The sequence below is a fragment of the Martes martes genome, assembly GCF_963455335.1.
Source record: "Martes martes genome assembly, chromosome: 13".
NCBI classification, from domain to species: domain Eukaryota; kingdom Metazoa; phylum Chordata; class Mammalia; order Carnivora; family Mustelidae; genus Martes; species Martes martes.
The window spans coordinates 51,722,802-51,866,980 of NC_137901.1; the positions used below are offsets into that span (position 1 = coordinate 51,722,802).

At 36.7% G+C, this 144,179-nt stretch overlaps 2 protein-coding genes across 4 annotated transcripts; one reads left to right on the forward strand and one right to left on the reverse strand.

Annotated features, from left to right (window-relative positions):
* Window positions 1-17,934: 17,934 nt before the first annotated feature.
* On the reverse strand, window positions 17,935-59,228 carry METTL4 (methyltransferase 4, N6-adenosine; the record flags this gene model as incomplete). 2 transcript variants are annotated; one of them, XM_080821498.1, is made up of 8 exons in its annotated part: window positions 58,412-59,228; window positions 56,123-56,185; window positions 44,240-44,609; window positions 42,140-42,209; window positions 28,492-28,666; window positions 25,805-25,911; window positions 25,318-25,409; window positions 17,935-19,410 (listed from the first exon to the last, which is right to left on the reverse strand). In XM_080821498.1, exons 1-8 carry the CDS (start codon window positions 58,802-58,804, stop codon window positions 19,265-19,267), a joined length of 1,416 nt encoding a protein of 471 aa, XP_080677624.1. In that variant the 5' UTR covers window positions 58,805-59,228. The 2 variants fall into 2 exon arrangements, with proteins under 2 accessions (XP_080677624.1, XP_080677625.1); XM_080821499.1 differs by lacking the exon at window positions 25,318-25,409 and having other exon boundaries at window positions 19,332-19,410.
* Window positions 59,229-60,791: 1,563 nt separating this feature from the next.
* On the forward strand, window positions 60,792-116,363 carry NDC80 (NDC80 kinetochore complex component). 2 transcript variants are annotated; one of them, XM_080821933.1, is made up of 17 exons: window positions 60,792-60,902; window positions 62,187-62,296; window positions 63,626-63,703; window positions 66,154-66,277; window positions 66,356-66,528; window positions 67,231-67,333; window positions 80,847-80,936; window positions 83,541-83,634; window positions 84,853-84,959; window positions 85,708-85,852; window positions 89,242-89,447; window positions 94,522-94,674; window positions 97,634-97,723; window positions 108,202-108,294; window positions 109,504-109,634; window positions 111,531-111,633; window positions 115,940-116,362. In XM_080821933.1, the coding sequence occupies exons 2-17, from the start codon at window positions 62,196-62,198 to the stop codon at window positions 116,075-116,077; spliced, it is 1,929 nt and encodes a 642-aa protein (XP_080678059.1). In that variant the 5' UTR covers window positions 60,792-60,902; window positions 62,187-62,195; the 3' UTR covers window positions 116,078-116,362. The 2 variants fall into 2 exon arrangements, with proteins under 2 accessions (XP_080678059.1, XP_080678060.1); XM_080821934.1 differs by having other exon boundaries at window positions 60,804-60,839; window positions 115,940-116,363.
* Window positions 116,364-144,179: the final 27,816 nt, after the last annotated feature.

Here is a 144,179-nt window from a genome sequence, read left to right on the forward strand (position 1 = left end):
ACCCAGGTGCCCCTCTTTTTTTTCTAAGATTTGATTTATTTATGTATTTGAGAGACAGAGAGAAAGAACACATGAGCAGGGGTTGGGGAAGACAGACAAGGAGACTCCCCACTGGGCCCAGAGCCTACCAAGGGGCTGTATCCCATGATCCTGGGATCATGACCTGAGCCAAAGTCAGATGCTTAATCTACTGAGCTACTCAGGAGCCCCATAATTTTTTAAAATCTTTTATTTAAATTCAATTTAGGTAACATATACTGTATTGTTAGTTTCAGGAATAGAATTTAGTGATTCATCAGTTGCATATAACACCCAGTGCTCATTACATCAAGTGCCCTCCTTAATTCCCATCATCCAATTACCTCATCACCTCACCCATCTCCTTTCCAGCAACCTTCTATTTGTTTCCTACAATTAAGAGTCTCTTACGGATTGCCTCCCTCTCTGTTTTTGTCTTATTTTGTTTTTCCTTCCCTTCCCCTATGTTCATCTCCTCATCCCCACAGGTGGTTTTTAAACATTTCCCAGCATGCCACTAGATTGCTCCCTCTGCTGTCAATATTTATTTATTTATTTATTTATTTATTTATTTTTGCTGTCAAGATTTATTATTAAAAAATAGTATCAACAATGAAATCGAGGGTGTTTCCTGGGGTCAGATTATATTGCTGTATTTGCTACATCCACTGACAGTGAAAGAAGACAGCACACTAACACTAGAAAGGGACTCTGTCCACCCCAAGAAAGGGTTGCTGAGGAGGCTCTCAATTCTCTCCACTCCTGGCTACTAAGGTCAGTTTTCAGCAGGAAAACTGAGGGCCTCCACTCCACTTCCTTCCTGTTCATTCTCTATTTCTGACAACTCTTTATTTAGTTTATTTAGTTACCTCACTCAAAACTTAAACTATTAAATCACTTATTTAACTTTATATCTCAATTCTTTTATTTAATCTACCATGTACCTCAGTTTCAGCTTTTTATCTAATTGTACCTTTCACTCAGTTTTATTTTTACTTTTGTCCTTATTTCATTTTTTTCACTTTTTCATTATTGACATAAAACTGGCATATGATGTTGTTTTAGCTTCAGGTGTACATTGATTCAACGATTCTATACATTACTCAATGCTTACCATCATAAGTCTAGTCACTATCTGATACCATACAACATTATTACTGACTATATTCCCTAATGCTATACTTTTCATCTCTGTGACTTACTTATTTCATAAGTGGAAGTACAAACTTCAAGTCTGCCCTTACTTATTGTTAAATTGTTAATGTTACTATAAAAAATTTTTTAAAAATTGTTAATGTTACTGCTGGAATTTTAAGTTGTCTTATCCTAATTCCTCTCATATTCCTGTCCAGGATTCAGCAGATTTGGGGCTCATGACAGAAGTACAGAAGTCAGGATGCTGCATTACTTTGATATCCTACTAGATAAGGGGAAATTAAACAATGCCTCGAGTACCTTCAATTGAGGATCTCTTTTTCCACATACTGAGAAATTGAAAATAACCTTAAATCAGAATTGTAAATCATCAAAAATATGAATATTCCTTTTCTAATATCTGTTTTTCAAGGACTTCCAGGTACCTGAAATAATTCTGGGTTCTTACAATAATCAAAAAATAAGAAATAAAACTAACAAGCATGATGAAGCATTTCCCTACGAATTTCTTCCTCAGACCCCCCAATAACACTATAAAGCTGGTCTTGTCTCTAACTGAGGTATTCTTTTAGGCAGATATGAGATTTGTAGGTCAACCTCCTGACTCCAAAATCCCAGGCCACTTTCACAGTACCACATGAATGCCCACTCTCTTTGAAGAATTAAGGACTGAACTGCAGCTATTTGCCACCCAAAAGCCCATTCGTTTTAGCTTCAGGTCGAGGCTGAGTTTCCAGCAGACAGAAGATTGGATGGCTGACATCCTGATAAGGAGAGGTGTCCTCAGACATATCACAAGCCAAAAAGAAAGGGAGGGAGTTAAGACAGAGAGATTCGGACATGAGACAAAAGGATTCCTAAACAAACTGAAGCCATGGCTATAGTACCAAGCATAAATCCAGTTATAAAAAAGGATTAAGGTTCCAGTTCAAGATGGTGACAGAGGAAGGCTGAACTCACCTCCTCCATGGAATAGACCAAATTACACCTATTAATAGAACAACTTCTCCTGAAGAAGAACTAAGGGCTGCCTAAATAACTACTGAACAATCAAAGACAGAAGAGCAAGAGAGATGCAAACAGTAACAAAGGGAACCCCCATCCCCAAAGCTTCCCACAAACTGCGGTGGGGAGGGATAATGCTGACAGACTGGGAACAAATTCCTCTGTCCTTGGGCACAGGAAAAAAAACCCATGGTTTAAATGAGCAACTAGAATATAAAAGAGACAACACTAGAACTCTGCCAAGCAGCGGAGTTGCTGCAGTGAAATTCTCCAAGTCAGACTAGAGAACAACATGGATTATGTTCCCATCCCACCTTGGAAGCCCGGACTGGAGAAGAGTCCAGACACCTTGGCAGGAAGGTCCAATGGTCTTGGTTGGCTTGCAACTTCAGTGAGCCTGTGGTCCGCAGGCTCACACCAGCCCTAGATGCATTGGGACATAGAAAATCCAAGGTTTAGAGGGGCCAGGGTACTGTGGTAATCTCTGTCCCCTTCCACTTCAAGGGCCTAGACCAAAGCAGGGTCTGACCACCATAAGGGGTGGGGTTCAGACACCATAAATGGAAGATCAGATCATCACAGAGGGCTTGGGACCTCAGCAAGCACAGACTACACAGGCCCAGACCAGCCTTAACTGCACTGGGAAACAGGAAAGGAAAAAAAAAAAAAAAACATGGCTTAGAGGGGCCAAGGGCAGGAACACTTGTCTTGTTTTGTCTTTATTTTTTTCCTTTTTGGTATTATTCTTTTCTTTTTTTATTTGAGGTTTTTTTTCACTCTTTTTCTGTTTTCTTTTACTTTTTCTTTTATTATTATTTTTTATTCTCTCTGTAAAAAGCCACAGTTTAAAAGAGGAGGTAGTATATACAGCCATAGCACCAGCCACCCAGAAAAAGTAACCAAACACACACAGTCTGCATATAGGTCACCACACACAAAACCATTCCTTCAATATTAGTAATCATTTCACTAATCCATATAAACAAACACAGAAAGTCAAGCAAAATGGGGATAAACAATAATGTGCTTCAAAAGTAAAAGCAAGAAAAAAAAACCTCAGTAACAGAATTAAATGAAACAAAGATACACAACATACCTGATAGAGAATTTAAAGAAATGATTATAAAAATAATCACTGGGTTGGAGAAAAGATGGAAGAAGTCAGTGAGACCTTCAACAAAGAGAAAGAAAATTTTTTTTAAAAAATTGGAGCTGAAGAATACAATAACTAAAATAAAAAACAAACTGGAGGGACTCAACAGTAGGTGAGAGGATGCAAAAGAACATATCAGTGATCTGGAAGACAGGGTAATGGAAATCACACAAGTTGAATGTCAAAAAGAGAAAATAATTTAAAAAAATAAGGATACAGGGGTGCCTGGGTGGCTCAGCTGGTTAAACATTTGCCTTCAGCTCAGGTCATGATCCCAGAGTCCCAGGATCAAGCCATGCATCAGGCTCCCTGCTCAGCTTCTCCCTCTCCCTTTGCTCCTGCCCCTGCTCATGTTCTCACTCACTCTTTCTCAATAAATGAAATCTTTTTAGAAATAAATAAAAATAAGGATAGAATAAGAGCTCTTGAACAACATCAAGTGAACAAACATTCACACAATAGGAGTCTCAGAAGAACAGAAAGAGAAAGATGTAGAAAACTTATTTGAAGAGATAACAACTGAAAACATCCTCAACCTAAGGAGGGAAATAGACATCTAAGCCCAAGAAACAGAAAGTTCCAAACAAGATGAATCCAAAGAGGTCCACACTATGGCACATAATAATTAAAATGTCAAAGGCTATAAATAAAGAATCCTAACAGCAGCAAGAGAGAAACAAAAAGTTACCTAGAAGGGAAAACCCTATAAGATTCTCAGATGATTTCTCAGCAGAAACTTTGTAAACCAGAAGATAATGGCATGATCTGTTCAAAGTGCTGAAAGGAAAAAACCTACAATCAAGAATGGTTATCACTCAGATTTAAAGGAGATATAAACAGCCTTACAAACAAAAGATAAAGGGATTTATAACCACTAAACCAGCCTTAAAAGAAATGTTAAAGGGACTTAAGTGGGAAAAAAATGGCCATTAGATATAAAATATGAAGAAAAAGACATAAAATATGAACACTTAAATAAAATGTGAAAAGGGGAGCAAAAAGTGAAGAGAAGGGGGAGGAAAAGAAAAAAAATTGTTTTGGGGGGTATTTTTAGAATGTATTTGAACTTAACCTGACCATCAAATTAATAATGACTGCTACTTAATTAGGGTGTTATATATGAATTTCATGGTAACCACAAACCCAAAACCTATGATAGACACAAAAAAGTACAGAGAAAGCCAGACAAAACACTATACATAACTCACTGATGACAAAGAGAGCAAGAAAAGAAAAAAGGAATAAAGAACTACAAAAACAATCAGAAAACAAATTAGGGGCACCTGGGTGGCTCAGTGGGTTAAAGCCTCTGCCTTCGGCTCAGGTCATGATCCCAGGGTCGTGGGATCGAGCCCCACACTGGGCTCTCTGCTCAGCTGGGGGCCTGCTTCGCCCTCTCTCTCTGCCTGCCTCTCTGCCTACTTGTGATCTCTGTCTGTCAAATAAATAAATAAAAATCTTTAAAAAAAAAAAAAAGAAAACAAATTATAAATATGTCAATATGTACATACCTATCAATAATTATTTTAAGTGTAAATGGCCTAAATGCTTCAATCAAAAGACACAGAGTGACACATGTTATATATGAACCTTATGGTAACCACAAACCCAAACCCTATGATAGACACACAAAAAATAAAGAGAAAGTCAGATAAAACACAATAGATACTCATTGATGACAAAGAAAGAGATCAAGAAAAGAAAAAAAAGAATAAAGAAGAAATACAAAAACAACCAGAAAACAAATTATGAAAATGTCAATACATACATACCTATAAATAATTATAAATACCTATAAATGGCCTAAATGCTTCAATCAAGAGACACAGAGTGACAGAATGGATTAAAAAACAAGACCTATCTATATGCTGCCTACAAGAGATTCACCTGGGATCTAAAGACACATACAATCTGAAAGTGAAATTCAGGATGGTAAAACATTTGCAACGCAAATAGAAGTGAAAAAAAAAAAAAGCTGGGGTAGCAATTATTAATCATACATAACTAACTTTAAAACAAAGACAAGAGACAAAGAAAGGCATTACATAATGATAAAGGGATCAATCCAACAAAAGGTTATAATATCCAACACTGGAGCACCTAAACACGGAAAGGAAAAATTAAAGGACATAAAGAGAGAAACTGATGGTAATACAATAATAGTAGGTGACTTTAGGGACGCCTGGGTGGCTCAGTTGGTTAAGCGGCTGCCTTCGGCTCAGGTCATGATTCCAGCGTCCTGGGATCGAGTCCCACATCCGGCTCCCTGCTTGGTGGGGAGCCTGCTTCTCCCTCTGTTTCTGCCTGCCACTCTGTCTGCCTGGGTGTGCTCGCTCTCTCTCTCTCTAACCAATAAATAAATAAAATCTTTAAAAAAAAAAAAAAAAAAAAAAAAAAAAAAAAAATAGTAGGTGACTTTAGCACTCTAAGTACATCAATGGATAGATAAGCCAGACAGGAAATCAATAAGAAAATAATGTCTTTGAACAACACACTGGACTAGATGAATATAACAGCTATATACAGAACATTCCACCCAAAAACAACAGAATAAACATTCTTTTCAAGTGCACATGGAACATTCTCCAGAACAGACCACGAGTTAGGACATAAAACAAGCCTCAATAAACTTAAGCAGACTGAAATCATACCATGCATCCTTTCTGACCACAACAATATGAAATGAGAAATAAATCACAACAAAAACAACAACAACTGGAAAAAGCACAAACACGCAGAGACTAAACAACACAACATTAAACATAAACATAATATTAAACATAAACATAATATTAAGCAACCAAAAAAAGAAAAAAGAGAGACTAATAAAAATGAAAATTCAACAATCCAAAATCTCTAGGACACAGCAAAAGCAGTTCTAAGAGAGCAGTATATAGCAATACAGAACTACCTCAGAAGAAAGAAAAAACTCAAATAATCTAACCTTACCCCAAAAGGAATGAGAAAAAGAAGAACAAACAAAATTCAAAGTGAGGAGAAGAAAGAAAGAAAGTAATAAAGATCAGAGTGGAAATAAATGATGTAGAGACTAAAAGGACATTAGAAAAAAAAAAATCAATGAAACCAAGAGCTGTTTCTTTGAAAAGATAAACAAAATTGACACACTCTTAGACTCACCAAGAAAAAAAGAGAAAGGATCCAAGTAAGTAAAATTAGAACTGAAAGAGAAGCAATAACTGACACCACAGAAATACAAAAGGTTGTAGGAGAATACTATGAAGGATAATATGCCAACAAACTGGACAACCTAGAAGAAATGAATAAATTCCTAGAAACATACAACCCTCCAGAACTGAACTATAGAAAATCTCAATGGACTGATTACAAGTAACAGAACTGAAATACTAATAAAAAAAAAAACTAACAAAAAATAAAAGTCCAGGACCAAACAGATTCACAAGTGAAACCTACCAGACACTTAAAGAGTTAATACCTATTCTCTTCAAACTATTCAAAAAAATAGAAGAGAAAGGAAAGCTTCCAAAATACAGTCTACAAAGTCAGCATTAGCCTAATACCAAGACCAGACAAAGACACCACAAAAAAAAATCTACAGGCCAAAACACCTGATAAACATAGATGAAAAAATCCTACACAAAGTATTAGCAAACTGTATACAGCAATACATTAAAAAGATCATTCACCACAATTGGGTAGGATTTATTCCTAGGATGCAAGAATGGTTAAATGTTCACAAATTGACATTATACACCACATGAACAAAACAAGGGATGAATGGATAAAGAAGATGTGGTATGCATATACACACACATACATACACACAACAGAATATTACTCAGTCATCAAAAAGAATGAAATCTTGCTATTTGCAATGACATGGATGGAACTAGAGGGTATTATGCTATGTGAAATAAGTCAGTCAGAGAAATACAAATATGATTTCACTCATGTAGAATTTAACAAACAAAACAGATGAACATAGGGGAAAGGAAGGAAAAATAAAATAAGAAAAAAAAAGAAAGGGAGGCAAACCATAAGAGATGCCGAACTACAGGGAGCTGAGAGTTGCTGAAAGGGAGGTGGGTAGGGAGATGGGGTAACTGGATGATGGGCATTAAGGAGGGCACTTGAAGTAATGAGCACTGTGTGTTGTATGCAACTGATGAATCACTGAATTCTCCCTCTGAAACTAATAATACAGCATATCTTAATTAAGCTGTATTTAAATTTTAAAATGTTTAAAAAAGAATTCCTAGCCACAGCAATCAGACAAGAAAAATAAGAGGCAAAAAATAAAAAATTTAAATTTAAAATTTAAAAATTTAAAAATTAAGAAGAGTAAGAGGCATCCATATTGATAAAGAAGAAGTTAAGCTGTCACTATGCACAGATAACATGATACTATACATAGAAAATCCTCAAGATTCCACCAAAAAAAGTGGTAGAAGTAATAAACAAATTCAGTAAACTGCCAGAATACAAAATTAATACCCTGAAACCAGAAGTGTTTCTATATACTAACAACAAAGTTGCAGGAAGAGAAATTAAAAAACAACATAATTTATAATTGCACCAAAAAGAATAAAATACCTAAAAATAAACTAACCCTAAAAATAAACAGATAACCTAATAAATAAATTAACAACCTAAAAATAAATAAAATGCCTAAAAATAAAAATGAGGTGAAAGACCCACTCTGAAAACTATAAACATTGATGAAAGAAATTGAAGACTACACAAATGGGAAAATAGTCCATGCTCTTGGATTGAAAGAATTAATATTGTCAAAATATCAATATTACCCAAAGCAATCTACAGATTCAATACAATCCCTATCAAAATACCAACAGCATTTTTCACAAAACTAGAACAAATAATTTGTATGGAACCACAGAACAATCAAAGCAATCCTGAGAAAGAAGAACAGAGTTGGAGGTATCACAATTTCAGATTTCAAGATATACTACAAAGCTGTAGTAAACAAAACAGAATGGTACAGGAGCACGCGCGCGCGCACACACACACACACACACACATCAACAGAACAGAACAGGATAGTGATCCCAGAAATAAGCCCACATATTTGATCAATTAACCTACGACAAAGCAGGTAAGAATATACAATGGGAAAGACTACCTTTTCAATAAATGGAGCTGGGAAAACTGGACAGCTAAATGTAAAAGAATGAAAATGGACCACTTTATTACACCATACACAAAAATAAGCTCAAAATGGACTAAAGGCTTAAATATGAGGCATGAAATCATTAAAATCTTAGAAGAGAACATAGGCCATAACTTCTCTGACATCAACCATTTTTCTAGATATATCTCTTAGGGCAGGAGAAACAAAACCAAAAATAAACTATTGGTACTACACCAAAATAAAAAGCTTTTGCACAGCAGAGGAAACCATCAACCAAACAGAAAGACAACCTACTCAATGGGAGAAGATATTTGCAAATGATACATCTAATAAGGGTTAGGTATCCACAACAGTTAAAGAACACAAACAATGCAACACCAAAAAAATTAACAACTGATTAAAAAATGTTAAGAAGATCTGAATAGGTATTTTTCGAAAGAAGAAATACAGATGGCCAACAGACACATGAAAAGATGCTCCACATCACTCGGCATCACGGAAATGTAAATCAAAACCACAATGAGATACCACCTCATACCAGTCAGAATAGCTAAAATCAAGAAGATAAGAAACAAGTGTTGCAAGGATGTGGGGAAAAGGAACCCTCATGCACTGTTGGTAGGAATGTAAATTGGCACAGCCACTTCGGAAAACAGTATGGACATTCCTCAAACAATTAAAAACAGAACTACCATATGACCCCTAATTCTACTATTGGGTATTTATCTAGGGAAAATGAAAACATCATAAGAAAAGATATATGTATCCCAGGTGTTTATTGCAGCAATTTTTTTTTTGCAATAAAGAAGACATGGAAGCAACCTAAGTGTCCATCAATAAAAGAATGGATAAAGAAAATGTTATGTATATACAGAATATTTCACAACCAAAAAAGGATGAAATCATGCCAGTTGAGACAACATGGATAGACCTAGAGGTTATTATGCTAAGTAAAAAAAAGTCAGACTGAGAAAGAAAAATTGTATATGATTCTACTCATAAATAGAATCTAAGAAAAAACAATGAATAAACAAACAAAAAGAATCATAATTATAAATACAGAGAACAGATTGATGGTTGCCAGAGGGGTTGCCACCCGGCAAAACAGGTGAAGGGGAGAGGGAGGAGTATGTTCTAACACATACATACAAAGACACATACACAATACTACTACTAATAATAGTAATAATAGTAATAATAATAATAATAATAATAAAAAGGTAGGAGGAAACTTTGAGAAGTGATGGATATGTTTATGGCCTTGATAATGGTGATGGTTTCACAGGTATATACTTATTCCCATACTCATTAAGTTGTATACATTAAATATGTACAGCTTTTTCATGTCAATCGCATCTCAGTAAAGTAGTTTAAAAATGAAGAAAGAAACAAGTAAATCATAGTGTAGGATTTGGAGTAAAACAGACTGGGGTTCAGGTCCCACTTTTGCTATTTCTTAGCTGTATGACCTTGACCAACTCATTTAAACTCTCTGAATCTCGCTTTGCTCATCTACAGAATGAATGAAGTCACCACAGGTGGAATAATATGATGTCTGGGATTGTCTTTTTAACAATCCAGGTGGGAGGAGTAGGCAGGGGTATAAAGTAATAACTGGTCATAGGTTGATAATTGTTGAAACTGAATGATGGGTATATAGAGGCTCATTATATCATTGTCTCTTATTTTGTGTATTTTTTTTTAAGATTTTTTTTAATTTATTTATTTGACAGACAGCGATCACAAGTAGGCAGAGAGACAGGCAGAGAGAGGAGGAAGCAGGCTCCCCGCTGAGCAGAGAGCCCGATGCAGGGCTCGATCCCAGGACCCTGGGATCACGACCCAAGCCGAGGGCAGAGGCTTTAACCCACTGAGACACCCAGGCGCCCCTCTTATATTGTGTATGTTTTAAATATCCATATTATAAAGATTAATTATTTATTTATTTGACAGAGAGATAGAGATCACAAGTAGTCAGAGAGACAGGCAGAGAGAGAAGGGGAAGCAGGTTCCCCACTGAGCAGACAGCCTGATGCGGGGCTCAATCCCAGGACCCTGAGATCATGACCTGAGCCGAAGTCAGAGGCTTAACCCACTGAGCCACCCAGGCGCCCAGAATTTCCATATTATAAAGTTTGGAAAAATTCATTTAAAATATGAATGCCTCATGAGGAAAAGGGATAATCAGAACTGTTGATAATTCATGAAAAAAATATGACTGGCCTAGTATTTTTTCTTAAAGACTTTATTTATTTATTTGACAGAGATCACAAGTAGGCAGAGAGGCAGGCGGGGGGGAGCGGGGGTGGGGGGAAGCAGATTCCCGGCTGGGCAGAGAGCCCGATGTAGGGCTCGATCCCAGAACCCTGAGATCATGACCTTAGCCGAAGGCAGAGGCTTAACCCACTGAGCCACCCACATGCCCCTGGCCTAGTATTTTCAAATGCTTGGTATTACTAATTGGTATCTCTTAAGTGATAACCATATGTGCAATTTAAGCAAGAAAACAGATGAACATGGGGGAAGGGTAAAAAAGAGAGAGAGAGAGAAGGAGGCAAACCGTAAAAGACTTTTTTAACTATAGAGAATAAACTGAGGGTTGCTGAAGGGGAGGTATGTGGGGGGTGGGCTAAATGACTGATGGGTATTAAGGAGGGCACTCATCACTCACGATGATGAGTACTGGGTGTTATATATAAGTGATGAATCACTAAATTTTTCTCCCGAAACCCGTATTACACTGTATGTTAACTAAATAAAAAAGTTTTTTTAAAGTGATGATCAAAATCATTAAAATAACAACAAAGTTTGTGGCTGATCCTATCTGATTTTAAGACTTCTTAATATAAACTACAGTAATCAAGACAGTGTGGAACTGGCATAAAGACATAGTTCAGTGGAACAAAACTAAGAATCTGGAAATAGATCCACATATCTCTGTCAATTGTTTTCAACCAAGATGCCAATGCAATTCAGCAGCAGAAAAGAAATATTATAACCATTAATGCTATATTAATTGGCTATACATTTGGAAAAAAATAAACATTGACCTTTATCTCACACTACCCATAAAAAAACCATAAATAGATCATAAACCAAATTGTATAAAACTTCTAGAAGAGAAAAATACCAGGAAATGCAAATAATCTTGGGTTAAGTAAACATTTTTTTAAATATTAGCAAACCAAAAACAGCACTGTAGGGAAAAATATTACAGACCTCATCCTAGAGGGATTTATTCAATTTGAAAGGCTACCTCATAATTTGAAAGCCAATAAATGCAATATGTCATATTAACAAACTAAAGAAAAATCATATGATCTTATCAATTGACACAGAAAAGACATCTAATGACATACAGCATCTAGTCATGATAAAAACTCTCAAAACAATAGGAACAGAACTTCCCCAAGTTAATAAAAAGCATCTTAAAAAAAAAAGTTCCAAACAAGATCCACAAGGTTCTTGAGAATTTATGCCAGCAGAAATGATACCAGCTTGGACTCAAAGGGAGAGTGTATAAAATGAAAAGAAGGCTATCATATCTCCCAAATTATACTGACAGGAAGCAAGCTGTTAAAAGAAGTCAGCTGTAAACACATGCTACCTTTCACAGAAAAGGGAGGATAACTCAAAGGATGAAAACAAAAGTCAAGAGAATTAGACCAGAGCTCAGAGGGTGCAGCCAACAGCTGGGAGCCAAGGTGACTGCCAACATTTACTGAACTTACACTGAAGTCTAATCAAGGAAGTCTGCCTGAAGTTCACTTGGCTAGATTGTGTAGGGATAAAATGTACAGGGGTACTTACAGAAGATGGATATACAGGACTTTGACAAAATCTTGGGAGATTATGTTTATTATCTTATTTGTGATGGTAGCTTCATGGGTATACACTTAAGTCAAAGTTCATTAAACTTTACATTGTTAAGTATGTGCAATTTATTTACACCAATTATACCTCAGTACAGCTGTAAAATAATAAAAATAATCCTGTAAGACAACTCTAGAAAAAAATGCCCAAATAACATTTTCATTCAAAAGGTGGAAAATACAGAGAAGTAGAAACTCCTGTTCTAACAAACTGATAAAATAAATTGCATGTACTATTATCCTCTACATTTCTAGAGAAATATAAAATATTTTAATTTTTGACAATCTACAAAGAACAAAATGCTTTCTTTGTAATTCTTCTGAACTCATACATTTCAGCTGCCTACTGTCTAGTAACATCATTATGGCTAGAAAATAAACCAAAATTTAATCAGGACTTGGTTTGCTCGCTGTTTCTCACACTGCTTAGTGATCTCTATGATCTGCTTCTCTAAACTTCTGCATCACTTTCTGTCTATTCCACCACTTAATTTTTGTACACTGTGGTTTGTTATGCTGTAATGGTTTTTTACACAAGTCTTCGCTACTCAACAGAATTCAAAGATACTTGAAAGCCAAGGGTTCATTCATTCATTCATTCATTAATATGGGCAGTTCAGGTATGCTGATAGGAGAAACATAAATAAAAGGTTGTCCTCCTCTCATAAGGTGTTCCAGAGGATAAAAAGTCCATTTTTTTTTTCAGTGAGCCACTTAAAGAATTAACCACTTTTCTCTTTCCATGATAAATGTGAGGGAAAACCTATCTGGATAATCCACACATGTGAAAAGCAGCTCTAAGAGCAAGAATAAAAGCCTTCTTTTAGGGGGAGGAAAAAGTGGATCATGACGTTAAGACATGTTGTCAGGAAGACTGTAAATAAAGAGAAATAAGCATATATATTGAATAACTTCTAAGTACCAGGTCCTATGCTAGGCAACTTCATATACATTATTTCACTTCATCTTCTTAATAATCTTACAAAGCCCAAAGATTAGCCTACTTATTCCTCAGAAAACAGGAAGGCATAGTTTAAATAATTATTCAGTCACTCAGAAGATGAATATCAAGACTCAAAATATAGATCCAGCTGATCCCACACCCTAGTTTTTTCCCAACTGAGGAAGAGTCATAAGCAACAGCACAGAGTCCTAAAGTCAAATAAAAACGAACAGTCTAGTTTGACTAATAATCAGGATCTGTGTGGGCAATTTGGGGAGAAGCAGCTAAAAATCAGCTGGGTGCCTTGTGCTTTTCCTTAAAGTTACTGACCAAAAATGATTTAACACTGTTGAGTTTAAGTGACCATTCATTTGCCCTAGTTGTCATCCAAAGTTATCCCATTGTTGTGTCGCAGTTATCTAGTAATCAGGCCAGAGCCCAATCAGAGAAAGTAAATGAAAAAATAGTTTCCTCATGTTCTCCATCCCTAGAGATCAATTTGTTTTTATATGGTCCCAAGGTCTTGGGACTGCTACTGAAAAAGACCAAGAAGTTCCCCTCAAGTTCACAGAAGTCCCAGAAGATTTAGGTTAACTCTCAGGAATATTTAAGGGAAAAGGCTGATTGTGGAGTTATCATGGTAATCTGACTTGCTTTCAAGCTGGACTAGTCAATAGAACCATGAATTAAGACCATCTGCGTAGTTCTGGACTGGTCCATATATCCAAACACTGCTAACAGACCACCATGGTACATAAAATAATTTGCACCTGCATTACCTTATTTAATCTCTCCTTTCTCACTACTTGAATAGCCATCTTCAAATCCAAATCTTTATTTTTGCGTAAGTTTCCTTAAAAATGTGAACTGAAAATGGCTATCTAATTGAGGAACACAGAACTGCATGGTAAATATGCTAATAACTTATGTCAAAGGGTTTTACAGCCCAACTGATTCTAAGTGGTTCTGAATGGCATTGTGGCTATCAGTTCAATCAACGTCACTAAAATCTTTAATGAAAACTATTGTGTTAATAACTTATCATATATTGACATCCTATATATACAAATATATATATATATAGAGAGAGAGAGAGATACATCATATGTGATATCATATATTGAGAAAGGTATGTTTGATACTTGACTCTCTCTGCTTGACTTATTTCACTCAGCATAATCTCTTCCAGTCCTGTCCATGTTGCTACAAAAGTTGGGTAGTCGTCCTCTCTGATGGAGGCATAATACTCCATAGTGTATATGGACCACATCTTCCTTATCCATTCATCCGTTGAAGGGCATCTTGGTTCTTTCCACAGTTTGGCGACTATGGCCATTGCTGCTATAAACATTGGGGTACAGATGGCCCTTCTTTTCACTACATCTGTATCTTTGGGGCAAATATCCAGTAGTGCAATTGCAGGGTCATAGGGAAGCTCTATTTTTAACTTCTTGAGGAATCTCCACACTGCTCTCCAAAGTGGCTGCACCAGTTTGCATTCCCACCAACAGTGTAAGAGGGTTCCCCTTTCTCCACATCCTCTCCAACACACGTTGTTTCCTGTCTTGCTAATTTTAGAAAGGTATGTTTGGATGATTATATACGAACCATTCTAAATTTGCTTCAGGCTACCCAATGGATCCTCTCATTAACAGCTAATGAGCCTATTAGTAAGATCTCAAGTTTATTAACAAACATTATACAACATAAAGTGCCTTAATTTAGGAATCAGAACTCAAGTCCTGGTTATCACTTATTACCTATGTCAGCTAGCCTCTATGAACTTGTTCTCTCATTATAACTACAACTTCATAAAACTGCTTTGAGGGCAAAGTGACATAATTGAAGTAAAAGCACTCTGATAACCAGAGAACTATGCCAACGGTGCTTTCCAGGGTGTGGTAGGCCAGTGGTGATCAGAGTCAAATGAGGTGAACTGATGAGCATCTTCAGGGAAGGGAGGGCCCTTTAATGTGATTATAATCTTCCTCTGAATCACTATCAGTGGAAAACACAAAGTCTCACTGAAGCTGAAATATAAAAATTCACTAAAGATACGTCTCTAAGGTACCAAACCTGAAAAGGTGAATTTGGTGTTCTAATAAGAAAGAGTTTGAGTCATAGAACTTGGAGGACTAGAATAGGACAAGGTAAATACAGCCTACAGAAAGGAGAGAGCAAGGTAGCAACTGAGGCAAGGCCCAGACCTGAGTCATGGACTAATCTCTCTGTCCTCCTTCAAGAAGACAACCAGCCCACAGTGACACTGGCTTTTTTGAGGGAGCTCAAATGTTGACATCCAAGAAGAAAACCTATTCTCACTTTCAGACTATCCAAAGAAAAAGGCCTTATTTACTTGGTAGGTATCTTATCAACAAGAAAATCCCTTTGATGGCTGTCTCAGTCACTCCCAGGCTACTATAAAAATTACCAACAACATTTATTCTTTGGGGTTCAGGAGGTTCAAAGTTCAAGATCAGGTGTTAGCATGGTCAGGTTCCCTGTAAGTCATCTTCCTGGTTATGTCCTCACCTGACCTTTTGTTGGTGCTTGCATACAGAGACTGAGATCCCATGTTTCTTTTTATAAGGCTAATTAATCCTATTATGAGGGCCCCACGCTGACAACCTAAGCTGACCCTAACTGCCTCCCAAAGGCCCCACCCCTAAATATTATCACATTGAGGGTTAGAGTTTCAGCATGTGAATTTTGGGAGGGTACAAATGTTCAGTCCACAGTTGGTAGACATAAAAATCAAGGTCCTGCAAGTGTAACAGATCTATTTGAACCAAAATTAAAGTCTCGAATACAGAAGAAATATGAGAAAGGCCACCAATTAACCACCTATGGAAGTTATCAAAGAACAATGTACAGTAACTACGAAGTTCAGAGACACGAGCTGAAGCCCAAAAGCTACATGGGGCCTTTGTTTTAATTTTCAATTACTTGTTACTAGGCAAGACCACAATGGAAATGATGGATTTCAAAGCTTCCTAATGTATGAAACCAGGTGCAAGCTAAGATATCTGATCTCAAGAAAAAGATCAAGAAAATATGATGTTTAGACAGAAAAACTCCATGGGCAGTATTCAGGTGAATGCCCTGAATTGGAATACAGATTGTGAAAGAAAAGCTTTTTGACCTGAAACTAAAAAATATGTGAAGAGTTCATACACAGATTGCTTAAAATATTCCAAATACAGTTCTAAGTGCCTTACATGTGTTAACTCATTTAATCCTCAAAAAAACTAAGGAAATAAGTATTATTATTTCCCATTTCTGAGAAAGGAAGACAAAAAGAACCAAGTTAAAGAGGATCTGCTCCCAAAAGAGTAGTTACATGCTCTGTGATTTTACTCTAAAGGACCCTGAACAGGAAGGTGAAAGAATGTCAAAAGAAAGGCCATGAATTCTAAGGATACAATCTTCTGAGTCAAGATTCCCCAAAGTTTCTTGAATGTGGTGTCCACTGTTAACTATGTGTGGGTGAAATGGCTTTTTGTGTGGTTGCTCAGGATGCCAACTGTGATTGCATGGCCCCCAGGTAAGTCCAAATCAAACAAAACTCTAGGGCTCAGAAGTCAGGGAGCTATGCATTCTAATCCTAGTTCTAATAGTTACTAAGGTTTTAGGACAAAATAGTCTCCTTGGCCTCAGTTTTCTTGACTATTAAACGGAAATAATATCTCTCAGGACCGTACATGGATTAAATGCAATAAAATGTAAAAAGCACAGCAAAGAGTAACACACACTATTGAACAAACATTAGCTCTATCCCTTTGGCTAAGCATTTCTAAAAGTCCTAAAAGACTTTGCGTCTGTAAAAAGAATATGACAGAAAATAAAATCCTTACAGGTTTTAAAAGCAATATAAAAATCTCTGAATGAGGGGCACCTGGACGGCTCAGTCATTTAAGCCTCTGCCTTCTGCTCAGGTCATGATCCCAGGGTCCTGGGATCCAGCCCTGCATCGGGCTCCCTGCTCAGCGGAAAACCTGCTTCTCCCTCTCCCACTCCTCCTGCTTATGTTCCCTCTCTCTCTCGCTCTCTCTCTCTCTGTCAAATAAATAAAATCTTTTTAAAAAAATCTCTGAATGAAGATATCTTAAAACATTAAGCAAATAATAAAGTTCATTAGGTCAGCTGGCTACAACTCTGGTAATGAAGTCAAACAAAGTTCAATGCTTTTACTCTGGCCTTTCTGTTCTCACAAGGTATGTGATTGTTCCATTTTCCAGAACCATCCTTTGTTCAAAAAAGAGCCGAATAATTAAGCAGTCATTACAAACAAGGTCCACAGGTTGTATAATTTAGGAACAGAGCTAAGATTACAACTTAAACTAAAAAAAAAAAAAAAACCCTCTGTGTCTTGAATACCACATTCAGTGAATAAAAATCCTCTCTCTTTTTCCCTCAAGTATCAGTATTTGTGGTGCAAAAATAAAAATCCAAAACCTTGGTGAGGATAAAATGTTTCCATAAATTATATAAAATCTATAAATACTACAAGAGGCTGGAAAGAGTTTCAAATGAGGTTGTGAGATGTTTGCTTCATGTTTAATACCTTTTTTTCATTTCAGTAACAAGTTAGAATATACCTATAAATATAAAGTTAAGCCTATAATACAATATTCACACACTCAAAGAATGAACAAACTTGAAAAATAACATCTTTCATTGGCAAAATCAGTAAACATATTGGCAACCCTGTCAGATAACCATTTCAATCTAACATTTTATTTAGCAGATAACTATTTGTAGAAAAGCTGTAAATTATATAAATACTTTTGTCAAAATGCTAAGTGAAAAAAGCCAGATACAATAAGTTACATATTCTATGATTGTTTATATAAAATTCTAAAAAAGCAAAACTAATGACAGAAAACAAATCATTCTTCACCAAAGGCCAGGGGTGGAAGGAAGAGACTGACTATAATTGGACACATGAGTTTTGGAGGTGAAGAAAATGTTCTATATCATGAATATGGTGGTAGACAGACAACCATACATATGTTTTCTAAACTCACTGAACCCTATAGTAAAAATTGGAGAAGTTTATGTGAAATTGTATCTCAATATTAAAAAAGCTTATACACAATAAGTCAGCATGCTTTTCAAATAATTTCAGTAAAAAATATTTTATGTAGTAAAAAAATATTTATGGAAAATCTGTAAATAATATAAATATCTTTTAAATGATAAGCAGTGTTATCTTCTGACATTATTATAAGAAATACTTTTTAAATCTTCTAAAAAAAAAAAACAAGCAAAACTAAGAAGTACCTGAAGAGTGATCTTGAATGCAATTTAAAACCCTCCAAAAAGGTTTCATAAGCTCAGGACAATGATGAGGTAGGTACTTGGCAGGTCTTTCAATATTTTTCCAGAATGTAACAGTATACCAGAAGTCAGAAATTTGGGTTGCACAGAGGCCAAGTAGACAACACAAGCAAGTGGCATGGAGCAAGTGTTACTGTGGTAAACTGCAGAGCCCATGTCCCTTCCCAAGTGAGCTGCTACCACTGGGTCCTACTGACTGAACACAGACTGCAGTGGAGCCAGAGCTTCTGATGTTTAAAGTAAAGCAAAAATCTACCCTTTATGTGAAATTCCCCGATTTTTTGGAATGATAGTTCAAATTTCTTTTACAACATCATATGAGCCAAATAAAACACATCTATAGGCAGAATTATGACCTCTGGTCCACAGTGCATGCTTTCCGAACTTTTTCTATAACAAAGTCTTGTCATTTTTCTAACTGCTTACCTCTTTATTTGCAGTGAACCTGGAATAATGGGGAATACTGGTGCGACTGAAGTAAATTCATCTCAAAATTACATAAAGACTAGTCACTTCTGGTCTTCTGCACAGAAACCAAGTCCTATTTACATTTCTAAGCATACTGGTTGGTAAGAAAACGAAATATCCATTAGAATGAGGGAAAGAGGGGTAAGGAAAAACTGAAGAAAATCACAACTTTAAGATCATAGTCAGCTTCTAGACTGCAGAGCAACGAAATAATCCATGTGTTGAAATTTGAGAACTTCATTGCCCCAACTAGTCCAACCTGGCTGTAAATTTCGAGCAAACAATTCCAAACATTCCCCATCTGGCTTGACATAGTCTTTTAGAACCTCTGTCCAAAAAAGAGAAAAAACACAAAAATTATTATTAAGAAAGGAATCAATTTCCTTTTAGCATCTTAAAGCAGAAAAGCAAGAAGGTTTCCTTAAAGAAAGGTGGGGGAACAGCTAATTAATTTCAAGGATTTCTTCATAAGCTTTACTATTTATAGTTAGAAATCATTTGAAATAAGTACTCCTGAGATTGGAAACACAGTATCAGAAATTTCAGGAGTCCTGATTTATCAGATTTCACTTGTGGATGAGAAATAAGAAATTCAACACCCTCACAGGTGACTTTTCAGTTTTCCAATACTGCTGACACATCTGCTGAATACTAACTTTATTTTTTAATAAATGTAATCTGTGTGTAAAAAAGGAGTATTAGGAACAACACAAAAATAACCCATTTCAAAAAACTGAGATAAAATATAATGCTATGCTAGCAATATATTAGTGAAAGAGCAGTAAATGAAGAACTGGATACCAAATAAAAATATTGAACACATATAACTAACAAATAAAATACTTTAGTAGCTATAACTTGGTAGCACATTCCATCATTCCCAAATTATAGATCCTTTTTACCTAAAATTTCACCATATATTTCCACAAGTAAGTAGTCCTTATGCAATGTATTAGTAACTACTAAAAATTATATTTTATCAGGAAAAAGATACCTCAAACATATGTTGATTAAATGCTATGATACACAGTAACTGAAAGAAAATACCATAGAAGCTTTTTTTTAAAGCACATGTTCATTTGGATTGTAAATATTTAAATCAATTTAACTTTGATTGTTGCTGGTTAGCTACATTAACCATTACATGAAGTGGGCATGAAAATAACAATTTAGGGATGAAAAGTCCTAGAAGAGCATTTTTTAAATGTAGTTCTTAATTATCATACAAGATTGAGCTTGGAAGAAATTTATCTAATTCCCTTTAGGAACAGTAAGTATTCCTTAGGAGTACTTGACATAGATAAAGTTTAAAAGAAAAAGTATATAAAATTTTATGTTCATGGGGCACCTGGGTGGCTCAGTGGGTTAAAGCCTCTGCTTTCAGCTCAGGTCATGATCCCAGGGTCCTGGGATCGAGCCCCGCATCAGGCTCTCTGCTCCGCAGGGAGCCTGCTTCCTCCTCTCTCTGCCTGCCTCTCTGCCTACTTGTGATCTTTGTCTGTCGAATAAATTTAAAAAAAAAAAAATTTTATGTTCATAATGTTCTCCAATCACTCTCACAGCAAAATAACTGTTTATAAAAATATTGGTCCTGTTTACCAAAAATCAAAGAATTTAAAGCATTCATTGTCTATAATCCAACTGCAGTCAAATTTGGACTTCAATAGCCTTTAGGAGATGCTAACGTGAAAGTTCTAGTCCTTTCATAAGTGTATAATTAAAAATTATTAAACCTGAAAGAGAAAGATTTCCCCAGAGCCTTAGAGGACAATAAACTTATATCACTTTTCCATTTTTTCTCCATGAATTCAATGCCTTACCAACCTCAATTCACTTTTAATGTGGTCTAAGTTTATACTGAAGCAAGGTTTTGTTTGTTTGCCTGTTTGTTCAGTGTTTTGGTACAAAACATTAGCAACTCTATTCTGGAACCATAATCTGGAGTCTAAACAGGCAGGAGTCAGCCAGTCAAAAATGTTTACTATTCTGAACAGCCACTATAATCAGTGCTATGGAACTTAACAAAGGAAACAGATACCCATGTTTCCTAAGAGTACACAATCCAGTAGAAAAAGATGGCCAGGCACTTGCGAGTTGAAACTATAGTACATAAAACCGAAGTGCCTTCTTAGCGCAGTAGGCAGCGCGTCAGTCTCATACTACATAAAACCGAAACCCATTTACTACCTCCTACTTTCTACACGTAACTCATTTCTGCATGTTTTTTTTTCCTTTCTGTTTTAGAAAAATAGAAAGTAAAGGAGAATTATTTTTAAAATGTTAACTACACTTCAAAACAAAACAAAAGAAAAGCAAATGAATGGAAATATCTTACTCTTACTAATTTTAAATATCAGTTTAAAAGTAAACTCAAGATCTTAAAAGTTCTAATCACAAAAAAAAATTTGTAGCTATGTATGGTAATAAATGTTATCTAAACATATTGTGATTGGTGATCATTTCTCTCTATATATACCATCAAATCATTATGTTGTACACCTGAAACTAAAATAATGGTATATGCCAATTATACTTCAATTTTTAAAAAGTAAATTCAAATGTGTAAACTATGAATATGACATACACATATACTTAGATAATTATATAACATCTGACATTAGCAAAACACACTTCTAATCAAAGAGGAGGAAATAATGCACAAATAGCCATTCCCCTTTTGCTCTGGAAACAAAGGACAGGGCTAGGGGAGAAGGGGCTCAAAACAGTGCACAGAATCTCATCAAACTGTTTCACTCTTCAGATAGAAACTGTTAGTGAGTAAAGTAGTAAAAGGAGTAGAAATTCCTCTAAAGTAAAATATAAAAAAACAATTTTGATCCAAATACTTTTAAATCTTTAAACTTTATATACATTTATAATGTTAGATTACAAGGCATAGCTATTGATGGTTTATCTTTTAATCTGTAGCAGGAAACTTCAAAATTTAAAAACAGAGTAAATGCAGCAATAAATCAAAATTTTTTAAAAAATCTTGGTGCTTCTAGGAGCAAGAGAGAACATTTCATTTTGTCAATTTGCGTAAAACAGCTTAAGAACATTTACATGTAAAAGTTCTAAGCATTACATATAGAACATGTACTATCCCAAATCCTAGAGTTACAATTTCAGAGTAAAATACAATGCAGAAATTATTTTCTGATGGCTTTAATTTCTATAGCTCTATACCTAAAAATACATGTACTTGCTACACAGTAACATAAATTCAAAAATATAGGATTACAAATACTTCCTGTCTACCACCACCTAACCAAAACATAAGGATTATATGTCAAGTAATGTGGATTTCCCCCCACAAAAATCTAACTCTTTTTAAAGGGTCTCAATCCTTTAAAAAAAAAAAAAAAAAAAAAAGTGTTTGTGCTGCCGTCTACTGGGAATATGGCAGAACTGCACTTCATAGATAGGGGATGTTAAGAATAATTTTTTTAGGATTAATAAAAGACTAATTTTTACCTACTATTTTATTTTTTTAAGAACTTTAATTTTATTCTAAAATGCATTAAGAGCAATTACAGTCTTTTTTAAATTTATTTTTAGAATTCCAGTATAATTAACATACAGTGTTACATTACTTTCAAGTGTACAGTATAGTATTTTGACAATTCTACACATTATTTATGCTCGCCATGATTAACTATACTCTTTTGTTTTGTTTTGTTTTGTTTTTAATTTTACCTACTATTTTAAAACCCTGTTTCTTAGATTAATCTTTAAACATAATTTTATCCTATTTAAAAAGAATTGATAAACAATTTAACTATAATTTGAGAATGAAAGGTTGGGTCTTAGCTTTTAGATTTTTAAAAGTAAAAAAATAAGCCCTAAAACAAATACTAAATTATGCTTTGATACTCACTGAATGATAAAGAAAATTCAAATGAGAAGAATACAACTTAGATTCCCTCCATTGAATACTGTTTTGGTACACTGAATAATGTACCAAACATGATTTTTTTCTCAAAGAACAATGCAATCTCACTTCTCATTTAAGTCACTAATATTTAATGCAATGAACAGTCTATGACAGTACAAAGCTTAAATATGATTATTCACTCAGCATGCCTCTATGTCAAAGAATGGATCATCAGGTACACATCTGAATATTTCTCAAATGAAGTAACACTACAAACTCTTCCACATAAGCAATTTAAGATAACAGAAATCCTAAGCGCAATCAATAAAAATTACCTTGGGAATCTGTATTCTAGCTCATGAACTATCCCATATTCTACAAAATAAAGATAGGCTGGGGACCCTGTAGTTTTCCCAAGTGGCAGCTTAAAAGTTTTGGATTTTTAAAGCAGGAATCACCAAATCAATAAAAAAGATATTCCTCAAAAAAATTTTTGATTAGGAAACAATCACAAATTGAGTATGTCATTTACATTCCTATTTGGGGGTGGGGAGGGCACAGAGAAAGGGAGAGAGAGAATCTTAAGCAGGCTCCATGCCCAGTGAAAAGCCTGACATGGGGGCTTGATCTCATGACCCTGAGGATCATGATCTGAGCCAAAATCAAGAGTCAAACACTTAAGCCTCTGAGCCACCTAGGTGCCCCTACATTCCTATTTTTTTAAACTCTTACTTGAAAAATTTAGCATTTACAGAGCTTCCACTATATGCTATACAATTTCAAATATATTATAAACAATCTTATCTCTAACAGATTAAACAACTCTAAAAAATTAAATACCATTAGTCTCTCTTTATATGAGGACTTTGAGGTAAAAAAATGTTAGAGTAACTCATAAAGTAGCAGAGCCAGGATTCAAACTCATGTTAGTCAATCTCCAAGGCCAAAACTTTCCATTATTCCTTGCTGCTTAGTTTCACTGAATAATGAACATTATATTAAAGCACTAAGGCTAGTAAGAATTCTAGGCGGCAGCAATTACCTTTCCAATCGTTCAGAAAAGCAACACTACCTCAACGTAAAACTGTATCTCTACCAAGTATCAAGGAGATTCTAACTATCTCTCTCTGACTGCTATTCTGAGCTCCTGGTTTCAGAACAAGCAAGGGATAGAGTGAAATAAAGCCCCTAGTAGAACTACAGTCCTTAGATGCCCCATCAGTCTTCAGTCTATCAAGGACAGTGAGAGAGTAACAACCAATATAATAAGGGGAATGTTAAAAATTGGTATAAAAGGAAAAGCAAAAGTGAAATGAAACTAATCTACACAGCGCAGCTGGCAATCCCACAAACCTATCTCTTGCTTCAACAGTTCAACAATCTTGTTCAACAGTCTTTGGATGGAACAGACCCAGAGACCCCCTTCTTCCAGTCTCTGACTACTCTCCAACCACCTTCCAATCTCCTTTCCAGCAACGACTCCCAGAACCAGCCAACCTCATTTCTTGTGGTTAGCTCCTTATTGCTGACCAGTGATGAGCTCCCAGATTCCTCAGAATTATCCTCCCAAGGTGGAAGCCCCTGTTAACTATCTGGTCAACCTGCATTTGCAGACCTCCTTCACTTCTCAGGGCTTCCATTTGGACTGTGACAATGTAACTCCAGAAGGCCTAGGCACTTCTACCTCAAGTTGGCCAGGCATCTCTTGGAAGATGCAAAACCAGTGCGACAGCCACACCTTTTTTCAAAACATGAAGAAGCCCTCCCAAGATGAGTGAGGCAAAGCCATGAATGCCATGGAAGCTGCATGGCCCTGAAGAAGAGCCTGAACCAGGCCCTTCTGGATATGCACGCTCTGGGTTCTACCCACACAAATCCCCATCTGTGGGACTTCCTGGAGAGCCACTTTCAGATGGAGGCAAAACTCATCAAAAACTTGGGTGACCACCTGATTCACCTCCACAGGTTGGGTGGTGGCTGGCCCCAGGCTGGGCTGGGCCAGTCAAGTATCTCTTCAAAATGCTCACCCTCAAGCACAACTAGGAGCTTCCAGAGCCCAGCAGCCTTTGAGGGGCACCTCCACATCCCCCTGATGTCAGAGCTTCCGCCTTTGCCTCTCCCTGCAGCCACTAGGCAGCCCTTTAACCATCACAGAGCCATCTCCCAAGTCATGGACCAAATGAAAACAATAAAGCTTTTGTAACAAAAAAGTACTATTCATAAATTCTGCTATGAATTTTAGAATATTAATGAAAATAAAACATCCATTTAGTTTCCAAATCTCTACACCACTCAAATAATAAATTCAATTCTTTTTTCAATTTGCAGATGTCATAAAAATTCTATTTTATAAAAACATACCAGCAAGAGGTGGCTTATGGGAATGAAGAGTACAGGGCACACTGACAATTAACTTGTGATCTGGAATGGGAAGTACTTTTACATCTTCATTCCTAATTAAAACAAAACAACAAAATAAATTATATTTTAAGGACAATTTTTCATATATAAGCCATAGTTGCCTTGATTCTTTTTCACCTTTCAAACAGAATCTGAATTTGGAAATAAACTCAAGAATAGAAGCAATAATGGAAATCAGCAATTTAAGTACTGAGACATTACTGAAAATTTCCTTTTCTTCAATATAATGAGAGTTACACACTAGATAAAACAGAAGATAATATAAAATTTCATGTGCAATATCATTCACACTTTTCTGGTCTGAGCCATTTCCAGATTTTCAAAAATGTAAAAATTAAGGAAAGTTAATCATCTATACTGTACTATTAATATTATAAAATATATAAATGTATAAATTTATACAATTTTGAAAAATCACCTTTCCTACCTTAATGGTACAGCAGTTTTTTCTTGAACTCTCCCCAGTATAAGACCTTCATAAGGCTTTTTGTGTGGAGAATCTAATGGGAACACAAACTCTCCTGAATTGGTGATCTGATAGAAGGAGATAAAAATACAAAACAAAACAAAACCATCTGTAAATAACCAGGAAAAGGTTTGGCTTTTTTTCTATCACTATACAGTTTCTACCAAAGAAAAAGAAATTAAACCTTTAGGCTAGTGCTATCCAAAAAAATGTAATGTAAGCCACAAATGCAAGCCACATGTGTAATTTAAATTTTCTACTAATATTAAACATTTAAAAAAGTAAGAAGAATGAGGAAGAATATTAAATTTTCTACTAATATTAAACATTTAAAAAAGTAAGAAGAATGAGGAAGTAATTATAATTATATATTTAGCTTAGTCTCACATAACTAAAATACTATTTCAATATGTAATAAATTCAAAAAGTTATTGAGGTATATTACATTTTTTCTTTCATACTAAGTGTTTGAAAGCCAATGTGTATCTTACACTTAATATCAGTTCAATTTTGATAAGCCACATTTCAAGTGCTAAAGAGCCACATATGGCTAGGGAGCATCACATCACAAAGCAGCTATAAGGGACTAAATTATTTTAAATATCACTTTATCATCTTACACATAAAAATCTACTTTTCATTAAAAATGTACTCCTGAAACCATGTTATCATTAATTCATTTATTCATTCAAATGATATTTATTGATTACTGGCTATGTGACTAAGTAGATTATAATAAAGTATATCTTATTAAACTCCATAAAATATACTGTCATTAAAAACTGTCAGAGCTAGAATTAGTAATAAAAAAAAAGCTCAGGGACTGATAAGATAGACAATACTTAGTCTAAGCCCTTGGCATTATAAATCCAGAAGTTCAATTTTGTCATTTCACCCTGGAGTGATCATACTCTCAAAGACTCACTTAAAGCTAATCAAACTGAAAACATAATTGATAATAGCAATACCAATTTATTAACTAACCACTGAAATACATATTTTCACCATCAGAATATTCGTTGAAACTTTAACTCAATATCAAGATAACTAAAAAGCCAAATCAGTAAAGTCCTATTATCACCTCTAGGGCCCAGGAGAGACAGTATCTCTTCCACACAGTGCTGTATAAATATAGGCAAATTCTTTTTCTTTGGATATATTTTATATTCAATGCAAATTACCCCTTCTGTTATACCAGTACAAATAGTTACCCAACAGCATTTCATATAATATACTGTATTTTTGTTTTAAACTCTGGACTTATCATATCATCTCTTGTACTGATTAGTACTACAAATGAGTAGAATACTCTTAGATTTTATGTATTAACATTTACTGGATTTCAGAAGGTACCCTTTTCCTGACTTTGGCCCCCATCTCTGACAATAAAAGAACTGTCATAATGTACAGGGTAGAATGGAGTTTTATATTGCCATCAATGTCCTATATACCAAATCAACCAAAGCTAAGCCCAAAGTATGCTATTAAAAGCAAAGATACAACAGTTAATGTTTGTTTGCTAAGTCCATTAAAATAGGTGCAAATAAACAATGTACACACCTTTTAGAAGATATTCTGGTAGACCACAAAATATATACAAAGTACATAAAAACAGAATTCTCCTGTCTAAAATGAATATATCAGCTATATAAATACTAAACATTCAATCGATAACAAGTTGGCTTATCTTTTTAAAACGTAAGAGGGCTTTTGCAAAATTCATCAAGTAGACAATGCATTTTTTTTAAAGATTTTATTTATTTATCTGACAGAGAGAGATCACAAGTAGGCAGAGAGGCAGGCAGAGAGAAAGAGAGGGAAGCAGGCTCCCCACTGAGCAGAGAGCCTGATGCGGGACTTGATCCCAGGACCCTGAGATCATGACCTGAGCCGAAGGCAGCGGCCTAACCCACTGAGCCACCCAGGTGCCCCTAGACAATGCATTTTTAAACGGATGTCTAATGGACTCTGAACTGATGCCTTATTTTTCTATATTTTTTGGTTCTTATAGTAAACAGAGATACTAAAGATCATTCAACCAATCCAAGAGTTGAGTTACTTCTTTCAAAACTAGGCCTAGCGGCACATAAGACACTGAAGACTTAAGTTAAAATCTAAAGTACATAAGGTTCTTGGTTCTTTCCACCTCTTCTGTGCTGGGTTAGCTATTCTCCCTCCCATGCCCAGCAACATAAGAAAAAAGAAAAAGAAAAAAAAAACACACAGGAAAGAACTCAAAAAGGGTGACTTTTCAAAATTGTGGATGTGTAAAGAGCAAGAAGATGAAGGACAACACTATTTCAATGTTTACTGACAGATTCTCCAAAGTTTTTTTGTTGTTGCTTTTTAAACTATAGACATCAGAGCTTTTTAGAATGTCATCCAGTTATCGTTCCCTGAATAAAATATTTCCTAAGGCCAGCAGTTTGAGACTCTACTACAAAAAGAGAACAAAAAGTAAAGAGCCTTTGAGAATAAGAAGATATAAGTATTTAGCATCAAAAAGAAAAAACGTAGTATTGTAAAAGTTTTAAATAGGCTGTTCTGAAGGAATAGAGCAGTGACATGTTAAGTGTTAAAAATTAGATGCTACATTTATGTGACTTATATGTCACACTATATGAACAAATTCTACTTTTTCAACTTACTTTTACCCAGTGCCACTCAGCAACTATCTCAACAGACCAAGAAGGATAAAGTTCTTCCTTTACAAAACGTAGGTGCTTCTGTCTATTGGTCACCCAGGTAATAACAAGACAGTTTGGAGCCGCTAGTTTAGGAATAGGTATCTGCTTTATTTGCAGTGGTGATAAATAGCTGTACCTAAAAATAAACAGAAAGTGATATGAGCAAAATTCACTGCAAAAAGAAAAAACAAGCAGACAGAAGACCCACGTAATATTGACTCCACAAACACAAAGCCCCTATACCTAGTTATTTGTATAACTAAACATGAAGCCACAGCGACACCCAGTGGACACATTATTACACGCAAGTCAGAATTAACCATTTTTCATTTTTAATAGTATAAAATTGTCAGGCTAGCTATCTTTATCATTTCTAAATGTATTACATTTCAGTAATTTCACTAATACCCTTCTCCCCCATTCAAAATTAATCAAATATCATTATTTGGTTTCCATAATCTGTATTTGACACAGGGACCCCCATCACAGTGAGTCTTCAAACTGCTATCTCAATATTCTACTATATTTTCAACCCTCAATTTATCATCCTGCTTCTTTCTTATTCCAATCAATTCCACTGGGCTCTTTGAAATCCTCGTGCCTTCAGGGTGCCTGGGTGGCTTAGTCAGTTATGTGTCTGCCTTCTGCTCAGGTCTTGGAACTCCCTGCTCAGCGGGGAGCCTGCTTCCTCTCCCTCTGCCACTCCCCTTGCTTATGCTCTGTCCTCATTCTCTCTCTCTCTCAAATAAATAAAATCTTTTAGAAAGAAGATAGACCCTCATGCTTTCATTTAAAAAAAAATTCTATAGTCTTGCACTCCCACCCCAGTCATTAGTAGTATAAAGTTTCATTTCTCTTGCTGGGAACTACTTGCTCTATAAAATCCAATCTAATGGATTTCTCTAACACCCTACATACACAACAGAGAGAGGAGAGTCCATATCCTCCTAGCTCCTCTGTTAGCTGCTTCTAGGCTAAAACTCCTCCATGTTTGCATAAAATCCATTTCTCTTTGAGAGGTATGCTATCTGGCTGTGCTAGAATGTAATGTCCTTTATTGAACCCATTTCTTCCTCACTCTCCGTAATCAATGAAGCCTCAAGCTCTAAGATCCTTCTACCTTACCAACACACATCATGTCATTACCCTGGGCAATTTCAAGGCACAATCAATATAATGTGCATACCTCAACTATTCTTCCCCTAAACAAATACAACTGCATTCATCCCACTAATCCATTCCAGGGACCCTAACCTGGACCTCATCACCACTCACACTTATTCCAACTCTGAAACTAAACATCGATTTATCTCTGGCTATAACCTTTTAGTCCTCATCTATTCTTTGACCTTATCGAAGCAAACCATGCCCCATCCCTCTACTTTACTGAGTCAATCATTTCTTCCTGCACACATGCTCTTCTTCTCCAAAGACTACCAATCATTTCACTGCCCTCTCGTTAGCATTCTAAATTCCCATCCCCCCCTTTACCTTTCACCCCACAACTCCTTCAAACCTCTAATCTTCAGTTCAACCCCACTTCCACACAATTCAATTCAACCTCTTTATATGGGGAAAATCAGGTAGAGAAAAATGCAGAAGTGAAGAATTGGGTCAATTAAACCCATTCTCAGGCTATCAAAATGACTCATTAATTCTTTTACTTATCCCTGGTCAACTACAAACCCTCATCTCTTTTCAAATTTCTTACCTAAACTCACTCTTGGCAGATGACATTAACTCATATATCGCTAAAAATAAGGGCCACCTGACTCCTTCAAGTATCTAAGCCTCTCTCCCCTTACACACCTTCACTTATCCATTTGGATACATTTCCTCTTAAATCAAATGGTATGGCTTTGCCTATCTAAAGCTTATCCCTCCACCTGTGTTCTCTTATTCCCATCTTCCAGTATCTTACAATGCTAGTTATTCCTCTCCTTTTGTGTCTCAACCTCTCTAGCAGTTCCTCACCATCAGCCTAGGTTTTAAAGGAAGAAAGAAAAAGAAACAGGGAAGGTGGGGAGGGGAAGAAAAAAGAAAAAATAAATTCCCTCAATTCTACAACTAAGCTAAGGACTGGTATGCATTTAGTGTTACTACTTTCACTACTTTATTTTATTCCTCAACTGACTATAATGAGGTTTCTACTACTATACCTACTCTGTAAAAAGTAAATGACATCCTAATGGCCAAATGCAATAAAAACTGGAATCCAGTTCTCACACACACAGCAACTGTATGATGTGAGGAAATGATCAACAGCATTTCTTAAATAAACAAATGAGTAAAACAATTCACATCTCATGCACCCACTTCCCACCATCCAGACTGGTGCTCTTCTAGTAGACTAGCATTTCTTATAACCAAAATGATAACTTAAAAAACTAAGTTTGCCAAAATATGAAAAATGTCAGGTCAAGATTTTAAGTTTCATGTTCCCAATAATTGCAGATTCTTTGATTCCCTCGATTTTATTTAATTGGGTTGATGTGGGGTAAGGAAGGAGGAATGAAATATTCCTTTTTTTGTTCAATCTCCTAAAAATCACTGAGCAAACTATAAAATATGCATCTTTATCACCAAGATAGTATTGTTTAACCTGAATCTAATCATGAAGAAACAATCAGACAAATCCAAATGGTAGGAAATATACAAAAAAGGGACATGGGATCTTTAAAAAGAGTCAACATCCTAAAAAGTAAAAAATGGCCAAGAGACTATTCTGCATTAAAGGAAGAAAAGAAAAAGAAAGACTAAATGTAATGTGTGATCCCTGACTGGAGCCTAAATCTGAACACTGAAAAGGAAAATATAGCCATAAAAAAAACACTTTGAAAAGAGGTGAAAAAAAAAAAAAGAATATATCGTGTATATTTGATAATATTAATAATGGCGAAATTAATTTTATTAGGGTAATAATGGTATCATAGTTATGTAAAAGAATATCCTTGTTTTTAGGAGATACACATGAAATAATTTATAAGTGAAGCATGATGTCTACAATATCAAGCAGAGAGATGGAAAAGAGAAAATACACACAATTGTGGTAGAATATTAAAAACTGGTGAATCTAGAGGAAAGGTAATTTGATATTCATGTACTATTTTTTCAACTTTTTTCAAAGTTTGGAATTTTTAAACTCAAAAGTTGAAGGAAAGAAATACAGTAAATCATTACAAAAAAGATCATGAAGATACACTTACAAGCTGAAAAAAACAAAAAATTTCAAAAAAAATTTTGTAAACAAAAAATTTCAAAATGTACTATATAAAAGGATCATAAAATATTATAAAAGGAATGCATCTATTTTCCAGAGTTATAAAAGCTGCCTCCAAAGATACTGCTAATTCTGATCATTTTTTTACTTTTTTAAAACTTCTAAAGAGTATTCAAGAATAACATATAAAAAAGCTATCAATTTTCATTAAGATAAAAGGCAAATGAAACTTAAAGTTAGTATTTTTAAAAATAATTCTTAGAGAAAACTGGAACACATTACCAAAGAATATTACAAAATTTGGCTCTTTGATTCTTTTGAATTTAACACTTAACTCTAAAAATGAGAAGTAACTGGGAACAGTCTTTTCAACAAATGATGCTGGGACAACTGGCTCTCCAAATGCAAAAGGATAAAATTGTGATTCCACCTCACATACAAAATTAAACTCAAATGGATCAAAGACTTAAACATGAGAGCTGAAACTCTTAGAAAACACAGGTGTCCATCATTGTGACCCTGATTAAGGTAATGGTTTCTTAAATAAAGTACCAAATGCACAGCAACAAAAAGAAAAATAGATGAAGCTGGACTTTAACAAAGTGTAAAGCTTTGTGCTTTGAAAACATTAGAAAGAAAGTGAAAAGGCAAGAAGAGAAAATAGGAGAAAATGCTTGCCAACCATATAAGGTAAGGGCCTAATATCCAGAATACATAAAGAACTCTTAGAAATCAACAAAAAGACAAACAACTTAATTTTATTTTATTTTATTTTTTTTTTTAAGATTTTATTTATTTATTTGAGAGAGAGACAGTGAGAGAGAGAGCATGAGCAAGGAAAAGGTCAAAGAGAGAAGCAGACTCCCCGTGGAGCTGGGAGCCCAATGCGGGACTCGATCCCGGGACTCCGGGATCATGACCTGAGCCGAAGGCAGTCGTCCAACCAACTGAGCCACCCAGGCGTCCCCAAACAACTTAATTTTAGAATGTGCAAAGGATCTGAAGAGTCAATTCTCCAAATATATACAGATGGCCAATAAGAACATGAAAAGATGCTCAACATTATTAGTCATTAGAGAAATGCAAATCAAAACCACAAGATATCACTCCATACTCATCAGGATGGCTATAATCGAAAATAAACACAGAACAAAAAATAAGTGTCACTGAAATGTAGAGAAACTGGAACCTTCTTGTTTCCAGTGGGAATGTAAGATGACACAACCATCATGAAAAACAGTTCAGTAGTTCTTCAAGAGTTAAAGGTAGAGTTGCCATGTGATGCAGCAACTCTACTCCTAGGTATATACCCAAAATAAATGAAAACATGTCATCTGGAACTAGGCAACTACAAAGTCTGAAGGAACAGGCCTTAATTCAGAACAGGCCTTAATTTTGCACTTTCTCCTACAACCAACTGGAAGTTTGGGCAGTTTCCAAAACCACTCAGGTTCAATCATTTGTCAAAAAGACTCATAGAACTTTACTGAAAGCTATTAGAATCATGATTACAGCTTATAACAAGAGAGAACTTATTACAATTTATCACGTAAAGGTTATTATGGTTTAATACAGATTAAAATCAGCCAAAAGAAGAAACTCAGAGCAGAGTCTGGAGGACTTACAAACACAGAGCCTCCAAGAGTCCTCTCTCATGGAATCAGAACACATTACCTTCCTGGCATCTATGTGTGATAATACACACAGAGTACTGCTAACCAGGGAAATTCACCCCAGCTTCAGTTTCCAGAGTTTTAACTGGAGATGCATTACATAGGCAAAATAAAGTGACTAATTGCCCAGGTCGTTGAACTCAGTCTCCAGGTTAACTAATACCACTGGGACCAAAGCCTACCCTAAATGACTTGGTTGGCCTTTCTGGTGTACCAGTCCCTATCCTAAGATTATTTATATAGCCAGTCCCCCAACTACCTTCCGCTCAACCCAAGCACACTAAACAAAAATAATCCTATCAGGTATAGATTCCCTCCCAGAACCTAAGACAACAGTCAAACTTTGTTTGAGCAGGGCCAAATTCTTTAACACACATTGTTCACAGAAAAGATTTTACAGGGGCACACCTGGGTGGCAAGGTTGGTTAAGTATCCAACTCTTGGTTTCAGCTCAGGTCTGATCTCAGGGCTGTGAGATTAAGCCCATGTAAGCTCCACATTCAGCATGCAGTCTGCTTGTTATTTACTCTCCCTCTCCTGCCCCTACTGTTCATGCATGCACTCTCTCTCTCTAAAACACATAAATCTTCAAGAAAAGAAAAGAAAAAAGAGAAAAGAAAAGGAAAGGAGAGGAAAGAAAAGCTGTACACAAATGCTTATGGCAGCACTATAGCCAAAAGCTGGAAACCATGCAAACATCACCAACTGACGAATGGATAAATAAAATGTGGTATGTATGTGCATATGTATATGTGTATGTATGTATCTGTGTGCATATATATGTGTGTGTGTGTGTGTGTATACACAGATCCATCCAATGGAATATTATGCAGCCATGAAAAGGAATGAAGTACTGATATATGCTAAAACATGGATGAACTATGAAAACAAATATCAAATGAAGTAAGCCAGACACAAAGGCCACATGTTATATGATTCCATTTATACATTATGTCCCAAAAGGTAGGCTCATGGAGACAAAGAGAAGATTAATGGTTGTCAGAGTATGGGCAAAGAGGCAAACTAGGAGGAACAGGGATTCTTTTGGGGGTGATAGAAATATTCTGGAATTAGATAAGGTAGTAATTGCACAACATTGTGAATGAATTAAACCACTAAACTGTACACTTTAAAGTGGCTAACATGGTTAATTTTATCTAGTTTTCAAAAACCTCCCTGGGAAGCCTGGGTGGTACAGTCGGTTAAACACTGGACTCTTGATTTCAGCTCAAGTCATGATCTCAGGGTCATGAGATCAAGCCCTGAGTGAGGCTCCACACTCAGAGTGGAGTCTGGTTGGGATTCTCTCTCCCTCTCTCTCTGCCCCTTCCATTCATGATCTTTCTCTCTCTCTCTCTCTCTCTCAAATAAATAAATAAATCTTAAAGAAAAAAAAACCTGTATTATCACCCTTCTCTCAAAGAGCACCCAATCTAATCTTTACAAACTAATAATAAAAAAAAAAAAGAGATCACTCACCACTGTAACTAAAATACAGAACAGACTGAAAGCATTAAAATTTGCTAAGAGGGTCCAAGATGGTGACACAGGAAGACTCTGAATTCATCTCCTCCCACAAACTAAATCTATACCTACATATAGAGATATTCCTCCAGAAGAAGGAGAGAGGGCTAACTGCACAGCTTCTACACAACAAACAATAAAGGACAATAAACAATAGGGAAATGTAGAAGTGTGGACACAAAAGGAACCCCACTCTTCATTAGGTGACCTACAGTAGAGAAGGATATTGATGAGGGGCCAATGCACAGACTCATCTGCCCTCAGACATAGCAGTTTAAAGGTCAAATAGATTATAAATGAAGGAAATCCATTTACTAACACTAGAGCCTCCAACAAATAGGTACAGAACCAATGCAACTCTCACAGAGGAACCAGCAAGCACCATTTTTACGTTCTGCATCTACCTCCATAGTGTAAACAGGAGCAGAGTCCAGGTACTTTACCAACCTGGTAGGGCCACCCCACCACACTCCAGACCCCTGTCCCACTCCAGCTCCAGCCATCCCTCAAAGACAGCCCCCATGTTGTATATCCCCAGTCCCCAAATACATTAGCCCCAGCTCCAGCCATCCTGCCAAGGGCAGCACCCTCCAGGACCCAACTAGCTTATGTCCACAGCACAGCCTATCCTGGAACATATCCAGCCTATGCCCACTTCCACTCCAGCAATTCCGCAGAGGTGGCCACAGCACAACACACCCCACCAGAACCTCCAAGCCACGCCCACTCCAGCTCCAGCCAGCATGCCAAAGCCATCAGGCATACAGTCTACACAGCAGGCAGTCCAACATAAGGCCACTCCTTCAATACCATGAGAGTTACCTCTTACAGCTAATTCACAGAAACACACACAGAAAGTCAAACAAAATGAGGTGACAGAGAAATATATTCCAAACAGGACAACAAGGAAAAAAAATGAGAAAAAAAGGAAAACCTAAAGAAAAGGAGATAAGTAATTTATCTGATAAAAAGTTGAAAGTAATGATAAAAAAGATACTCATCAAACACAGGAGGTGACTGGAAGAACACAGTGACAACTTCTACACAGAGAAAGAAAACATAAAAAAGAATCAATCAGAGTTGAGGAATACAATAACTGAAACAAAAAAAAAACATTAGAAAGAACCAAAAGCAGATTATATGATAGAGAAGAATGAATCCACAATCTGGAAGAGAGAATAGTGAAAACAGTGAAAAAAGTTTTTTTAATGAGGACAGTTTTAAGGGACTTCTGGAACAACAAGCATACTAACATTCACATTTTATGGGTACCAGAAGGAAAAGAAAGAAGGAAAGGGCCAGAAAATTTGAAGAAATAAAGGCTTAAAACTTCCCTAACTTGGGAAAGGAAACACATATCAGATGCAAAAAGCATAGAGAGTCCCTAATAAAATGAAACCAAAGAAATCCACCAAGACATACTATAAATAAAATGGCAAAAGGTAATGAGAGAATGTTGAAGGCAGCAATAAAAAAAAATAGTCATAAGTGAGGAAAATCCCATAAGATGGTCAACTCATTTTTCAACAAAAACTTTGCAAGCCAGAAGGAGTGCCAGGATGTATTTAAACTGCTGAAAAGGAAAAACGTGTAACCAAAAATACTCTATTGAGCAAGGCTCTCATTTAGAATTAAAAGAGAAATAAAGGGTTTCCAGACAAGCAAAAACTAAAGGAATTCACCCTGACTAAACCAGCCTTACAAAAAATGTTAAAAGATCTTTAAGCAGAAAAGAAAATTCCATGACTGAAAAACAAGAAAATATATGAAAGAAAAAATCTCACTCATAAAAGCAAAAGTCTAGTAAAGGCAGTGCATGAACCAATGAAAAAGCTACTACGAGGTTAAAGACAAAAAAGTAAACTCAACTGTAACTACAGTAAGTAGTTAAGGGATATATAAAATAAAAAGATGTAAAATATGATGTCAAAAACAGAAAATGTTGAGAGGCAGTAAAAAAAAGTAGTGCCTTTAGAATGCATTAAAACTAAAATAACTATCAGCTTAAAATAGAGTGCTTAAAAAATATCTAGGTCAATATAAATATATACACTTTATAGGAACCACAGACAAAAAGCTACAGTAGATATACAAAAAATAAAGACAAAAGAACCCAAACATAACTCTATAGAAAACCATCAAATCACAAGGGAAGAGACCAAAGGAAAGACAAATAAGCAGAGAAATACAAAAATAATCAGAAAATAATTAAAATGTCTGTAAGTACATGCCTATCAGTAATTACTTTAAATATAAATGGACTAAAATGTTCCAATTAAAAGACATAGGGAAGCTAAAAGTCTGAAAGAAAACAAGACCTATCTATATACTGCCTGCAAGAAATTCACTTCACATTTAAAGACAAACACAGACTAAAAATAAAGGGATGGAAAAAGGTACTCTATGCAAATAAAAACAAAATGAAGGCTGGAGTACCAATACCCATATCAGACAAAATAGACTTTACAACAAAGACTGCAACAAAAGATAAAGAAAATAATTACATAATGATAAGCAAGTCAACCTGAGAAGATAATGTAACAGTTATAAATATTTATGCATCTAATATAGTAGCACCTAAATATATAAAACAAATCTTAACAGACCTAAAGGAAGAAACTGACTTTAATACAATAATGATACAGGTCTTCAATACCCCCACTTACATCAATGCATAGATCATCCAGATAGATAATTGATAAGGAAACACTGCTCTCAACACATTAGACCAGATGGACTTAATACATATACACAGCACGTTTGACCCAAAAACTGCTGAATGCACTTTTTCAATGGCACATGGAACATTCTTCAGGGCAGATCATATATTAGGCCACAAAGAAATCTCAATAAATTTAAAAAGACTTAAATCATATTGGCCATCTTTTCCAACATGTGTGAAATTAGAAATCATTTACAAGAAGAAAACTACACTTGATCTTAGCCAAAAGGCCGAGAAGCGATTACAAGAAGAAAACTAGAAAGAAAAAGAAATATTACTACACAGCAAATGGGTAAACAAAGAAATCAAAGAGATCAAATACTTTGAGACAAATGAAAATACAACTTTCTAAAACTGCAACAAAAGTAGTTCTAAGAGGGAAGTTCATAGCAATACAAACCTACCTAAAGAAACAAAAAAAAAAAACCCCAAGTAAACAATCTGACCTAAACTAGAAAAAGGACAACGAAGGCCAAAGTTAGTAGAAGGAAGGAAATAATAAAGATTAGGGTGGAAATAATTGAAATAGAAACTTAAAAAATCAATGAAACAAAAACCTGATTCTTTGAAAAGCTAAAATTGAAAAACTTGAACCAGACTCATCAAGAAAAAAAGAAAGGGCTCAAATGAAAAAAGAAAGGGTTCAAATGAATAAAAGCAAAAATGAAAGAGAAGTTACAACTAAAACCACAAAAATATATAGGAGACTACATAACACAGGAGACTACCTAGAAGAAATGGATAAATTCCTAGAAACATACAACTTTCCAAGACTGAATCACAAAGAAATAGAAAATCTGAATGTATCAATTTCAAGTAACAAAATTGAATCTGTAATTTAAAAACTCTCAGAAAACAAAAGTCCAAGACCAGACTGCTTCTTATATGAATTCTATCAAACATTTAAAGAAAAGTTAGTAACTATCCTTCTCAAATTATTCCAAAAAATTAAAAAGGAAGAAATCTTCTAAACTCATTTTACAAGACCAGCAGAATCAAAGAACCACTAAAAAAAAGGCCAATATCCCCAGTGAACACAGATGCAAAAATCGTCTTCAAAATAATAGCAAATCAAAATCAACAATACATTAATAGGCTCATACTCCATGAGCCAGCGAAATTTACTGACATAATACACCACATTAACAAGACTAAAATAAAAATATGATCATCTAAATAGATACAAAAGAGCATTTGACATATATAACATCCATTTATGATAAAAACCCTAATGGAGCAGTTACAGAAAGAACATACCAAGTATAATATAGGCCAGATATGATAAACCCTTGGCTAACATTATACTCAACAGTGAAAAGCTGTAAGCTTTTCCTCTAACATCAGAAACAAGACAAGGATATGCATTCTCACAACTTATGCAACATAGTATGGGAAATCCCAGCCACATCAATTAGGCCAAAAAAAAAAAATCAAAGGCATCTAAATTGAAAAAGGAGTAAAATTGTTACTAATTGCAGATGACATAATATCATATACAGAAAACCATAAGGCTCCACCAAAAAAAAACTGTTAGAACTAATAAAATAATTCAGTAAAGTCACAAGATACAAAATGAACATATGGAGAAATCTGTTTCACTTCTATACACTAATAACAAGCTATCAGAAAGAGAAATCAAGAAAACAATCCCATTTAAAATTGCATCAAAAAGTTATACCTAGAAAAAAAATTAACCTGTGAAAGACCTGTACTCTGAAGAGTACAAAATGAAAAATATTGAAGATAACACAAATAAATGGAAATTAATATACTGTGTTCATGGACTGGAAGAATTAATATTGTTAGAATGTCTATACTACACAAAGCAATCTATATACTTAATGCAGTCCCTATCAGGGCACCTGGATGGCTCAGTCAGTTAAGTGTCTACCTTCAGCTCAGGTCATGATCCCAGAGTCCTGGGATCAAGTCCCACATCAGGCTCCCTGACTTGCAGGGAGCCCACGTCTCCCTCTGCCTCTCCCCCCGATTTGTTCTCACAATCTCTCTCTTGCTCACTATCACTCTCTCAACCAAAGGAAATTAAAAAAAAAAAAAAAGGAATTAATGCAATCCATTTCAAAATACCAATGGCATTTTTAATAGAACTAGAACAAAGAATCCTGAAATGCGTATGGAACCACAAAAGACCCTAAATAGCCAAAGTGATCTTTAAAAAAACAAACCTAGAGGTTATCAGGCTCCCTGACTTCAAAACATGTTAAAAAGCTATACTAATAAAAACAGTATGGTACTGGTACAAAAAAAAACACATCAATGGAACTGAATAGAGAGCCCAAAAATAAAGCCACACATACCCAATCACCATTTGGCAACTGCCTTAGTAATAACTGATTTGGGCAGATTCATCAGTAGATGCAGTATTAGTTTTCTATTGCTGCTTTCGGAAATGTCAGTTTCATCAAACACCAGTAAAGACTCAGGAACTTCCAAATTAAAGGATTCTAAAGAGGGATGCCTGGATGGCAGAATGGGTTAAGCTTCTGACTCTGGGTTTCGGCTCAGGATGTAATCTCAGAATCCTGAGAACAAGCCCATATTGGGCTCTGCACTCAGCGCAGAGTCTGCTTGAGATTCTCTCTTCCTCTCCCTCTGCCCCTCCTGCTCGTTCTCTCTCTCTCTCTCTCTTTCTCTCACAAATAAATAATAAAATAATCTTTTTTTAAAAAAGTATACTAAAGAGACACGACAACTAAATATAAGTAATGATCCAGAATTTTATTTTGCTATGAAGGAGGTTTCTGGGATAACTGGTAAAACCTGAATAAAGTGTGTGGATCAGATACTAGTTTATATCAATAACAGTACTATATCAATGTTAAGTACCTATTTTGACAATTATGTTATGAGAGAATTTCTTTGTTTTCAGGAAATATAAAATCAAATATTTCAGAGCAATTTATTTTCTCCTAAATTATTTTCAAATGATTTTTAAAGAATTATGTATAGATATAAATATTTATTCACACAAACACATAGAGAACAGATACATGAATACTTTGTATGGTTCTTGCAACTTTTAAGAGAAAAAAAATCCCACTATACAGCTCATAAACAAAAAACCATTAAAAAGCTGGAGATAATTGAGGAGATAAAGAAATTCCATATGAAGTTGAAGTCAAGGTAATAGAATTGTTCAGCCTAGAAATTGAACATAAAAGGAACTGTAACTGAAGATATTCACTAGAATGGGAGAGAAAAACTTAGTTTTAAAAAGCTGTTAAAAGGAAATGTTGGGCACCTGGGTGGCTCAGTTGGTTAGGCTACTGCCTTTGGCTCAGTTCATAATCCTGGAGTCCCGGGACTGAGTCCCACATCAGGCTCCCTGTTTGGTAGGGAGTCTGCTTCTCCCTCTGACCCTCCCTCTTCTCGTGTTCTCTCTCTCATTCTCTCTCAAATAAATAAATAAAATCTTTTAAAAAAAGGAAATGTCCTCTCAGAAATTAATTGAACTGATTACTCTAAGAGGTGACATAAACAAAAAAGGTGACATAAAACAAATTTTAAATGGTTTAGACAAATTCATTCATAGCAGCTACTGAGGAAAACTATGCATGCCTCAGAGATCGGGCAGTTCAGTTCCAGACCACCACAACAAAGCTACTATCACTTTTAATAAAGTGAGTCAAATTAATGTTGGGGCTTCCCAGTGCATGTAACAGTTATGTTTACACTATACTGTAGTCAACTGAGTATGCAATAGCATTATGTCTAAGAAAACAACATACATACTTCATTGCTAAAAATTGCTAACCATCATCTGATTTTCATTGAGTCATAATCTCTGTTCACAGATCACCAAAAAAAATAGTGAAAATGTTTGAAATATTGCAAAATGTGACATAAAGTGAGCAAATGCTGTTGGAAAAATGATACCAACAGATGCGCTCAATGCAGAGTTGCCACAAACCTTCAATTATTTTTTAAAAAGGCAGTATCTGCAAAGTACAATAAAGTGATGCACAATAAAACTAGGTACGCCCATATTTTGGCACGTATTTCTAAACTTTAAAATGTGATATCAAAGGAAGCAAAAACGTTGCCCTTTGGTGTTACAGAAATATCCCTGGACTGGTTCAGTCAGTAACCTCAGTCATTAATAAATACATTACTTGTGACAGTCTTATACCTATATGTCATTCTAGTGCAAGAGAATTACCTAATTAGGGGAATGAAAAATTGAAAATATTTTAGTAGTTTCAGACAACTTACATCTCAAACTAATACTTTTAGCAATGTAACCAGAATGTAAAAAGGACAATTAGCTCTTAGAAAAGTATGGGTGCATGGGTGGCTCAGTCAGGTAAGCACCTGACTCTTGGTGTCAGCTCAGGTCTTGATCTCAGGGTCGTGAGTTCAGGCCCCACGTTGGGGTTCATGCTGGAAATTAAAAAAAAAAAAAAAAAAAAAACCCAAGGTGTATCTAATAAACAATTTATTTACACTTACCTGTTACTTCTTTTAACTGATTTGTTCTGCCATGGTGGATCTATCACAATTACATCATATGTTTTCCTACCTGAAAAGAAATACACAACTTCAGAAAATACCTACCTTCTGTAGGTGATCACTTTAAAAACTAAAGTGCATTGACTATAGACACAAATATAATGGAATGCAACAAAAGCACTTACAACATTTATTCAAATGGAATAATTTAATCTAAAAAAAATTGAGATTTCCCTTATAAATTAGTACCACTGGGATTTTAACCTAAGTTCACTTATTCCTATTTTTGCAAAGACTACCTGAAAATAACTATAGCTCACTTAGCTGGACACCAACCATTTGTAAATGTCTTTTATGTCTTGACAGCCATATTAACATGATCCTTTCAAACCTAAATGGGTTTTTTTGTTGTCATTGTGTTTTGTTTTTGTCATTTTTTTGCTTTAGTTTTTTTAAGCTTCATTTTGAAATAATTTATCTTAAAACTGATACACTGACCTTGGTAAAACTTCAGTTTACAGGTGTCTTTTTATCTGGCCCAGGATCCAAAGCAGAATCACACACTGCATCTAATTGCCATGTCTCCTCAATCTCTTCCAATCTGGGAAAGTTCCTCAGTCTTTGTCACTTATGACGTTGACACTTTGAAGGCTATTGGCCAGTTATTTTATAGAATGTCTCTTAATTTAGGTTTGGTATTTCCTCATGATTAAAGTTAGATTATTAATTTTTAGCAAGAACACTACCAAGTAATCAGGAAATACACGATGTCAAAATGTCTCATTATTGGTGATACTACCTTTAATCACTTGGTTAAAGGGTTGTCTACCAGGTTTCTCCAGTTTTCACTTTGTAATTAGTAAGTATCTTGTAAGGAGATACTTTAAGACTGTGCAAATATCCTGTGTCTCATCTTTTCATCTACTATTTTGACATCTAATTACCATGATGTTTGCCAAATAGAAACTTTCTAGTTCTATCATTCCACCCATATTAATTAACTTGAATTTTACTGTAAGGAAGAGCTGTCCCTTCTGCTTTTTATAAACATAGGTATATTTTGGTATATATACAGTTTTACAAGCAATCAAAACAGTGCAAATTAAAATAAGGAAGTAATGGTTTTTAAACTATTAAAGTGACAAAAACCAAAAAGAACAAAAAGCAACATTCAAACATAACTTTCCCATTAATTTATTACCCTGTCACTTACCCTAAAGAATTTATTATACTGTGACATGAATGACCACTCATATGTAACATGGCTTGACAGAAATTAAAAGAAGCATTTCCTTAATGAACTATGTCATTTAATAAATTTAAAAAAATTTTTATTAAATATCCAAATAACAATAAATATCATATTAAGTTAAACTTTTTCCTACTTCATCTCCTAGAATATTATGACTTATTAAATGCATATAAATCCCTGACATAAGCAATTGATGCAGATGACCTTCAGAAGTAGATTATTATCATAACCATTTTATAAACTAGGAAACTGAGGCTCAGTTTTGTAACTGAATAGCTCAAAGATTAACAGTTAAACTTTAATATATGTGCTGCCGAAGCAAGCACTAACAGTTAAACTTTAGAATCTAAATTCAAATTCAGGTATATATGAATGTGAATTTCAATCTTTAAATTTTGTTGACATTATATAGGAAAATATTTCAAGAAACTTTAGACAATAAACTGGAACACTAGCTTAAAATGTAACTTAAAAGGCTACAGTGTTAATATTTGTATCTGAAGTGTTCCTACTTCACTATAAAGAAAAGTTAAATAAAATTGTTTGGCCAAGCCCAGCTGTATCATGAAATCTTAAGTAGAGAGCAGCAACTTACATTTGCTTTCACAGGGACCAATTACTTCTTGACCTTTTGTTCATTAGTCTCATTTTTTAATTTTTTCAAATTTTTTAAATGTTTTTAAATCAAAAGACCTTTAAAATTAAATTTAAAATTAAAAATCACACAGAGAAAATTAAGCATTTATTCTATCCTCATAACGTTGACCCAAATTCAGCATTCAGACTAACTCTTGACTTCTGAGGCCACAAAAAAATTATATTTTTCTAATAACATAGTAGTTACTTACAGTTCAGAAGTGGATGCATGCAAGAAATGTCAGACAAAAGAAAACTGCTTTTTGGTGGCACCAGGTATTTCTGTCCCATTAAAGTAATCATTTTTGTAATGCTAGAGTTGTTTTCAACAACCCGTGAAAATAAATCCTGTTCTGTAACAGACATATCTTCATCCATCAATTGTAACACCTGAAGTTCCATTTCATTCAGAGAAGGCAAATGCTTTGCCATTGCACATAATTCTGACAAATTGCAGGTATCAAGTGGTAAAGTAATGGGCTCACTACACTTGTCCCATTTTTCAGAAAGTGGATGAAGAAAGCCACTTTTGAGACCTTCTTGGATTAACTCTGAAGAGCCATCCAAAATCAGTCCCCTGATCTGTAAGAAAAATTTGTTAAGGTACATTAAAAGGTCATTTATATTAAGACAATTCTCTAAATAATGAAATTCAACTATGCTTTGAATATTTGAACTTATGGATTAAAATCAGTATTTTAAAACACTAAAATAATTTTATGATAAAATGTAAAGGCAAGAATGTGTGAGTATACCTTTGAACTGTTGTTTCCTAAATGTGGAATAAAATAAACCTCATAAATTCACTTACAATTAAATAACCAAACAATATATGTAAAAAACACATTCTTAAAAATGTATTAAGATAGATGGGAAATAAATAAATAAATATGAATTTGATAACATGAATATGATAACATAACATGAACTTCTAGAAGAAAGCAGAATTTCTAATCTATAAAACAAACTAAGCTTAGATCACATTTAATATTATATTTTTCTAATGATCTAATTTTAAAATAAACTTACCTTTGAATTTATATTTCTTAAATTGTAAAGAAAAAAAGTAACCATTAAATGAACATATAAACAAAGTTTTGCGAAAATACAACTACAATCATTAGAAAATTAAAATCTAAGTTCCACTTCCGGGCAAGGCAATACCAGAGGTCAGATTTAACTTTTCATCTGAAATTACTTTTTTAAAAAAGTATAAAGTGTAATGTTTTTAAAAGGCTTTCAAACCTTAGATGGATGCCAAGTAGTGAAAAATACTGGCCCCTAAAAAAGGAGAAATGAATGATTGTTCCAGCTTACTGCCTTGAGAAAGATTCCAGGCAGCAGCAGAGCAAAAGTTTTCAGAGTCCAAAAGTCTCTGAGTAGAGATGATGGAGCTCAAAGTCTGAAAAGATCAAAGCAGCTAGAGTTTGCAGGGCAGGATACCAAAGAGGAAAGAGGTACACAAAGAGAGAATTCTTAAAAGCTGCAGAAGGTCCACTCAAGTCTCCGCAAGGTCAGGGAAAGAAATGATGTCAAATGTTCAGAGGAAACAATCCGCAGAGCTCACACCGGGCCAGGAACAGTGCTCCCATGAGCCAGAATGGAACTTTCCTAATTACAAGGCATCAGGTAGACTTCTCAAAAGGGTACTGCCTCATGAGTCAGGGAAAAAAAAAAAAAAAAAAATAGCTCCAAAGACTGCTCTGGTCTTAACTAAAAAAATCTTAAAACAAGCTTCAAAACTTAAAAAAAAAGTCATAAAAGGATCAACCATTTTCTTTTTTTTTTTTTTAAACCCAGATATTAGGAAGGTTTAAATTCCTTGATGTTGCTCACACATTCCCATTGGACAGCACTGTTTTAGTTGTTGTTGCTGTTATTGTTGTTTAAAGATTTATTTATTTATTTGACAGAGAAGAGGGACACAAAAAGGGGGAGTGAGGGGGGGAGAAGCAGGCTTCCCACTGAGCAGGGAGCCTGATGTGGGGCTCGATTCCAGAACCCTGAGATCATGACCTGAGCTGAAAGCAGACGCGTAATGACTGAGCTACCCAGGCATCCCAGATCAACCATTTTCAAAATAACTTTCTCCAAGAACAAATTTCAAGAATATTTATAGGAGGGACGCCTGGGTGGCTCAGTTGGTTAAGCAGCTGCCTTCGGCTCAGGTCATGATCCCAGCGTCCTGGGATCGAGTCCCGCATCGGGCTCCTTGCTCAGCAGGGAGCCTGCTTCTCCCTCTGCCTCTGCCTGCCACTCTGCCTGCCTGTGCTCGTTCGCTCTCTCTCCCTCTCTCTCTCTCTGACAAATAAATAAATAAAATCTTTAAAAAAAAAAAAAAAAAAAAAAAAAGAATATTTATAGGAATATGAAAATATCTAGTACCCAAGAACTAAAATTGAAATGTTATACAAAAAATTTGAAAAATACCAGATACATAAAAAAGCAGGAAAATGCAACACATTACGGAGGAATAATCACTCAATAAAAACACACAAGAATAACACAGATGAACAAACAGCAGAAAAGGCTGGATAGGTTTACTTGCAACCCATTAAAAGATTAGGAACAAAAGTAGACTGTAATAAGGCACTTATCATAACCATATTCATATGTTCAAAAAATGTACAGAAAAAAATGAGAATGTTAAAGAGACACAAAAACTACTAAACAATATCAAGAGCTTCCACAGGGAAAAAAACTGCATACCACAGGAATATTGCGGGTTGAGTTACAGACCACTGGAATAAAGCCAACTTATTGCAATAAAGTCAATCATCTGAAGCCAAGGTCTGTAAGCTGCAAAAGATTCACCTGTATTTTATAAATCAGACTATATATTCTTTTCTATAATCATTATCTTTTTTGTCCCCCTTGGTGCAGTCCTCAAAATATGCTATTTGGACTACCTCCGCTGGCATCACCTGGAAGTTGTTAAAAATAAAAATTCCTACTCCCATACAGGAGATAGTGGGGTTTTAGTTCCCAGCCACCACAATAAAGTGACTATAGCAATAAAGTGAGTCAAATTTATTTTTTGGATTTCAGTGCAAATAAAAGTTATGTTTATACTGTACCATAGTCTATTAAGGATTCAACAGCATTACAGCCTTAAAAACAATGTATATACCTTAACTTAAAAATACCTTATTGCTAAAAAATGCAAACTATCATCTGAAATTTCAGCAAGTAATATTCTTTTTGTGGGTGGAGAGTCTTGCCTCCATGTTGATAGCTATTGACTCATTAGAGTGGTCGTTTTTGAAGGTTGACGTAGCCATGGCAAATTTTTAAAATAAGACAACAATGAAGTTTGCTGCATCAGTTGACTCTTCATGAATGCTGTTTGATAGCATTTTACCCACAGTAGAACTTCTTTCCAAATTGGGAGTCAATCCTCTCAAACCCTGTTGCTGCTTCGCCAGCTAGGTTTATGGAATATTCTAAGTCCTCTGTTGTCATTTCAACAATGTTCACAGCATCATCACCAGGAGTAGATTCCACCTGAAGGAAACATTTTCTTTGTTCGTCCATCAGAATCAACCCCTCATCCACTAAAGCTCTGTCATGAGCTTGCAGCAATTTGGTCCCATCTTCAAGCTCCACTTGTAATTCTAGTTCTCTTGCTACTCCCATCACATCTGCAATGACTTCTTCCACGGAAATCTGGAACCCCTTAAAGTCATCCCTTAGAGTTGGAATTAATTAGGAATTCCTCCACATTCCTGGTAATTTTGACATTTTGACCTCTTCCCATGAATCTCAAGTGTTCTTAATGGCATCTACAATAGTGAATCTTTTCCAGAAAATTTTTCATTGACTTTGTGGCCAGATGCATCAGAGGAATCACTGTGGAAGCTATAGCCCTATGAAATGTATTTGTTCAATAATAAGACTTGAGTCAAAATTACTCCTTGACCATGAGCTGCCAAATGGATTTTATGTTAGCAGGCATGAAAACAACACACATCCAAGTGCACATCTCCAACAGCGCTCCTGGCTCACCAGGTGCATTATTAATAAGTACCATTTTTTTAAAAAGATTTTATTTATTTATTTGACAGACAGAGATCACAAGGAGACAGAGACAGGCAGAGAGAGAGGAAGGGAAGCAGGCTCCTCGCTGAGCAGAGAGCCCGACGTGGGGCTCGATCCCGGGACCCTGGGATCATGATCTGAGCTGAAGGCAGAGGCTTTAACCCACTGAGCCACCCAGGCACCCCAGTAAGTACCATTCTGAAAGGGATCTTTTCTTCTGAGCAGTGGGTCTCAACAGTGGGTTTAAAAGATTCAGTAAGCCATGCTGTAAACAGATGTGTTGTCATCCAGGCTTCATTCTTCCACTTAGAGAGCAAACACATAGTAAATTTAGCATAATTATTTTAAAGATTTATTTATTTATTTTCAATAAAGAGAGAGAGCATGAGCAGGAGGAGAATTAGAGGGAAAGGGAGAAAATCCTCAAGCAGATGCCCTGCTAATCATGGAATCCATGGAACCTGATACAGGGCTTGATCCCAGGACCTGGAGATCATGACCCAAACTGAAATCAAGAGTTGGAGATTTAACCAACTGAGCCACCTGGTAGGTGCCCTAACTTAGCATAGTTCTTAAGAGAATGAGAATCTTCAGAATGGTAAATGAGCATTGTCTTCAACTTAAAATTACCAGCATCAGTTGCCCCTAGCAAGAGAGCCAGCCTATTATTTCAAACTTTGAAGTTAGGCATTCTTCTATCTAGCTGTAAAATTCCTAGATGCCATCTTCTTCCAATAGAAGGCTGCTTCATCTACATTGAAAATCTGTTTAGTGTAGCCATCTTCAATAATGGTCTTAGCTACATCATCTGGATCACTTGCTGCGGCTTCTCCATCAGCACTTGCTGCTTCACCTTGTACTCTGATGTTAAGGAGACAGCTTCTTAAACCTCATAAACCAACCTCTGCCAACGTCAAACTCTTCTTCTACAACTTCCTCATACATCTTCTCAGCCTTCATAGAACTGGAGTTAGGGCCTTCCTCTGGATTAGGCTTTAGCTTAAGGGAATATTGTGGCTGGTTCAATCTTCTAACTAGACCATTCAAATTTTCTCCATATCAGCAATAAGGCTGATTTCACTTATTCATATGCTCCTAAAGTTAGGACTTTAAATTTCCTTCAAGAACTTTTGCTTTGCATTCACAATTTCACTAACACTTGACTGAAAGGGACCTAGTTTTCGGCATATCTCAGCTTTTGATCTGCTTTCTTCACTGAACTTAATCATTTCCAGCTTTTGATTTAAAGCATAGACATGTTGGAGTTCCTGGGTGGCTCAGTTGGTTAAGCATGCAACTCTTGATTTCAGCTCAGGTCATCCCAGGGTCATGAGATCGAGCTCCGAGTCATGCTCTGCACTGGCTGTGGAGCCTGTTTAAGATTCTCCCTCTCCCTCTCCCTCTGCCCTTCCCCCTCCCCACCCCACAGTCTCTTAAAAAAAAAAAAAATTAGGAGCATCTGGGTGGCTCAGTCAGTTAACCATCTGCCTTCAGCTCAGGTCATGATCCTAGGGTCCTGGGATTAGAGCCCCACATCAGGCTCCCTGCTCAGCAGGGTTTCTGCTTCCCCCTTTGTCCCTTCCCTGGCTCGTGTTCTCTTTCTCTCTCACTCACTTTCTCTCTCTCAAATAAATAAAATCTTTAAAAAAAAATAAAGATTTTATTTACTTATTTGACAGACAGAGATCGCAAGTAGGCAGAGAGGCAGGCAAAGAGAGGGGGGAAGCAGGCTCTCTGCTCGATCCCAGGACCCTAAGATCATGACCTGAGCCGAAGGCAGAGGCTTAACCCATGGAGCCAACCAGGCACCCCAAATAAAATCTTTTTTAAAAAAATTTAAAGTACGAGACACACAACTCTTCCTTTCACTTGAACACTGGGAGGCAATTGCACGGTTATTAATTAGCCTAATTTCAAGACTGCTGTATCTCAGGCAATAGGGAGGCCCAAGAAGAGGGAGAGAGACTGGGGAATGGCTGGTTGGTGGAGGAGTGAGAGCACACAACATTTATCAATTAAGTTTGCCATCTTATATGTGTGCAGCTTGTGGTGCCCCAAAACAATTACAATAGTAATATCAAAGATCACTCATCACAGATCACCATGACAAATGTTATATAAAAAAGTTTAAAAATACTGCAATAATTATCTAAATGTGACACAGAGAAATAAAGTGAGCAAATGCTGTTGGAAGAACGGCACTGACAGGCTTGCTCAATGCAGGGTGGCCACAAACTTTCATTTTTCAAGAAGTGTGATATCTGCAAAGTACAATAAAGCAAAGAACAATAAAACAAGGTATGCCTGTTTAATGCAAAAAGGAAATATATACTGGATTGTATTAACAGCAGGTACTGAAGAAGAAAAGATTAGTGTACTTGAAAACAACACAAATAAAAGCATCCAAAAAGAAGATGACAGAAAAAATATTTGAGGAGGAAATGGCTAAAAAAATTTCCAAATCTGCTGAAACTATTAATTCATAGATTCAAAGTTCAACAGAGGAGGTGGAGAAAACTACATTAAGGACCATCATAATCCAGTTGCTAAATATCAATGATACAGAAAAAATATTCGAAGCAGCAAAAGATTTCTACTTTCAACTAAGATGGAGTCTCAGGAACAACAGCTTTCAAAGCAAAGGACATCAGGCAATAAAGACAATGAAAGAAATCATAGGTAAGCCCTATGAGTGCCCCCAGCTAACTGCCTGGGAAGCTTCCAGGCCAAAAGAAAGAAGAATCTGGACAGAGCCTAGGAAAAAACCAGAGCTAAGTAGACAAAGCAGAGAAGACTGACCCACTGAGCCACCCAGGTGCCCCTAAATCAATAGAATCTTAAAAAAAAAAAAAAAAGTAATGGGGCAGAGGGTTAAGCCTCTGCCTTCAGCTCAGGTCATGCTCTCAGGGTCCTGGGATCAAGCCCCACATCAGGCTCTCTGCTCAGCGGGGAGCCTGCTTCCCCCTCTCTCTCTGCCTGCTGCTCTGCCTACTTGTGATCTCTGTCTGTCAAATAAATAAATAAAATCTTAAAAAAAAAAAAGTAACAAAAAAGAATAAATGGAAACCTCCTTAACATGCTATTTGCTGGTCAGTCCAAAAGCCAGTATTATGCTTAGTAATAAAATCATCCCCACTAAGTCAGGATATATATACTGTCATATATATGATTTAATATTGTATTGTATTGTATTTTCTAGCCTATACATTTACAAACAAGAAATAAATTAGAGATAAAATAATTAGAATGCTGTAATTAAAAGTACTACTATTTTCAGAAGTTATAAGTATTACCTCAAAAACCCAGAGATTAAAAGAAAAAAAAAACCTACAGCAACTTAAGAAACTGGCAAGACTTTTATAAAGAAAATCTTATAGAATGACAACAGAAACTGAAACAAATGGAAAGACATATCTGTGTTATTAACATCTTAAAGATGTCAGTAGGCCCTAATATAACTTATAAATTTAACTTGATACCATAAAAATTCTAATTGCTTCTTTTTCTAACCAGAATTAAATTGATCCTAATGGGAAATTCATATGGCAAAATAAACAAAACAAAAACTCTGTAAAAGAGAAATATGGATAAAGGGGAGATGAGCATACCAAATATTAAAACATACTCATGTTATAAAACCTAAAAAGAGACTGGAAGATAGACAAATAAAGACAAAATCCAGAAACAAACTCATATACATATGTGTATATGTTGCTACACTTCATACCACAATGAAATCTAAATGAATCAAAGATACAAATATGAAATGAAATAATATTCTAGGAAAAAACATGGGAAAATTCTTTCATTCTTCCCCCCACAGGAAAATTCTTTTAAAGCCGTGAAGAAGAAATACCTTTTTAAATATGACTCAAAAATCCAGAAGTCATGAAAGAAAAAAAATGAATAAATTCAACTAAATAAAAATACAATACTGCGTATGTGGTTTAAAAAATCATAACTAATATTAAAATGACAAAATGGTAAAAATATATTTGCAATTTATATCATAGGCAAAGTACTAGTTTCCCTAATAGATAAAGAGCACCTATAAATTAAGGACACAGTATTTTAATACACAAAAGAAACAAACAGTTCACATTAAAAAAATACAAATAGTTTTTAAATGTAAGTAAAAATACTTAACTATACTAAGGGAATACAAATTAAAATCATACTGAAATATTATTTTTTACCTATCAAATTGGAAAGTACCAAAAACAATAAATCACATACTGTGATGGTAAGGATGTGAGAAAAAAGGTAAAATTATACATTTCTGGTTTGCTAATAAGATGATAAAACCTCCATAGTAGCAATTTGAAAACATCTATCAAAAGGTTCAAACCTCTGACCCAACAACTTAATTGCTTGAAATGTATCCTGCAGATACACACATATGTATGTATACAGCATGTGTATAATGTACCTAAATGTCAACAGTTAAAGACTAAGAAAAGTACGAAAGACAAGTGACATAGAACAATTTGTAAAGTACGTCTATCTGAAGGGAAAAAAGCAAGGTGCAAAATTGTATCAAGTACGCTACCATCTAAATAAAAAAGGAGAAGGGGAATATATGCACAAATTGTATTTCATGTATGAACGCCACCACCACTGAACAAATACATTGAGAGGAAAAGGCAGGCGGACTGAGGGATAGCGATTAGAGAAAGACCTACTATAGACTCTTTGTACATTTTTTTTTAAAGATTTTATTTATTTATCTGACAGAGAGAAATCACAGGTAGGCAGAGAGGCAGGCAGAGAGAGAGAGAGAGAGAGGGAAGCAGGCTCCCTGCTGAGCAGAAAGCCTGATGCGGGACTCGATCCCAGGACACTGAGACCATGACCCGAGCTGAAGGCAGCGGCTTAACCCACTGAGCCACCCAGGCGCCCTGAGACTCTTTGTACATTTTGAACTTTACAAATGAATGCATTTCCTATCTAAAAACGAAGTTAATATTAAATAAATTAAATAAAATGTAAATCTGATCATGTCGCCTGCTTTCAACAGCTTCCCACCACCCTTAATTCTAAATGTCTTAAGATCGTCTTGTAAAATTTCACATGATCTGTGACTTCTTATTTCCCCAGTTTCATCTCTAACCATCCTCTCCACATTCCACAGCCCAGCCACCTGGAACCTTTTTCAGTTTCTTAAATAAGCTTTATACCATCTTGTTTTTAAACTTTAGCAAAATGCTATTCTTCAGGGCGCCTGGGTGGCTCAGAGGTTTAAGCCTCTGCCTTCAGCTCAGGTCATGATCAGGGTCCTGGAATGGAGCCCTCATCAGGCTCTCTGTTCAGCAGGGAGCCTGCTTCCCCTCTCTCTCTGCCTGCCTCTCTGCCTACTTGTGATCTCTGTCAAATAAATAAAATCTTTTTTAAAAAATGCTATTCTTGGGCGCCTGGGTGGCTCAGTGGGTTGAGCCTCTGCCTTCGGCTCAGGTCATGCTCTCAGGGTCCTGGGATAGGGTCCCGCACCTGGCTCTCTGCTCCGCAGGGAGCCTGCTTCCTCCTCTCTCTCTCTCTCTCTCTCTGCCTGCCTCTCTGCCTACTTGTGATCTCTGTCTGTTAAATAAATAAATAAATAATTTTTTTTTTTACATGCTATTCTTGGGGTGCCTGGGTGGCTCAGTGGGTTAAAGCCTCTGCCTTCGGCTCAGGTCACAATCCCAGGGTCCTGGGATCGAACCCTGCATCGGGCTCTCTGCTCAGCAGGGAGGCTGCTTCCTCTTCTCTCTCTGCCTGCTTCTCTGCCTATTTGTGATCTCCATCTGTCAAATAAATAAAAATCTTAAAAAAAAAGAAAAAAAATGCTATTCTCCTCAAAGCCTAGAACACTCTTCATCACCCTCTTTACATGACTAATGCCTACTACAAAGACTCAACTTAAACAAAATCAGTGCCTCCATAGAGCTTTCCTTGACTCCCCATCCTCAGGTCTAAGTTGGACGCCCACCTCTGTGCTGTCACTATATCCTAGACTTGTCCTAGCACAGTGCTTTTTATGATATATAGTAGTTTAGTTTAATCATCTGTGTCCCTCAAGAACCTAAGTGCTGAAACAGAAGCACTGTATTTTTCTGTATTTCTACTGAAGTCCCAGGGATAACTCTGTCTGCTGTACAGCTGGCACTTAATGAATATTTATAAGTGAACTGAATTAATGCACTTACTGAGTGAGGGAATAAATGTATAAATGAATAAATGAATTAGATAAGAAGAAAGGGAGGGGCACAGATCATTCAGTAAAGAAAATAAGACAAGTTCTACTACAGGCTTTTTCTTAATATATGTTCCTTAAAGTCATCTACATATCCTGTCTATTAACAGTCCTTGTACCAACTTCAAACATTCCATTACAGCCAATAGATTCTAATCCCTATAAAATTGTTAACTGACAATAAAATGGCCATATACTTTTATTGCAATTTGCTACTGAAGCTAAAAGAGTTCAAATTAGATTTTATAAATATTCTGTTCTATGACTGAAGGGTTTGATTCTATTCTGTAGCACATGAATATTTCCCAATTTATAGCTATCATTAATAGTCAAAAGTATTTAGTGATCTGAATACATCCATGAATTCAAGAAATTCTATTCTCTAATTTCATTTAACATCTTGAAATTATTAATCTTTCTTATATCAGACCCTGGATTTTTGCATACTTCTGCAGTTTAATCTTGCAAGTGACATTTCCAGGCAATAGAAATACTTCGAAAATTAACAAACTACAGCAAACTTTTGGTATTGAAAGATTTAGCACTTGTGTATTCAGCTATCCTCAATACACATAAAATCCAATGTATTAATGAAAACCACAATGAAATATCACTCTACACCTATTAGGATGGCTTTTACTTTTGAAAAGGCAAACAGAAAATTACAAGTATTAGAGTGGGCAGGAACTGGAACCCCTGTGCACTGCTGGTAGGAATACAAAATGATGCAACTGCTGTGGAAAAGAGTTTGGCAGTTCCTCAAAAAGTTAAACATAAAGTTACTATATGATCCAGCAATTCTCATCTAGGTATATACTGAAAATAATTGAAAGCAAGACTTAAACAGATACTTATACACCAAATATTCATAGCAGCATTATTCACAACAGCCAAAAGATGGAAAGAACCCAAATGTCCATGAACAAATGAATGGATAAAAAAAATGAAGTGCAGACATATAATGAAATACTACTCAGTCTTAAAAAAGAATGAAATTCTGATACAGGAATGAACCTTGAAGACATTATGCTAAGTGAAATAAATTAGAAACAAAAGGATAAATATATGATTCCACTTATACACCTATAATAGGCAAATGCAAAATACAGAAGGTAGAATAGCGGTTACGAAGGGCTGTGGGAAGAGGAAAATGGGGAGCTATTTAACTAGCGTACATTCTATGTGGGATGATGAAAAAGTTCTGGAGACGGTTGCATGGTGATTATGGCACAATACTGTGAATGTACTTAATGCCACTGAATTATACATCTAAAAAGGGTAAAACAGCAGATTTTATTATGTATATCTTCCTACACAAAAGAGAAAAAAATCTTAGGTCCTATCATCAAATTAACTCAAACATGTCCAAGACTGCATTTACTATCATCCCTCCTAAGCCAAATTGCAACCCCAATTTTCCCATTTCAATCAAGAAAGTTAAGGCTTAAAATCCTGGAGTACCCTCTGCTTCCTCTCATTTCTTTACTAGATCCCCTTTATCGTTATGCTCTAAAAATACATCCTTCACATTGTTCATGCTTTCTTCTGCAACTATCTTATTAAGTCATCTTACCTATGGACAAGAGACTTTAAAACTTATCAAATTTCTAAACTTAACCAGTGTTAAATAGTAAAACTAATAGAAGTATATAAAATTTTAAGAAAAATTGAACTGTTTATTACTATAAAAGTAAAAATAAATCACTCCACTATTAAATTCTTTGATCAAAATAATTGCTTAATTTTTAAGAACATTCTTATTTATATTGGTTATTTATACTATTTCACATTAATCTTCCAATGTCATCAATGAATATTTCACACCTACCTTTGTATGATATTCCATAGCATCCAATTCACCTTGATTGAAAATGACACATCTTTTACGCTTCTAAAGAGTAAATTACAGAGACAAAATTACGTTGCCATCTATCACAATATTGATATTTTGAAATATATTGGTATTTCTTTGTTATCACATTTTCCATAGTGTGTATCTTAGTCTTTAAGAGGTTAATCGACAAGGAAGGTCAAAATCAGTGAAAAGTGTATGGACTAAGGAAATAAGCTTTCCCAAATAAAAAATTACTATTATTATTATTACCATTATTGTTATTACTACAAACTTAATAAGTGATATAAGGTCACCTAACCTGTATCTGCTATTAATAAGAACTAGTACCAATGATAAAATGTAGCACAGACATCCATGGAACACAAGAAAACTGTGACACTGTGTAATATTACTAGTGTCATCTATCAGTTGATATATATCATACAATTCTCAACTTCATTTATGAGGAAAGGAACTATTCATATACTATCATTTTAAAAAATCCAGTGCATTTTCAATAGCTCTTAATGACTGATCTGAGGGCTAGGTATAAATCAGATATACTAACACCATTCTGTATCTAACAACTCCACAGAAAAGAACATGTAAGACAGTGCAAAATAGAGCAGGGACTTTATACCTCTTATTGCTGAAACACGAGTGCTCACATGGTAGCATAATCCCAGCAGGCTAACAATAAATGTTTCCTGGCTGAATAAATAAATGGACTGAAGACTAAGGTAATTGAACAGTTTGTTTTAGCATATCAGAATTCAGGTAAGTTTTTGTGAAGATACTCACTACATACACTCATCTATATTTTTCCATATTAAAATGAGAAATTTATCCAACATAATAGTGAAAACATTAAAAGACGCCCATACTTAGTGAAGTGCAAATGCTTATTATTTTTCTGTATTAGTAATAGTATTGATAATTTATATAATATTTCACTGAAATCTCAGACATTATATATTTTCTTTCCTATGCCTGACACACAGCAAATAGTCAATAAATATTTGTCCAAAGGAAAAGAAAGACAGAAGAAATTACAATAATATTAAAAGTCCTATTTCAGGAAATGAGAACAATGTAATAAATTACCCCTATTATCTTCCTTATTCTAATTCTCAACATGCTTTCTTATTTAATATTTTTCTTCATGGATCTCAGTTATAAGATCCATGAAGGTACCAACTATGGTTATCTTGTTTCATCCCTGTACGTACAACAGCATTACAGAAAGATCCCAAGTATTTGTGGGTGAGTAATAAAGTTACTCCTACTCTATCAAAGAAAATGTTCATATAATCTATCTGAAATGGACTTTGTATAATCACCTCTGAACTCTTCAGAAACATAAAAAGTATTAAAGCATAATTAATTTGATCTTGAGTATAGCATTCTTGAAACTTCACCAAAAGACTGCACCAGTGTATATACAAATACATATGCTTTAAGAACATACACAATTTCCTATAGTAGCTTTCTAGTTTTATTATTAAAAACTTTATGAAATATCACCCTTCTTGCAAACTTCATTATATAAACTTATCCCCAGTGGACAGGTCTCTAAGAATCTCCCAAAATCCATAAACTGCTTTGGGATTTTGCAGACAAAGCAGCACATTGTTGAACAAAAGCAGTTATAAAAATATGCAATTAATACAAATGACTAGCAGAAAGGGCTTTTTGTTTTTGTTGTTTTGTTTAATTTACAGAGCATTCACTTTTGAGCAAACTTTGCTTACTTTTGAAATATGCAAATTTGGTCTTCTAAGAATGGTAGAACATTAGGAAAGAGTTAAAAATTACATTGGCTTGGGGCACCTGAGTGGCTCAGTGGGTTAAAGCCTCTGCCTTCAGCTTAGGTCATGATCCCAGAGTCCCAGGATCCAGCCGGCATTGGGCTCTCTGCTCAGCAGGGAGCCTGCTTCCCCTCTCTCTGTCTCTGCTTGCCTCTCTGCCTGCTTGTGATCTCTATCTCTCTCTCTCTGTCAAATAAATAAATAAATAATTTTTTTAAAAAAATTACATTGGCTATAACTAAAACCTTCCTACGCTTTATGGATTGTTTTTTAGACTTAGTAAGTTGTAAGATATTTAAGATATTGGTGGGTATTAGGGAGGGCACAGATTGCATGGAGCACTGGGTGTGGTGAAAAAACAATGAATACTGTTATGCTGAAAATAAATAAAAAATTTAAAAAAAAAATATATTGGAATAATAAAACTTCTTCTGCATGTTCTGTAGAAAAATAAAAATGTATTAAAACTTTCTACCTTCCCAATAGAAATGCAGTTTTCTTCTTTAACACCATCCACTGGATCTTCCTTTTCATTCCTTTGTCGGCATTCTTTGTAAACAGCTGCGGTTATATAAGGTTTGGTGACATTAAATAGCTCAGATCGAAAAACGTATCTCTGTATGAAGATTTCACAATTTCCTCTGGCATCATTATCTGGCTTAGTGGTAGAGTCAAAAGCACTAAATGTAGTAGAAGCTCCCAAAGACATCAAAGAATCCTTTTGAAGAGGATCAAAGTGGACAGATGAAGCGGGTTCATTTTTGCCGCAACAAGGCTCATGATGTTGGTGAATTTGGTAGTTTATGTTGTTAACGAAAGAAAGATGATCTAATAACCATCCTGGAGACAGCTTATGCACCACTGACATTCTCTTCTCTTAAAAAAGAAAGGGGAAAAAAAAACAACTCTGGAAATGAGGGTCTAGATGTAAAACCCAATTTTCCAGATTAACTTCTTAAATGTCCCGCATTTCAACAAAAATATACTTCACATACATAGGGAGATTTCGTGCACATGTACATAAACTTAACCTATACACAAAAGAGAATTTGACATTCATGATATGTTAAGGAAAAATGTAATGTTTTAATATAAACTTTTAATTACAGGGTTGATAATTCAAACTTTTCAGGCAATTTAGCAAAAGAGCATTAAAACGTGATCTTATTTATGGAATCCCAACTGAATCCTCCTGGGCCCTCCATACAACCTACTGTTCCTCCTTGAATCCAGCCACTAGGTTCACATCCTCCAAGTCACGAAGTCACTCAATTCTTAAAGATGAGAGTGTTCTGTCGAAGCAAAGAATATTACATTACCTATGTGAATTCACCCTTTTTAATGAGATAAACACCCTTTTTAATGAGATAAACCCATAATTTCCAGAGAAGTTGTTAGCAGATCAGTCCTTGTTTTTTCAAAGCACATTTGCCATAACAAGTCAGCCCATCAACACTGCCATACTTAACCACTGCTGCCATAGGAGTGTGAAAAACAAAATGAAAGACTGGTCTAGGCAGAGCACAATGCAATTTTAACAGATATCAGAAGTACCAAACCCTAACAAAATTGCAAGGTTATTGGTTCTGAGCAGTCCTCCTTCAGCAACTATGTTTTTTCAAAACCTCCTTTAAAAAAAAAAAAAGGGTAAAGTTCTGGGTATTGCCTACTAAATGTAGTATTATGAAGAACTTAAGAGGAGGGCAGAATAAGTGTTTTAACACTACAGCTAGTAAGAGAGCATTTAGATCCAAACTTCTAACTCCATGTAGTGTTAGCAGTATGACCATGGACAAGTTATTTAATCTCACTGAGTCTCAAATTCATCCATTCTTTATGATATCTCAGAAGGCAATTTAGAGAACTAAATGAGATCATCTAAGTGCTGCCCAGTGCCTGACACACAGCAACTGCTCAAACAAATGCTATTAGTGATGGTAATCCTGGTATTGGTCCTCCCTTCAGAGTCACCACTTGCGGTAATGTAATGGCTAGTGAGAGCAAGAAATTTAGTCAAGAAGACTGAAACTCAGAAAAGATGACATGTCCAAGATTACAATTAGTTAACCGCAAATCTGCTCCAAGAATCAGTATGCGGACTTTGGCTCAAAGCTTTTCTCCCACCGCCACCACTCTCCGGGTATCGGGCAGTACATGTCTCTGAGTTTAAACTCAGGGAAGCAGGGAAGTTCTATTTTAGCAAAGTAAACTATGGTGCTTAAATCCTTTCCCTTCTACCTCTCCCCGTCTCACCCAAACCCACCTTCTACCACCTTGGGTTCCTCATAGCTTTACTCTCTGGCCACCACTAGAGGACCGTGAAACCCTCTCGAGCAAACTGCAAACCCGATCCTTAGCGGCCGCGGCGCCACACTCGCTGGATCCTCGAAGCCGGCGACACCCACCCTCAGCAGTCACTATCTCCTACCTCACCGCATCCCCGTCAGAAAAACTGCACGACGTCTCCCAGACTTGCATCATAAAAGAAGCAACCCTCTAAAGAGTGGTCATGAAAGACGCCACTTTCATAGCAAAGGAAAGAAATTTTTCTACGATCCAACGGGCGCTGCCATGTTGCTGTACGGAAAAAGCGTTTCCAGGGCGATTTGGAGCTCTCCATCCGCTCCTCAGAGACCTAGAGCGTCCAGGTCTTCAGCGCTAACTTTAGAAATCCGACCAGACTTTGTAGGGGACGCTTGCACTTACCAGAGACGCCAGTGTGCTGACCGAAGCGGCAGGCGGCCAGCAATACGCACAATTCCCGCGACTGGGAGCGGCGCGTAAGTGTTGTGCACGCGTTCGACGTATGTGTTGACGTAGACGCCAGCGGAGATTTTAAAATTCGAACTGCGACGGCGGGTGGAGGGAGGAGTTGGGTGTTTCGGCGGCTTTTGTCCTGCTCGGTGAGTAGTTGCACAGGTTACAGGAATTCGGCCCCTGGGTTGCGTCACGAAACTGGAAGAAAGGTAATTAATGACTTTGAGTTAATTTTGTGCCGCCGAACTGTTTGTTCTAAGGGAGAAAGCGATAGTGCTAACAGCTTAGATTTAGAGGCCCTGAGGAGCAACGTTTTGGTGTCTGCCATTGTGAGAAGTCTCCCGGCCGAGTCTGTACGGGGCGCAAGTTTCCCGGAGTCCAATAAATTTCAACTGACAGTGACTTCCAGGGGAGAAAAGGGAGACCTAAGGGCACTCTGGTGGGGAGCAGAGAGTCTGGAGGGAGGAAAGGGGAAGAATTGATGGGAGCAGGGAGAGAAGGGACAAGATGAAGAACTGTTTGAGGTGTTGCGTTTGAGATACTGGTGTAACGTCCTAGTGGGTGTGTCTTAATCTTAAATTACATTTTAAGTGAAGATTTGGAATGCACATGTAGGTGAGTGGGAAATTTGAATGGATAGCAGAAATGTATAAAGATGTGAAAGAAATAGGTGGCAGAACAAGATGGAAAGAGTGTAATCAGTTTAAAAAACAAAGGAGAGCCTAGAGAAGTGACAGGATAACTACAAATGTCCACAGCGCTGGAAATCAAGACAGGACCTGAGAAATCTAGGTGTATAGGGTCTAATGCCACAGAGATGAGGTAGGATCAAAAGATTTGCAATCATGAGTATCCTAGGAGACAACTGCTTCAGTAGAGATGAAGGAAATAAGAAGCAGCCTGTATACCATTTTGTGGACCAGATAATTGATCCTTGTTGGAAGGGGGATTGAAATAAGAGGGGCACTAATTAAATATAAATGGGAAACAGTGGGTTAAAGACAGAGCAAGAGAGATGAACGTTAGGAAAAGAAAACAAAGCATTTGTATTCTCTAAGACCACAGTAAAGGAAACATCTTGAGGTAGTTCTTGTCAGGTAGCCTCTGACTTACCCAGTGAAAAGGTGCAGCCAACAGCAGTAAAGTGATCTGGGTTAGGCCTCGGGGCTTTAATTACCATAGATGTGTGAAGGCAGGAATTATACCTTATTTATCATTGTGTCATTTCAATTGCCTTGCCTTGCACACTTGGGTGTACATGGTAGGCAGTTAGTAAATATTCGTGTGTGTTGAATATTTTTAAAAGAAGTTAAATATACGTTCCCTGCAAATGAGGACTTCACGTTATATGAACAATAGAGCCCAGGGAAAGATTATCTTGAAGAAACAATGCTTGGTTGCTTTCTGTTTGGGGATGAAGATAACAGCTGGTGCTTAATGAAGCATCTGTATCTGGAAAGATTTTTTAATACTGAATTCATTCATGAATGCAGGTGGTAAGCATGAAGCGCAGTTCAGTTTCCACCGGTGGTGCTGGCCGACTTTCCATGCAGGAGTTAAGGTCTCAGGATTTCAATAAACAAGGCCTCCATACTCCTCAAACGTAAGTCCTCGTGCCTGTCTTGGACAAAAAAAATCTGTGAAGATGATTAATATAAAAATGTACTATGATGTTCTGATGAATCTTGTTCACATTGGTACATAATTTGGGTTAATGAAGGCTAAAAATTGGCATATTACTGTGTTTTATCTCATTTGTTCCTTAAATTGCCAAAGCTACATCCTTTGCCCAGCAACTCCTAAAAAGGACTGTTAATTCCCTTTCAGCATTTTTTCTTATTTTCCTCGTTTATTCTAGACCTGCTTAATTCAAGCTTATTGCTAGAACTTTGAATTTACTGAAGTATATCCAACTGGCAAAATTATCAGAGTTACTACTTATTTGCTTGATGATAAGCTGCAGTTTAGAAGAGCCTACAGAACCACTTCTCCAAACTGTTTCTCAGTATTCACTGGAAAGTGGTATATAATTATACTATCATAAACGAGTTTTTCTCTTTGAGTTTGTTCTAATTAAAAGAAGGCTGTTTGTAAGCCACTGAGGGCTTTATCAACCCTGTAATACCAAGGTACAAGTTACTTGCTAACTGCACTTAAATTACTTAGGTTTACATTGTATAAGCCTCAGCTACTTTTAGGAATTTGAATTATTTGTATATTTAACTTCTGAAATCAGAAATTTTTTGTATTATTACACATTACATACACTAAAAGATTTATGCCTTGAATTATATTGAAAACTAAACAGCTGTCACTGGTAATGTTTTGGGTTTGTTATTTACATAATGTATGTTCTTGGTGTAGCTGCATTCTGATACAGTAGGCCATAAAAGAAAAATGTTAAATGTAGCTATCATCCTATGATTGAAGATACCCATTTTTAAATTCTTTTCCTTTAAGGTTATCCATAAATGTACATACGTTAAAATGATTGAAATGAGAATGTAGATAATGTTTTTTTCCACTTTCTTAACATTTTAGCATTAGTACTTGTGCATGTTGTTAGCCTATACCATTTTTAACAGCTATGATTGCTACTAAAATTTTTCATGATTCTGGGCCCCTAGGTGGCTCAGTTGTTAAGTGTCTGCCTTCAGCTCAGGTCATGATCCCAGGATCAAGCCCCACATTGGGCTCCTTGCTCCGCAGGAAGCCTGCTTCTCCCTCTCCTACTCCCCTGTTTGTGTTCTCTCTATCGCTATGTCTCTCTGTCAAATAAATAAAATCTTAAAAAAAATTTTTTTTCATGATTCTGAATTATTTTTATAGGTAACGGAAAAGAGGTGCTAGTTCCAACGTATTTCCAAAAATTTCTTATACTAATTTCTTTTATATTTATTTTTTAAAGTTTGTCTTTTTCATTTTGTTAAAGCAAAGAGAAACCAACCTTTGGAAAGTTGAATATAAACAAACCCACATCTGAAAGAAAAGTCTCTGTGTTTGGTAAAAGGTAATGATATTTTTTATTAGTTTTAATGAAGGGATTCTAAAAAACAATTGGATGGCGTGATCTCTTACAAAAGAAAGTTATAAGCTAGCTTTCTTCCGTTTTAAATGATGAAATGGTTATATCTGTTTTAGATAGTGCTAAGAGATCTATCAGCACATTCAGACCACTATTTCATGTTATAAGTGAATAGACTAAAAATTCTACACCTAGCTTTCAGATAGTATGGAATCATAGCATTTTTAAATTGGGAGGAACCATCATCTAGTTCAACATTTTAGCCCCAGGCTTTTTTATACTCCTAAATATTAAGATTCCAAAGAGCTTTTTATTTTGTGGGCTGTATTCATGGATATTAATCATATTAGATACTAAAACTGAAAAGTTTAATTATGCATTCATTGAATGTAAAATAATAATAACCCCTTACATTTTAACAAAAATATCATAAGTATATATTTTTTTTCCAAATACAAAACTATTTCAGTAAGAAAAGTGATGTTGTTTCACATCTTTACAAATCTCTTTAATGTCTGGCTAAATAGAAGATCACTAGCTTCTCAAATCAGCTTCCACATTGTTAAAATATCATACATCATATAGCCAACCTCTGAAAAACTCCAGAGTACACTCATAAGAAAATGAGAATTAAAGGGGCAAGTACCATCTTAGTTTTTCAGTATGAAAATAGCTTTGACTTCTCAGATCTCCAGGATCACACTTTGAGAACAACTGTTTAGTGTAGATCAGTGGTTGCCTATGCTGAAGGTAGGGCAAGGCTTGATTGTTAAAGAGTAAAAAAACTTTTGCAATGATGAAAATGTTCAATATCTTCATATCATCATTGTGGCAGAGATTACACGTGTGTATACGTTGTCAAGTCTCATTATACTGGACACTTTAAACAGATACATTTTACTCTAAGCAAATTACAACTCAATAAAATTAATCTATTTTTTAAGAAATGATAAACCTCAAAACTGAAAAAATAATCTGTTCTTTTATCTCACCAAAACCAAATATAACTGTTTTAAGGCAAACCTGTTCAGTTGTTTTGAAAATATTCAGAGATGAAATGTTTGTTACATTATGAAAAGTCTTTGCCTTGAAACCAAATTAAGATCTTTCTGGTATTCATTCCAGCTGATGATGAATCTTAAGACATTTTTGTATTCTAACTTTTCCCTCAGTGGTGAACCTCAGAGATAATGATAATTATTATAAAATCTAATATTTTCTGAACCAGACATTGTTTTAAGTATTTTGTCTGTACTTACTCTTTTAATCAATCCTCAGAACTGCCTTGTGAATAGATACTGTTATTGTATCCATTTTATAGAAAAGGAAATTGAAGCACAGAGAGATTAAGTAATTTATTTAGGGTCATACAACTAGAAACAAGAGGCAGAATTTGAAACCACAAACTCTGGTTCTAGGCCTTGTGCTCTTAAGCTATAAATTGAATGATACAGTATTTTGATTGGCTAGGGTATTCTCTTTTAACTTAAAAAGATGTCTAATAGTGCAGTTTTGTGTAGAATAACAGCTGAGTCTATGCATGTACTCCTTTTAGTTAAAAAAAAACAAAAAAGTAATAACAGTATGTAGAAAAGTGGTTCTCAAATTAGCAGATTCTCAGGGGAAAAAAATAGCTAATCCGGGCTGTGGAATGAGAGGGCCCAAGCTAAAGAACTTTTAGAGCTTTGGCAGGAGAGAAGTTGAAAGCAGTAAGCAAACCTGCAGGGAGAAATAGATCTCTGATGAACAGAGTTCAAATATTACACCAATGTTCATTGCATCTCAGTTTTGTGGCATATGTTCAATAAAGAAAATTATTATTCTAAGGGTATTTAATAAACTACAGTTGTTAGCAAAATCAGGCTACAAAGTTAGGCAAAGGAACCATTATAAAAATATAAAGTTTTGTTTTGTGGGGAAGGCTTAGAATGGAACATATATGTTGCATCCATTAATGACTAAAAAGTTGCACCATGTAAATTTATGGTAAATAACAATCAGATACATAGTATTGCATGACACAAAAATATTCAAGAGAAAAAGCATACACAACCTATTTTAACATCTCAAAAACAATTTTCCCACAAGAAATGATGGCAAATGAAGGGGTTAAGAGTGAAGGAGCAATCATGAAAGGCTAAAAAGGGTGGCGAAAGGACTTGGGTTACTGAATAAACTTGGAGAATGGTTTTACAGAAGATCTAGTGGACTCAAAATGCACATTCTTAGGTGATGGTGTTAGGAATGCAAAGCACCACAGTGCGTTTTTCTTCCCATCTCATTTTATACTTATCATGATTTGCCCTTTTTCTCTGCTTTGAATAAAAGAATTGAACTTTGATGTTGTTGCTGCTAGGAAAATACAAGATCACCTTGAAATAATTTAGACTTGACCACTGCCAGAAATGCTTTTGACTGGCTGTTTATGTTTCCAGAACTAGCGGACATGGATCCCGGAATAGTCAATTTGGTATATTTTCCAGTTCTGAAAAAATCAAGGACCCACGACCACTTAATGACAAAGCATTCATTCAGCAGTGTATTCGACAACTCTGTGAGGTATTTTATATTCTCTTAAGTATTTCCCAATAATTTTTCTATTATAAAGTGTTTGATGTTTCATAAAAATTATTGTAGTTTCTTACAGAAAATGGTTATGCATATAGCGTATCCATGAAATCTCTACAAGCTCCTTCTGTTAAAGACTTCCTAAAGATCTTCACTTTTCTTTATGGCTTCCTGTGCCCTTCGTATGAACTTCCTGACACAAAGTTTGAAGAAGAGGTTCCAAGAATCTTTAAAGATCTTGGGTTTGTATGTTATATTTATTAGACTAGAGAGATTGTTGAAACACAAAGAAGAATCAGACTCAATTGATTTATAAAGATTCTGAGTTAGAAAAATCATATATCTTAAGATCACTGTGAGCAGTATCTCTTAGGATAAATTTAAAAGGCAAGAAAAACAACTGTTTGAAGGTTATTGTAGGACTATAGAAGATAGTTCATAAGGCCTTCCAAATACTGAGATGATGAGGAATAGATAGGATGGGCTGGATACCACAGATTTTATGGAAGCAAAAAAGACAGGATAGGAGGCCTGGAGAAAATGGGATGGGTAAAGTCAAGAATGGCTGTTTAGAGTAAACATGGGAAGGAATGGATTTGAGGATGAAGAGTATACACATGTAGCTTATTTGGAGTACATTGAATTTGAGAGAACAAAAAATCTTTTAGGAGAGAAGTCTAGCATACTGGTTATAAATCAAGTTCTACAGTGTTAGGTATACATGCATGAAATAATCTGCAGAGAAGAAACCAATGAGATTCTAAAATCTCATTTCAGAATAAGATGACCAAGGATGAAATCTTAATAAATATCTTCTAAATAAGTCAAGACTGTGGGTGTATATGTGGAATTTTTCTAATGTAACTTCTTGCCAAATTTAGCCTTATTTTCACAAAACTAACATTGTTGGCCTCTATTTTTTTTTTTTTTCTAATTTTTCATAGGTATCCTTTTGCATTATCCAAAAGCTCCATGTATACAGTGGGTGCCCCTCATACATGGCCACACATTGTGGCAGCCTTGGTTTGGCTGATAGACTGCATCAAGGTATTTGGTTTTTCATTTTAAAATGTATATATAGGAAAGATTTTTTTTTCCTTATGATAGTGTTATTTCTCTATGTCTTTTGCCAGTTATCTCAGTTTGCAACTGTTTTCATTTTCCAAAGCACATTTGCTTTTAAGTTCTTCAGACTCTTAATAAATGCTTCTAGAGGTGAGAGTAAGGAATTACCACACTGGCAAGGAAATTATTTGTTTTCATGAGGTTTTAAAGCTTTAAAAAAAAAAAGGTAGAAAATTATTTCCCCCATTATATACATAACATTACTTTGGTTTTTCCCCCTTTATTAATTAAAATTCATATTCATTGCAAAAAATTGTGGAAAATACAGAAATACACAGAAAGTGATATACCCATAATCCCACAACTCAGAGACAACAATTTAAAACATTTCCTTGGGCTATAGTTTTAAAAAGATGCATTTTTGCTATGCAAAGTATGTGGTTTTTTTCTTTCAACTTTTGATGTATATTGACAATTTTCTCTGCAGAAAACTTGCACCAGTTAAAAGCTCCTCAACAATGTGAGCATATGCATTTTCCCATGGCATCCACATCATTCTTTTAAAATCTTTACCATTTGAAAGGTGAAAAAAATAGCTTAATATATATGGTTTCACGTATTTGTGGAGCATAACAAATAACATGGAGGACATGGGGAGATGGAGAAGAGAAGGGAGTTGAGGGAAATTGGAGGGGGAGGTGAACCATGAGAGACTATGGACTCTGAAAAACAACCTGAGGGTTTTGAAGGGGCGGGGGGGTGGGAGGTTGGGGGAACCAGGTGGTGGGTATTAGGGAGGGCACGTATTGCATGGAGCACTGGGTGTGGTGCAAAAACAATGAATACTGTTACACTGAAAATAAAAAAAAAAGAAAAAATCATAAGGAAAACACACACACAAAAAAAACCTAATGATGTACTATTTGTTGGCTAACTGAACATAATAAAAAATGAAAAAAATAATTCATTGAAACAAAGAAAATGAAAAATATATATATATATGTTATAAAAGCAATTGTCTTTTTGTATGGTTTGTTATTGCTAATTCTTGTGGACTTTTTTGCCCTATTTTATGTATATATTTTTTTTTTGCTTCTGTTAATTTCAACCTTTATAAAATTGCTTATATTTATCAATATTTTAAACGAATGAGTGAAAACATGATTTTTTTCATATTTGCAATTTTTCTTCTCAAATTGAACATATTTCACACTTATTACAACTATCTATTTGTGTCTTTTGCCATTTTTCTATTTTCTTATTGATTTATAGGAACACCATTTTGAACATCAAAAACAGTCAGATTGGAGTAATTAGCTTATATGGATATGGTACAGATATTTTTCCCTTTTGATTTATGTGCTGTATTTTCACTATTGAGAAATACAAATTGTTATCTAGTCTAGTTCAGTCTCTTCCTTTTATAGTTTTTTTTCTTTATTTATAGTTTCTGAGTTTCCTGTCCTTAGTGCTAAAAGCCCTAAAACTAATTCTGTCCTCCTGACATTCTCTTGGCAATTGACAATCCCTTGACAAAATACAGGCAGGCACTGGGTGGTTGGATTTTGACCCAGAAGACATCTCAGTACTTTCAGCACCACCACTGTCAAGATAAGAGTAGAAATCCAATGACATAGTCCATTAATACAACTCACATTTTATTGAACTTTATGTATAATGTGCATTCAATCTGTTTCTCCTCAGTGATATCCATGAACGTTTGATAACTACCTCTTTTCTCACTACCAAATACTCCTCTTGTCAGTAGAACGCTTTACCCTTGTTTCACTAAGCAGCTTATGTCATTCATAAGTGGTTAGGAGATAGTATTTCCAAAGTGATGCAAGACCTCATGGAGTACCTGCTTTGGCTTCTGTTGGATAGGGACCTCTGGAGATGCCTCCAAATCTATTATATAGGTAGAAATATCCTCCTTGCTATATTGGTTTGCTTGAGGTGGTAGAACTGAAAACTAGAAGAATCAGTGAGAGATTGTAAGAATCAGTGAGACAGCATAGGTTTCTTGTTCTAATTTTCTTTCCCACTTAACAGAGTCCTAGAAATTTAGCCAGACTTAGGATGGCCTCCTTTAGTCTCTGATGTTAAAAAAAAAAAAAAAAAAAAAAAATTTCTTCCACTTTTTTCCCTACCATTTTTATAACTTCATTGTATTTATTTTTTTTATTTTTTTCCATATTTATTTCCTCATAGTATTTTTTTTTATTTTATTTTAATAAACATATCATGTATTTTTATCCCCAGGGGTACAGGTCTGTGAATCGCCAGGTTTACACATTTCACAGCACTCATCATAGTACATACCCTCCCCAATGTCCATTTCCCCACCACCCTCTCCCGTCCCCCCTCCCCCCAACAACCCTCAGTCTGTTTTTTGAGATTGAGTCTTTTATGGTTTCTCTCCCTCCCAATCCCACCTTTTCATTTTTTCTTTCCCTACCTCCCCCCAATCCCCCTGCATTGCATCTCCACTTCCTCATATCAAAGAGATCATATGATAGTTGTCTTTCTCCGATTGACTTATTTCGCTAGGCATAATACCCTCTAGTTCCATCCATGTCGTCGCAAATGGCAAGATTTCATTTCTTTTGATGGCTGCATAGTATTCCATTGTGTATATATACCACATATTTTTTATCCATTCATCTGTTGATGGACATCTAGGCTCTTTCCACAGTTTGGCTATTGTGGACATTGCTGCTATAAACATTCGGGTGCACATGCCCCTTCGGAGCACCACGTTTGTATCTTTAGGATATATACCCAGTAGTGCAATTGCTGGGTCGTAGGGTAGCTCTATTTTCAGTTTTTTGAGGAACCTCCACACTGTTTTCCAGAGTGGTTGCACCAGCTTGCATTCCCACCAGCAGTGTAGGAGGGTTCCCCTCTCTCCGCATCCTCGTCAGCATCTGTCATTTCTTGACTTGTTAATTTTAGCCATTCTGACTGGTGTGAGGTGGTATCTCATTGTGGTTTTGATTTGTATTTCCCTGATAACGAGTGATGTGGAGCATTTTTTCATGTGTCTGTTGGCCATCTGGATGTCTTCTTTGCAGAAATGCCTGTTCATGTCCTCTGCGCATTTCTTGACTGGATTATTTGTTCTTTGGGTATTGAGTTTGATAAGCTCTTTATAGATTTTGGATACTAGCCCTTTATCTGATATGTCGTTTGCAAATATCTTCTCCCATTCTGTCAGTTGTCTTTTGGTTTTGTTAACTGTTTCCTTTGCTGTGCAAAAGCTTTTGATCTTGATGAAATCCCAGTAGTTCATTTTTGCCCTTGCTTCTGTTGCCTTTGGCCATGTTCCTAGGAAGAAGTTGCTGCGGTTGAGGTCAAAGAGGTTGCTGCCTGCATTCTCCTCAAGGATTTTGGTAGATTCCTTTCTCACATTGAGGTCCTTCATCCATTTTGAGTCTATTTTCATGTGTGGTGTAAGGAAATAGTCCAATTTCATTTTTCGGCATGTGGCTGTCCAGTTTTCCCAGCACCATTTGTTGAAGAGGCTCTCTTTTTTCCATTGGACATTCTTTCCTGCTTTGTCGAAGATTAGTTGACCATAGAGTTGAGGGTCTATTTCTGGGCTCTCTATTCTGTTCCATTGATCTATATGTCTGTTTTTGTGCCAGTACCATACTGTCTTGATGATGACAGCTTTGTAATAGAGCTTGAAGTCTGGAATTGTGATGCCACCGACTTTGGCTTTCTTTTTCAATATTCCTTTGGCTATTTGAGGTCTTTTCTGGTTCCATATAAATTTTAGGGTTATTTGTTCTATTTCTTTAAAAAAAATGGATGGGATTTTGATAGGGATTGCATTAAATGTGTAGATTGCTTTAGGTAGAATAGACATTTTCACAATATTTGTTCTTCCAATCCATGAGCATGGAATATTTTTCCATTTCTTTGTGTCTTCCTCAATTTCTTTCATGAGTACTTTATCGTTTTCTGAGTACAGATTCTTTGCCTCTTTGGTTAGATTTATTCCTAGGTATCTTATGGTTTTGGGTGCGATTGTAAATGGGACTGACTCCTCAATTTCTCTTTCTTCTGTCTTGTTGTTAGTGTAAAGAAATGCGACTGATTTCTGTGCATTGACTTTATATCCTGACACTTTGCTCAATTCCTGTATAAGTTCTAGCAGTTTTGGAGTGGAGTCTTTTGGGTTTTCCACATATAGCATCATATCATCTGCAAAGAGTGATAGTTTGACTTCTTCTTTGCCAATTTGGATGCCTTTAATTTCTTTTTGTTGTCTGATTGCTGAGGCTAGGATTTCTAGTACTATGTTGATCAGCAGTGGTGATAACGGACATCCCTGCCGTGTTCCTGACCTTAGCGGAAAAGCTTTCAGTTTTTCTCCATTGAGAATGATATTTGCAGTGGGTTTTTCATAGATGGCTTTGATAATATTGAGGTATGTGCCTTCTATCCCTACACTTTGAAGAGTTTTAATCAGGAAGGGATGCTGCACTTTGTCAAATGCTTTTTCAGCGTCTATTGAGAGTATCATATGGTTCTTACTCTTTCTTTTATTAATGTATTGTATCACATTGATAGATTTGCGGATGTTGAACCAACCTTGCAGCCCTGGAATAAATCCCACTTGGTCGTGGTGAATAATCCTTTTAATGTACTGTTGGATCCTATTGGCCAGTATTTTGGTGAGAATTCTCGCATCTGTATTCATCAAGGATATGGGTCTGTAATTCTCTTTCTTGGTGGGATCCTTGTCTCGTTTTGGGATCAAGGTGATGCTGGCCTCATAGAATGAGTTTGGAAGTTTTCCTTCCATTTCTATTTTTTGGAACAGTTTCAGGAGAATAGGAATTAATTCTTCTTTAAATGTTTGGTAGAATTCCCCTGGGAAGCCGTCTGGTCCTGGACTTTTGTTTGTTTGGAGATTTTTGATGACTGTTTCAATCTCCTTACTGGTTATGGGTCTGTTCAGGTTATCTGTTTCTTCCTGGTTCAGTTGTGGTAGTTTATATGTCTCTAGAAATGTATCCATTTCTTCCAGATTGTCAAATTTGTTGGCGTAGAGTTGCTCGTAATATGTTCTTATAATTGTTTGTATTTCTTTGGTGTTGGTTGTGATCTCTCCTCTTTCATTCATGATTTTATTTATTTGCGTCCTTTCTCTTTTCTTTTTGATAAGTCTGGCCAGGGGTTTGTCAATTTTATTAATTCTTTCAAAGAACCAGCTCCTAGTTTTGTTGATTTGTTCTATTGTTTTTTTAGTTTCTATTTCATTGATTTCTGCTCTGATCTTTATGTTTTCTCTTCTCCTGCTGGGTTTAGGCTTTCTTTGTTGTTCTCTCTCCAGCTCCTTTAGGTGTAGGGTTAGGTTGTGTATTTGAGACCTTTCTTGTTTCTTGAGAAAGGCTTGCACCGCTATATATTTTCCTCTCAGGACTGCCTTTGTTGTGTCCCACAGATTTTGAACCGTTGTGTTTTCATTATCATTTGTTTCCATGATTTTTTTCAATTCTTCTTTAATTTCCTGGTTGACCCATTCATTTTTTAGAAGGATGCTGTTTAGTCTCCATGTATTTGTGTTCTTTCCAAATTTCCTCTTGTGATTGAGTTCTAGCTTCAGAGCATTGTGGTCTGAAAATATGCAGGGAATGATCTCAATCTTTTGGTACCGATTGAGACCTGATTTATGACCCAGGATGTGGTCTATTCTGGAGAATGTTCCATGTGCACTAGAGAAGAATGTATATTCTGTTGGCTTTGGGATGGAATGTTCTGAAGATATCTGTGATGTCCATCTGGTCCAGTGTGTCATTTAAGGCCTTTATTTCCTTGTTGATCTTTTGCTTAGATGATCTGTCCATTTGAGTGAGGGGAGTGTTAAAGTCCCCTGCTATTATTGTATTACTGTCTATGTATTTCTTTGATTTTGTTATTAATTGGTTTATATAGTTGGCTGCTCCCATGTTAGGGGCATAGATATTTAAGATTGTTAGGTCTTCTTGTTGGACAGACCCTTTGAGTATGATATAGTGTCCTTCCTCATCTCTTATTATAGTCTTTGGCTTAAAATCTAATCCGATATAAGGATTGCCACCCCACCTTTCTTCTGATGTCCATTAGCATGGTACATTGTTTTCCACCCCCTCACGTTAAATCTGGAGGTGTCTTTGGGTCTAAAATGAGTTTTTTGTAGGCAGCATATGGATGGGTTTTGTTTTTTTACCCATTCTGATACCCTGTGTCTTTTGATTGGGGCATTTAGCCCATTAACATTCAGGGTAACTATTGAGAGATATGAATTTAGTGCCATTGTATTGCCTGTAAGGTGACTGTTACTGTATATTGTCTCTGTTTCTTTCTGATCTACCACTTTTAGGGTCTCTCTTTGCTTAGAGGACCCCTTTCAATATTTCCTATAGAGCTGGTTTGGTGTTTGCAAATTCCTTCAGCTTTTGTTTGTCCTGGAAGCTCTTTATCTCTCCTTCTATTTTCAATGATAGCCTAGCCGGATATAGTATTCTTGGCTGCATGTTTTTCTCGTTTAGTGCTCTGAATATATCATGCCAGTTCTTTCTGGCCTGCCAGGTCTCTGTGGATAGGTCCGCTGCCAATCTAATGTTTTTACCCTTGTATGTTACAGACTTCTTTTCCCGGGCTGCTTTCAGGATTTTCTCTTTGTCGCTAAGACTTGTAAATTTTACTATCAGGTGACGAGGTGTGGACCTATTTTTATTGATTTTGAGGGGCATTCTTAGCATCTCCTGGATTTTGATGTTTGTTCCCTTTGCCATATTAGGGAAATTCTCTCCAATAATTGTCTCCAATGTACCTTCTGCTCCCCTCTCTCTTCTTCTTCTGGAATCCCAATTATTCTAATGTTGTGTCGTCTTATGGTGTCGCTTATCTCTCGAATTCTCTCCTCGTGGTCCAGTATTTGTTTGTCTCTCTTTTGCTCAGCTTCTTTATTCTCTGTCATTTGGTCTTCTGTGTCAGGAATTCTTTCTTCTGCCTCATTTATCCTAGCAGTGAGAGCTTCCATTTTTTATTGCACCTCATTAATAGCTTTTTTTATTTCAACTTGGTTAGATTTTAGTTCTTTTATTTCTCCAGAAAGGGCTTTTATCTCTCCGGAGAGGGTTTCTCTAATATCTTCTATGCCTTTTTCGAGCCCGGCTAGAACCTTGAGAATTGCCATTCTGAACTCTAGATCCGTCATGTTACCCATGTCCGTATTGATTAGGTCTCCAGCCTTCGGTACGGCCTCTTGTTCTTTTTTTTGAGGTGAGTTTTTCTGCCTTGTCATTTTGTCCAGATAAGTTTTGCTTTCTCCTGCTGTGGAATTCCGCTGTTCTTGGTGAGCGAAGTTGGTCTTGGCTGGGTTTCTTGTTGATCTTCTGGGGGACGGGCCTGTTGTGGTGATTCTCAAGTGTCTTTGCCGTAGGCGGAATTGCACCGCCTTTGCCAGGGGCTGGGCTAAGTAATCCGCTCGGGTTCGCTTTCGGGAGCTTTTGTTCCCTGAGCGCTTTCCGTAGAGTTCCGGAGGACGGGAATGAAGATGTCGGCCTCCCAATCTCTCGGCCCAGAGGAGCCGAGAGCTTGGGGTTCCGCTCCTCAGTGCGCCCTCAGAGAAAAGCGCCCAACCGCCCCGCCTCCCTAGCCTGCGGTCGCGCCTTGAGGAAAGCAGTCAATTGCTGGAACCTGGAGAAAAGCGCCCGGTCGCTTCCGTCTCCGTGGCCTCTGGCGGGGCTCCGAGCCCACCCAGCCTGCCACCAGCACAAGGTAACCCCGGGCTGAGAGCTCACTCCTCGGTTTTGTTGCTGGAGCCGGCTTCCCCGCTCTAATACCTGCGAGCTCTGTGGCACTCAGACACCCCCAGTCCTTCTGTGACCCCGCGGGACCTGGGGTTATGCTGACCCCGCCTGGGTTTCCCCCCGGTTTAGCCTCTGGAGTGATGTCTCCCAGTGGAGCAGACTTTTAAAAGTCCCGATTTTGTGCTCCGTTGCTCCGCCGCTTGCCGGGAGCCGGCCCCTCCCCCCGGGGTCTATCTTCCCATCGCTTTGGATTCACTTCTCCGCAGGTCCTACCTTTTAGAAAGTGATCAATTTTCTGTTTCTAGAATTGTTGCTCTTCTTCTCTTCGATTTCCCGTTGGATTTGTAGGTGTTCACAATGGTTAGATAAGCTATCTAGCTGATCTCCTGCTACCCGATGTCGTCTCAGCCTGCTACTTCTCCGCCATCTTGAATCCTCCAACTTCATTGTATTTAAATAATCTTTATTGTTTCCTTCCTTCTGCTAACTTTGGACTTATTTTGGTTTTCTCTTTCTAGTTGCTTGAGGTATAGAGCTAGGTTTCTTTATTTGGGATCTGTTTCCTTGATGTATGCATTTGTAGCTGTAAACTTCCCTCTTTAAACTGGTTTAGCTACAGCTTGGTATGTTGTGTTTCCATTTTGATTTGTTTCAAGATACTTTTTCATTTTCCCTTTAATTTCTGGTTTGTTACATTGGTTGTTCCGGAGAGCGATATTTAACTTTCATGTTCCTGTGACTTTTTCAGTTTTCCTCCTATTGTTGATTTCTAGTTTCATACCATTTTGGTTAAAGAAGATACTTGGTATGATTTCTTCTTGAATTATACTAAGACTTGTTTTATGACTTAATATATGGTCTCTCCTAGAAAATTTTCTTTGTACTTGTGAGAAGAATGTATATTTTGCTGTTGTTGGATATGTTCTGTGTATGTTTGTTGAGTCCATTTGGTCTGTAGTGTTGTTCAAATTGCAATTTATTTATTTTCTGTCTGGATGATCTCCCCATTGTTAAGAGTGTAGTAGTAAAGGCTTCCAACTATTATTGTATTGCTGTTATTTCTTTTAGTTCTATTAGTATTTGCTTTATATATTTAGGTGCTCCCATGTTGGTTGCATAAATATTTTATCTTCTGATGGATTGACTCTTTTATCATTACATAATGACCTTTGTTGTCTCTTTCTATGATTTTTAGTTTAAAGTCTGTTTTGTCTGATACATCTTTTTCATCCCTTCATTTTCAATCTGTGTCTCTAAAATTAAAGTGAGCTTCTTGTAGGCAGCCTATTTTTGGATCTTATTTTTGTCCATTCAATCATTCTGTGTCTTTTGGTTGGAAAGCTTAATCCATTTACACCTAAAGTAATTATCCATAGGTAAGGATTTATTGCCATTTTGTTTATATTTTTCTGTTTTGTAGATCTGTTGTTCTGCTTGGTCCTTATCCTACTATCTTCTTTTGAAATGTGATGATCTTTGGTATCAGCATACTTTGACTATCATTTGTTTATGTATCTACTTCATGTTTTTCACTTGCGATTATCATAAGGCTTAGATAAAGTATCTTTAAAACTACAACATTCAGGGCACCTGGATAGTTCAGTTGGTTAAGTGTCCAACTCTTGATGTCAGGTCTTGATCTCAGGTCATGAGTTCAAGCCCCTCACTAGGCTCCATGCTGGGTGTAGAACCTAATTAAAAAAAAAAAATAGCTATAACATTCTATTTTAAACTGATAGCTTCAATAACATTCATAAACTCTACACTTCCACTTCCCCTTTTACATTTTAGGTTATTGATGTTACAGTTTACGTACCTTTTTATATTGTTTACAATAACAGGTTATTGCAGTTATGGTTCTTTTTAATACTTTTATTTTTTAACTATTAAACCAGAGTCATAAGTGAATTACACACCACCACCTTAGAAAAGAAAACTTTGTATGTTTATCATTATCAATGAGTTTTACACTACCTTCATATGTTTTTACAGTGTTAATTAGCATCTTTTTGCTTCTACTCAAAAAACTCCCTGTAACCTTCCTTGTAAGGCAGGTCTTGTGGTGATGAACTCCCTCAGCTTTTATGTTAGAAAGTCTATATCTCTCCTTCATTTTTGAAGGGCAGTTTTTCCAGATACAGTATTTTCGGTTGACAGTTTTTTTCCTTTCAATATTTTGAATATTCCATCCCTTTCTCTCCTGCCCTAAAAAGTTTCTATTGAGAATTCCACCAATAGTCTTATGGGGGTTTTCTTGTATGTAACTTCTCTCTTTTCTCTTTCTGCTTTCAAAATTCTTTGTCTTGATTTTTGATAATTTAATTATAATAGTCTCAACATAGCCCTGTTTGGGGTCCTGTGTGTTTCATGGATCTGGATGTCCATTTTTCTTTCTACATTTGGGAAGTTTTCATCTCTTACTGCTTTAAGTCTCATTGCTTTATACTTTATTTTTGTACTTTATACTTTCATCTCTTATTGTTTAAAGTCTTTGTTGCTTTATACTTTCTGTGCCCTTCTCTTTCTCTTCTCCTTTTGAGATTCCCATAATGCAGATATTATATCATTTGATGATGATCCATAAGTCCCATACACTTTCTTCTCTTTTTCATTCTTTTTTCTTTCTGTTTATGTGACTGGATAATTTCAAATGTCCTGTCCTCTAGCCCACTGATTCCTGCTTCAGCATGGTTGATTTTGCTTTTGAAGCTCTGTTTAATTCTTTAGATCAGCCTTTTTTTTTTCAGCTCTCATTTGATTTTTTTTTTAATAGTGTCTGTTGCTTCATTGAATTTCTTGTTTTGTTCATACATTGTTTTTCTAATTTTATTTAGTTGGCTGTGTGTTCTTATACCTTAGTAAATATTTTTGAGAGGATTATTCTGAATTAGTTCATAGATCTCCATTTCTGTAGGGTCAGTTATTGGAGCTTATTAGTTTTCCTTTGGTAATATCATGTTTACCTTATTTTTCATGATCCTTGATTCCTTATGATGGTACCTGCACATTTGAGTAAGTGGTCTCTTCTTCCACATTTGACAGGTTCTCTTTTAGAGACAGTTCTTTACCAGTCAGCTCAGATTGGGTTTTTAGATGTATCTAGATGTACAATGTACTTGGTTAGGTGGGGCTTAAATCAGGGTCTATTTTGGGGAAAGGTCACTGCCCAAGCTGTGAGGTTAGGGGAGAAAGGGAAGTGCTACTCCACAGTAGGAGAAGACTGCTGGTTTGGTTCCCTCCCATATTCCCAGGTGCTCTGGTTAGGTTTTCTGGTCAGGTGGCACTGGAGACTGTATTCAGCTTTGGATAGCACCATAAATTATCTTCCCTTTCCTACTGGTGTTTCAGATCAAGCCTCGGCCAGCAAAGCTTTTTGGGAATCAAATCAGAGAGAATTGCATGCTTAGCTCCCCGAATAACAGGGCTGTTGTCTTGGGTCTGCAGAAACAGAGCCACTGAGCAGGTTCTCCACTCAATTGCTATAACTGGGGCTAGAGGGGAGGCTATTGAGATTCCCATGAGCTCTGCTAAGTTTTTCTGGTTAACAGGGTTGGAGGTTGTATTCAGCAGTGGACAGGGCTATGGATCAGATTCCCTAACAGAGTGGAGGAAGAGAACAGACCCAAGGCAAGATTCTTCTTGGGAAGCTAATGAGGCAAACCTCATTAGTGCTCCAGACTCTGGCCAGACGAGGTTGCTGACTTTCCTCTGCAGATGATCAAAGCCCCAACCAAGCTCTTTTCACCAGCTCCTGAGCCAGGCAGTTTTCCAGATGCTCCAGCTAGGTTTCCAGCTTGGACAGAGCCAGCAGCTATACTAGCCATGGGTAAGGTTGTGAATTAGTTCTCCTGCCTGAGCAGAGCAGAGGAACAGGCCCCAGTTGCTCTTTGTGGTCTTGACTTAAACCAACCCATGCCCCAAGTTTACTGTCCAAATGAGGTCACTAGCTTTGCTCAGTGGATGATCACTTCTGCCTTCCAGGCTCTTACCTCAGGTATTTCTGAGCTGAGAAGCATTTCAGGAGTCCAGACAGGCTTTCTGGTCAGGTAGGGCTAAGAGCTACACTGAGCAGTGGGTGGAGCTATGGATTAACTCCCCTACTTGGGCAGAGGGGCAGGCTCAGGCTTTCCGAGTTCTTTTCTCCTCTCTTATATTTCACTATATAGAGAAGTGGTATACTGGAAAATAATCACCTTTTCTGAAAAAATATTACTCAAATCCACATTTCTGGTTATCTCTATACAGTTTCAGGTTGAAACTGTTTCAACCAAATCTCAGTTCGGAAGAACTTTTAATTCTTGTAGTAATGTTTTGTATAGCTCCTGGTGAGTTGTTTGTCCCTCTATAAGGGTCTTTTTTTAACTTAATGGAGTATTGAGAATTTTCACATGGACCTTTGACAAAGTAACAGAAGCACTTATCTACCCTGATAACAAGGTAGAAGATTCTGTTCTTCATCTTGGGCTCTGCCCTACATGTCTTTCAGACTTAGTTAAATCTCATGGTGGGGTGCCTGGGTGGCTCAGATGGTTAAGCGTCTGCCTTCGGCTCAGGTCATGATCTCCAGGTCCTGGGATCAAGCCTCATGTTGGGCTCCCAGCTCAGCGGGAGTCTGCTTCTCCCTCTGCCTCTCCCCCTGCTTGTGCTCTCTCTCTTTCTCCGTCTCTGTATCTCTCTCAAACGAATAAATAAAATCTTTAAAAATAAATAAATTTTTAAAAATCTGATTATTGAGGCCTTGTAAGGGAAGAAGTCATAAAAGATGAGTTCATAGAGTTTGCATGCATTCACCTTAGATGTACAAAAAGTCTTATATGAGTGTCTTTGGAATAGGATAGAAGTAGATATGGCAAGCAACTCTGGGCTAAGAACTTAGGAATCTGATAATGTAAGTCCTAGGATAAGAAAAATTAATGAAATATTTTTAGTAGAAACCACATTCCTTTTTCATTCCTAATGCATGGTACTTCTCTTAGAACCTTACTGTGCATTATACTAGATACACATTTATATGTTTACATTTCATAGCAATTTCATTTACATTTTCTAGTGATTTTTTTCATGTTTGGAAGGTTGTATTTTTAAAACAATTCATAAAAATAGGTGTTCCAAAATGGAATTTCTTTGCCTTGAAAACCCTTAGCATTTTCCTTTTGGCTTACTATTATAAACACCTGCTTTGCTGTAATGTATTATCTGTTATCACTTTTAAGCTTTAACAATTGCGTTTTTGAATATTTCATATTGTGATCAATCTGAAGTTCATATTTATACATACTGAAGGAGTCTGTAGATAACATTTAAGTACCAAATTTGAGTTCATATAAATGAAGAATAATCCTTTTTGGTTCACCTTTAACGTGGCAGGGTTTTTGTTTTTAGATTCTCAGAGTTGCGTCAAAACGTGTATATATGCTCTCAATAAATTAATAGTAGTATAAACGTCAGCATATTTTATAGAAGTAAATATGGAATCCATCCTTTTCTAATTCTAATGGATTAAATTGCTAAAATAGCAAAAGGATTACATTTTAATGTTCAATAATAAGATCTCTCCAGAGACTTTCAGCCCTGCAATAATGTAAATGCCTCTAAAAATGACACTAAAACAAATGTTACAAATCATGAAAACTATGTGTTTTTCTCACATTTCATCAACTTAAATATGTTGCTTGTGTACTTACTAGTTACATAATGCCATGAAAGAAAGCTCACCTTTATTTGATGACGGACAGCCTTGGGGAGAAGAAACTGAAGATGGAATTATGCATAATAAGGTACCTTACATTACCACAAACATTAGTTATCTTGGTATTTTAACTATGTCACTATCGAAATTAATACAGTCAGACACCTAGGTGGCTGAGTCAGTTGTCTGCTTTTGGTTCAGTCAGTTGTCTGCCTTTGGCTCAGGTCATGATCCCAGGGTCCTGGGGTAGAGCCCCACCTCAGGCTTCTTGCTCAGTGGAAGTTCTGCTTCTCTCTCTGTTCCTCCTCCCACTCATGCTCTCTTACTCTATCTCTCCCAAAAATAGATAAAAATCTTTTTTAAAAAATTAATATAGTCTTTTGTAGAGTTTGTCTCTTTGCTTTCCGAAAAACTTTTAAAATTGAATTTTTTTCATCTTAAATTTATTCTTAGAATCACATTGTAATTTCTTAAAATTAAGTAGGCATAGAAATTTTAAATGTTAACTAAGTGAGGCACCTGGGTGGTGCAGTTGGTTAAGTGTCCAGCTCAGATCATGATCTCAGGGTCATGGGATTAGGTCCCGCAGCTGGCTCCATGCCCAGCTTGGATTCTGCTTGAGACTTTCTCCCTCCCCCTCTGCTCCTCCTCCCACATGAGTGGCCACATGCTTGTGTACTCACTCGCACACACTCTCTCTCTCTAAAATAAATAAATCTTTTTTAAAAAATAATTAATTAAATGTTAACTAAGTAAGTAGAAAATGCATGGAAATTGGAATTAAATCATAATATGTTATTTTCTTATATATAAATGTAACATTTCTTTCCTTGCCTACCTTTTAGAATGAAGATAGCAGTACTGGCAACATAAGTCTAATATAGTTCTTTGTCATTAGAAAACACAAGTCTTTGAGTCTTAAAATACTACATGTAGGGTTTATGTTTTGTTTTGGCCTTTTTAGTTAGGCGTATTACCACTTAGATCCAAGTTACCCCTTCCAAAAGGGATTAAGATAAAAGTAAACATGGTCTAAGTTGGTTCCCAATTCGTACTTTACTGGAGCCTAAACTATGTAACTAACCTCACCCTATTTCCTAAAATAAGCAAATGTATGTGTCTGAATAAAGCAAATACTACCTCCAAGGAATAGATTTATAATATTAAGATTAAAATTAATGTGCCCTAGCACATGTAAAAGATCAATCATCATGCAGGTCCCTAAAAAGAAAACTTATTTTCTGTGCTAATTCTAATCAACACTCTTTGGAGCATTTGCCATAAAAAGAAACTGGCAAGAAACTTTAGTCTCATTTTTTATTACTACCTGGGAAATAGGTCAAAGAAGTATGATTACTTTTTTTTTTTTTTATACAGAGTAACCATACCTTTTACTGCTTCAGCAATGACCCCTGCTGGAGAAGCAGTTAGAAAGCCTTGGATCCTACTCCAGAGAATTCTCCTCCCATGTTGCAATATGTGCCCTGGACTAGATTTATCTGTACCTCGTTTTGCAGCCAAATACAACACTTACTAAATATTAAATTTTTTAACATTTATCCTAAAGGTTAAACCAGTAAAAGTTATTCTTGCTATTTTAGCTGTTATTTCAAATGACAATATACGGAGCGGGACTTTAGAAATTTTAAAGCGCTGCTCTGTATAAAATATTATTTGAAAATATTTTAAATTAAAGAAGGTTATCAAAGTATCCAATTTTGCCAGATTCTGAGCCTCACCTTGTGGATCCAGAAACTCAGTTTGTTAGTAGCAGAGCATTTGACTATAGAAATTTAATTTTTTTTATATCTGCAAAATCAAAATTGACCAAGCTTAAAGAAACTGATTCACTGTCACCAAATTCACAAAAAACTGATCTGAAATAGAATGAAAATATATTAATTTTTCATCAGTGGTATACCTTTCTAGTTAGAGGAATACTCATACTGCCTATTTAGGGTACCCTTTCCATATCAACCAAGTAATATGGAGGTTGTTTAATTAGCAAAGAATCAGCATAAAGGGAATTGGTTTGTCTTGAGGGATATTTATTTCATATAGGCTTTGGAAAATTCTAATCAGCCATCCACACCTCCTAACAAAGCATGCATCTTCAGTGACCAAAACACCTCATAATGGCAAAATATAGTGTTACTTTCTCTTGGATAAATATTAAGAATGCTAATATTCTACTATTTAGATATCTACTAACCATGCCATTCTTTTAGACTGAAGTTACAATGTAACTATAGCCTTCATTCTGATTTTCACAGCTAGACTTAGTTTAATTGGACTTAACATCATCATCAATTCATTTAAGTTTTTCATAAGGTTGATTGCATAAAGATGAATGAGCATTTTATGTTGAATTATATTTGTTAATAAACTTACTTGTTTGACCTCAAAATTCTGAATGTATGGTTTCTTTACTGTTTACTAAGTATCACCTTTGTCCAAATTTAAGTGTTCTTTATTATCTTCAGTCACATTACAAGTAGCAGACTGAGTAAGTCTGTGCAACATAATTAATGATAGATCCTAGGTTTGTGTCTCATTTGTAGGAGTTCTTATAACTAAGCATTCCTGACTTTTCTTTTTTTTTTTAATTCAAGTTTAAATTTTCACTTAGAAAAATGAAATAAACCAAATAGAGAATAATAGCTTTGTTTTTAAATATGCTTAACCCAATCAGTTGTTTTTGGACTACACCATAAAATGCTATGAGAGTTTCATGACTGGGGCTGACAGTTTTGAAGAGATGAATGCAGAGTTGCAGTCAAAGCTGAGTAAGTGTTCTCATTCCTAGTGTGCTTGCTATTACTCATGTATTAAAACTCTTTTTGTGGAGTTGTAGCTCATTTTACCACACCCAGTTTATGTGAACTACTCTAAATGTGTTTGGATGCCTACTAATTTTTGTCTTCATTGTTTCTTTGGTGGAGAGAAGTGATAGTTAAGCAGGAAAGAATCCCAGTTTTGGAGTCAGACCTGAGGCAAACCTCTTCCTGGCTACTTGACCTTAACAAATTACTTAAACCTGACTAATGAGGTTTTGCAAGATTAGGTGGCCATGTATTTGTAAAGTATCAGACACACTACCAGGAACACAGAAGATAAACAGCAAATGTTATTCCTGTGATATTCTTGTTTTATTGTTTGAGAAATTACCAATTAGTGAGAAGTCTTAAGATCCCTTCAAAATGTGTGGCAGGCAGTTAATGGACCATTATATTTCCAATGAAAGAAATTCTTCATTATATTTCCACTCTGTTATAACCTAGGGATATTCAGTATTTCCTAGCTAACTCTAAAGTGGTCCAGAGGAATTAATTTAATCTTTTTTCCTTTATTGAAATAGTCTTAAATGTAAAATGGTAGAATGGTGGGTAAAACAGATAAATTTAAGATGTGTAAAACTGTTTCTTCAATGAAATCAATCAAAACAGGAGAATATCACCTTGCCACTAACAACACAAAAGGTGAAAGCATTCCCCCTATGTTCCCATTGGACGTATCTTCCTGAAATAACAGGACAGTTTCAGCTTGTCAGCATAAGAAAGGGAGCAAGGTAAATGATGTTTCATTTTAAAAGAGGAAAATTCATAGTGATCTAATATAAAAAGCATCTGGTGAATTCATTTATTGACACAATATTTATTGTATACCTACAGTGGGCAAGTCACCTTAGACACTGAGGATACAGTAATGAATAAGAGATAGAAAATCTCTGTCCTATGAAGTTACCTCTACTAGAGACAATAATCAAATTAGCAACCATAAGTCAAAGGGTGGTAACTCCAAGAACAAAAATAAAGCAAGGTAAGAGGGTAGGAAGTGTAGTGAATGGAAAGGTTTGCTATTTTAGAAGGTAGGATATCCTTCACTGGTAGCATTTTGAACAGAGACCAAAAAGGAAATAAGGGAAAGAGCAATGGTGAAGACCCAGGGGAAAAATGTTTCTAGGCAGAATTGAGATCTTACTAAGTTTTGGGTTTTCTCTCCAGAGGATTTGTTTAATGTAGATGCTTCCAAGCTGGAATCATTAGCAGCAAAAAACAAAGCACTGAATGAACAGATTGCAAGATTGGAACAAGAAAGAGAAAAAGAACCGGTTAGTAAACATGCTTATTTCATGAATAGGTTTATATACGTAGCTGTTTTGGACTCTTGGATCTTCTTAGAGAACACCAGCTATTTCTTTATCCCAAAAAAAAAAAAAATTAACAAAATAAGCTTCTTAAATGTTAATTTTTTTTTACATAGGACAGAACTCTACATGAAAACATGTTTGGTATCTCTAGAGCTTTGTTTTCCCTTGTGATCTATCAGTCTTGAACTAATGGTGTTCAGAATATGATGAAAGAGTCTTACCTATTTACATAAGGCCAAAAAGATCTTTTGAACAAGATCCCCATGTTATACACCTCTAGGGAGCACAATTTATAAGAAGCCCTGAGTTATGTAGTTAGTGAAAAGGGAATGGCGATAAGTGTGTTTAGATAATATACTGTATTCTAAGAGCTTTCTAAAAGCTAGATGATAATATCCAGATACCTAATTTTATTTTGGGTATTAATATTACTGAATTGTCTAGACTGTTCTGTAAAACATCAGATTTTAAATGTTTGTGCTTTTTCATTCTGGCCCTTGACTTTTTGTATCCCAAACTGACTTCCGGAAAAGTACGTCTTCTTAATTAGGTAATAACATAACAGCAAAGTTCCCTTTTAGTTCTTTGGCTCCCTCTAAAAGGGATAGAAAATGCTAATACACCTTTCTCTAAGATGAATTTAAATAATATTGTGTTATTTTCAATTAAAAGAATGGTTATCAATTAGAATTTTTTTTTTCTTTTAAAGAATCGTCTGGAGTCATTGAGAAAATTGAAAACTTCCTTACAAGCAGATGTTCAAAAATATCAGGCATACATGAGCAATTTGGAGTCTCATTCAGCCATTCTTGACCAGAAACTGAATGGTCTTGATGAAGAAATCTCTAGAGTGGGTAAGCACAACCAACATGCAGACTGGAATGGGGACCTGCCTGGGGTTTATCACATACACAGACAACTTTGTCATCCATATCATTTTTTCTTTAATGATGAATGGCTATAGCAGGCCACCAAGTTTTCAATGTCTTCTACATGTATTAGTTTTCTGAGGCTGCTATCGAAAAATACCACAAAATTGGTAGATTAGAACAGTAGAAATTTGTTCTAAAGGCCAGAAGTACAAATTTAGCACAGCCAAGCTCCCTCCAAGGACTCTAGGGGAGAATTCATTCCTTGTCTCTTCCAGCTTCTGTTTCCTGATGGTATTCCTGAGCTTTTGGCCATGTCACTCCAATTTCTGCCTTCATCCTCACATTTTCTTTTCTCTGTATGTGTGTCTCCTCTTCTGTTTGTGTTTCTCTCGGCCTCTATCTATAAAGAACATTTATGATGTCATTTAGGACCCACTGGATAATCCAGGGCATATTAATGAGATGAGATAATCTCATCTCAAAATATTTAATCATATCTGCAAAAAACCCTTTTCCAAATAAAGAAATATTTACAAATTTAGGATTTCATATGGTTGGGTAACCATTATTCAACCTACTACAACTTCTAACATGTTCTCAGTTGTCTGATTTTTTAAAGCCAAGAGGGACCTAATCTAAAAACGCATGATACCTGATATAAATATATATTCTATTCTGCCTTGTAATTAATAAGCCAGATTCTTAAACCTCTCCTGGCTTCAGTCTGCTACAATTGTCTTATTACTACTACCTCCTAAACCACTTGGCAACTTAAGCTGATTGAAAAAGTAAGATGGAAAGATGAAAGTACTACAATTCTTTGGAAGCAAAACCCCAACTAAAGAGAGTGTGTTTATATCCTGTGAGTTCCTAACCTTGTTTTTCATAAGCATATATCAGTCATAACTGTAAAATTAAAAATACCGTAACACATGGATTGATATTTCTGTACTGCCAGAGGCAAGCAAAGGGAAGTATTCATAAATCATAGAGCCATTGGATGGCACTTTACAAAATGAATTATCCTATGGACCTATTGTACTATTTTTCTAGGTGTTTGTCCACTTCAGTTTTATTCTTGTAGGATTTTACAGATTGTGTCTGTCTCACATAGGATTTGTGTAGATAGTCCTTAGGATATTTGATTTAATGCTTAGTCTATATAATATTAACCATCTGTCGAGTCAAAGATAATAATTATATGGAGTATTTGCTTAAATCAGCTTATTTTTTCCAAATAATTCTGATTATGTATATTAGATTTGCTCTAAACCAAGCCTTTAAATAATTTACACTTGGCCCCTAACATTTGTTCTCCGTGATGACAAGAAGCCATAGACTAATTTTTTATCATAACAATATTTGTAAGGCAGGGATGCCTGGGTGGCTCATTTAGTTAAGCATCTACCTTCAGCTCAGGTCATGATCCCAGGGTCCTAGAATCGAGTCCCACATCAGGCTCCTTGCTCAGCAGGGAACCTGCTTCACCCTCTGCCTGCCGCTCCCCTTGCCTGTGTTCACTCTCGCTCTCTGACAAATAAATAAAATATTTTTGAAAAAATATATTTGTAATGCAATTAAATCAATACTTTATAACAGTCTGTCTTCCTCATTGGTATTTATCAAGAGAATTTTCATATTCCTACTTTTCTTGTGAGAATTTTTTCCCCATAATTGCAAGCTAAAGAGGTGAGAGAGATACTTTAGCCATCATTTACTATTCCAGATTGATTTAGTTTGAGATAAATAATTTTTATAACTTAACCTAAGACGTTTTTATTCTGAGTATTTTAACTTTCATAATTATTTTTTTTGAAGATTTTATTTATTTATTTGACAGAGATCACAAGTAGGCAGAGAGGCAGGCAGAGAGAGAGGGGGAAGCAGGCTCCCCGCTGAGCAGAGAGCCCAACGTGGGGCTTGATCCCAGGACCCTGAGATCATGACCTGAGCCGAAGGCAGAGGCTTTAACCCACTGAGCCACCCAGGCACCCTTTTCATGATTATTTAAAGTCACTCACAGCCAAGAATCAGAGAGACCTAATTAAACTGTCTGGGTATAAATAGATATAGAGATAGATGGGAAGGAAGAGAGAGAGAAAGATAGATAGATGGATGGATGTACATTGTGGATTTTTTGTGCAGATTCCTGTGATAAATATATAATGTTTTACTTCATCTATTTTTATTTTGAACTCAAATGTGGGACTTCACAAGAACAGTGCTACAAATGAGTTATAATGAAGCCAAGATCTTGATCCTGTAAACCCATGGAATGATTGTCTTGGCCCATTTGGTCATGCATATTCTCACCCATCTATTCCAGCCTGCTTAAAAGTACTATCATATTCTTTATAAGCTGTGAATAACAAAAGGTTGGAAAATACCATTCTATATAACCCCAAATATTTTAAGTTCGATAACCTTTCTTGCCCTTTGCATGATCATTTCCTGTTTGTAAGTATCATTTTGTCTTAGTACAATAATATACTCATTCTTGCTTATAAATTGTAGTAAATAGAAGGGCACCTGGGTGGTGCAATCATTTAAGCATATGACTCTTGGTTTCAGCGCAGGTCATGATTTTGGGGTCCTGGGATCAAGATCGAGCCCCACGTCAGGCTCTGCTTAGTGTGCAGTGCTTGAGATTCTCTCTCTCTCCCTCTGCCCCTCCCACCTGTACTCACACTCTCTCAAATAAATAAATATTTTTTTAAAAATTTTGGTAAGTAGAGCAAGAACTTAACCACTGTAGTTACTTACTGTTTGATCAAACTACTGAAAATGTCCATGAATAAGAATAAAGTGATGTATTTGAATATAAATATTTTTATATTTGTGAAGAATGTGTGAGTTTTTTGACTCATTGCAGAGAATCATGCTGGAGTATAAAAAGCATTTGAACTGAACATTGGCAGACTATCCCTCTTAAGTGTAATAATTCTTAATCATTATGTGTGGGGCTGTATTTTTTCCATGTGGCACTTTCTGAAAATCGTGCAAGCCAATAGGGAAGTAAGTTTCTAACATAAAATTTTAGTTGTATCATCTTTCAGAAATGTTATTAACAAAGTGAGATCAAATAGAATCATCCCCAAAAAGAGAAGAGAAAAATATACATGTACATAACTTGGAAATTTAGACATATTAATCAAGCTTATTCAGTAATGTCATCAGGGTGCATGGCTGGCTCAGTCAGTAGAGCATGCCATGCTTGATCTTGGAGTTGTGAGTTTGAGCCCTATGTTGGGTGTAGAGACTGAGTTAAAAAAAATTTAAATCTGGCTCAACAATGTTTGAAAAATAAATAATGGCCTCAATTTCTTTGTAGGAATTGAAATAACTTAACAAATTTGTTTTCTTTAATGCAGAACTAGAATATGAAACAATGAAACAGGAGAATACTCGCCTGCAGAATATTGTCGATAACCAGAAGTACTCAGTTGCAGACATCGAGAGAATAAATCATGAAAGAAATGAATTGCAACAGACCATTAATAAATTAACCAAGGACCTAGAGGCTGAACAACAGCAGTTATGGAATGAAGAGCTAAAATATGCCAGAGGAAAAGAGGCGGTATGTCATCCCATTTCCAGAGTGGCAACTTAGAGCTGACATTCATAAAGGTCTACACCTATTAAGAAAAACTGAGTGGGGGACGCCTGGGTGGCTCAGTTGGTTAAGCAGCTGCCTTCGGCTCAGGTCATGATCCCAGCGTCCTGGTGATCGAGTCCCGCATCGGGCTCCTTGCTCGGCAGGGAGCCTGCTTCTCCCTCTGACTCTGCCTGCCACTCTGTCTCCCTGTGCTCTCTCGCTCTTTCTCTCTCTGACAAATAAATAAATAAAATCTTTAAAAAAAAAAAAAAAAAAAGAAAAACTGAGTGGGTAGAATAAATTGGCTAAAGAGTTAAAACTTTAGCATTGACATTTTACTAAAACACACTCATCCCTAAATAACACGTCACTTCCAATAACACCCTAATTTCTCTCCATCAGATTTAAGGTAGTCTGTATTTTTTAGCAGTGAGCCAAGAAATAAGCAAAAATGTCTCTAAGTCCATGAAAATAATATTCATAAATCACATGCCTTTTATTCTAGAAGAGGATGTGAGTCTTCCTTCATTCACCTATTCACCATTCAAACATTTGTTTAACATCTGCTGTGTGCCACTTCCCATGCTGAGCTCAGAAGAATAAAGATATAAAGACAGACTCTCCCCTAAAGAAACTTCCAGTCTAGTTGATATGAGACCATGAGATCAGACCTCTAAAAGATGTTTGCACAGGGTATTGAGGAAACATACAGTATTCTTAACCCAAATGTAGTGTTTGTGGTGTGGGAAGTTGTATGAGGTAATTTTTAGAAAGGTTTCCTTGAAGAGGTAACACCTGAACTGAATTGGGAAGTGTAAGTAAGTTCTCTTGGCAAGGGTAGGGGAGTCAGCAAACAAGTATATGGGAAAGCTCAGAGAGAAAATAGTGTGTTGTACTCTGACATCAGAATCTTTTCATATGGCTGGAGCTTAATAGCAAGGGATAGGGGCACACCAAAATAGAAAACTCAAGAGAAAAACATATACCAGACGATAATGATTCTTTTCATATTTGAAAGTTTGGACTTTATCCTGAAAGCTCCAAGAAGCCCTTACGATTTTTAAACATATGACATTTCAGGAAGATCTCATTTTTGGTCATGTGAAAAATGGATTGGAAGGGAGCAAAACAGGTAAGGATCTGTGGCAGGAATGCGGTAAGAAGTTATGAGCTAGATTTAGATAGTGCTCGTGGAGATTCAAAGAAGTGGGTGGATTCTGACTACTTAGGAGGTGCTTTAGGAGGAAGAGTGAATAAGACCTGATGAAAGAAGAAGGGTGCATTCACCGTGTCTGGCTTTGTGCTCACTCCAAAATAGAAGAGAAGTCAGGAATAGGGCTGGTATGCTGGACCTGTTATGTCCATGGGGCATCCAAGTGAACATATCTAACAGGCTATTTTTCTTTGAGTCTGAACCTCAACATAAAATATGAGGGTTTGCAATGTAGATTAAGTAAAAATCGGTATGTATTGTGACTGAAACCACAAGGGTAGATGAAGTGTAGATGAATTCACCAAGGAAGAATTCACAGGAGGAAGGGAGCACCAGCATCTTAAAGTGGACAAAGGTTCCTCAAGAGAAGCCTAAAAGTAACTGAGGACTAGCCAGAAAGATCAAGAGGATAGAAACTGAGAAAGGAAGTCAGGAAGGAATTAGGATTGTCAAATGCAATAAGGGGATTTAAAAGTTTCTGTCAGATTCCGTAACAGCAGTCACTAGTGACCTTCACCAGAGCCAAATTACTTGACTTCATTTCAGTTTTTTGTTTGTTTCTTTGCTTAAGATTTTATTTATTTATTTGACAGGCAGAGATCACAAGCAGGCAGAGAGGCAGGCAGAGAGAGGTGGAAGCAGGCTCCCTGCTGAGCAGAGAGGCCAATGCAGGGCTTGATCCCAGAACCCGAGATCATGACCTGAGCCAAAGGCAGAGGCTTTAACCCACTGAGCCACCCAGGTGCCCCTTCATTTCAGTTTTATAGGTAGCACATTATCCTTTTAGCCAACATTGGTGAGAAAGTGTGCATATTGGCCATATGAATTTCTAGATAATTAAAGATTATCCTTATTTTTGTTGGCAATCCCTTAATAAATGTTCTATACTTCTGTTTGCTATACTACTTCTTGCTAGCTATGCACTCTTTACTCTTTTTAATGTAGCTCTCAGTAGATACGAACTTTTTCTTAATGATTTACCGTAATCATGCATGTGACACCAACGTATTCTAAAACAGCAATAAGTTAACAGGTTACCTAGGAACCAAATAAAACTTTCCTATCAAATAATTCCAAAGTGATCTTTTCTACTATATACACTATTGCATTCTTAAGAAAAGTTATTTAAGACTCTTTTTTTAAGAAAAGATAATAAAATGTGTCTTTCAAAGGGCTCTCTTTTTTTTTAATGGAAAAAATAAACTAGAGTGTTTCAAAATTAACCTTCGAAGTGTTCTACCCTAGTATTTTCAGTTATAATGTTTGTTTATTGGTAGGTATAGTACTAAAATGTATACCTCACTGGGAAAGATTTAGTCTCTGTTTTGCTCCAAAGGTAATGTGGTTTTTTTATCATATTAGTGCCAGCACTTTCCTTAGTACATTATTTCTTAAAAATATTTATCACTGTTATTAAAATGAAAAAAGTAGTTTAAACAAAGCATCTCTTTTTGCCCAAAGGGACAATATTGGTTTTTCATCCTGGTCACCTTATAAAGTACATTATAGGCATAATACAAATAGTTTCTTTGTCAGGTTTTAACTCTTTTATATTTTTAAAAATCTGTATTTTGCACACCTACATATGTAATTTTTCATCTGGAAAGAACAGTTCAGTATGAGCAGTAAACATTGCCTCTTTTTTTTAATCCCTGTTTCATCATACTTTTGCTTTGCCTTGATTATCTTTCCTCCCTCATCCTATCCTCTAGGTAACCTCTGTCCCTGTGTATTAAGGGGAAACATAGACATTTATAAGAAGTAGGCTGTAGTGGTGATCCCAAAAGTCTTTGAACCTAGATTTTGGTAAACCTGTATTTTAACCCTGGATTTTCCATCATATACCTGTTTGAACTCAGCATGTTATCTCACCTGTCATAGTCTCAGTTTCCTTATTAATAAAGTAAGGTGTGGTTAAACTACATCAGTGAATCTGAAATAAGCTCGTTCAACAAACATTAATATATTTTATTTCTCAAGCACTGTATGAGAATGGGGAAGTTATGAATCTCCGGACAAGGTGAACTCTTGAGTTTGACTAGCTAAAATTAGCTGTATAAATGCTGTTTTTTATTTTGGAGGATCACACAAAAGAAGAAAATTATGTGGGAAATAGGTAAGCAGTGATCTGATTAGGGCAGAGTAAGCCATACACAGAAGAAAACTTTAGGGTACTGGTTGAGAGAGAGATTAAAAAATGATAGCAGAATGCAAAAATTTAATATAAACATTTGATCCATCATCTTTTTTTCTGAATTAATTTTTATTCCACATGCCACCTCTGGCTGGTATAGCTTTTTGGATCTCTATGTTAAGATAACCATTGAGCCAACATCTGCTCATCAGGAAAATGTGTAACCGGTTTTCACTCTCTGAGTTGCCTGTGGGAAGAATAAATGTGCCACGCATTTGCTCTCCCTGCAGTTAGACATGGCAAAGTGCATGGGCTTGTGAAAACTGTTTTCATTCAGATAAATAAACTGCTAGTGAAGAACAGAAGCAACTACCTATAAAACCATTTAGAATAAAGACAAACAGAGCTTACACATTTAGTAATCCCTAGAGAGCTACTATATTACAAATTAGAGTAGTTGAAATTATTTCCTGATTCATTAGTAAGAAATCATAAATGTGGGGCACCTCGTTAACTCATCTGAAGATCTTGCAACTCTTGATCTTGGGGTCATGAGTTTGAGCCCACTTTGGGTGTAGAAATTACTAAAATGAATAAATAACTTTTAAAAATCTTAAGTGTAATATATAAGTAGCCTTGCTTTTGAGAGCTGATAAATTTTTGGAAATTACAAATTAAGTTTCAGTGGGTGATCTTCCCCCATTGCATTCTTTCACTCAAAGTCTTCAGTTTTGTAGATAGGTAACAACGGTGAGAAAATGAAATGGAGGAAGCAGTATGAAAATAAATTGTCTAGACTCTGCAAATTCATTTATTTAATCAAAAACTGGGTACCTCCTAAATGCCAAGCTCTGTTCTGAGTCCTGCGAGGACTGCTTTCATGAAGCTTACAATGAAAGTAAATAAATAAATATGTCAGGTATTAGTAAGTGCTACAGGGGCGCCTGGGTGGCTCAGTGGGTTAAAGCCTCTGCCTTCGGCTCAGGTCATGGTCTCAGGGTCCTGGGATCGAGCCCCACATTTGGCTCTCTGCTCAGCAGGGAGCCAGCTTCCCCCTCTCCTTCTGCCTGCCTCTCTGCCTGCTTGCGATCTCTCTCTCTCTCTCTCTCTCTGTCAAATAAATAAATAAAATCTTTTTAAAAAAAAAGTGCTATGAATAAAAATAAAGAGGATTGAGAAATATAGAGCAAAAGCCTTTCTGATGATGTAATTTGAACAGAGCCCTGAAGAAAGGGAAGGAGACTGGGAAATAATGGAATTGTTATTAAAATATTTTTGTTAAAATGACATTTGTGACGTCTGTGATTGCATTTCACTTATTTTGGAGAAATGAAATGTTTTATTTTGTACATTGATGATACCAAGGTTTGTTTGGTTTCATAATTTCTCTGACAGTTTAAAAAGTAAATTTTAATTAATACTTAAATATGGATTCTCGTTCCAAACTATCCAGTAAGTGAAAGAAGAGTAGTATATTGCTTACTAATTAATTACAGTTTTTAAATTATCCTTCAGATTTAGTGTGAATAAAATCTTTCATTCTTTGTATTTTAAAACTGCCACCCTTACTACTAAAATAAACCAAATTACTAAACTACAAAAAAATACTGTAATTTTTATGTATAATTGCAGAAATGCCAAGTGAAAACCATATGGAAAGGGGCTCTTTGGTTTACTTTAATGTTTCTTTTTGTGTTCTCTTCTTACAGATTGAAACACAATTATCAGAGTATCACAAGTTGGCCAGAAAATTAAAACTTATCCCTAAGGGTGCTGAAAATTCCAAAGGTTATGACTTTGAAATTAAGTTTAATCCTGAAGCTGGTGCCAACTGCCTTGTCAAATACAGAGCTCAAGTTTATGTAAGTAATATAAGTAGTTCAAAAGATTTTTAAATGATATGACTAATGTCTTGTTCATTTACTTATAAGTAAGAGTTTAAACTTCAGCATGTTCATAAATGAGGACTGAAACTTTTAATCCTCCTTTGTTTTGGTATTTAAAAGTCTTTATTGTACCATCCTCTTTGAATTATAAAGCCTTTTCTTCCTCTCTACCTACTTTATTTACTCACCTAACCAATAGAAACTTTTATTATATTTAATATAGACACCAGGATTATAAAGAGAAAAATTGCCTGACCCTTGCTCTTAAGTAAATAAATAATTGCTATATATGTGCTTTATTAGAAATGTTCACAAGTTATGGTATTGAGATCAATTCTTGCCAGAACTGGGGGGAAGAAAGGTGTCCCCAGAGATGGTGAACCTGGAATGAAATCTTGAAAGATGAGGTATTTATTGGGATGGTCTGTGGGAAAGAGCTTCAGGCACAAGAACACTCATGAAGTCATGTGTGAAGGCATAAAATATAATGGGGGATTAAGTAACACCAGTCAATAATGAAAAATCTGCACCTAATTTTTAAATATGGCCAAGGATATAATTTATAGAAGAAAATTTTTAAATCATTCTATTGCATCTTCTCAATTATTCACAGATTTTAGTATTTTAGTGGCCCCCTCAAAAATGACACGTTTCAAAATAGTGGTGGTTTTTTTGTGTGTTTTTTTTTTTAAGATTTTATTTATTTGACAGACAGAAATCACAAGTAGGCAGAGAGGCAGGCAGAGAGAGAGAAGAGGAAGCAGGCTCCTTGCTGAGCAGAGAGCCCGATGCGGGGCTCGATCCCAGGACCCCGGGATCATGACCCGAGCCAAAGGCAGAGGCTTTAACCCGCTGAGCCACCCAGGCACCCCAATACTTAGTTTTTTAATAAAGAATGTCAGGGTCTAAAGCTATGCATTTTTCCTTTGAGAATCATTCATGCATTCAGTAAATTATTGATTAAATACATAGTATGCTCCCCACCAGCTAGGTGTTGGAGATGAAATACCCAGAAAGATACAATTCCTGCATTTCCAGAGATCACAGTTTATTGGTGAACAGACTTTGCTTAAATAAAGCTAGACTCATTTTCAATAGAAAAAATCCATCCAGTAAACATACAGTCTTTTACTGAACTGTTTCTCAAACAATAGCTAGGTAGACAGGTAGACAGACAGGCTGGCAGCCAGATAGTTTACGCACCACTATTTTGAGTAATTTGACACTGATGCAAGAAAATAATTACCTGCTTCAAATCAGTGTAGAAAGGATTACCCAATATAAAAAGAATTCATATTCTAAGAAAAGAGGAAAGGTTTTACTATGATCTCTGGAAATAGTTTTACATAATAATAGAACAATAAAAATAGAAATAGCATCCAGAAGGTGCAACCCCAACTGTTACAAGTCCTATTTGGAGAAAAGTTCTTAAAGAGGCATTGCATCGGGGCGCCTGGGTGGCTCAGTAGGTTAAGGCCTCTGCCTTCGGCTCAGGTCATGATCCTGGGGTCCTGGGATCGAGCCCCACGTCGGGCTCTCTGCTCAGCGGGCAGCCTGCTTCCCCCTCTCTTTCTCTGCCTGCCTCTCTGCCTACTTGTGATCTCTGTCTGTCAAATAAATAAATAAAATCTTTAAAAAAAAAAAAAAAGCATTGCATCTTGCAAAAAAGAGCGCCAAAATTAAGAACAGTAACTTCAGAAGACCTACTAAAAAACGTAGTAACACGGGGTTTCCTTTTGGTGATGAAGATGATTTGGAATGAGAGGTGGTGTTTATAAAACACTGAATGTACTAAATGCCACTTATCTTTATGCTTTAAAAGAGGTAGTTTTATATTAAATTCATTTTAAATTATTTCAATTCAGTCATTTAAAGTGTGAGTTTGATGTGAATAAAAAAATAATAATAATGGGAAACAATGAGGTACTGTGTTGAAAGAAAATTAGTAGAACAGAGGATAAGCATAAGAAATACAAGCAATAAGAGCTTCAAGAACACATGGAAATGCAGGGCACACCCAGAGGGTATGGAAGCTTTGCCCCCCTTCCCAATTACCTTGCCTTATGCATCTTTTCCATCTGGCTGTTTCTGACTTATATCATTCTTAAATAAACCCGTAAACATTTGCCTATGCTGGATACCCATCTTGCTTTATTCACGGAAAAACCCACCCTGGCGATCTCTGGAGTAGTATGTCGAGGAGTTCGTGGTTCTTTTTGCAGTTTCTGACTCTTCATCGTGTAGCTTATTCAACCAGTCAGTTGCTACTGGTGAACATACGCTATGTTTCAAGTCTTGCTATTCTAGCAGAATCCCAATGAATAGCAGAAAGAAGAAATACAAGCAGATAATTTTAAGATTAAACAGCTGAAAAGGATTAAGAGAAAAATATAAATTGTTTTCAGAAAAGACACTGCATTAAAATAAGTGTATTTATAAAATATTTGAATAATAGCAATGAATCCCCAGAATCCATAAGCAAATCTAAAATTTTGCAAGTATTCAAAACCAAAAGCAAGTTGCATTCTATAGTTACAGAAATTACATTGAAAATTAGTTTTATTGTCACTCCTGGGTGACTCACTAGGTTGAGCATCGTCTTGGTTTCTATTTAGGTCATAATCTCAGAGTCGAAAGATCAAGTCCGGAGTCAGGCTTCTTGCTCAGTAGGGAGTTTGCTTGAGATTCTCTCCCTCTTCCTTTGCCCTACCCCTGCATGCCTCTTTCTCCCTCTCTCTCTCTCATAAATGAATCTTTAAAGAAAAAAATTACTTTTATTGTCTTATTTATGGTGTATTAATTTAGTGTAAAAACTAAATGGCTTCACTTTTTTTCCTCCAAAAGTGGCTCCTTCTATCGCAAGATATAGATGCCTCATGAGAGCTTTTGTACTTACATATATCATATGTAATGCATATTCCTATGTATTTTATAGGTACCACTCAAGGAACTCTTGAACCAAACTGAAGAAGAAATTAATAAAGCTCTAAATAAAAAAATGGGGTTAGAGGATACTTTAGAACAGGTAAGTAACAAAAATGTAGTTTTTAAAAGCAAAAATAAGATTTTTAACTCTTAAAGATGGTTTGTAGTTTCTAAGGAATGAATTTATAGCTTTAAGTAATGAATTTTTAAGATATTATGTAAAAGGAGAATTGAGTATACCCTTGACTCAGAAACATTTGAAGTAACTTTTAAAATAACTGAAACATCCTAGGCTACACATGTCATTGATGATGAAATAATAAAATACTGAGTAAATAATCCTTGATTTTAAATGAAGAATTGCCCAGGCGCCTGGGTGGCTCAGTCATTAAGTGTCTTCCTTTAGGACAGGTCATGATCCCCGTGTCCTGGAATGGAGCCCTGCATTGGGCTCCCTGCTCAGCAGGAAGCCTGGTTTTCCCTCTCCTGCTCCCCCTGCTTGTGTTCCCTCTCTTGCTGCGTCTGTTTCTGCCAAATAAGTAAATATAATCTTTAATAAAAATAAAAATAAATGGAGAATTATCTCCTTCAACTTCAGATAATTTAATATCCCTTTTTCTTTTTGAGTTTTATATTTATTTAAGTAAATCTCTACACCCAAAATGGGGCTCAAACTTACAACCCTGATATCAAGATTTGCATGCTCTTTGGACTGAGTCAGCCAGGCGCCCCTTAATATCTCTTTATACTATAAGGAATTTGAGATGGCTACCTTAAAAGTAGTGTATCACTTGGGGCTTGAGGCAAAGTAGCTATGATAAATTAAGAGATTTTTATTAACCACATTTTTCATTCTGCACTATGAAATTCAGGGGAACTCAAATGCCAATAGAAGTCTACTTCCAAAAATAGGTTTCAGAAAGTTCCTTCTTCTAAGATACTTGAAATATAATACAACCAATATCCCCGAAAGATAACACTACTATTGATTCAGTAACCTTTAAATATTGTTAAAGTTGATTAAGAAGCTACTTCTCAACTGCACACAAAAGGTATTGTTTATATGACACCAAACAACTGAAGGAAAACTCTAGTTAATTCAGCTCTTCAACTAGTATTGTGGCATCTCAAGGTACAAAATCCTGTCTTTACTCAGAATAGAAATTTGTTTTTCTCATCTGGAAATAAAACCTATGCATTTCACAAATTATGCAAGTAACGCATATTTTTTTCAAGTTAACAAATTCTATCAAAACTTACTTTGTATTAGAAAGAATTCCCACTCAAAAATATATAGCAAACTTTTAACATTAGATAGGTGGGCCTTTTCATGATACTATTGTTATTGTTTGGGGTTTCTATAACATCACACAATGGAAAGAAGATAAGGAACTAGGACTACTTTAACAGGTACTCTGCAGGTGTGTGAGTTATTTAAGATGAAGTCTTCACTTAAGTTCCTTCAGTTTGATTTCTCTCTTTCATTGGAATGGGCACTAAACCTGCAGACTTTCAAACTGACTTGAAACTTTTTAAAAGCCGTAGGCAGGAAAACTTGGAAGGGACACCCCAGGGAGTTATAAAATGCCTGCTATATATAGGTAGGGCACCTGGGTGGCTCAGTTGGTTAATCCTTGACTCTTGATTTCAGCTCAGGTCATGATCTCAGGGTCCTGGGGTCAGGACTCCACCATACCCAATGGGGAGTCTGCTTGAGATTCTCTCTGCCCACTGCCCTCCATGCTCACGCCCTCTCTGTCTCTCTGAAATTGATAAAACTTTTTTTTTAATGCCTACTATATAGTATAGGATATACTATAGTATAGGCTGTAGGTAAATATAACAAGTTTGAATGAAGTATAAACTCCCATTTGGAGGAAAAGACTGACCTGCAGTTACACTAATCAGGTTCTCATTTTTCAAAACCCTTTTGGTCATAGAAAAAAGTGACTTGAGGGGAAGCACCTGAAATTGTTAAGAAGTTAAAACCAAAGTATTACAGTAGCAATAGAAGGAAGGGGACAGATTTAGGAAATGTTGAGGTAGACCTCAAGCAATTTTTGGCAGACTGTAAAAGCTGGGAGGAAAAGAAGTACCAACAGTAACTTCCATTTTTTCCAGTGTGGGCAACCTTGGGGAGGAAAAATGAGTGCAACTAACCAGCCCAGTACAAGTGATATTGAGCTTGCCATCTGCAGAACACAGACATCCAAAAGGAAGCCAAAGTAATAGATTCAGAACATGGGGAGAGATTAGGTCTGAAAATACAGATTTCAAAGTCTTTACCATATAGGTGGTTCTTAAACCCAAATGTGGATGATATTTCTGAGACTGTGTAGAGGAAAGTGGCAGAGGATCAAATCTTGAGAAACAACACTACTTAAGAGATAGACAAAGGAAGGAGATTCTGGGGAAAACTCTTAGAAGAGGACAAGGGACACCTGGATGGCTCAGTTGATTAAGTGACTGCCTTCAGCTCAGGTCATGATCCTGGACTCCCAGGATCAGCTCTCCCATCAGACTCACTGCTCAGTAGGGAGTCTGCTTCTCCCTCTGACCCTACCCCTTCTCATGCTCTCTCTCTCAAATAAATAAAAATCTAAAAAAAGAAAAAAAAAAAGATGACGAAGAAGTGGATAAAATAGAGAACAGTCATAGGAAGAAAAATGCTATAAAAGCCGAAGTAGGGAAGACTTTAAGGAAAGCTCTGCCTCTAACTAAATTAACTGTGGTAATTATTTCATATAGTATACATATATTAAATCATTATTTTGTATACCTTAAACCTATACAATGGTATATATTAGTTATATCTCAAAACTAGGGGAGAAAAAGGAAAGCCCAGTAATGTCATATACTTCAAAGACTAAAACAGTTTTTAAAATTTGACAGTTTAACCAAATTAAGATAGCATAAGGTAAAATAGCTATTTGAAATAGTAATGGCTAGGGGTGCCTGGGTGGCTAAAGCCTCTGCCTTCGGCTCAGGTCATGATCCCAGGGTCCTAGGATCGAGCCCCGAGTCGGGCTCTCTGCTCAGCGGGGAGCCTGCTTCTCCTTCTCTCTTTGCCTGCCTCTCTGCCTACTTGTGATCTCTGTCTGTCAAATAAATAAATAAAATCTTTTTTAAAAAATGAAATAGTAATGGTTAATCATAAATTAATGAATTAAAATAACTAAAACAATGTTAAACAAAATTCCAGCTGAGTAAATTTGAAGATCTAATTGCTTTATTCAGCAAGTCAAAAATTGGGCAGCATCCCATTTAACAAGTAGATAAGAACTCTAAAGGACTACAGAAAGGAAAACAATTTTTAAGGCAGGATGAAGAAGTCATAAACTAAAAAAAAAAAAAAAAAAAAAAAAATTTCAGGCAAGATTTCACCTCCCTTTGAAAGATAAAGGGTCTTATTAGGTGGATTACCTCACTCATGTTAACCAGGAAACTCCAGGCTGACCAGTCCTAGGGAGATCATTTGCTTGGTAGTTCAAGACTGCAAACACATTTAAAGCTTTTGAGAGAATACAACACTAGGAAATTTTTATAATTATAATAAATAAGGTAATTCCCAGTGTTTGGAGTGCCTTTACAACCATGATCCCCAGGACCGACACCAAGTCACCTTTTTAAAAGTGGCTTCCTCAGTGATCTTACATAACTGGTTTTCAGCGTCCCCAGAATTACTAGTCCAGGTGCAGCAGGTAATGTTGACCTCAACACAAGTACCTCCCTGCTTGGCTAAAAGATCATCAAGGGCTATCCTATTTCCAAGAACAACTTTGGCCAGAGTCAAAGTAAGCTAATTTTGAGTCATGAATGCCTTTGAGTCATGTAAATCCCTTCTGCCTTGACAATTTAAATTTAGGGAGGTGACCAGTGAGGTATCTCAGTTTGTGGATAGTTAGAGGCACAATTAAATAACCTAAGAAGCATTGTTCAATTATATATTAGCCATTCAGGCATTCATAGGCCCAGCCAGAATAACAACCACCACAGACAAAGAAAAACCCTGTTGGGGCCCAAATCGTTCCTGTAAGGCTGTCCCATTAATGGATTAAATCACAGGGATTGCTGCATTCACCCGTACAAACCAGGGGTCAGTTAGGTTTTCTCCTAGCCTGAAATTAAAAGTTGTTCCAAATACCAGAGAAAAGCTCGCTTAGCAGTGGCCTAGGAAATACAGATGATGGCTTTATCCTTCCAGGCCAATGCCAAAATAAAGAAAGAGAAGAATAGAGGGTGTCATGTTTAGATAAGGTATGAAGTCCTGATCCAGCATCTTGGGAGGAAACAGTCTATCTTACTGTCAGCTACTTGTCTTCTTAGTTAATCTTCATTTGCTTTGGAGGTCTCCATCATTTGCACAGGACCAAAAGTCAGGCAGAACCTTCTTCAGCTGTGAGACGCTATGTCTAGGGTTCAGGTCCCTGAAGTTTTGCTGCCATCAGGGTGGTAAGGAGGTAGTAATAGTCTCTTTCAAGGAGATTCAAGGCAGTCTTTGTTCTTAGTAATTCCAAATTAGAAGTCAGAGGAGAAATTGGAAACATTAATTTGGAAAGTCATAGTCAGATGTGTGAGGAAATTAGAATAATCCAAGACCTAGTCTGATTTATAGGTATATAACAAAACTTCAAAGATAACAGGATTGTAATTTAATATCTACAAAGGTTCAAACCTAATTTTTCTCTCTGCAATTACACCCATATTTACTGAAGATAACCATGGTAAAAGTAATTTATTTGCATTAAACTTGGTCTCATTATTTACATAAGAATAGCAAGAAAAGCGATTGACCATAAAATCTCTTTTTAAAATTGCTTTACTGGAGACTTGTAAGCATGGTGTACAAATCAAGCCTCGTATGGGGCTGCCTGCTCAGCAGGAGTCATCTTCTCCCTCTGCCCCTTCCCCCCCAACACACACACGTGCACTTGTGATCTCTCTCCTCTCTCAAATAAATAAGTAAAATCTTTTTTTAAAAAAGACCAAAAAAAAACCACCTCTTTTTCTTAATTAAATTCATTCCAATCTTACAACCTTGACCACACATAGAATGTCCTTCCCTTATTATTTCTACCAGTTTTAATTATACATATTAAAATTTCTACCATTAAAAACTTTTAATTTCTAGTGAAATCTAAAAAGTAAGAAATTATAAACCATCTTTTACATTACCATTCTGTAGATTAGCAGACTAATAAATACTTCTTTATGATTTCTAGAAACGTGTTTTCTCACAGAAAATTTGTCAGGGACATGACACATGTTTATTAGTAAATCCACATATCTTTAGTTCCTGTGTAAAAGGAATTAAAAAGTAGATAAACCAATATTCAGTAACTAATGTGTTAGTATTTTATCTTATTTGGAAATGATCTGAATAGTGAATGAATTTAACTTAACTGTTCATTTAACTTAACCTAGCAAAACTTTAAGTTTCCAGGTTACCAAAAAGATTCGGGGAAACTATTTAAAAGTTCACCTAAAAACTTTTTATCTTTTTATATCCCTTTAATTTCCTTGTTCTTTACTGTGTTTAGATTACCAACCAAAATTTCATTAGACGTTAGACAAAGTCAGTCATCATCCCGAGATAATTTTTCTTGCTGACAAGTTTTGTAAAGAGATAACATAAACTGATTTGATCGATAAACCCAGGTGGAATCAGACTTGTATGTATGCATTTTATTCAATGTTTATAACTTGAAAGAAAAGTTTATTTTAGTTAAACAAACTTAAGTTAACCTTAATAATGAATATTTTCTTAGGTGATGTGAATTCAGAAAGCATTTGGGTTAGTTTCCATTGTATTTTTATTTATTTATTTATTTATTTATTTTTTTACTTTTTATGAATACTGAATTTATTTAAGCACTTAGTTTAGGGTCAATTAAATAGAGCTTTTTTACAAACTAATTTTAGAGGTAGAAAAATACCACACAACTTAAATGCACTTATAATAGACACACGTAAACATATAGACAGATATAAACAGAGACCTTCTGGCCTCTGTTTTACTAGTTAAAAAGAATTTGTATCTAAGTTGTTTATCTGGTAGAGTAATTTAAGGCTACTTGATTGGATGGCTTAAACTAAGTTTTAAATGGTTTTTTTTTTTCATTTTTTTCCTGATAAGAATTATCCCTGAAGTTGTACTTTAACATTTACATCTCAAAGACACGGGAAAGAATACAAGTTACAAGACTTTTAAAATAAATAGGGAAGGTTTGGGGACTGGTAAAAAGAAACAGATGAACTTTGAAATGCTTCTAGAGTCGCATTTTCTAGTTTTGTAAGGAAGTGAATAAATCTGAAGATCTAATTGACTTTGTTCAACAATTCATAAGTCAGGCAGCATCCCATTTAGCAAATAGAAGAGAGCTCCAAATGACTGCAGAAGGGGAAAGAGACTAGAGGCACACAGTTAGGAAGCCTAATAGTATCCTGAATGATAAATGGTAAAAAACTTAAACCAAGGCTATTGCAGTAAGGATGTAAAAGAGATATTTAAAGATTGAAACAATGTAATTTAGTGGTCCATTTGGATGTGAGCCTCGCAGGGCTCAATCCCACAATCTGAGATCATGACCTGAGCCAAAATCAAAAGTCAGACGCTTAACTGACTGAGCCACCCAGGCGCCCCTGAAGATTTTTAAGTCAGGGCATAACACCCTTGTATTACAGTAAGCCCCATAATGTATGAAGGCTAGTTTAGAAGTACATGAAACTAGAGGCATACATTTCAGAGACCTAACAGTATCCCAAGTGATAAATGGTAAAGACTCAATCCAAGGCTATTTCAGTGAGGGTGGAAAAAAGAGATTTAAAGATGGAAACAATGTAATTTACTGGTCCATTTGGATGTGAAGGTTACAGAAGAGAGGAATTAAGAATGTTCAGATGTCTAGCTTTGGTATATGATGTTAAAGAAAAAAAATTATTTATGACACTTGTTAAAGGAAGTAAGGTGGACTTCATTCAAGGGGGACCATTACAAAGAGGTTTTATAGTAGGTGAGAGAGATCGGGCTCAACTCCAAATACAACAACAACAACAAAAAGGGAATTGTAATCTAGGAGAGTAGAGTGCAGATCAGTGGTTAAAGAATTACTGAGAAGAAACTCTAGGGGTAAGGGACGATACTATCTAAACCAGCCTAATAGTGTTCTTGCTGAAAGCAGGCCAAGGTGATCAGACACCAGCTGGAGGATGTTGAAGGGACTTGATTAGATATTGAGGTTAGGGATTCTAATTAAACTGTCTAAGCATGATTCTTGCTAAAACTGGACAATCAAAGACAAACACAGAAGCCAAAGAGAAACTCTCTTTGAGAAGAGAGTTCAGAAGAGCTGAGTAGTTTGGTCAAGGAGAGAATCTTTTGGTGGTGATATTCTAGACCCTTGATAATACAAGAGAAGGTTGTAGAAGAAAAAATTTCAGTCTGGGATATACTGAGTTTCAGCTCTCTAGAACATCAGAGTGGAGACTGTCCTGTAGGCAGTTGGACTGTGTACATAAATATAAATATGTATTACTTAGCATGCATTTAATTAAAGCCAAGAAATTTCGCAGGTGTGAAAATGAACGAGCAAGCTCTCCCAAATGAGCAGATGAGAATACAGCCAAGATCAGAATCCTGGGAGAACATTCACATCCAAAGTACAAACAGAGAAAGAGAAATCTATAAGGAAGAGTTAGAAGGACCTCCCAGGACTTAAAGGAGCTTCCATGGTCGTAGAAACCAAAAAGGGGATTTCAGAAGGAATTGATCAACTAAATATGTCACTCAGATATAAATCATGAAAGGTGTTCTTTGACTTTAGCAAACAATTTGTTAATGGTGATCTTTGCAAAGGCAACTTCATGAAGCAGAGGAGCCAGAAAGCATATTGCTGTGGATTGAAATTTGAATGGTAGTAGCAGAAGATACTATAGTATTAATAGTCTACTTTCTATGGAATGTTACAATTAGATCATCACAAAATTTGAGTCTAAGGAGATAAGATGGAACAGTAGTTAGAAGGTGGTGTATAGGAAAGATTTTCATTTTTCAGGGAGTGAGGGAGGGGGTTGTTTGAGTTTAAAGGTGAAAGAATGAGTTCAAGGAAAAGAGTTTAAAAAATTAGTTTAAAAAATAAATTTAAAAAATTAGGAGTGAAAGGTATTGATGGATTTGAATGTAGTTCATGAAGAAATACCAAGGCTTGGGGTCTAGAGAAGAGGTAAAGGGGTTCTCTTCATGAGGAAAATGGGTATCATGCATCCTGAAACTGACGGAAGGAAGAAGGGTCTCAGAAATATTTTGGTTGTTGGGAGACAGGAAGTAATGGAAATCCAATCTAGTGGCTTCTGTCTTCTCAATGACAGAAGAAAAAAATTTTCTAACTAAAGTAACTAATGATATCTTCTCTGCTTATAAGCTGTTGGACAGTTGTTTACTGAATGAATGAACAAAATACTGGAGGAAGTATACCAAATATTAATAACAGTTCTTTGGGAATATAGAATTATTAGTAATTTTTATTTTCCTTAGTTTTTCCCTTATTTACTACAGTGGAAATGTATATTTCTGTAATAGGGTTGGGGGAGGGGTGAGAATGTTTAATTGATGAAATTTTAGCAAAGCTCACATGAAAGTTAGAAGCTGCTCAGAGATTAAGTAAACATGATTTTGACAAACATGACTTCCTAGTGGAAGTTCTGATTATTTGGCTATGCAGTGGTCTTACTGCAGATAAATTTAATGAAACAGCTTGTTTAATTCTGCACTTTCTTCAGAAGTAACTTATCTTTAAACAGGAAGTTTATAGTGTAGGTGTCAAGGGCAAATCACCCCAAGATGTGCCACTTTGGCATGCAGCTTATTCAGAACTGAAAGTATTCAATACCCAAAAGCCTCTGAAAGAAACTTTGATCTCCACCTACCCCCTAATTGCCTAAAGGAATTAAAGGCCCTCCTCCCAGAAGGGAGATATCACCATAGATAACTACAGTATAATATAAACTAGGGATGGTAGACAGTGAGGAACTTAGCAAAGTCTCTTTCTTAAAATTCCTCTCTATGTCCCATTTGTGTCTGTGTGGCCTAGAAAACATTTGTTTACCAAACATTAACTCTTCCATCTTCCTATGAATTGCTTTCCTTTTCTTGAAATCCCAGACCCCTACCCCCTTATCTTTAGCTCACGATGACAAATATACTTCCTTTTGGTTTTCTTTAGAATCTCATGTCTTTGTGCATTCCCCATACATACAAAATTAAATTTGGTTTTCTCCTGTTAATCATTCTTATGTCGGTTAAATTCTTAAACCAGCCAAAAGAACCTTAAGGGTAGAGAAAAATTGTTCCTGCTCGAATAGCTTCAGTAACTTTAATCTTGGGGGGGGGCGGGGAGAAGGCAGAGGAAGAGGGGAGAGAGAATCTTAAGCAGGCTCCATGCACAGCATAGAGCCCAACACAGGCTTGATCCCATGACCCTGAGATCATGACCTGAGCCAAGATCAAGAGTCAGACGCTTAATCAGCTGAGCTGATTGGAGTTAGAACGTCTAGGTTGGAGTTCTGGGCATGTGCTCTCTGTATGATCCTACATGGATAGCATTCATTCTAGCCAACTCTTCTCATTTGTAAAATAGAAAAGGAATATTCTTTATAGACTTTTGATAATTGAATGAGAAGTATATGCAAGTTTCTCTAATAAATATGTAGTCACTTTACCATCCTATCATATACCAAACAACAATTGCTTCACTAAATTTCTCCTCAAAATATGTATACATAATTTTTTTGTGACTTCATGTATGTGTTGAATCATCCTTTTAAAGAAAGATCCAGCTTATAGATATATTTTTCTGTTTTTTATTTCCTACAGCAAATATTTTCTTACCCTAGCTGGAAAACATTCTATATTAATTTCTGGTAACTTTGGAAACACTTTTTTTCTTTAATTTTGGTTTCAACAGATCTTAAAGCTCAAACTTTAATAAGATTAAATATGTTAAATTTATTACTGTTTGGGAGAATCCATTGATTAATAACCAGTTAGAAAACATCCAATAAAATCAATATGAAAACTTCTCTTTAATATCCTAGTAAGTAAACACACAAATGGAAAGCTAGATAACTAATAAAAAGAGATGAAATCTAAGTAAATCTAGACTTCAAAACTAGAAGGCAAAAACAACTTATATGTATTAACAAATTAATATAAAAATGTTCAGAATGTATATAATACATGTAATATTTATAATACTATATAAGATTGCTTACAAACACTCCCACAGCAACTAGTAGAAAAGTACCTGGTATCCTTCTTTTACTGGGAATTAAGCCAGACTTTTTATTCCTAACTAACTCTGTATTTTAATATTGTACATTAAAAAAAAATATGTCTTTTTGTGTGTTTGTTTTTATTTAACTCCTCTTTGGGGAATAATAAATTCTGGGAACAAATGATAGGTGAGAATCCAAAAGGACTAGAAATAACATGGTTCAATCAGTAATATGAAAGTTTTATAACTTACTAAAATGTTTTTGGTGTATGGTTATGATTTCTCAACCCAAGTTTTATTCTCCAAGTTAAATACAATGATAACAGAAAGCAGGAGAGGTGTAAGAACTCTGAAAGAAGAAGTTCAAAAGCTGGACGATCTTTACCAACAAAAGGTTAAGGTAAGAACTTTGCCACAGTTTGCATAGGTAAGCTTTGACCTATTCTTAATCTCAGTAAACATTTAAGCTATATCCTATAACTTGTGTTTAAGTGTAGTCTAATCTTCTAAAGTTTATTATAAAGAGTTACTTTGTCCTTTTAAAGAGTTTTTTTCCTGGAATTGGGCTGTTTCACACGAGAACACGTTTACTGTTTCATTAATATTTTAGACTTGAATATGAGATTCTGTATCCTTGTAAGACCAAAACATGTTTTAAATGTAATCTCTTCTACCTTTTTTAGAAATTTAGTGTTAAGTACTCCTAAATCATAAACCTCCAATAAGGCTTTGTATATGTGATTGCCTGTAAAGAGTTATAGCAAACTGACTAACTTGGCCAAATCACAAAGATATTTTATATGAAATTTAGAATGTGGGTTAAATAATAGATTCTTTTCCCACCACCTCTAATCCATCCACCTTCTCACCAGTGTTTTACTTAGGGAAGCACTCATGTGACTATTCATTACCATTTATATAACTTACAAGAGAATTTTAGTCATACTAATATCTTTTACTTAGTTATACCAACAAAGTATTAGGAATTGGAGATTTTCTCTTGGCCTTGTATTGCATTTAGGGCCTATACATTTTGTTAAGCAGTGAGAAATTTTTAGAAAATATACCACAGTAATATGATCTACACGTGAAATATGAGCCAGTTGGTAATCATTGTTGTTTTCGTATGTTCTCCATGACAGTACTTGCATTTGTCCTCTTAAAGCACTTCAGTGAAAGGCTTTCGTATTTCATCTTATCCTAAGAGTTGATGACTTTGGGCTCTTTTTCCTGTGCATATTTCACATATGTGAAATAAAGGTAGTGTGAAAGTTACCCACATTTTTGCATGTATAAAATACCTCTTGATGATCATAGGGAATATTTAAATCAGTATCCTAAGGTTTCCTATAGTACCTACCTGAAAATACCGCTGAATGAATTCCATATAAGGCCTGTTGAGAAGGTCATATTTAGGTTTACAGTATAAAATTTCCAAAGAAGCTTTTTAAAGTCTCGTACATGTAAAACAGTACACATTCTGAGAATATAAATGATGGTACAACCTGATTTTTTTAATGTGTTACATATATATGGTATGTGGAGTATAGTATATGGAGTATATAGAACACAAACATTAAAAATGATAACCATACGCTAATCTTGATAGGAAGCTGAAGAAGAGGACAAAAAATGTGCCAGTGAGCTGGAGTCCTTGGAGAAACACAAGCATCTGCTGGAGAGCGCTGTTAACGAGGGCCTCAGTGAAGCTATGAATGAATTAGATGCTATTCAGCGAGAGTAAGTTCATGTAACCAAGATTTATAATGTTTATTTCAGATTAATTAATTATTAATTAATTAATTAATTATTTCAGATTAACATTTCTGTAAAACCAGATCTATGTTTATTAGCTTTAATTTATATTATAGAGCTACTTGGGAAAGAGGAAGTAGTGAACACAGAAAGAGCCTGTAACTTGAAATACTGTCCCTAAACGTATTCTGCTACTATTATAGCTATTGCCCCCTAAGAAAGCATTTATTTTTATATCTAATTAATAAATGGCTTTTAAACACTGAAAATAGCATAAAATTTTCAATCAGTTTAAAGACTTTGGCTATTTGTTACTATTTTTAAGATATTTATACTTTCTAGAAATTATATATACAACAAACTGTGTGCTATAAATTATATGATCATTGTGCTGTATACACATTATGTGCCCTCATAATAATCACCACACTGCAAAATCATGCAATAAAAAATCAGAACTTACAGTAAAATTGGGATTGGGCACAACACTCAAAATCAGTGACACACATAAACAAAAGATGGGAACCTAACTAAAATGTTAGCACAATTGTACATATATTAAATGTTTAAGAAGTACATAAATGCTATGATAAATATGACACTTTATCTTAAAGAGTCCTGAAGTTTGCCTGGGAAAGGGGCATTCAAAGGGTTGCAGCTTTTAAATTATTGAAATGAGGTGGAAGGAGAATTATCCAAAATCAGATGGGAAGTTTTAACACCAGATGTGGATGCATGTGACTCATCACATAATGTAATGAATTAAAGGAGCTGGTACACATTTGAGGTGTGTGTTTATATGTTTTTATATTCCTTTGCATTTGGATTCAGCTGAGGGCAGTTTTCTGCATTCATTTAGTGTTTCTCAAGAAGGAAATTGCATAGGGACAACTGTATGACTCAGCTGAAGAACATGCAACTTTTTTTTTTAAAGCATGCAACTCTTTCTTGATCACAGGATTGTGAGTTTAAGCCCCAAACTGAGTGTAGAGATACTAAAAATAAATAGATAAACAAACAAACAAACTTAAAAAAAGGAAAGAAATGTCATAAGCAAATACAAATTTTTGCATTATGGTCAAATTGCTACATAATACTTCAATCCAAATGGAACAAATAAGTGTTTCCAAAAAGCAACAGAACTAACTCTATATGTTACATGTCTTAGTTCTTCATTATCAAATTACACATTGTCAAGTTTTCCCTCTTGGTTTCCATATTATTTTAAAACTTACATAGAAAGAGTTTTAGCCACATTGTGTATTAACAGTAACTAAAATGGTGACATCCTTTTTTAAAGAGTATTCTGCCTTTGTGTATATAATTTTCTCATGCAACCTATAGAAAGTCAATATACTGAATCCGTAGCCCTTTTTTTTTAAAGTCTTAATTAAGTGACCCTCAACTAAAAAATTCTGACTTTGAGATTAGAAGTACAACCCTTAAGAAAATCACACCTCTTCATTTGCTTATTTGTAGTTTAGGGATAAAAAAACTCAGCTGAAGCATTTTTTTGGCTTGCAGTCTTTGCTTTTAATTTGGATTTGCATACATAAAAACGGGACTCCCACTCCCCATTCGAATGTATTGAATGCCTTCTCCCTGAAAGCTTTTAAGTTTACAACGCTTTTGGAGATTCAGTGAAGACCATTTGCTCCCAAGTTTTGCATGTTAACGCACAAGGTTTTGGTGCTGTTTTGTTTTGTTGCTTGCAAAAGATCTTTGAAAATGTTTTTCCGTCTTAATAGCTGAGAAGCAAACAGCGCATATACCAAACACAGTCTGCGTTTATTGAATATGAAAAGGAGAAGTGAGCTAACTAGAACTGATGGATTAGGTTTTTATTCCTAGACAACTCAAGCAAGAGTTTTTATTCTACAGATACCAACTAGTTGTGCAAACCACAACTGAAGAACGACGAAAAGTGGGAAATAACTTGCAGCGTCTTTTAGAGATGGTTGCTACACATGTAGGGTCTGTGGAGGTAAGTGTATGAAGGTCTTTCCTACATTCTAATGAAGCTTTTTAAAACTGTATTTCTATTTTGCTTCTATAGAAATTAAATGATAAATTTTATTTCTATGGAAAATATGTTCTAGTAAAAAGTTATCAGAAGAGTCCTGTTTAGTGGTGTGTAAGGAGCATCTGCATTTCATAAAACAATCTGTTTTGTTCACATAACAACATAAACATAACATATAATGTTATATATGTGAACATATAATGTTCATATAACAACAACATAAACAACATATAATGGTATTTATTACATCAGTAGTATATAATCATGCACCAGGCCACATTCTACATACTGAAAACATATCAACACGTTTAAGATTTCAATAAGATTAAGATGAAAGAGCATGTGTTATGACAAATATTTTTCCTTTCCATTAATTTTGTGTAAAGTACTTATAAAATATAGAATAAAGTACTTATGAAACATGAAGCATAGCTTAAAAGTTCAACAATAATATTGTTCCTCTAACCTGCAGTACAGAGCCCAGAAGCCAAGCTAAACTGCTAACCTTTAAAATTCCTGGGTAGTCTATTAGGTGATAATATATTAACAATTGTGAATAGTTTAAGAGAAAGAAACCTCATTATATCACATTGTTAGTCTTCCATTTATTGAAAATAGCATGTGATATGCTGTTTCTCCTCCTTTCTCCTAAAAGACATTGAACTGCATTTTCTTGTTTGCTAGTGTTCTTCAGTGCTTGGTGAAAAGAACTAAGAAAAATAGGCTGGATCCTACATCAGAAAACCTGGCTTCTTCCCACTTAGTGGCTCTATAACCTTTCATAGGTTCTTTTTCAACAAGTATTGTTAATTTGAACCACAGACCAGATAATTATATGAGTAATTACTTTCTTGTTCTCTCAAGGATGATGTTTAATAAATGCATAAGAGGAAAATTCATTCACAACCTGTGATGGTTGGCTCAAATTGAGAAAGTCTACTTATATATATCATTTTGCTTCTTTTGGTCTTCACTTTCTCCATCTGTGTAATGAGAGGGTTGTACTAAATCATTGCCAACATCTTCACATTTCTATTATCTATAACAATTAGTTTGACCTCAGTGTTAATCCGATAGTGATTTATCACAAGGGATTTATGTGAAAGGAAACCACAACTGTTAAAGTTTTACTCAGTTAACATGAAGTTAGATTTGAAACCCTAATGATTATTACTTTTTAGTTTCTATTTAGTTCATTGTTGTTCAAGAAGATCAGACAGCATTTTCAGAGCACTTACTTTGCACTATGTAAAAATTACAAATAGCCAGTAAACTATGGAAGGAGCCCCTAAAGTCAACCAATCATCTTTAAAACATAATGTGAGGAAATTTTACAAGTGATAAAATTAGACTGTAGAAAACAGAGGACTGTGGATCTAATGGTATCTTTAAATGGGGTATTTTTCCTCTGAGGTAAAACGTTTCCTTGAGCAGTTCCTGGTTGTAGCCCCATGCAGGTCCTATATGTGTCTTGATATTCTAGACTGGGAGAGAGCAAACTACAGCCCACAGGCCAAATTGTGCCCACAGGCTGCTTTTGTAAATAAGTTTTATTGGAACACAGACACTTCATTCACTTCCATACTCTTTATGGCTGCATTCCCACTACAGTGGCGGAGTTGAGCAGTTGCAGCAAAGGCCATTTGGTTCACAAAGCCTGAAGAACCTTTACAGGAAAAAGTTGCTGACTCCTATTCCAGACTCCTACCTTCTTGAAGTGCACAAAATCTTTTTTGTCTGTTAAGATGTTCAGAAATTATTATAAAGCCGTAATAACGAACCCATTGTAGTACTGATGCATATAAACCAAGCTCTGACAGAGTCTGGAAAAAGATGGATGAGCATAGACAGAAGTTGTATTTTTAAGAGAGGTTATATTGCAGACTAGTGGGGTAAAATGAATTGTTCAATTAATGGATTTGGAATTCCTACCTTAAACCGTAAAAAAAAAATCACTTCAAGATGGATTAAGAAATTAATGTGAGGCTAAATTTATTTTTTTGGAGAGAGAATGAGGACTGGGGAGAGGGGCAGGGGAACAGGAAGAGAGAACCTTTAGCAGGCTCCGCTCCCAGTACAGAGTCCAACATGGGGCTCGATCCCACAACCCTGAGGTCATGACCTGAGCTGAAATCAAGAGTCAGACACTTAACCTACTGAGCCACCCAGGCAGCCCAAAGTGAGGCTAAATTTTTAACTGTCAGAAAAATTATAGACACTATTTTTACACCTCAGGAGTTGTAAAGGAGTTCTTAAATTAGACACAAAGAGTAAAAACCACAGAAGTAATTATTTATAAATTCACCTTTGTTAAAATTAAGATCTCTACATCAAAAGACAAAGACTGGAGGGACACCTGGGTGGCTCAGTTGGTCAGGCTTCTGCCTTCAGCTCAGATTATGATCCCAGGGTCCTGGGATCAGCTCCGCATCCAGCTCCCTGTTCACTGGGTAGTCGCTTTTCCCTCTCCCTCTGCCCCTCCCCCCCAATTGTTTACTCCCTCTAAATAAATATATATATAATTTTTTTTTAAGAGTGGAAAGGCAAGCCACAAAACAATAATTTTTTAAGACAACTAATAGTATCCAGATACATAATGACCTCTGAAAAATAAGTACAGAAGGTGGGCAAAAGACTTGAACGGGAATTTCACTAAAAGCTAAGGTGGCCAATAAACAGGAAAAGATCTACCACTTCCCACCCTTAAGAAATTGGCAAAAAAATTAAAGATTGGAAATACTAAATGCCAGCAAGAACATAGAGAAATGCAAGTTTTCATTTATCCTACAGGGGTTGCAAACTGATGTTAACAATTTTAGAAAACAAATTTGCAATCCCTAATAAAATGGTGCAGTTCTGTTCTAGGTATTAAGTTAAATTTTTACACTGTGTGCTAGAGTACTAGCACTATTAGTACTAGTACTATACTAGTTGAATAGTATCCTCTCAAAATTCATGTGTATCCAGAATCTCATCATGTGACCTTATTTGAAAATAAGGTCTTTGTGGATGTCATTAGCTAAGATGCAGTCATAATAGATTAGGGTAGGTCCTCAACCTAGGGACCAGTATCCTTATAAGAGTCCGTGTGAAGATGGAGGCAGAAATTAGAGTGACACAGCTGTAAACTAGGGATTGCCCAGAACTGCTAGAAGCTGGTAAGAGGTAAGGAAGGATTCTTCCCTAGAGCCTTCAGAGAAAGTAGCCCTGTCAGTATCTTGATTTTGGACTTCAAGCCTCCAAAACTGTGAGAAAATAAATTTCTTAAGCCATATAGTATGTTGAGATTTGTTATAGTATAATTGAAATGGTAAAAAACAACCCAGCATATTAGTTTCCTGTTAGTGCTATAACAAATTACCACCAACTTAATGGCTTAAAGCAAACGGATTTATTTCCTTATATATCTGGAGGTCAGGAGTGTAAAATGGGCCTTCCAGACTACAATCTTTCTAGAGACTCTAAGATGGAATTTCTTTGCCTTTTCTCTTTTCTAGAACCACCTACACCCCTTGGTTTGCAGCCTCTTCATCTTCAAAGCCAGCAGCACAACATCTTCTATCCCCTCTGACTGCTTTTCTGTCCTTACATTTTCTCTTTCTGACTCTCACATTGCTGATTCCCTCTTACCAAGACCCTTATGATTACATTGGGCCCACCAGGATAATGCAGAATGATCCCCTTTTCTCAAACTCCTTAACTTAATCACATCTGTAGAGTTCCTTTGCCCTGTAAGATAATGTGTTCATAGGTTCTGGGGATTAGGCCATGGACATCTTTGAGGAGGCTGCTATTCAGCCTACCACACATGGAAATAAACTAAAATTCATTAATAGTAAAATGGATAATAAATATTGGTATGTTCATGCAATAGAAAACTATTTGGCAGTACATGAATAAACAAGCTATCTGTATTAATATCAATGAATCAAAATACTGGGTGGAAAAAAGTCATAGAATATTGTATTTAATATCATTCAGTAAATATGAATGTTAAAACCAGGTACCACTAAACTAGTATATTGTTCAGAGATACATACATATCTGTGTGGGATGGGGGATAAAAGTATAAAGAAAAACAAGACATTGTTGAGGAGAGTGGTTGGCTCTGGGAAGAAAAATGGGGATATGATTAGGAAAGGGCACAAAAGAGTATCCCTTACATTGCCTGTTCTTACAAATGTTACCACTTGTTTATATCTTTCACAATTAAACTCTAAAATAAATTAATGTTTCTTTGCTAATAATTGCTCATTGTTTTTACTAGAAACATCTTGAGGAGCAGATTGCTAAAGTTGACAGAGAGTATGAAGAATACATGTCTGAAGATCTCTTGGAAAATATTAGAGAGATTGGAGACAAGTATAAGAAGAAAGCTGCTCTAATTAAGCCTTCTGATGAATGAAGATAAAATATTGATTATCTAAACAAGAACTTTATTAACAGTGTAAATTTTTAAATGTCCTTTGTAGGTTCAAAAAATAGGTTCTAACATATCTTATATCCCTCCTTACAATGAAGTCTTATGACCATATCTTCCCAAGCCTGTGAAATATTTTTATATTTTTTATAAACCTAGTTTGTTAATTTAAAGTATATATAACCCGAAATTATGGTAACTTGTTAGATTGTTATCTTTAGATGTGAAAGACTAGTTATATTATGTATCCAGAGTTAATAAAATTATATCAACAAAGTGTGTTTTTCCCTTATTTCTCAATCTAACTTCAGATGGTTAGAAGACAGTTATTTTGATCTAAACCAGGAATCAGCAAACTGTGGGCCAAATGCAGTCACATCCATTCACTGATACATCATCTATGACTACTTTCACGGTACAGTGGCAATGTTTATTACATTTGTTAGACTGCAGGGCCAAAAATTAATTATCTGGCCCTTTACATGAACTTCGCCAGTCCCTGGTATACACTCTACAAAGGCCAGGGCTCTTTAAAAAAAAAAACATAGTCTAACTCATTCCTTGTGCAGAGCCAGGAAGCTAAATTTCTTTCTGACTTCGTGCCACCATTACTCTGAAATGAGCAGAAGAATATGGAATGTGATAATCAGAAGAAATAAATAGTTCAATCCCCTCATTTTAGAGATAAGAATTCTTTTCTAGAAATGTTCTGATTTACCTCTGGTCACACCTCTTTGTAGGGATAGAAGTCACAGAGGAACTTATTTGTAACGTACACAATCCTCACTCTGCACAGCCAGCCACAGGAGCTATGAGATATCAATGTTCTGGATGGTGAAAAGTCATGTAGGAACATATTATTTGCTTTAAATTGTTAGGAAGCTCTTCACATTCAACTGGTAACTGCCTCTAGTTGAACTTTTTATTCAAACTTTATTACAACTCATGCAAAATGAACATGATAAAATGAAATGTAAGCAATACAAGAACTGAAAATGGAATTCCACCAAAGCTTTATGAAAGGATGGCATGTAGCCTGAGAGGGTGGGATGAACAAAAACAGGTTATAGTTAGGAGATAATAGGACAAGATTAATAGTTACCAATGTATTCAAGAATCTTGGCCATTAACATCCAACAGAACTTTCTTTAATGATGGAAATATTTTATCTGCACTATTCAGTATTGTACCAGCCATATGCATCTATTGTGCACCCAAATGACACATCTATTTTTTTTAAAGATTTTATTTTTTTAAATTTATTTGACAGAGATCACAAGTAGGCAGAGAGTGAGGAGGAAGCAGGCTCGCTGCTGAGTGGAGAGCCCCATGCGGGGCTCAATCTCAGGACCCTGGGATCATGACCTGAGCCAAAGGCGGAGGCTTTAACCCACTGAGCCACCAGGTGCCCCAACACATCTATTTATAACAAAAACACCTGTGCCCCTCAAAATGTAGTATGGAAACAGCAGCATTAGCATCACCTGGATATTCGTGTTTTAGTTAAAAATACAGACTTGGGGCGCCTGGGTGGCTCAGTGGGTTAAAGCCTCTGCCTTCAACTCAGGTCATGATCTCGGGGTCCTGGGATTGAGCCCCACATCGGGCTCTCTGCTCAGCAGGGAGCCTGCTTCCCCCTCTCTCTCTCTGCCTGCCTCTTGGCCTACTTGTGATCTCTGTCTGTCAAATAAATAAATAAAATCTTTAAAAAAAAAAATACAGACTCTTGGCCCCTCCCAAACCTACTGAATAAGAATCTGAACCTTTCATAGTGTATTGACATAAACTATACATATTTAAATTTTTTGTAAGTTTTGACATCCATATACACCTATAAAACCATCAAAACTAATGAATATATCCATCACCACTAAAATTTCCTTGTGGCCCTTCGCAATCTCGTCTCCCCCAACACCTGCCCTCATCTATTTCCAGGCCTGTACTGATCTCCTTTCGGTTATTATGGATTAATGGAATAGTATGTACCCTTGTATGGTTTCAGAATATTTTGAGATCCAAGATTATTTTGAGGTCCACATTGCACTGGAATTGTTCATTCCTTTTTGCTGACTAGTGTTCATTATATGAATATACTGAGTTTGTTTATCCATTCACCTGTTGATGGACATTGAGATTCTTTAGTTTTTGCCTTACAAATAAAGTCATGAACATTGAACTACAAGTGTTTGTATGGACATAATGATTTCATTTCTCTTGGGTAAATACTTAGGATAGGACTGGCTAGTTCATACAGGGAAGGTGCATATTTGACTTTTATAAAATTTAGATGTTTTCTAAAGTGACGGTACCATATGTTCCTACTTGCAATGTATGAGACTTAACAGTTCCTCCACATCCTTACCCACGTGTGGTATGGTCAGTCGTTTTAATTTTAGCTATCATAAGGGGGTATGGTTCTATCTCATTGTGATGTTAATTTGCACTTCCCTAACATTAATCATTTTTTCATGTGCCTGTTTTTCAGACATATATCTTCATTGTGAAGTGTCTTTTCAAATATTGGCCCATGTTTTTACTGGATTGTTTCCTATTATTGATTTGCAACATTGTTTATATGTTCTGATACAAGTCCTTTGGTTTGGAAACATTTTCTCCCAGTTTATGGCTTGCCTTTTCACTTTGTTAATAGCATCTTTTGAAAAGGAAAAGGTTTTAATTTTGATGAAGCCCAACTTATTGCTTCTTTTATACTTTTCCACACTTTGCCAAGTTTTCAAGGAATCTTTGCCAAGCACAGGAAATCTTTGCCAACGTCACTGATTTTCATCTATATTTCATTCTAGATATTTAATGGGCTTGACTACTGAATCAAAATCAGAATCCAAACTTGAATCTTTAAAAGGTCCCCAAGTTGTTCGTATGTACGTTAAAATTTGAGATGCACTACTTTAAAAATCACCACTAGTTAAGTATTATTCATAGTGTAATACAATTTAATAGTGACTTTATTTTTATTAAGATTTTATTTTTTTATTTGCCAGAGAGAGAATGAGAGCGCAAGCAGGGGGAGCAGCAGGCAGAGGAAGAAGCAGGCTCTCTGCTGAGCAAGGAGCCTGATGCAGGCCTCCATCCCAGGACCCTGGAATCATGACCGAAGCCAAAGGCAGATGCTTAACCAACTGAACCACCCAGGTATCCCTAATAGTGACTTTAGAAACGACAGAAAAGACATACTAAGTTCAAACAAAATGATTGTCTAACCACATAACCTAGAACATGTTCAAGTAATTAATCAGTAAATTTGCCAGGGCACTTTTCACTCAACATTTTTTACCTCACTGTACAGTTTTCTTCTGAATTCCCAAGGACATGCTTATCTTCAGAACTAACACCATTGAGTTAGATACCATTCCAGCTAAAAATGCAAAGAATCCTAGAGTCAGAAAAAGCTTTAGGTATCATATAGTTCAACCTCTCAATCATTAAGGAGTACCAACCTTGGCATTTTTTTGTAGATGACACACCTAGTCCTGAATACTTTCAGGGATAGGTCTGCTTCCAAAATGCTAATTATTTCAAAGCATCTGATGGTTGAGCAATGCTACTTGCCAGAACGTTCTCTTATATTGGCCAAAACCTGCCTTCATGTAACTTCCTCTAGTTCCACCTTTTTGTCATAGATTGTTGAGTTATTACATTTTCCAATCCCATTTAGGAATATCAGTTAACTATTACTGTCTTATGTTTGACCCAGTGTTTGATTAAATCAATCTTTTCCCAATTATTTAATCTCTTTATTATTCTACCTCACTTTCAATGTTACTAATACAAATAATCCCCTTCACACAAATTCCCTAGCTAATGTTTTACTAGATTTATTATCATTCTTTTCCCCTGCCTTTCCTAATAATCATTTTTTAAGATCTATCTTAACTCACTTGTAAGTTGCAGATGTGATACCCCTTTACCTCTAAATATTTCAGTGTATATTTTGCAAAAACACTGACAATCTCTTAGATAACCATAAGACAGTTATCAAAAACAGGGTCACCTGGGTGGATCAGTAGTTAAGTGTCTGCCTTTGGCTCAGGTCATGATCCCAAAGCCTGACTGAACCTCACATAGGGCTCCCTGCTCAGTGGAGAGTCTGCTTCTACCCTCTCCCTCTGCTCTTCTCCCCCCTACCCCTCATGTTCTCTCAGGTCTTTTAAGACAACTATCAAAAACAAAATTAATATTGGTACATGAGTACCTAATCTACAGAGTGCACTCGAATTTTGCCAAGTGTCCTTTATTCAGACTTTTTTCCTAGTCCAGGGTCCATTCCAGGATCATAATTCCAATAGTTGTCAAATCTATTTACTGTCCTTTACGCTGAAGAGCTGGTCATCACATCTTTGACTTGCATGATCTTGGCATTTTTGAAAAGTCCAGTCGAGTTATAGACTGTCCCTTAATTTTTGCTTAATTTATTCTCATGGTTAAATAGGATGATGTTACATTCTTTTCAGTAAGTTGCATCAAAAGGTACATGATGTTTATTGGTACCATTAATGTAATTTAATCACTTGATTTTGTTAGTATGTGCAAAGTTACAATTTTCCCCTTTGTAATTAAGAAGTGAGGAGAAGTGGTGCCTAGGTGGCTCAGTTGGTTAAGCATCCCACTTTTGATTTTGGCTCAGGTCATGATCTCAGGGTTGTGAGATAGAGCACCACATCGGGATCTGCACTGGGCAGAGATTGTCTCTCTCCCTACCCCTCTGGCCCTCCCCCACCTCTCTCTCTCCCTACCTCTGATTAAAAAAAAGGCGGGAGGGGGGGCGCACCTGGGTGGCTCAGTGGGTTAAAGCCTCTGCTTTTGGCTCAGGTCATGATCCCAGGGTTCTGGGATCGAGCCCGCATTGGGCTCCCTGCTCAGCCAGGAACCTGCTTCCTCCTCTCTCTCTGCCTGCCTCTCTGCCTACTTGTAACCTCTGTCTGTCAAATAAATTTAAAAAAATAAAATCTTAAAAAAAAAAAAAAGAAATGGGAGGATAGTTTGGGACTATATAAATATTTATCACTAAGCTTTCACCTACTAGTTTTAATATCTATATCTCTTGAATGAATTATTACTATGATAGTTGCCAAAAATGCTTTTTTTATTGAGAAATAATTGACATATTGGTTTCAGATGTACAATATAATGATTCAGTATTCATGTAACTGCAAAATGATCACCACAGTAAGTCTAATTAACATACATCATCACACAGTTAACACATTTTTCTTGTGCTAAGAACTTAAGATCTACTGTCTAAGCAAATTTCAAATACACACTGCAGGATTGTTAACTGTAACCACGCTGCTATACATTAAGTGTTTTTTAAATTTCTAATTCTAGAAATTTTTACATGCAAAGTGATTTTTAACTTCTAATTCTATTATTCTTTACTTCTACACTAATCACTTGGCATTCTACTCAAAGAACTTTCCCTTCTCAAAAAAAAAAAAAGAACTTTCCCTTCTCTACTATTTATTTATATCAGTATGGGCCCATGGATTCTTACTTTAATCACTGGGTTATAATCTATAGCTATCATTATTTATTTTGATGTTTAAATTGTCCCAGGTTTGACTAGTGGGAGCCCCCTTCCGGCTGACTCCTCTATCCTTTTTGACATTTCTCTGTCATTCTTTGAGTATTTACTTACTTTCTGGCACAATCCAATGTTTCAGGTCTAGTCTTTACTTTCCCTGCTCAATCCCTGGAATCGGCCAGTTCTCCAAGGATGACTGGTCCTTTTTAATCGACAATAATATTTGGAAACCAAAGCTTGAGCACTATATGTGTTCATTGCTCCTAATGTGCCAATGCTTCCAGGTCTTCCCCAAGGACAGAGCTAGAAAATATAAGTATTTATACACATACATATATCTAAATATTTCTATCTGAATCAATATATTACAAACCGTGAGTTCATATCAATATCTCCAGTTCCACTCCAGTACCACAAAGGTGCTTAATACATAAGTTCAATAAGCAAGAATTCACTGGCTTAGGGACACTTTTTCAGAATACAGAATTTAACACCCTGGAAAGGACTCCAGCAGATTCGGTAAACTCACTGATGAGGAGGCTGGATAGATAACATGATGGCTATTACGGTGTCAAGTGGAAATGTCTGTGTTGCCCTTGCAGAGAGTAGAGGAAGAAACAGAAAGGTGAGGGAAGTGAGAATGCTTCAACACACAATGTGAAGCCAGAAGAGTCCCCAGGGTTTCACAGGAGGACCTTGAGGACAACCCATGCATGAAGGCCACAGGGAATGTCCTGGTGAGAAGGGCAGCAGTATCACTAGGACGCTCAGTGGTAGCTCTTTTACAGACTGTGTTGACAGAGGCAGAGGCAGGCATAGCACTGAGCTCATGAACATCCATGGGGATAATGGAGCTCTGAAGTAACAAAGGCCAAGAAGCTGCCCACAGTGATGGACAAGGTCAGAAAAGTGGTCGAAGGGGCTTAATCTGAAGAAGTCTGGGATGTAGTTAATAGAGATGGTATCCCTAGAGGCCAAAGGGAAGGACAGAACTATACTCTCCTACTCTTTGTGATAATGAAGTCCAAAGAAATACACCAAGGAGGGGGTAATCTTTTTTTAATTGATAGACTTTTTTTCTTTAAAGATTTTATTTACTTGACAGAGAAAGACCCAGCGAGAGAGGGAACACAAGCAGGGGGAGTGGGAGAGGGAGAAGCAGGCTTCCCGAGGAGCAGGGAGCCTGATGTGGGGCTTGATCCCAGGTTCCTGAGATCATGACCTGAGCTGAAACAGACACTTAACGATTGAGCCACCCAGGCGCCTGATAGACTATATTTTAGAGGAGTTTTAGTTTAACAGTAAAATTGAACAAGTGTGATTTTTAACTCTACAATCAATAAAAAGCAAGAATACTGGAGGGGGGTGGCACTTCGGGTGGTCATCCCTATAAAAAGTCATAATCCCTTGCTCAGTTCCCAGATATGGGCCATTTTCAGATTTGAATTCCATTACTAAAGAGGAGGTAGCTGAGTCTCTAGGAGGAAGGACCTAGCAACATTATGGCAAATGTATATGGTGATAACTCCCCCAGTCCTTCCCTGAAAGAGACCCACAGCCACTTATTTGAATGATTGTACAGTGTGAAAAGAAGACTAACCAAACTGTTTTAGGATTCTTTGACATAGGATCTGAATTGACATTTAACCAAAAGCACCAACACAGATGGCCCTTCTATGAGAGTAGGGCCTACAAGGACTAATTAATGGAGTCCTGGCTAAAATCTGGTTCATCATATACCCATTGGGTCTATGGACCTACCCAAAGTTCATTTCCTCAACCTCCAAGTACATAACTGAAGTTGGTATATTTGGTATTTGAAGAATACCCCACAGCCCCATGATCAGTCCCTGGTATGCAAGCATAAAAGCTGTAATAGTGAGGAAAGCCATATGGAAACCGCTGAAACTACCAGCTTCATCAAGATAGTAAATAAAAATAACATCATATGCCAGGAAGGATAGCAAACATTAATACAACCACTAGAGAAAAACCTGAAGAATTCAGAGGTGACGAAGGATTCACTATCATATCTCCATTTGATTCACCAGTCTGGCTCTCTCAGAAACAGGATGGCCCCTGAAGAATGACATAGATTAAAATGATGAATAAGTTTACAGGTGTAAATGCTTCTCTGCCTACTTGTGATCTCTGTCAAATAAATAAATAAAAACTTAAAAAAAAAAAAGAAAGAAATAACAAGTGGTCCAAGAATTCTTGCCAGCCTCTAGAGAAATCCTGGAATAGTCAGTTCTTACACATTAACACTGCACATATCAAGAAATTGATGATCTTGCAAGTTCTCACCAAGCCAATGGATTTCTCTTCCATAAACATGTCTCACCTCAGTTAGAACGTGACTAAACCACATGTACTGAGGATTTAAATCAAAGATATATGCAGGGTTTTAAATATATAAAGAGATCATTTGAATATAACATCAAAGTCAGCAGCAAATTCTACAATCCAGTGCTAAGACAGATAAATGATAAATTTCTTTTCAAAGGCTTATTCCAATTTCATGAGGCCAGCAGGAGGTGAGACAAATGTATACTTCTGAGTCATCTTGTGAAACAAATGCTGTGAATCTTCTTGCAAGCCCATTTAGAAATGGGCAGTGAATGGAGGGGCCGACTTGTCCTTCTTCTGCTTGCTGATCCACATTTGCTGGAAGGTGGACAGTGAGGCCAGAATGGAGTCCCCAATCCACACTAAGTACTTACTTTTGGGTGGATTGGTGATCTTGGCCTTCATTGTACTGCAAGCCAAGGCAATGATCTATTTCTGCATCTTAGTGGCAATGTCCCACCAGACACACCATGTTGACATACAGGTCCTTCTAAATGTCAACATCACACTTTATGATGGAGTAGAAGGTGGTCTCACGGACATGATCTCATAGGACTCAACACCCAGGAAGGAGAAATGAAAGAGCTCCTCTGGACACCAGAGCCACTCATTGCTCATGTGATCACCTGGCTCTCTGGATGCTCATAATTCTCCTGGAAAAGGAAGACAAAGTGGTGGCCATCTCCTGCTGCAAGCCCAGGGTGATATAGCAGAGTTCTTGTTGATGCCATGTATGACTTTTTTTTTTTTTTTTTTTTTGCTCAGTGGTAGAGATGAAGCTATACCCATGCTCCATGAGGATCTTTATGAGGAAGTCAGCCAGGTCCCAGCCAGCAAGGTCCAGACGCAGTATGACTGAAGCTGGGTGTAGCCCTAGTAGATGGACACCCTGTGGGTGACCCCATCCCTAGGGCCCATTACAATACCAAAGATGTGGCCAGAAGCATAAAGGGACAGCACAGCCTGGATGGCCACGTTACCTACCCAGGTGTTGAAGGTCTCAAACATGATCATAGTCCTCTTCTGTCTGTTGCACTTGACGTTCAGGAGTGCCTCAGTGGGCAGTCCCAGGCACTCCTCCAGAACAACCTGTAGCTCATTACAGAAGGTGTGGAGCCAGGTTTTCCCCAGTTCATCCCAGTTGGTGATGATGCTATATCATGGTCAGGATGCAGCTATTACTCTGGACCCTGTCACCCATGTAGCTGTCATTCTAGCTCATGCCCACCATGATGCCCTGGTGTTGGGTGCCTGATAATAAATGGGAATATGTCTAGCGGTCATCATCCCCAGCAAAGCCAACTTTACACTTGACAAAGCCATTGTCAATGACTAGTGTGATATCTTTTTGCATTGCAATCTGTGGGGCCTGGGAGCAGAGGTGCCAGGAGACAGAGACGCAAGAGCAGAGGGAGTGCAGGCTGCCTGCAGGAAGTGACATCACAAGTCTTTGTTGTGTTATCATTGTCTGCAGTTTCAGCTCATGACTTCTCTTTGTTCTAGGCATTGTTTTAAATAATTTTAAATTTCTACATAGAAGTTTTGTCCCCCCAATTTTTAGTGATTCTTAGTTATATTGTGTTGTTATTAGAGAATACTGTCTTTACTGTTTACTGTTTGGATTTGCTGAGGCTTTTCTTTGTGGCCTAATGGTTTTTGTGAGTATTCGTGGGCAATTGAAAGAGAAGTGCATTCCCTTTTAAGGATATTTAATTGGATATATTATCAATCAGATCTACCTTATCAACTGTATAACTAAGGTTTCCATAATTATTTTTTATTTACTTGATCTCACATATACTGAGACACAGAAAGACAATGTAATTTTATCAAGTTTTCATTAGTAAATGGTAATGTTCTTTAGGGAAGGGCGAAACTGAATTTGGGCAGTTTGACTTCAGAACCTCAACTTTTAGCAATTATATCATGCTGATTTTTGTGGGCATTCATCAGACTTTTCTCTGTGCGGCATCACTGGGGTGTCAAGCTATTCAATAGGAGGAACAGAGATCTCCCAGGGGAAAATCAAAAAAAGGATTGTGAGAACATGGGAGTTTGTGAAGCAATTTAGCAAGGTATCCAGGAAGTCAGGTAATTCTCTGAGGAGCAGAAGAATTGTGCAAAATATAACACACCTAGAGAGAAAGGAACTGTAAATTAATGGAATATTGGTCAGCGAAGTTGCTGAGGGTGTGTCCTACTTAGCAAGGTTGCAGTGTGGTTGGGCAAGGGGAGTGCAGTTAAGTTGGGGATTGTAAATGGCTAATGTCAAGTAACAGAGTGATTAGGGACAAGCTCCACCAACAATTTGTAAGAGGGTTATGATAGTGAGATAGTCATGGCTTACAGACCTCCCAACCTCTGACTGGGGAGCAAGATATGAGCTCTGAAGCAGGAGACTCCACCCACCAGATAACTGCAGGGGTAGGACACAAATGGGGAAGGCCCCTGAGTTGTTTGCCTGTGAAAGGGAGGCGAAAGCACCATTGTGGTGGAGGATGGAGTAATCAGTAGCTCTCTACTGGCAAGACTTTAAGCAACTAAGAAAGGAGAAAGGTGTCCATGCTGAAGAAGCTAGTTTGTTTACTAGTAGAAATGAGCTCACCTAAGGGATGTCCTTTGGTAAAATGTCTAAAAGAGGGCACAAACCAGAGCACTATAGTCACAAGGAAAAATTACTCTCTGCTTATCTTTAGCCTCAGAAGTAGGAAGAATATTTGTACTTGGGCGCCTGGGTGGCTCAGTTCATTAAGCGTCTGCCTTTTGCTCAGGTCATGATCCCAGGGTCCTGGGATGGAGCCCCACAGTGGGGGCGGGGTGGGGCTCAGTGGGGAGCCTGCTTCTCTCTCTCCCTCTGCCTGCGGCTTCTCCTGCTTGTGCTCTTTCTCTCAAATAAATACATTTTTTAAAAGATTTTATTTATTTGACAGAGAGAGAGAGAAATAGCACAAGCACGGAGAGGAAGGCAGAGGGAGAGGGAGAAGCAGGATCCCTGCTGAGAAAAGAGTCCCACGTGGGGCTTGATCCCAAGACCCTAGGATCATGACCTGAGCTGCTTAACCAACTGAGCCACCCAGGATCCCCAATAAATAAAAACTCAAAAAAAAAAAAAAAGAGAATATTTGTTCTCTATAAGTTAGTTACCCAAGACCATAAGAAAAGGCCTTTCTTCTTTACTCACAAGGATGGATAATGCAAAACTTCACCAATATGCTAGGGAATAAATGGAATGGTTGTAAAACTGATTTCCTAGGTATCTGACAGTTTGGGATTGGGGAAGATGAGATTAGATCTGTTTGAGAGGCTTGGCTTCTTAGGCTTGAAGTTATTTGGACTATGGAAAAGGAATTCCAGATCTGCTCTCCTACTTTCACCTTAATGCCTCTTTCCCTGGAAGAAAAATACGGAGAGGTGGAACAGCTGGTTACTTGAAATTGTCCATTCTCAAGCAAGCAAGAGAAGATGTGGAATTAAATCAGGCCAGAAATGAAGTTGGCCGTGGAGGAGGGGGGAAGGTTGAAGTGGCTCTCACACATCCAGCAGGAGCCTCTGGATGAAGGTGATAGGTAAGCAGTTGGTGCCAAAGGCAGCAAATCCCCTATCAGCCTATGGTGATACTCTTCATCTTTAGGTGAAGACAAGGGGAGTAATTTGGTAACTAGCAACTGAGAACAGCATATCCTGGTGTCTTTCCTTACAGAAAGTTCTATTCTGGGGCAAAGGAAGGGAATTTGGGGAGCTTCACCAAGTGAGGGGGATACTGTGGCTTCTAGGGAAAGGGAAAATAAGGGGACTCCAGTTCTATGGGACAGTCACTGAGAGATGAAGAAATCACCCAGAACTAACAAAAGCCAGTTAGAGCCCACCAACCAAAGAAAAGGTCATCAGGTCATACCTGATGTTTATTGTTAGGAAGAACTGATCATGGGATGTCTCAGTAAGAGAGAACAGGGTTGTGTTTGTGCTGGTCAGTTCTAAGAAGGGATGGGTTGTTCACTATGCTTGTAACTGCAGTAGGGTCCTCAATGTGTTTTGTTAGAAACTTCGTTCTGTTGACCTAAGTCCTGTTGAAAACATTGTTTATCACAGTCTGACTGCTAGCAGAATTGTGCTGTCCTTTCTCAGGCTGGGATGAGAGTAAAGGTCCTGGTTGGGAAAAGTAATTTGGCTGAGTGGAAGGCCATAGAGAAGCCTCAGTAGGTTGTAGCTCTAGAAGAGCACTCAAGGAAGAATTCTATGAAAGCAGACCAATGGGAATTATGGCTTGTGTAGAGGCAGGAGGCTGCTCAACATAGTTGAAAGATCTAAAGTGAGACTCACCTCAGACACCCAGAAGCTGTTTCTTGCACTTCCATGGATACTTTACTCTATGAGGAGATTTTGCCACATAGGGAGAGAATAACAAATTCATACTAAATGTAAGATACCATGTACTTCCCCTTCCTGTTGTGGTTGGCTATGTGCTAGAACACACCTTGAGGAATTTGCTTTGAGTTGTAAGCAGTTTCTTTCTCAGGCAAGCAAAGTTGGAGACAATACACTATTTACTATAAACTTCCTTTTTTTAAAAACGATGTTATTTATTTATTGGAGAGAGAATAAGCTAGAGAGAGAGTAAGCCAGAAAGAGAGAGAGAGCACAAGCTGGAAGAGAGACAGAGGGAGAGGGAGAAGCAGGCTCCCCAGCAAGCAGGGAGCCCGATGCGGAACTCGATTCCAGGACCCTGAGACCATGACCTGAGCCAAAGGCAGACGCTTAACCATCTGAGCCACCCAGGCGCCCCTAAACTTCCTTTGTTCTGAAAAAGCAACAGGTTGGACAGATTTAGTTTTGTAATGTCAGGCAAAAATGTTTTCTAAAATGGGAACGGTTGAGATACTGTGAATCTAAAAATCTAAAATGTTCATGAGACCCTGTAAAATACCGTGTGTGTGTGTGTGTGTGTGTGTGTGTGTGTGTGTGTGTGTTGTGTGTTAACTTGTGACTCTACTCAACTTCTTTCTTCCTCTTTGAGAAGACTTTTTTTAGGTTTAGATCACAGGAACAGGAGGAGGGACACACCCAACAGCTGTAGAAGCAGGAAGCATCTACTCTAAAACTGAAGAACAAAAACATGAGAATTGAGAGTGTGTGTACATATTTTGTTCCAACTAACTCTCTTTAAAAAGTCCATATTTCAAAAAAAAATTTTTTTAAAGTCCATATTTCATCAGTGTATGATGGAAAAGGAAGATGCTTGGTTCTCTTTGTGCAATGTATCCAGCATGATGTAAGCAGTTTTATCTTTGCAAATTTATTGTTTCCTTTGGAGAGTATTTCTTTTCTAGATCACATTCCGGAAGCATTAGGAGCTAAATCCCATTAGACAGCAGGGAGGCAATTAATTACAGGAGTGATGTTTACCTCATGATGAAGGAGGGTCTGTGAAGAGGAACAGGTCTGAGCTTGGCTGAGGTCAGCATGAACTAAATTACTGATGAGACCATTTAGAACTGAAAAATAAAGATGTTGAAGAATGTGAAAAAATACAAGTAGTCCTTGTTTTTCATAATTTATGTGGTTATGTAAACGTAAATGAGCTACCTGTGTATCTCTGGCAGGCTTGCTGACTCCCACCGTTATGACAGGCCAGCTGCCTTAAAAGGGGAGGATGAGTACTATCCAGTTTTCAGGGAAAAGCTTCTCTTTCAAGAAAGTGAAACCTAGATAGGAAATGGAAACTTAGTCTAATGGGGGAATTTGTCTTTCTCTTTGAGTTTTGTTTGGGAACTGTATTGGAACTGTACTGGAAGTAAGGTAGAAATGTTTGAGAGACTATTGATTGCTAGGGGAAGGCTACCTCTGCATATCTGAAGGCAGGGGCTGTAAGCTGCAAATGAGTCACTGGTATTTTGTAAATCAGACTATACATTCTTTTTTATATTCATCATCCTTTTGTTCCCTCTGGTCCAGTCTTTCTCAAAATTTGGTATTTGGACTACTTCCACTAGAATCACCTGGAAGTTGTTAAAAGTAAAAATTCCTAGTCCCATACAGTATGGGCACACCTCGGAGATATTGTGGATTCTGTTCCAGTCACCACAATAAAGTGACTATTGCATTAAAGGAGGTCAAATGAATGTTTCGGTTTCCCAATGCCTCTAAAAGTTATGTTTACACTATACTGTAGTCTATTAAGTGTACAATAGCATTATGTCTAGAAACAAGGTACATATCTGAATTTAAAAATACTTTTTTTTTTTTACAGATTTATTTATTTATTTGACAGACAGAGATCACAAGTAGGCAGAGAGACCGTCCGAGAGAGGGGGGAGGCAGGCTCCCTGCTGAGCAGAGAGCCAGATTCGGGGCTCAATCCCAGTACCCTGGGATCATGACCTAGGCCGAAGGCAGAAGCTTTAACCCACTGAGCCACCCAGGCGTCCCTAAAAATACTTTATTGCTAAAAAAAAAAAGAAAGTGAAACCTAGATAGGAAATGGAAACTTAGTCTAATGGGGGAATTTGTCTTTCTCTTTGAGTTTTGTTTGGGAACTGTATTGGAACTGTACTGGAAGTAAGGTAGAAATGTTTGAGAAACTATTGATTGCTAGGGGAAGGCTACCTCTGCATATCTGAAGGCAGGGGCTGTAAGCTGCAAATGAGTCACTGGTATTTTGTAAATCAAACTATACATTCTTTTTTATATTCATCACCCTTTTGTTCCCTCTGGTCCAGTCTTTCTCAAAATTTGGTATTTGGACTACCTCCACTAGAATCACCTGGAAGTTGTTAAAAGTAAAAATTCCTAGTCCCATACAGTATGGGCACACCTCGGAGATATTGTGGATTCTGTTCCAGTCACCACAATAAAGTGACTATTGCATTAAAGGAGGTCAAATGAATGTTTCGGTTTCCCAATGCCTCTAAAAGTTATGTTTACACTATACTGTAGTCTATTAAGTGTACAATAGCATTATGTCTAGAAACAAGGTACATATCTGAATTTAAAAATACTTTTTTTTTTTTACAGATTTTATTTATTTATTTGACAGACAGAGATCACAAGTAGGCAGAGAGACCGTCCGAGAGAGGGGGGAGGCAGGCTCCCTGCTGAGCAGAGAGCCAGATTCGGGGCTCAATCCCAGTACCCTGGGATCATGACCTAGGCCGAAGGCAGAAGTTTTAACCCACTGAGCCACCCAGGCGTCCCTAAAAATACTTTATTGCTAAAAAAAAAAAAAAAAAAGGTAACCATCACCTAAGCTTTCAGTGAGTCATCGTCATTTTGTGGATGAAGGGTCTTGCCTCTGTGTTTATGGCCATTGACTCATTAGGGTGGTGGTTACTGAAGGTTGAGGTAGCTAAGGCAAATTCTTAAAATAAGGCAACAATGAAGTTTGCCACATTAATTGACTCTTCCTTTCATGAACGATTTCTCTGTAGCCTGCATGCTGTTTGATAGCATTTTACCCACAGTAGAACTTCTTTCCAAATTGGGAGTCAATCCTCTCAAACCCTGTTGCTGCTTCGCCAGCTAGGTTTATGGAATATTCTAAGTCCTCTGTTGTCATTTCAACAACGTTCACAGCATCGTCACCAGGAGTAGATTCCACCTGAAGGAAACATTTTCTTTGTTTGTCCATTGGAATCAACCCCTCATCCACTAAAGCTCTGTCATGAGTTTGCAGCAATTTGGTCCCATCTTCAAGCTCCATTTGTAATTCTAGTTCTCTTGCTACTCCCATCACATCTGCAATGACTTCCTCCATGGAAATCTGGAACCCTTTAAAGTCATCCCTTAGAGTTGGAATTAACTTCTTCTACATTTCTGGTAATTTTGATATTTTGACCTTTTCCCATGAATCACAAATGTTCTTAATGGCATCTAAAATAGTGAATCTTTTCCAGAAAACTTTTCATCGACTTTGTGGCTAGATGCATCAGAGGAATCACTGTCTGTGGAAGCTATAACCCTATGAAATGTATTTCTTCAATAATAAGACTTGAGTCAAAATTACTCCTTGATCCGTGAGCTGCCAAATGGATTTTATGTTAGCAGGCATGAAAGCAACATACATCCAAGTGCACATCTCCATCAGAGCTCTTGGCTCACCAGGTGCATTATTAATACATATTATTTTGAAAGGAATCTTTTCTTCTGAGCAGTGGGTCTCAACAGTGGGTTTAAAAGATTCAGTAAGCCATGCTGTGAACAAATGCGCTGTCATCCAGGCTTCATTGCTCCACTTAGAGAGTAAACACATAGTAAACCTAGCACAATTCTTTTTTTAAAGATTTAATTATTAATTTTCGATAAAGAAAGAAAGCATGAGCAGGGGAAGAGACAGAAGGAAAGGGAGAAAGTCCTCAAGCAGACTCCCTGCTGATCATGGAATCTGATACAGGGCTTGATCCCAGGACCTGGAGATCAAGCTGAAAGCAAGAGTTGGATGTTTAACCAACTGACCCACCAGGTGCCCTAACTTAGCATTGTTCTTAAGAGACCTAGAATTTTCAGAATGGTAAATGAGCATTGATTTCATCTTAAAGTCACCAGCTGCAGTAGCCCCTAGCAAGAGAGTCAGCCTGTCCTTTGGAACTTTGAAGCCAGGCGTTGCCTTCTCCTTTCTAGCTATGCAAGTCTTAGATGGCATCTTCTTTCAGTAGAATACTATTTGGTCTACACTGAAAATCTGTTTTTTAGGGTAGCCACCCTCACTGATTATCTTAGCTACATTGTCTGGATCACTTGCTGTAGCTTCTCCATCAACATTTGCTGCTTCACCGTGCACTTGATGTTATAAAGATGGCCTCTTTCCTTAAACTCCATGCTCCAACCTCTGTTAGCTACAAACTTTTCTACTGCAGCTTCCTCACCTCTCTCACCCTTCACAGAATTAAAGAGTTAGGGACTTGTTCTGGATTAGACTTTGGCTTAAGGGAATGTTGTGGTGGTTTGATCCTCTATCCAGACCACTCAAACTCTCCGTATCAGCAATAATACTATTCAACTTCCTTATCACTCATGTGTCCACTGGGCTAGTGCTTTTAATTTCCTTCAAGAACTTTTGCTTTGCATGTATAACATGGCTAAATGGAGCAAGAGACCTAGGCTTTGGTCTGTCTCATCTTTCAACATGCCTTCTTCACTAAGCTTAATTGTTTCTAGCTTTTGATTTCAAGTGAGAGATGTGAGACTCTCCCTTTCCCTTGAACACTCAGAAGCCATCGTAGGGTAATAAGTAGCCTTAATTTTAATATTGTTGTGTCTCGGGGAATAAGTCCCAAGGAAAGGGAAGGAGACGGGAACACTGGTGGTTGTGGCAGTCAGAACACACACATTTGTCATATAAGTTTGCCATTTGAAATGTGCATAGTTCATGGTGTCCCAAAGTAATTATAATAGTAACATCAAAGATCATTCATCACAGATCACCATAAAAAATACAAAAAAAAATTTTTAGAGGTTTTCTTTTTATATATACAAGACACATTAATCCATTAAATTTGAGGACACAGTACAAAAAAAAACCACTTCAACTAATTCATCTGATAATGCTGTTCATATTCATGATGCCATTTTTTGTTGTTGTTTTGTTTCCTAATAATAAAGGAGGAGACTCAGGGCTGTTGGGCTGATATATATTTGAGGGTCCCTCCTCCCCACCTCACCCATACACCACCAGGGTGAACAGGAGGAGGAGAAGGAAGGCAGGGCCCACAGCAATAATGATAATGAAATACTTTGAAATACCGCAAGAATTACCTAAATGTGACACAGAGACAAAAATGAGCAAATGCTGTTGGAAATATGGCATCAACAGACTTGTTCTATGTAGGGATGCCACAAACCTTCAATTTGTAAACAAATAAACAAACCACAGTATCTGTGAAATGCAGTTATGTGAAGAATGATGAGATGAGGTACGCCTATACTTGACTAATTTAAAATCGCTGGACATGGAACCTAGGAATCTGTGTCTCAAACACCCCTCACAGGGTTTTTTTTTTTCTTCTGCATACTAAAGTGTGATCACCCCAGCAGGATCTCAGCCGTGCTGCCAGCGATTAAGGAGAAGATCTGTGTTCATGACAGTGATAGAATTTTAAAGAGGGAACTGGTGGTGAACACAACATAAAGAGATTCCCAAGTGGAAGATTGGAGCTTTTTTATAGAGCCTGTGTGTAAATTCACCTCCTATCACCAACTGAGAAGACTTATTTTGTTATTGCAGGTGATGGTAATTTCCTGTAGACTTTGACTCTTTCTTTCTAGAGAAGCTTACACATACCTTATCTTTGGTTTGCCATCAGACAAAACCTGAAACTTTCAAGTTGGGCTGGCGTTAAATCCTTATGAAGGTGTTTTGCTTTAAGCCAGACAATATCATTCTGCTACCATTTGAGTAGGATCTCTCTTGGGTATTTTGGTTCTGTCTTCTCCAGGTACTACAATGACTCCTCACCAACATTTTATTTGGAGCCAGTGTCAAAGGTTGGAAACTAATGACCTAGCCTGCCTGACCGCTCACACAGGACTGAAGGGAGCCTCAGAAAGAGCAAATACTTCCTTCTTTAATATTTTCTCGCTTCCTCACTTACCTGCCATGTCCAGCCTACCATATGCTTACACACTGTCAGTCCCACCCTCCTGCCTCCTTCCCTTCCCTTTGCATGAGGTATGTCATCACTAATCTATAAAAGCAAAACTCACACTTCATACTGCTTCCGGTATGATTAAGCATATCACATACTATAGTTAGAAGCAAAATTAAACCATTTTGCACTGCTGGATAAACTGCAAATAGTAGGCTCATCCTGACTTGTTCTGGTCTCCAGAATAATAAACCCTGGGAAGTTTCCTGCAAACCTGGATTCTCTAAAAAAAAAAGTTGTTCCCCCACCCCCCACCCCAACTATGAACAGGCTAAAGTGAAGTTTGTACCCTTGATAATTTTACCTTTCTTTCCCTTTAAGTGTGTTTTGAATTTGGTGAGCCAATCTTTCTGGCTTCCTCAGAAAGTCTGACACCCTTGCACTGACGATGAGTAAAGTTTGTCCTTCCTTTCCTAAATGTGACAGTCTCCTCAGTTTTCCTTTGGTGTTCCCTTCCAGCCCTTTCTATTGTGCCTTCCAGAAACCCTTCCATTGCACTAAGGTTACTTCAATTTTTTTCCCATCTCAATAAAAGCAACATTATTCAGCCAGTGGCCTGAACCCAAAACCTAATAGGCATTTTTGACTCCTACCTCTCCCCATTCCCTTCTCTTACATCCTAAAACCCTTTCATAGTAGTCCATAACAGAACCATGATTTCTTTATTTATTAATCCATTTATTTATGTACGTATGAGAGTTTTTAGTTTTAATCTATTGCAATTTGAAATCATCTTTATTGAGATATAATTCACATACCATAAAACTCACCCATTTAATGTGTACAGTTCAATGATTGTATAAATATTCGCAGGGTTGTACAACCACAGTCTAACCTTAGATATTTTTATCACCCAAGAAAGAAATCAGCACCCTTTAGCCGTTACCTATAATCTCTCACTCAGGTTCCCATAACCGTCTCCAACAAGTTGTGGTCCATTCTCCATGCTACAGTCAAAACTTTCTTCTTTTTTTTTTTTTCAAGATTTTATTTATTTATTTGACAGAGATCACAAGTAGGCAGAGAGGTAGGCAGAGAGAGAGGAGGAAGCAGGCTCCCCGCTGAGCAGAGGGCCTGATGTGGGTCTTGATCCCAGGACCCTGGGATCATGACCCGAGCTGAAGGCAGAGGATTTAACCCACTGAGCCACCCAGGTGCCCCCAGAGAGAACTTTCTAAGGGAGAAATCTAAGTGTGCCTTATCCCAGATTAAAAACCTGCCATAGTTCCGTACTCTCATTGTTGTCCTGGCACAGTACAAAACCTTGAAGTTAAATCTAGGGCCATTAGGAACTAACCCTTTTTCTAAGTTCAGGGTTAAATAGTATTTAAGAATCATCTGGGGACCATGTGTCTCTTCAGAAAATTGACAACCCCCAGGAATGTGTATGCCAATGTTGATATGGGCTCAGATATATTCTCCCCCTCTCCTGGAGAAAAGATGATAAATTACATTAGATTTTCCAAGGTTTAGATCATCTAGAAGAGAAGATTAACTATATATAGTTTTACTCATTTTATAGTTTTGTGTTGTTTGTACTTTTATTACACTTATGGAGTGGGAGACACAATCACATTTTCAGATATGAGGATTCTAAAGATCTTTCCTGTCTGGGACATGTCAAGGGTATATGCAGTCCAGGGCACAAAAAGTCTTAGCTGGGGAAATAAAGTCTAAAGTGAGCCTTGTTAGTTAAACAAAGGTGTGGAGAGGTGGTTGGTAGAGGACAGAGCTAGAAGAGCCACAGAAAGGGAAAAGGAGTCTATTGGAGTGGGGGAGTGCAATGCCAGCACCACAGTGAGTCTGATCCTTATACCCTGGGTGTGGGGTGGAGGATGCTTTTTTGCTCATCTTCGAACCCCTAGGGCTTGGCACACGTATACATAGGATTAGCAGCAAGTGCCAAATGAATTAACAAACAAGTGAATACATCTAATAAGGCATCCCAGTTATTTATGTTTCTGTGCCTGTTTTATTAATCTCTGATTCATTAATCTTACACGCAGTACTTGTTGAATTGCCCTCAGGTGCATAGCTAGATAGAGGCTAGCTCACTCATAGCTCACTTCTCTTGTCCTTAACCACCATGGTGAGTCTTAAATGCTGTACAAGTAAACATACGCTCCTCCTCTGAGACTTCTCGGAGGCTCACAAACCACAGTTTCTTTTCTGATAATTAGTTTCGTTTCTTCTCGGTTAGCCACACCTCTTATGGGTAAGCAACATTTTCCTGAAGCTGTGAATTTTAAATATTCAAACCTTTGTATTTTAGATCAATACAGACGTTTTATCTAATGTATTTAAAAGAGTGCAGTGTGTACTTTTGAATCTGCCATGGTGCCTAATGTCTTAATGGTAATAGATACCATCTGAAGAAAATCTTGATGTGTTTGCCAAAACAGCACTTTGCCTCCGACTTCTAGTTGATCAAAACAGATTTCATTAAAACTGAAACTTTCAGAAAAACCAACCAATTTGCCTAAAGTTTAAACAACACTGACAAATACTAGAATTTATTTTGAATTAGATTTATGATTCTTACCAGAGTATAAGTTTTCAAAACAATGACACAGCTTAATACCTTTCTACAGTTTTAGAGGATTTCAAGAAAATTTGATACTTGGTGTGAATATATGTAGAGGCAATATAGGGAACTGAATTAATGGAAAAAATGGTTCTATGGGCACCTGGGTGGCTTAGTTGGTTAAGCATCTGCCTTCAGCTCAGGTCATGATCCTGAGGTCCTGGAATCGAGCCCCATATCGGGCTTCCTGCTCAGCAGGGAGCCTGTATCTCCCTCTCCCTCTGCTGCTCCCCCTGCTTGTTCTCTCTCTCTCTCTCTCTCTGTCAAATAATTAATGAAGTCTTTTTAAAAAATGGTTCAGTTCACAATAGCATATGAATCCCAAATGAACTTATCCATAGTGTATAAATGCTTACGCTTCAGAGTCAAATAAATTTGGATTTTAGTCCCAGCTCTGTCAATTACTAAACATACGACCTTGGCCAAGTGATCTGCCTTTATGTCTCAGTACAGAAATAGTATTTATCCAACAGAATTAATTGAAATAAGTGCCTCAGTTACACATTAATGGCAGTTATCATCACAACAACATTCACAGTAAGAATATTAATTTGCAATGTATCAGTCGTGGTTTTTAGTTGCAAGGGAAAAAAGTGATCTCTAACTCTTGTAAAATCAGACACAATATTTTTGACTGGGAATGTATGTAGCTTGTGGATTTCCTGGGAAGTTGGCACACCTCACTGGAGAGCTACATAGCCAAAAGCATAAGGAGAATCAAGAACTGCTTCCGTGAGAACCCCACTGCCAGCTGCCCCTCACACAGTGGACACTACCCTGGCTCTACCCTGGGCTAAGAGTACCTCTGTTGCCTCCACTAGCTGGATGCTGTGGTTGCTGCCCCGTTAATGTCTGATTGGTTACATGAGTGTATCAAAGAGGCCTGGGAGACTAGAACAAGGAGTTTCTGGCATCCATAGCCACACCTTCAGTCAGAGATGGGCTCTGTCTGACACCTACATTTATATGATGGGGAATCCTCCAAACATAGGAGCCTGAGAGGCTGAGTAGCCAAAAATACACGAGTATGCATTATCCTTCCTAGGAAGCCACAAATTTTAGAGATTGCCTTGACTCCTCTCTTTTCCCCATACTCCAAACCATTGACAAGTCTGTCAGCTTTACCTTCAAAATACATCAGAACCTGACCACTGTGCCTCAGCTCCACCATTACCAGCCTATAGCAAGCCCTTATTATCTCTGCCCTGGATTATTGAATCAGCCTCCAGTCGTTAAGCCTCTTATAGTCTATCTTCAAAATAGCAGTCACAGTAGTTCTCTTAAAGAATATATCAGGAGGCACCTGGGTGGTTCAGATAATTGAGCATCTGCCTTCAGCTCAGGTCATGATCTCTGGGTCCTGGGATCGAGACCCAGGCCGGGCTCCCTGCTCAGTGGGGAGTTTGCTTCTCCCTCTGCCTTTCCACCTCCACTCATGCTCTCACTCTCTCTCTCTCTCTCTCTCTGAACAAATAAAAATCTTCAAAAACCTCTGACTTAAAAAAAAATATGTCTAACCATATCATTCCTTTGCTCAAAGTCCTCCAATACTTTCCCTTTTGTTCAGGGTGAATGCCAAAATTATATAGTAACCTACAAGGCCCTTTCTATTAGTCCTTCTCTGCCCCATTTATCTCTCTATTATTATTATTCTCACTCTCTATTACTCTATCACAATGCCCATGGTGTTCAAAACTCAGGATCTTTGCACTTGTTTTTCCCTCTACTAAGAACATTTATGTCATTGATCTTTACAACTTATTCCTTTATTTCCTTTAGCTTTCTTCTCAAATATCATCTATCAGAAAATGTTCTCTGACTGTTATATAAAACTGTGACCCTGTGGCCCCCAGGACTCCCATCCTTTTAAATGTTTCTTCATAGCACACTAATCACCATCTGACATTCCATATATTTCATTGTTAAATTGTTTCTGCCTCCCCCTATTGAATATGAGCACCATGAAAACAGGAAATTGATTTGTGTCCTCAACATCTAGTTGGCACACAAAAAATATTTGATGAGTGAATGAATGATAATAGATCTTTAATTATCACTTTATCTTCTAAATAAGATACATAAGGTACACTACTTACTGTACAAAATGTATAAAATAGTGTCTGCACAAAATGTCATCCTTCTTTTACACTGTTGCCCAAGTCATGTTTTTAAGATAGATCTTGTTATGCCACTCACACATACATACACACATTTTCTCTTGCTTCTTACTGCTGATAGGTGTGCTTCTCAATATGGGGTATGAGAAGTTGGAAAAATCACGGAACAAAGTAATACATCATTCTAGTCTAGAGTGTCAAATTTTACTTTTAGCATTTGAGGGAGAAAGTTTCTAATTTTATTCCTCTTAAAAAGTTTGCCACAGGGGCGCGTGGGTGGTTCAGTGGGTTAAGGGCACTGCCTTCGGCTCAGGTCATGATCCCAGGGTCCTGGGATGGAGCCCCAAGTCGGGCTCTCTGCTTGGCGGGGAGCCTGTTTCCTCCTCTCTCTCTGCCTGCCTCTCTGCTTACTTGTGATCTCTGTCTGTCAAATAAATAAATAAAATCTTAAAAAAAAAAAGTTTGCCACATGCATGTTAATATAGAAATTTATATTTGTATACAAAATAATATGCAAATTTAGTTCAGTTGGGTAGAAATCAGGAAAATCCAGGAAGGAAAAAAAAATCTGTATAAGCAGTGAGTGATTAGAAAATTTGTTCCTTCTGTGTTGTTAGGTAAACTTGTCTGTGCTGTAATAGAATCAGAAAGCACAGGGTAGTTAAGAACAATATGGAAAAGGATTTGGGGGAATCTCATAATGAGCTTGATGTGGAGGCAGATAACAGTTTTCTGAGCACAGCTAAGTCTTTAGTAGTAAGTAATACCAGTCAATTTTAAAAGCTTATACAGTATTTATTAAACTATGGGTTTCGCTGCTGTAGAAATGGCAATTGAATACAATGTCAAGTGTCTCTCTCTCTCTTTTAAGGTTTTATTTATTTATTTGACAGAGCACAAACAGGGGGGAGTGACAGGCAGAGGGAGATGCAGGCTCCCTGCTGACCAAGGAGCCTGATGTGGGACTCCATCCCAAGACCCTGAGATCATGACCAGAGCTGAAGGCAGACACTTAACTGAGTGAGCCACCCAGGCATGCTTCAAGTGTCTTTTATGTGAGAAAATACTAAGCAAAAAGAGGAAGAAATCATCACTCTTTCAGTGATACTTAAGAACCAACTCTCATGACACCTAAAGGTTAGGTGGTTTGCCCTATAGGATATCAAAACACTATAAAGCTAGATTATTAAGGCAGTGCAATATTACTTGAGAGGAAAAAAATAACCAATACAACATGCTAGAAAACTTGGGAACGGAAGCATGCATTCAGTTATATGGGACATAGCAGGGAAAAGATAGGCTCACTGCTCAATAAATGATGCTCGATTATTCATTAAAAAAGAATGACATAGGTTCCTTTTTCAGTATGATACAAAGCAACTCCATACAAATTAGAGAAGAAAAACTCTTAATGGAAAATATTTAAACTTTAAGAATAAAATTTGAGAAAGCATTGAAAGTAGAGGAATTTTTTTTTTAAGATTTTATTTATTTATTTGACAGACAGAGATCACTAGTAGGCAGAGAGGCAGGCAGAGAGAGGAGGAAGCAGGCTCCCTGCCGAGCAGAGAGCCCGACTTGGGGCTCCATCCCAGGACCCTGGGATCATGACCTGAGCCGAAGACAGAGGCTTTTACCCACTGAGCTACCCAGGCACTCCCTGATAAATATTTTTTAAAGTAAAAAACACTCCTAAGTGTTGACAAGGAAATGGAACAGCAGGAACTCTTCAATAGTGCTGGGGAGAAAAAAATTGGCATTATCTGGTAAATTTATAAGTACTTGAAATCCCTGACACTTGATATATATCCTATGTAATATTTCTATTGCATAAGAACACCAGAATATAACACACAAATATTCTTAGAAGTCTGCCTTTTTAAAAAGCAAAAACAAACAAGAAACCCAAATCCTGGAAATAATTAAAATGTCCATTAAGGGGAGCCTGGGTGGCTCAGTCAGTTAAGCCTCTGCCTTCGCTAGGGTCATGATCCCAGGGTCCTGAAATTGAATGCCTCCACCACCTCTCTGCTCAACGGGGAGCCCGCTTCTCCTGCTCCCCCTGCTTGTGCTCTCTCTCTCTCAATAAATAAACAAAATCTTTAAAAAAAAAAATCCACTGAGTCCACCTTCTGCCTGGCACAGGCTAGTGGTTCCATGGTTACTGCATTCCATCTAGCGTGGCTCCAGTGGCTCTGGAGGTCACAATATGGGCCCCAATGGGGACCTGGACATGCCTGTGGAGGTAGGAACAGAAGGCGGGGCGACAGCTCCAGGGAAGCAGTGTATACTACCATCAGCTCCATGTTGAACAAGATCTGCTCCTGTCTGGACTACCTAGAGGAGAAGAATGACCGCCTCCATATCCGGCTCTGGGAGCTGCTTGAATCCAACTGGTCTTGAGCTGCTAGTAGCAGCTGGGGGATGTTCCTAGCAATGCCATCGAATAGGCTGTGGGAGCCCCCAACCCACCCCAAATCTGTCTCCCAGGGCTAGACTCTGGCCTGGGCACTCATCACCTGGCTTAGATACCTTCTCAAGGGCTGACCTACAGGTCTCCTGGTTGGTTTGCCTGCCTGGGCCCCCCTTGTGCCTGGGTCAGCCCCCACCACCTGGCATCCCTTCATGGGGTCAGGTCTGAGCACGCAACCCCTCCTACCATGCCTGCCTGCTCAATTCCTCGGCACTCCCCACTCTGCCCAGGCCTTGAGTGTCCACATTGAATGGGTCTCCAACACCAAAAATTAATAATAATAATAATTAATAAATAATTTATTAAATGTCCATTGAAAGTAGAATGAAAAAATTATGGTATATTTATATCAAGAAATACCATATAGCAGTAAAAAAAAAAAATGAACCACAGCTACATTCACCATGAATGAATCTCAGAAATATTTGAGAAAAAAAAATAGTTACAGAAGAATATATAAATGTATATATGATAACTGTGACTTATAATATGAAATGTATATTTGGTCTTGCTGTTCCTGACACATAGCCTTAAAATCCTTGGAATTTCTTAAGTGAGAAGACTGATAAAAGTGTCTTTTGTTATTCTTAACAATCCCCTTTCAAATACATCTGAGTTAATGAGGGGATTTTTAAAAATTTTTTATTTTTATTTTTTTGGGTGATGGGATTTTTAGATTTTTAGAAAGTCCTTAAGGATGGGAGCTCATTGCCAGTGGAAACAACCAAAAGTAGGGGAACTTTCAGTCCCACCCACCTCACCAGCCCACCTCCTAGAAAGGGAGATGAGCTAGAGGTTGAATCAGTCACCAATGGCCAATGATTCAATCAATCATGCCTATGTAATGAAGCCTCCACAAAACCCCAAAGGGATAGGGTTTGGAGAGCTTCTGGGTTGTTGAACACACAGGGGTTCTGGAATAGTGGAGAGCCCAGAGAGAGGATGGAAGGAAGCTCCATGTCCATTTCCCCATGCCTCACACTAGGTATCTCTTCCACCCACCTCTTCCTGAATTATATTCTTTTATGATAAACCTATAATCTGCTAAGTAAATGTTTTCCTGAGTTCTGTGAGTTGCTTTAACAAATTAATTGAACCCAGGGAGGGGGTGGTGGGAACCTCCGATTAATAGCCATTGGGTCAGAAAGAAGCACAGGTAACAGCCTGGGCTTGTGATTGAGCATCTGAAATGCGGCAAGGGGACAGTCCTATAGGACTGAACCCTTAACCTGTGGGATCTAATAAACTGTAGGGTGCCCAGCTGGTGTCGCAAAATTGCTTGATGTGTGGAAAACTCACGCATCTCGTGTCAGAAATGAAGTAGTGTTGTAGTAGAATATTGAGAATGGAGGAGACACCCAGCAGGAATGTGTTGTTTGTCCCTAACACTATATAAAATTCAAAATCTTTCAAAAACTAAATAATCTATTGTAAAGGAAAGGAAAAAGGATGCCTCACATTTCAGGATGGAGAACACTTCAGTTGTAAAGAGATGCTATTTTGGGAGGGGCATACTGGGCCTTCAGAATATTAGGAATGCTCTTTTTCTTAAGTTGGGTGGTGGCTATGATGAAAAAAAGGTGGAAGGCAAAGAACTCCCTGCCCTAAGAGGAAACCGCCCTTAACAGGATTTTACACCAGCCTGGAAAGAGCCCTCCACCCTTTCCGACATGACAGGTAGATGACAAAAACCTGATTGGGGGACCGACTCATGGTGCATTAAACAAATTAAAACAGCTCTCTAGCAAGCCCATAAACACCCCTAGACTTAGAAACCGTGGTGGCAACCCTCTTGGGTTCCCTCCTCCTTTGAGCGCTTTGTACTATCAATCAATAACTTCACCGTAGCTCAATAAAACTTGCTTTGCTGCCCATCATTCTGTCTGGTCTACTCCTTTTTTCTTCAAAGCAGCATAACCAAGAACCCTGGGCACCAAAGGAAAAGAAATCCTGTAACAGCTACATATATCTTTGTCTTTTAACAGTTAGATTATATATATTCTTTGGATGTATGAAATTTCTCATGATGTAAATGTAAAAATATAGACATAGATTGGGAACATGTAAGTCTTTGTAGACGTACCATTAGTTTAAGATGCTAAGTAACATATTTCATATATGAAGAAAATATTCAACTACATGGATTTTTTTGTACCCATCATATGTTTATTGCAGCATTATTTACAACAGCCAAGATATGAAAGCAACCAAAGTGTCCACTGATAGATAAATAGATAAAGAAGATGTGATATGTATGCGTGTATACACACACACACACACACACACACACACACACACACACGATGGCATATTATTCAGCCATAAATAATGAAATCTTGCCATTTGGGACAACATGGAGGGACCTAGAGAATTTAATGTTAAGTG

Bases quoted from the DNA above. Each gene is read 5' to 3' on its own strand.
- NDC80 (XM_080821933.1), top strand. From the start codon at position 62,196: ATGAAGCGCAGTTCAGTTTCCACCGGTGGTGCTGGCCGACTTTCCATG. The intron at 89,448-94,521 runs GTATGTCATCCC...CTCTTCTTACAG, and splicing joins ATGCCAGAGGAAAAGAGGCG to ATTGAAACACAATTATCAGA. The intron at 109,635-111,530 runs GTAAGTTCATGT...TTTATTCTACAG, and splicing joins TTAGATGCTATTCAGCGAGA to ATACCAACTAGTTGTGCAAA.